General features: G+C 40.8%; 3 protein-coding genes across 8 annotated transcripts; all 3 read left to right on the top strand.

Annotated features, from left to right (window-relative positions):
* The first annotated feature begins 13,959 nt into the window (after positions 1-13,959).
* Positions 13,960-21,280, top strand: LOC309435493 (uncharacterized protein). Of its 4 annotated transcripts, none has more exons than XR_014183171.1 (2): positions 13,960-14,088; positions 18,785-18,915. XR_014183171.1 is itself a non-coding variant. In XM_082043761.1 (2 exons), exons 1-2 carry the CDS (start codon positions 17,017-17,019, stop codon positions 18,833-18,835), a joined length of 1,158 nt encoding a protein of 385 aa, XP_081899887.1. In that variant the 5' UTR covers positions 16,870-17,016; the 3' UTR covers positions 18,836-18,848. The 4 variants fall into 4 exon arrangements, 1 of the variants encoding a protein (XP_081899887.1); XR_014183172.1 differs by having other exon boundaries at positions 18,757-18,863; XR_014183170.1 differs by lacking the exon at positions 18,785-18,915 and adding an exon at positions 21,138-21,280 and having other exon boundaries at positions 13,964-14,088.
* Positions 21,281-62,460: 41,180 nt separating this feature from the next.
* BACE2 (beta-secretase 2) lies at positions 62,461-116,733 on the top strand (the record flags this gene model as incomplete). Its single annotated transcript, XM_082043065.1, is given in 10 exon segments — positions 62,461-62,526; positions 62,530-62,922; positions 84,918-85,006; positions 92,034-92,250; positions 93,810-93,938; positions 95,123-95,257; positions 98,310-98,411; positions 102,140-102,289; positions 103,531-103,699; positions 109,886-116,733. Coding segments are annotated over 10 exon segments (1,704 nt in total). The 3' UTR covers positions 110,140-116,733.
* Positions 116,734-125,054: 8,321 nt separating this feature from the next.
* On the top strand, positions 125,055-136,193 carry FAM3B (FAM3 metabolism regulating signaling molecule B). 3 transcript variants are annotated; one of them, XM_082067194.1, is made up of 8 exons: positions 125,055-125,288; positions 128,511-128,654; positions 129,459-129,582; positions 130,320-130,378; positions 132,650-132,700; positions 133,933-134,020; positions 134,753-134,885; positions 135,897-136,193. In XM_082067194.1, the coding sequence occupies exons 1-8, from the start codon at positions 125,270-125,272 to the stop codon at positions 135,981-135,983; spliced, it is 705 nt and encodes a 234-aa protein (XP_081923320.1). In that variant the 5' UTR covers positions 125,055-125,269; the 3' UTR covers positions 135,984-136,193. The 3 variants fall into 3 exon arrangements, with proteins under 3 accessions (XP_081923320.1, XP_081923322.1, XP_081923321.1); XM_082067196.1 differs by lacking the exon at positions 125,055-125,288 and adding an exon at positions 125,566-125,576; XM_082067195.1 differs by lacking the exon at positions 125,055-125,288 and adding an exon at positions 126,978-127,102.
* Positions 136,194-144,179: the final 7,986 nt, after the last annotated feature.

Genomic DNA, 144,179 nt, shown 5'->3' with positions numbered 1-144,179 from the left:
CAGTTTGAGATTTCCCCCCATTTTATCTCTGTTCCAGGTGGCTGCACTCTGAAGAGGCAGCCTCTTGGCTGTCAAAACTGAAAATAATTTAAGCATGGAGATTTCCTAGAAAGATGCTCTTCAAGACAAAAATTTTTCCCTCCATATTCATTCATCCTAGTTCAATAGACAGCTTTCATTTTTTAAAACAAAAATGTTCCCATTAAATAGTGTCAGTTAGCTTTTAAAGGCCAATCTATCTTTCATCACTGTGGTACCTATATCCCCACCAGAAATTGAGATACCTGGGGAGATCAAAACCTAAAGAAGCATAAGAAGTGCACATTAAAGCTCCCCGTCCCAGAGGAATGGACCACATAACTCCACAAAGCCTCTCAGAGCCCAGCACTGCGCTCAGCACACATCCCAGCTCTGCAGAACCATCCTAGCCCCGTGAGACTAACAACGACCAGCTCCAGGTACAACCTCAGATTCACACACCTGAGCAGTTCCTGAGGAAGATGCGAGGACCACAGCCAGTCCCCTGCTGTCTCAGCCTCTCTGAACCAGTGTTCAAACCCCCTACCTGAGAGCACACCTCCAGGAGCAGGTCTGTACAAGCCAAGCACAGAAGTCACTCATGTGAGCTGTGCGCTCAGGAATTAGGACTGGATAGAGGGTGATCTGTGGCAGGACTCGGCCTTCAGAGGGCTGAAAGTGTGAACAATTTCTGAGTCAAACAGAGGAAGATCAAGCAGCAATCAGCCACTGCTGTATCACTGCCACACTTCGAGCCAGATAACAAGGCCCTTTCTTGCTGTGAAACAGTGCTTACTGCATTCAGGAGGAGGGTCTGACAGTGAAGAGGGAGATGCCATTGACAGCTTCCTGGTTTTTTAATACTATATGTGCATGGCAGGAACCAGTATGTCATCCACTGACACTAGCCCCAAGGTGCAGACAGCTCTGAGGAGGAAACTGAGCACACAAAACAAGGAGGCAGATACACGTTTCTATTACCTTTAGGAGTGAGTTATGACAGCCATTCACTACTTGCATAACAAACAAGTGCCAGAAGCCAACACCTACATCTGACTTTACTGACTAATCTATGCCTTTAATACTGCATGACATTTATGAAATAATTGAAATACTGTTATAGTTATACTCGACAACAACTCTGAAGTTGCTTTTCTTGAGTCGCAGCACACGCACAAGGGTTGTTATTCAGTTGAGGCCCTCTGCAGCAATCATTTTTGCAAACTCATGGTGCCTTCCAGGAAAAATCCTAGAGTAATTTTCTGAGAGCTAGAGAAGTCTGCAGAGGGTGAGATGCTGAGAGCTGCTAGTACAGAATCCATAAGTGCCATCAATAGAAAGGACAGGAGATGGGAATTTGCAAATGACATGTACTTTCATATCATCCTCTACAGACAGGTCTTGATTTCCCCCTGAATACAGAAAAAAATGAGTAGAATAAAATATAAAAATTAAATAAATAAAATAAAAATAAATCAATAAATGTAAATAAAATAAAATTTTAAAAAAGTGGGAAATAGCTGAATGTCTTCAAGGAAGGAAGCTTCCCAGATGGGTTTCCACTGCAAAGGAGATTTGGGGCTGGCATGGTCCTCTTTGTAAACAATGTGGGGACATAGTAAACCACTATCCCCCTTCCCTGAGAAGAAAGTGTTTAACTCTGCAGATAACTAGATTAAAAAAATGGAGAAAGAAGCTAGAAGTTAGGTTTTCCCACCCTCTTTACTCCATAAGGAGACTCTTTTGAACTTTCAGAAGGTGAACATATGTTCTTATATCAGGAATGTAAATGGGATCTCCGTTTTCCTGAACTCATTTTCAGTCCCTAGGAGATTTTGCATACAGACCTACCTAATTTGCCAAGTGCTCTGGGAGCACATGATTCTGTGATCTGTGGGACATTTCAGTATGGAGGAACTTGCGCCTTTCCAAATGATGCAATTCTTTTTTTCCCTCACACGCACCAGAAAAGGAAACTTCACCCTAGAGATCATTTCTTCTGGCATGTTACTAAGGTAGTTGACTGGTGAGTACCAAAGTAGTTTCTTGTACATAAGTGGCGGACAGGTACAACTCTTCGATTAAGACCTGGTTGCAACACTGATCATTTCAGTGTCAGGCATAAGTAACCTACATAAGAATGTCCAAAGCCATGAGTTCAAACAAAAATCTTTCAGAGACTTTATCAAAGCTGGAGAAACAGTAAAGAAAATTAATGGCAGATGGTTAATATATTGCAATGCAGTATAATGCTAACCACTGAAAAAAAGTAAATCTGAACTAAACATATATTGGACTTACTTCTTGCAGCATGCTTAGAAAAAGAGATAAAGTAGTGTTATAGACTTGCAAATCTTTTACATGTGCAAACAGTTTGGAGGGAACACATATGGATACACATATGGATGTATGTGTCCTTTGGATTGGGGAGAAGTATGAGCAATGAAAATTGTGTTCTTGATCTTCACTTTCAATAGAAACCTCTTATTTTCTGGTCTACATCTTTACATCTATTAAAAACAAACAAACAAACAAACAAACAAAAAACACAAAAAAAACCCAAACAAACAAACAAACAAAAAACCTCTGCACAATTATTCTGAGAACCACTGCACCTTTTTCCAGAAAGTACCTATATGTTACCTTTTTCTCTTACTCTTTCACTGCCCTCATTGAAGTCAATAGCAAATTTATCATCAGGAATTTGCCTAAGCCCTTATAGGTGTATTGCACGAAATGCATGTGGACATGAAGTTTTCTTTTTTTAAACCAAGCTGCCTACAAAGGCTTCTCGTTCCTAGATAACAACATCTGTATAGCTTTGTGCTATCAAAAGGCCGAGGCAACTCTTATTGATAGTAGTATATTACACAAAACACAGTAATGATGTTCTAGAAGTGAGGTGTGCTTCAAGAACCATTGCAATAATGAGGAAGAATAAAACATATACTAGGATAAGAACATCTCTGCAGTTTTCCAATACAACTTTGCTTTCTCTGTCTTATTCCCAAATGTAAACCTGGCTTGAATAGAGCAGTCTTGACATTTGTGTCTTCATGCATCTACCAACAGTTGTGCTAATTACACTGTTAACATTCAAATTTACAATAAGAAGAAAGTGGGCACGACTTAAAGAGTTAATATAACTGTAAGAGGACACCACTTAAATTTCCACACTAAATGCAAGAGTCAGCATAAATGTGCTCTCAGGCACCCTACAGCAATGAAAATCTAAATTCAGCCAGGACTATTTGTGCTCTTCTAACATGTAGTTCCTAATAGAAGTCCTAATTCACAATATGATCAATTCCTATTAAAAATAGGTTAACCAAACATGGGGAAAATAGCTTCATTTAGGCACTAGGCAAACATAATAATTCTCCCTTTCCTCTCATGTCTCCAGACTGTATGTCTCTAAACAACACCTACTCTTAGAATTGAAAATACAGCAGAAATATTCTTTTATTGTCAGAATATAGTTCTAAGAAAGAGTTCTCCACATAGGAAATGATGGTACATTCCACTTACAGTTGTGAGACAAGTTAATTAGACAGACACAATAAACTACATAGTAATTTTGAAGTAACTCCACTGGAAATGGTGGTAATTACACAGTCATTCAAGTAAAAAGGTCCTAAATAGAAAAACACAGCTCAAATGTGTACATGTAGATACTTTAACGCCAGCTTCTTTTTTCCCCTCTAAGTTCAATACTGAGTTTCAGCCTACCCCATGTTCATGTTTCTTGGCAATTCACAGCTCTGTTTGAAGTATTGTATCATTTTGTGAGACTCAGAAGGCAGCTGGATGCCTAAGGGCTTTTCTGGACTGGAGCTATAGCACTTGGCAGAGTGCATGACTGAGCCTTTGGCCATTTCACCTCCATTGTATGATACCACTCCATTAAACCTCATTTCTGGCTGGAGGACAGAAGCTCAGCCAAAAGAAAAAAAAAAAAATATTGGATGAACAGCTCACATGCAAGGTGCTTTCTTGCTCAGGATGCCATGTCAAGTTTAGAGTATGCTTTGCTTAGGGTCTTGAGGCAAAAAAAATCTTGGCTTCTGGTCCCTCTCTTCACTTGTGCCAATATAATGCCTATTAACTCCACCAGCTCTAACCCCAGTGTAAATGACATGAGAAGGAAACTCTAGAGCTTTATTTGTTCCTAAAGAAACACATCTGTATGCTTGAAAAGAAATGCAAGTATTTATAGAAATACAGAGAAGCCCTTTTGACCACTAAAACTAGCCCTTGCTGGAGTAGGAAATGCAAATCACTGATATCAAGAGCACAGACTCACCATCTCTCCCATGAAGGATTGAAAGCACTTCCCCAAGGCTCAGCAGTGGGAGAATGGAGCCAGTGACCATCACTTGTTCCAGCCCATGGCCAACACCATCTTCCACAAGAAACAACAAGGTGAACACAAAAGGCCCAGTGGCAAAGACTCGGTCTGTTGCTTCATGACAGTCTCTATGAGGATCCATGCAGTGCCTAAATCGAAGTGTTTCCTACATCCCCCTGAGGAAAGTGGGTGGTGAGGAGTAGATGGAGGCTGCTGCAGCCTTTGAGGACAATGGAAAACCTTCAGGAAAGGGTGGCACACAGTGTCCCAGATATGCCGTGCAAGGAGGAAAGAGTTTGAATCCTCACATGCAGCCAGGTACAAACTGGGGTGGGGGGGGAAAGAAGTCTTTCAAATACTCAAATATGTATTAATGTATTTTCCCCCATCCTCCACAGAGATTTCATTGTGTGACTCATGAAACATGTCATTTTAAAACCTTAGAGGATAAGTTGTCAGAATATATTGTGCTTTAAAGCCTTTCTTTGGTCTCTCATTTAAATCTTTGAAAGACTTTGCAAGCTATTTTTTCACATTCACTTTGGTTTTAACACTGAAGAGATGAATGTGCCTTCTCTCTTGTGAGTTAAGCACTTAAAATATTCTAGATAAACAAAATGGGAGGCATGAATTGTGAAAATGACAATTGTTCCGTATGGCCCTCTGTATGCAGAGCAGCTCCAAGTCTCGCAGACCCCTTCAGACTTCCATCACTTCCTTTGGTGGTTACAGCTTAACACCACACTGATAATAAAAGGTAAATGAGTTCCCATGGCAGAATAAGTATCAAGTACATGAAGCTTTTGTGAACGCGGATGCTGCTCTTACCATTATGGGCAATTAGAGGGCTTTGAAAGTGTGTTGCCTGACTTTCTGTTGCTTGGTAACTGTGCACCTAATTCTTCCTCTAAGAGGTCACAGAAATGTCAGAAAATCCATTTTGTTGGAGGGGGGAGAGAGATGAATGCCCCCATCAGAACAGCAGCATATAGATTTGTTTAAAAAATTTCATGTCTTCCATTAGCAGATAGAAAATAGTATTATTATTTGTCTAGCACTACAAAGCTGTGCAATTTCCGAGTGGTGCCAACTATGTAACATGCCTGCTGTGCCAAAGAGCTTAGGGACTGCAAACACACTGATGAAATTTGGCATGATACAGGTCAATATAACTCATGGATACACTGACAAATAGCCATTATTGGCCTGATGTAGAGCCTGGTGGAGTCAATGGAAAAACAAAAACAAAACCAAACAAACAACAACAACAAAACCCCTAAAACAGATATGGTACTGTAAAAGTTTTAAGGAGTTTCAGAGAGCGGAAGCTTTGAAAATATTGCCTAGCAAAGGAAAAAAAGTTGAATTTAGAAGGAAGTTAATGAGACAGAAGATAAAATTCTCTTTTCCAAAGAGATTCAAGTTGCAGTTTCTGCAGCCCCTGAAATACTATACAGCTTTCACTGAGGGAGAACAAATTAAGTGATGTCTGTGAGGAAAAAGGTTGGCTATTTTTACCTGCATTTTAAGGAACAGGACTTTGGAAGTATGCCTCATCTTCAGCAATTTCCTGGATATTTCTACCTTGAGACAGGTTTAGTAATACACACTGCATGTTCTCCACTATTCCCCACAAATGGATACTGTCAAAAAACCTACTTCCCTTCAACTTGAGCAGTGTGCTCAAGTTTGCAAAATGCAGTTTAGATTAAATGAATGCCCCTGAGATTAAATGAACGCATTTCAACAGGGACGCAATATGCAGGTGATCACCACTGACCATCAATCATTTTCTTGCAGAGGAGGCTTCCTGCAGTTGTCACTATAATCATTCTGCAAGAATTTGCAATCATTTTCTAAAAGCGTGCTTAGGAGGAAAGAAGGGCAGACAATACATTCTGTGCTTAAGAAACTGGGTCTGTATCATCATAAAAATAAAGCACATTTCCCTGTGGAAACAGCCTGCCTTCTTTGTGAAATAGTATACCTATACAACCTTTAGACCCCTCTATGGGACAATCTTGTGGCTGTGGGCAACACAGAAAGACAAAACTCTGGATCCCAGCCTAGCTTTGGCCACAAACTCACCACATGATATTAAATAAATTTAACTCAGGGCATCACCTACTGAGCACAGATGTATTCATGGAAAACTAGTACTTCATTTTTAATGTGTTGCTAGAAGAAGACAAATTCAAGTTTTCCTTATGATCTTCCACTGGAATGACTTCTTCAACACAGAATTATCACAAGATATGAGTAGCTATGTATTTTTTACTGAGAGTAAATGAATCTGTAATACAAATCTCTATCACTAAAACAAAATATCACAAATCACTAAAAGAATTAGGTCTTTAAAGTAGGGAAAGATGAAAATTAAATCAAGCTAGAATAATACCTGTTGTTCTTTAAGTACATATGTGCACTTCAGACAACACTTTTTCTTGAGAGTTTAGAGGTAAATGCATGAGATCATGTACAGAGAGAGTTAATGTGATTCAAGAAAGCACATCAATAAAGATTTCATGCATACCCAAAATAAAGGAATAGCACAGGCTACTCTAAGAAACACATCTTGGCAAAATCAAGCAAAACTTTGCAAAGATGCTTGTACGATTATTCTGGTCCACAGATTAACATGGATTCTGAGGCACTTTAAAATGCATAATTGAATTCTACTGTGCTAAGTATGTTTCTTCTGACATGGTTTTCCAAGGACACCATAAAAGATGGGAAAATGTATTACACAACCCCTTAAAAAATGTAAACTTACAAGAAAAGCTCCTGAAATATTTTTTGAGGCAATCAAAGCCTGTGGAACTTAAGTGGGTTGGAGATTTTTTGAAAAATTGACCCTAGAAAGAAAAAGGAGTCCAAAAGTGAATAACCAGAATAACAGGAAAACAATAATGTTGCAATAAAATAATATTTTTTTTCAGTATTGTCTGTGGTTGCAAACTTAACATTGGCTGAGAATAAGTTTAGCCAGCTGCTGTCTCTTAAACCTTCCCACCGCTTCCTGCGGATGGTCTAAAAGCTCTGCAAAGTTTATAAATGTAGTGAAATGATACTAAATGGCCACTGGCATTTAGGCGGCACAAAAACTGCAGATAAACACACACATCCACACACCCACACATTTTCTGTAAATAATCTGTCATCTTCAAGTTCAATGACTGCATTTTGCTGCTCCGCATACTGTCTCGTTGGAAGCAGCAAACTGATTCAAGCAAGAATTGTTCCACAGGCCTAAGCCCACCCAGCCAGGGCCTCAAGTTCATGTTTTCAGTGTGACTGGTGTTCACCTCAGATGGAAGAAGCAGAACATTTAGCTAATGTGGAGCAGCTTTCCTGATGTGCCCCTCAATAAAACAGCAAGACACATGTCTGAACTCCACGTATGCTGTTATTTTTCCATGTCAGCCCCTTCAGGCTTTCTAAGATGACTGCTCAATGGCAAGGTGCCACTGGAGGTGGGTGTGCAGATCCTCTGTGTTGAGGTGAAGAGTACATCCCTACCTGGAGAAGGAAGGAAGGGACAGGAAAAGACTTCATGTGCCGAGCAGACAGTAGTGCATTGCCACCATGAAAGCTCATGCAGAAAAAGGGTAAGGCCAAGGCTTTACAACCACAGGTCTGTTGCACAGGCAGGCCTGTGGGGAGTCCTGTCACTGTCTTTATCATTAAGTTACCCATCACACACGTTCTTTCTCACATTGTTGCAGATGGATCTTAGTGTCTTCTGTTCATTTCACTGGTGACAGACTGTACTGTAAGCAGCTGCAGAGCTGGGAGGTCTACAAGCAAAGGTGCTGACCCCACCCAGGGTATAGGGAGGGTGTGTACAAGGGAGGGCTTACAAATCTGGCAGGGACAGCTGCAGGTCACACCAAAGACAAGACGGCTCCTTCCAATTGCTTTCAGTAAGCCTTGAGTCTGGGTCAAGGTCTCTTCTATCTTAATTTGCCTTTTTCCAAGATTAAAGATGCACTAGGAGAGGTGGTAAAATGCAGTTGGACTGGAAAGGGGAAGCACTAAGATAGAAACGGACATTGCTTGCAACTTTCTTTGAATACCCCACATTGTACATCCCCTCATTCACATTAGTTACTATTTTCACACCAAAAGTAATCCTGAGGATGCTTAGGGTCTGTGTTTGTTTATATTTCAAATTAAACACATCAATAATTCTTATTTAATTGTACCTATAAGTCTATAGACCACCTTACCATGTCATAATAGTAAGGGCTAAACCTCATTTTGAAATCCAGTCTCTCAGTAAATTTCTCTCACGAAATCTTTCTGAGTCCCAAAGCCTATTCTTAGGAAAAAGAGAATCCTCTTGAAGTAGCATGCAGTTGTATATTAATTTTCTTTAGAAAAAAAATATTTTCTATTTTACAAATCTTTGCAGTTTTGTCCTAAAGAAAATTAGAGGTTAAAGTTTCAGCATACTAGCTGTTAAAAAAAATTTTAATAAAGACTAGAAGGATGTTCTGGGAGAAGTACAAAACCTAAGAGCACAAATGTGAAAACAGTTGAGAGCGGTTTTGTGTATGTACAGGACAAATCTCATTGTGCATTGCTATTACAACCAGCAGTAAAATCAGTTTCCCCTCTCGTACAAAATGAGTGAAACATTTTTCACTGAAATACAGGAGCTGTTTTGCCAGTATGATACAACTTTACACTCACATTTTTCAAAGACTTCCAGGGGATGAAATGTTCTTCCAATTAATGATCAGACATAACTTCCTTATTCCACAGCTGAAGCCACACTTGCACCATCTCACGTTGCTACCATGGGAAGGATGTCCACAGGCAGCCTACCCACAGCCCATCCACGGGCAACCCTGCCCAGAAAAGTCAGGACATACAAGATCTCTAAAGGCAGATTCCTTTAACATGTCTCCACTTCTTCTGAAGTGATGTAAAACCTCCAGCTTCCTTCCTCTGAACGCGCTGAATATTTTGACAGCATTGCAGTCAGATCTCTCTCCTGCACACAAACTGTGGCAGTATTTCTGTGCATCCAGAAATCACTCTGAGCACCCCTCCATTGAGCTGGCACAGGTGATCTGTCAGCAGCCTCTCCAACAGGACATATATGGGACAAAGTCCACACTTGTGCTCCAGTTGTGCCCAACATGTATTTTCACACTTTGATGAAAAGTCACTGGCAGAGAAAGCTCCTGAGGCGAACACCACTGTGACCCTACCCTCTCCCATTGCCTGCTTCTGGAATATCATCTCTTGCTCCATAAATTGCACGATTTTTTCTTCAGTCCCTGCTTAAATCTCGATGTGTCAAATCAGCTTTTAGGTTCACATTCGTGTAAATACAACTGCACTAGCAACATCACTTTGCAGTAAGACAAAACATACTGTGCCATCTTTATGACTGCACAACCCCTCACCTGCTACCCTTTCCATAACACCTGCCTTCACTGCACTACAGTTACTACTTCTAGCTTTCCTATAAATGTACTTGCATAGTCCCATTGGACTTGAGAAAAGGGAAAAAACATATCATGGTCCCCTTGCTGGCTCAACCAGAAAGCTTGAGGGAGGATCGTGTTATCCATCTCAGCAGCCTGCCCCATCCACATGTTCTGGCCAGCTCTGCTGATGCTAGTGGCCATTCTCCCCAAATGGCTTGTGCTCTCTTGGAAAAAATTACTCCATATAAATACATTTTTATACACAAGCAAAAGGAAGACCACAAGGCACAATTATTTTAATTTGGAAAAAACAGGAATTAAGTCCTTCAGAGCATTCCCTATCACATGGGCCCCATGAGGTTTAAGTGAGTACACTCCCAGGTCCAAACACAAGGACAATGGTAATTTCAGACAGAAATCAGATGAAGCCTTATCTATTGAGGAAGGATAGAGGGAGAAGCAGATATACCATGAGTCGCTATGAGATTTCTCTAGTGTGTTATTCTTTTTAAGTGGAAACATGTGGTGGAAGATTAAGCAGCATCTTTTTAATCTCTGATTGTCCAGCTCCCCCTGCTGTAATTACATATTGGACACAAATGGCAACAGATGTTCAGCGTCTAAGCTAAGAATTATATACTTAGCCAATATCTCAGTGATTCAAAACACTGATTGGGAGGCTACAATTTAAATTTACATGGAGTGACAAATGAAAGCGTTCCTAGACACGAGTGAGGCACAGAGAATATTAATGCAAACTTGAAGATGCACCCTTACTAGAAGGAGACAAACAGGCTCTGGGTACTAGTTAGAGTGGTTTTAATTACAGCAACTTCTCCATGAATTATTTTAACCCATCCTCAATCCTTATAAGGTGAGCCTCCGTTGTTATATTTCACATAACTTAATCAAATCTCTGCAACCCTTTGTATACACTAGATAGAAGGTTCTACCTAATCATTTCATTGTACATCCAGTGGGCAGTCTAATTTCTCCATATTAAACCTCATAAAAACAGATTTATCAGCATGTATTTTATCTTGTTTATTTTCCTTGAGATGCCAACTTGTCCATAATCCAACTACATAAAAGATTTTTGCCTGTTTCCTGAGAATTTTAAATGAGTAGTTACTACTTCTATCCACTGGACTTTCTTTTGCTTGGATTATCAGTACTAGAAAAGAAGATGGTTTAAATTGGAGAGATACTTTACCCAATGTAAATAGGAAACAATCTTCCATAAAATTTAAGCGTATGAAAATCAGATAGAGGAAGCAGTTCTAGGAGAACCCAGGCATGTGAACTTCCACAGATTGTATCTCACGGCAATCAGTCTCTAACTTCCTAAAACAGTAAACTTGTTCCATTTTCTCCCAAACATACAACTACTTCTACGCATAGTTTGGGTACTAGTTCAAATCCTGTAATCTGATTCCTCCCACTGTAGTGGCTCAGGCAGAAATGCAGATTTGAATGTTCTGAACACTCAGAGGATGCATATGTGCACGAACAACAGTGTGACATAAATCCCTTTACTCATATGCACATCACAACTGAGAGCAGACGCTTGTTTACCAAAACATTTTCCGACAGATAGCTGGAAACTCTTTTAAGACCATTAGTTCCACTAAACATTACCAAAAATGTTGTCTTTTAAAAGTGCATTTTATTATATATGATTTAATTTTTCTTGCAAGATCATAGGCTGGGATGCAAACCAAGCTACGGTTTGCTGCCAGATGGCATGTTGGAGGGGTATAAACTTATTTCACACAGAGTGCTATGTGGCATGAGAATACTGTTCTTACCCTTCTAAACAGTCGTGCTTATTTGAATGGTTTAGATTTACATTTTTCTTTCAGTAAGCTCGTAAGCTCTTCTCATTTTAGCTAAAACCTTATGAAGTTATTAGACAAATACCACAGAACCTTTGATAAAAATGTTACAGATAACTACTCTGCCCCCCTTTAAATTTACTAGCCACAGAGCTCCAAAGGGACAGCATGGCAGCTGACCCAGACACTGGGCTGCTGTGCATAGAGCCAGAAAAAAAACCCCACCATTGCCAGGTATTAAAGCAGCTGAGAAAGTGATGCGTAGACCCTGATGCACCTATGGTCTGATAAACAAAGTAATCCCAGTACGACCAACTGCGCCTTCACCCTGCACTGGGTCCTCATGAAGACAGGGACATCTGAAGCCTGTGCTCCACCAGCCTGTAGCCTCAGTTTGTCATAGGAAAAAGCTGGTAATATATTCCACAGCATGAGGCTCTCCAGAGACACCAACTATGTATTCTACCTGAATTATGAGAACAAATATAAAACTCTTCAACATGCTTTGGGAAGTATGCTGGTGGGCATGTGCCATTTGTCAATACGTGACCATTGTGCAGACAAACAAAATAGCGTTCAATTTCCAACAGCAGCCTTTGTGAAGCAATCCTGCATGGCTACCTTGTGCATTTCAATTTTCTACATAAATGCTTTGGAAAAGGAGGTGGAAAACCTCTCTCTCTTTTCTTCAGCAAAGCAACACAAAGTCTGTACCCGCTGCTAAAAATTGTATCAGTATCAATCTCCTCAACATCACAAACACACCCACATGCGTCTGAATCCTGAAATGCTTATTTTGCAAAGAGTGTGCCAAAAGATTTACTTGCTCTTTAGAACTGTTTAATGATGTTATGGGGATCAAAGGAGCAAGCATTTTCATGACAAAAGGAATTTGTACTCCAGGCTCTACAGCACAGACAGTGATTAGTGAGTCATACATAAGAAGTGTCTGGCTTTTCTCTTTTAAATAGCTGTTATAGCATTTACCTAAACATTACAGTGCTGAATCAGTAGTCTTCCCAGCGATAGCCTGAACTGCTCACCTTTACCTGGCAATATCCTGGTGATAGCTCCTCACCTGAAAAATGTATTCAGCAGTCATTTGGCTGCTAGCAGCGAGGCAGACATTCAGTATGCATCCAGGATTTCCTGGAGGGGTTGGAGAGCAACCACTGTATCTGAAGAAGAGTTAAAAACATCAGTTCTGAAAAGTATGTTTATCCACAAACACAAAAGATTTAGAAAGTGTCTCATTGTGGAGCTCAGCAAGCCCAAAGCAGTATTTGAATTTAATTAATCAATCTCTTAAAAAAAAAAAAAAAATCGAGAGCTGAAACATCTGCTCCCATTGCAATACAACCCACATCCTCCTCTTGACTTCTTCAGGTTTAAGTGCCACTGCTCTCTCCTCCCACACTACAGCCCTTACCTGGCTGCCTTCCTTCCTAAACAACTCTATTTCTGTCTCCTCAATAATTCATTAATGGTCAATGATGATGATGTGCCTTCCTCTGCCCTCATTGCTCTCCCTGCCCCTTTCCCTGGAGAATGTCCCTGCAACCTTGTTCCCCCTGTAGTTTCATATTCATGCTACCCAGATGGTTCATCCCATGGTGGTACCGGTTTGCTGCTGGAAATTAAGGGAGGATAATAGGGTTTTCTTTTCTAATTGCCTGGAATAAATCACAGAATCGCAGAATCACAGAATGTTAGGGATTGGAAGTGTAATAAGTAAATGATCAAAATTGTTATTGTTGATCAAATCAAGTGGAACTCAGTTGTATTATGTATGTTGTGTTATATTATGCATATTGTTGTAAGCAGTAACTACGCTTGTGCAAGATTGATTATGTTTTGTAGAACTTTGTAATAGTAATTAAGCCAACATCTGGAGGAAACCGGATAACAGAGCGCCCGGATAGTGCAACTGATAACAGAGCGCCCGGATGGTGCACCGATAACAGAGCGCCCAGATGGTGCACCAGATAACAGAGCGCCCGGTAGCGCGTGGACATTGTCGACTAGCCAACCAGGAACTAATTCGTCAAAGTGTCCCAGCGCGTGAATGGGTGCATAACAAATATAAGCACACATGAAAAGTTGAGTTGGTGTGCCGTTGGCGGAACCGAGTTCCCCCGGTCACCCAGCGCTGTTTTGCCTAATTACCGCTTGCTTTAAATTCGCTTGCTTAATAAAATTAACTGATTAGCTCAAAAACTCGTCTTCATTTATAACAAATTTTGGTGCCGTGACTCGGATTAAGGACTTCTAGGAGGGCCTTCTAAACTTCGGGGAGGCGCCCCGTCCCGTTTTTAGACGGCCCTGGAGTGGACGAAGGCTCGCCCTGAAACCTTAACCTCCGAACCCTAAATTCAGGTAATTAGGCAAAAGAATAAAAACCCCGTAAATTTTGTGCACAAAGAGCCGGACGAAGACCCGAGGGAGGGTAAGTATAGAAAGTGATTCCGTTCGGTTGGGGTGGGTTTCCTGGAGTGTGCTTGAACGAGACGCCCCCCCCCTTGTGGGGAGGAAGCGAAGCGAGTGTGGACTCTGCCGTAAGGCAGAGCGGGACCTTCTAGTAGTGCGGTTCTCATTGCCCGCGAGGGCGTGAGCCACGAACGAGGGGTGCGTGTGTGTGTGTGAAAGAAGGCACTCCGGAAGATGGGACAGAGGAAGAGCAAGCCCTCTGATCTCATGGGGAAGGGACCCAAGGAGAGGTTTCCAGATATTCCCCGGGATTCCCCAATGGGCTTTATGCTCAAAAATTGGGAAGGTGCATCTTGCACGAGAAATAAGAGTAAAGAGAAAATGGTATATTATTGTATGTATGTCTGGGGTAACCAGCAGATTAGACCAGATCATTTATTTTGGCCAATTTTTGGTTCATTTGAAGATTGGATTTGTCAGGCCCTAAATCTTTATGTAAATGATAAGGAGCCTTTTAATCCTGAAGAGAGCGAGTATGCGCGCTGTTGGCTACCTTCTGCCACTCGCGCTGGGATTCTCGCCTTAGGCGGAAAGAAATCTAGCCGCAAAAAGAGGGTCCCTGAGGAACCTCCACCCCGTCCCCCTCCCTATGATCCCCCGCTAGTAAGAGCGGGAAATGATCAGGAGGGCAGGAATGAGAGTCTGGGACCAGAAACACCAGCAAGGGACGGGTGCTGACATTAAGTGGCCCCAGCAGCGCCCTAATTGGGACAATCAAAACCTGGAACACAGGGGCCATATGGGAGATCTCCGCACTATAATCGTACAAGGGATTAAAGAATCGGTCCCTCGGGGGCAGAACATAAATAAAAGTTTTTAATGAACAACAAAAGAAAGATGAGACTCCCACAGAATGGTTAGAAAGATTAAGAAAGAGCTTGCCGCTTTACTCCGGGATAGACCCTGCAACACCGGTCGGGCAAGCTCTTCTAAAAACTTAGTTCGTGGCGAAGTCATGGCCGGATATTAGAAAGAAGTTAGAGAAGTTGGAAGACTGGCAAGAGAAAGGGTTGGACGAGTTGCTAAGGGAAGCGCAGAAGGTTTATGTGAGAAGGGAGGAAGAGACCCAGAGGAGACAAGCTAAAATTCTGGTAGCGGCAGTTCGAGAGGGACAGAGGACGGCTCCACAGAAGGGGGGGGCCACCACGCCTAGGTGGGAACGGGCCGCCTCAGGGGAGACAAGTCGGACCGAAGGATTTGAGAGAAATAGAATGTTTTTACTGCCAGAGGAAGGGACATATGCGTATGAATTGTAGGAAACGTATACAGGATGAAAAGATGTATCACGTGGAGTAGAGGTGTCAGGGGCTCTATCTGCTGGGGACTTCTAAAACAACAGAGCCCTTGATAAAATTGAAGTTAGGTCCCCAGCGTCAGGAAATAGAATTCCTGGTGGATTCAGGGGCAGAAAGATCTACTGTCCAAACTGTGCCCCAGGGATGCACCCCCTCCTCGGAGAAAATACAAGTAATAGGGGCAAAAGTAGAACCTTTTTTTTTGTACCCGTAATGAGAGGAGTAGAAATAGAATCCCCATCCCGGACAGGGGTAGGATCCTTTTTATTAGTACCTGAAGCCGAATATAGCCTTCCCTATTAGGAAGGGATTTAATTGTTGAATTGGGAATTAATTTAGAGGTAAAAGATCAAGAATTGAAGGTAAAACTGTACGCTTTAACAACCGAAGACGAAGTTAAGATCAATCCTGAAGTATGGTACACTCCCGAGTCGGTTGGAAAATTAGATATTCCACCGATTACAGTGACAATCACGGATCCGGAAGTACCAATACGTGTTAAACAATACCCTATATCACAGGATGGGAGACACGGGCTGCAACCGGTAGTTGATCGATTATTACAGCAGGGGTTGCTAGAACCATGCATGTCGCCCCATAATACCCCCATATTGCCCGTAAAGAAATCGGATGGGTCCTATCGTCTAGTACAAGACCTCCGTGAAGTAAATAAAAGAACGGTAACTAGATTTCCGGTAGTGGCCAACCCTTATAACCTATTAAGCCAAGTGTCCCCAGAATTGACCTGGTATAGTGTAATAGACCTAAAGGATGCCTTCTGGGCCTGTCCCTTGAGAGAAGAATGTCGGGACTATTTTGCCTTTGAGTGGGAGAACCCTGATACCCATCGGAAGCAACAACTTAGATGGACGGTTCTTCCACAGGGATTTACTGAATCGCCAAACCTCTTTGGGCAGGCCCTAGAACAAGTCCTGGAAAATTTTGAACTGGAACCTGGAGTAGTTTTGGTACAATATGTAGATGACCTATTAATATCTGGCAAAAGCCAAGATAGTGTGCGAAGCACCAGCATTAAGTTATTAAATTTCTTGAGCCTAAAGGGTTTAAAGGTATCAAAATCTAAACTGCAATTTACTGAGGAAGAAGTAAAATATCTAGGGCACTGGCTGAGTAAAGGGACTAAGAGACTAGATCCAGAGCGAGTAAACGCTATTTTGTCCCTCCAGCCTCCCAAGAATAAAAGGCAAGTGCGACAACTTTTAGGTCTTTTCGGCTACTGTAGACAGTGGATTGAAAATTACAGCAACAAGGTTAAGTTCTTATATCAGAAGCTAGTGGGGGAAGGTCTGATGAAATGGAGTACAGAGGATGACAAGCAATTAGAAAACTTAAAAACTGAGTTAGTAAATGCCCCAGTACTGAGTCTGGTGGATACCCGGAGGCCTTTCTATCTATTTGTTAACACGGAGGGTGAAACGGCCTTCGGGGTCCTAACGCAAGAATGGGCTGGTAAAAGGAAACCCGTGGGGTATTATTCCAAGTTATTAGATCCAGTCAGTCGTGGTTGGCCTACCTGTTTACAGGCCATAGTTGCTACTGCCCTCCTAGTCGAAGAAGCTGGGAAAATAACTATGGGAGGAGAATTAAAAGTGTACACCCCTCATAATATACGAGGGGTATTACAGCAGAAAGCTGATAAATGGATTACGGATGCTAGGTTACTGAAATATGAAGGAATCCTGTTGCACTCTCCCAAGTTAGAGCTTGAAACTACTAATTTGCAGAACCCAGCTCAATTTCTATATGGAGAACCGAGCGAACCCCTTTCCCATGACTGTATCAGGGTAATAGAATATCAAACCAAGATAAGGGAGGATTTAGAGGAAGAGGAGTTGCTATGTGGAGAAAAACTGTTTGTAGATGGATCATCGCGGGTAGTGGACGGAAAAAGGAAATCAGGATATGCCATAATAGAAGGAAACAGCTGGACAACTAAGGAGTCGGGTCCCCTTAGCTCAGGATGGTCGGCGCAGGCTTGTGAGCTGTTCGCAGTATTGAGGGCATTACAATTGTTAAAAGATAAGAGAGGAACAATATTTACGGATTCTAAATATGCATTTGGGGTAGTTCACACATTCGGAAAAATTTGGGAAGAGAGGGGCCTAATGAATTCTCAAGGTAAGGGATTAATACATGAGACCTTAATAAAGCAAACTTTGGAGGCATTAAGAGGGCCCAAACAAATCGCGGTAGTTTATGTAAAGGGCCATCGGAAGGGAACCTCCACGCAAATAAGAGGGAATAATTTAGCAGATGAGGAAGCTAAGAAAGCTGCGTTACTGGTAATAAAAGCAGTGGAACAAGATCCTGTACAAACTAAGTATGCTATGAGATTTACAAATCAGGAAAAAGGAAAATTGGAACAAATGGGAGTAGTTGAACGAGAAGGAAAGTGGTGGCTACCTGATGAGAGGGAAATGCTCCCGAAAGGAGTAGCTTGGCGAGTTTTGAGAGAGTTTCATAGGCAAACCCATTGGGGAGTACAAGCTCTGGTAGATCAATTCGCTAATAAATACATGACCCTGGGGGTATACGATTTAGCAAAAAGAATCGTTGGAGAATGCTTAACATGTCAAAGAATAAATAAACAGCGTCTTAGAGAAAGAGTCCCTGGGGGGAGGCAAATAGCCAAAAAGCCATTCGAAAGGATTCAGGTAGACTTTACGGAGCTACCAAAGGTAGGCAGATATAAATACCTTCTAGTTATGGTAGACCACCTAACTCACTTCGTTGAAGCCTTTCCGGTAGCTCGGGCCACTGCAAGGACAGTAGTAAAAATATTATTAGAGCATATCATACCTAGATATGGGATCATGTTAGCTATCGATTCGGACAGAGGGCCCCATTTTACTTCCAAAATAATTAGAGAAACGTTAGAAGCTCTGGGAACCAGATGGGAGTATCACACTCCTTGGCACCCCCAGAGTTCAGGAAAAGTTGAAAGGATGAACGGAGAAATTAAAAAGCACCTGACCAAATTAATGATAGAAACCAAAATGAACTGGGTGAGGTGCCTCCCCTTAGCCCTCTTGAACATAAGGACACAACCGAGGGCCGATACAGGACTTTCCTCCTTTGAAATGTTATATGGAATGCCCTATGATTTGGAGAAACCAATCGAACACCCTAAAGTGGAAGAAAAGATGTTACAAGAATATCTTATAGAACTCATGAAAAGGAGGCAAGAACTGTTAAAGCGAGGCCTGGTGGTTCAAAGACCACCTTTAGATATAGCAATACATAGAATTAAACCAGGAGATCAAGTGCTCGTAAAAACCTGGAAAGAATCATCGTTAACCCCTCGCTGGGAGGGACCTTTCCTTGTTTTACTCACCACAGATACCGCAGTCCGCACCGCAGAAAGAGGATGGACACACGCTAGCCGAGTAAAAGGTCCTATCCTGCATACAGACTGGGAAGTCGCCGGGAACCCGGACGAGTTAAGGTTGACCTTCAGGAGGAAACAGACACGTGACGTATAACCATAGACACTAAGCTTCGTATGGACAACTGTAAGGAATTACGGAAGTCACATATCGCGTGTCCTGTATGCAAACAATGTGATCCTTGAGTGTGTCGTGTGTGTAGAGGGTGCGGGGTACAGCAGTGGGAAAAGCTTTTCTCAGGTTGAACGATGGTGTGATGAGTGTTTGGGAGAAACCATAAGGACTGTGGAAATATTGAGAATTACTGGACGGGAGGATTGGCCTAGATACAGACATTATAGAAGAGATTGGTACAAAACTGTTGCACAGTTAGGAGAGGAACTTATAGTTAAGAACATAGAGTGTAGTACAAATATTCAGTACTTTCTGTATGAACCGTAAGTCCAGACATTTGGGAAATAACCAAAAGGAAGTGTAAAGAAGCGTGTTGGTAACAAAAGATACAGGAAGTATTCCAAAACCTGCGAGGATTCGGGATAGTGGCCGAAACCTTGTATTTGAAAATAGCCCTATTGGGTTGAGTATTGGAAAGTGGGTTGTGGCAGAACAAGGAGAGAATTCAGGAGGCAGTCCCCTGAAGACTACAACTGCTGCCGAGAAGATAACCTACCCGGCTATTCTGAAGCAACAGAATAGGCCCAGGGTAAGGCAGAGGGGTATCCTTGTGGGGATTGGCAAGTGCCTCCGAAAACTTCTAAAATAAAGCAGCTCCATTAAGCAAACAACCCTCAACAAAATGAACCTCCACTGGCTGATTTTCAGCCAGCCAGGGGCTGGGTCGCTCTCCCTAATCCTCCTTACCTTACCGGTAATAATAACAATAAATCAGGAGAGTTCCCACCAACCTTTTAAATGGACCCTCTATCGATGGGAGGACCAAACGATAATACAACAACAGACCACATCAGGGTCACCCTCTTTTACTCCAACCTTATGCCAACTAGTTCAGGTTGAGCCATGCCTTAACAAAATAGGGTTTTATATGTGCCCTAGCACAGGGCCCTCATATTGTAATACCCCAGGACACTATTACCGCGCTTACTGGGGGTGTGAAACAATTGCCTCAAACTGGCCAATTCCTCCAGCAAATACTGATAAGTTTTTAAAGGTCGGATGGGGACCTGCAGGAGTATGCACCTATTCAGTGTCTTTGGGAAAAGCAGAAAAGAGGGATAACTATGCAACATGTAACTGGGATAGGGACTTGTATAGGTAAAGTACCAAATTCCAAGAGGTCACTTTGTGGGAATATCATACCGAGCCTTAATGAAACCACAGGATATGTTATTCCCCCGAATGGAACAAAATGGATATGTTCCAGGACGGGACTTACTCCATGTGTGTCTTCAAAGGTGTTTAACAGTTTCCGAGAGTATTGCATGTCAGTTATCATTATTCCAAAGATAGTATATCATCCAGAAGATGTGATGTATGATATTTGGGATACAGGGTTCCATCGTACCAAGCGAGAACCCATTACGGCAATTACTATAGCCACGTTGCTAGGGTTAGGGGCAGCCGGAGCAGGAACAGGGATAGCTTCACTTGTTCAACAAAATCAAGGATTCAATTCCTTGAAGATTGCGATAGATGAGGACCTAGAGAGAATTGAAAACTCCATAACCGCCTTAGAGAGATCTCTAACCTCACTATCCGAAGTGGTGTTACAAAACAGGAGAGGAATGGATCTCCTTTTCTTACAGCAAGGGGGACTATGTGCAGCCTTGAAGGAAGAGTGTTGTTTTTATGCAGATCACACAGGAGTAGTCCGAGACTCGATGGCAAAATTAAGGGAGAGATTGGAACAGAGAAAAAGGGAAAGAGAAGCTGCAAAAGGGTGGTACGAGTCTTGGTTTACTCAGTCCCCGTGGCTAACTACATTGCTATCCACAATAGCTGGACCCTTGATAATATTATTACTTACCCTAACCTTTGGACCCTGTATCCTAAATCGACTTATTGGACTAGTTAAAAGCCGTGTAGAGCAGGTACACCTTATGCTGCTACAGAAACAAGGTACTGATAAAGAAGCTGAAATTACCTTACTAGCCCGAGAAGCGGTAACTCGATTTGATCAACAAATAAATGAGTAGAAAGGAAAGGGGGGATTGTAATAAGTAAATGATCAAAATTGTTATTGTTGATCAAATCAAGTGGAACTCAGTTGTATTATGTATGTTGTGTTATATTATGCATATTGTTGTAAGCAGTAACTACGCTTGTGCAAGATTGATTATGTTTTGTAGAACTTTGTAATAGTAATTAAGCCAACATCTGGAGGAAACCGGATAACAGAGCGCCCGGATAGTGCAACTGATAACAGAGCGCCCGGATGGTGCACCGATAACAGAGCGCCCAGATGGTGCACCAGATAACAGAGCGCCCGGTAGCGCGTGGACATTGTCGACTAGCCAACCAGGAACTAATTCGTCAAAGTGTCCCAGCGCGTGAATGGGTGCATAACAAATATAAGCACACATGAAAAGTTGAGTTGGTGTGCCGTTGGCGGAACCGAGTTCCCCCGGTCACCCAGCGCTGTTTTGCCTAATTACCGCTTGCTTTAAATTCGCTTGCTTAATAAAATTAACTGATTAGCTCAAAAACTCGTCTTCATTTATAACAGAAGGGACCTCAAAAGATCATCTAGTCCAATCCCCCTGCTGGAGCAGGAACACCTAGATGAGGCTACACAGGAATGTGTCCAGGCGGGTTTGAATGTCTCCAGAGAAGGAGACTCCACAACCTCCCTGGGCAGCCTGTTCCAGTGTTCTGTCACGGTTGTTTTGTGGATGTTGCGGACAAAATTTGACACCCAAAAACTCTTAAGGGAGTTGGGCTATTCTTCATCTCATGTTCTCCCTCCTTCCTTGCTCAGCAAAAAAAGCTTTCAGTGTTGAAAAGGGAAAGCTTTTCAGAGAAGACTTTTGATTAATTAGTTTTCTAGGAAAAGCCTACTACTTTTTGAAGGAAATTAAAAACAGTATGAAAACTAAACACTTTCTCCCAAAAAGCATTTATGAAGAAAAATATTAAAGCACTCCAAAATTACTGTCTAAGCTGGGATCACTTCTTATTTTTGATCTGCTAAGACTTTTTTCCCCTTTTATAGATCTGCCTCTAAACATTCATTCTTTCATTAGCAATTCCCTTCTTTCCCTTCAAGCAGTTCATTAGCAACCTCCCTTGATTTTTGTTGGTTTTCCTCAGTGTGTCACAACTGGGAGGACCTTCAGACATCAGGTTTGACACTGTAGTGACAGAGGCCCCAGTGGGTGGCATATCCCACAGCCTCTTCGGCATCATGGGGCTTAATTCCCTTGTGCATGATAAGCCCCGATGTGACCCTACTCTTATGAAAAAGCAACCGAGTAAGAGACATTTCTGTCTTCTTTGGTGCTTGTCTTTCTTATAACCCCGCTCTGTGAAGCGGGAAAACGTGTTTCACACCAGGGCATGATCCCAGCCCTGCCACTGTTCTCACCTGCCCACGGTCCTGCCACTGAGTCCAGATGGCTTCAGCGCAGGTGCTGCCACGCACCTGTGTGCCAGCTGCATGGGAGAGCTCGGTGTGTACTCCTCCTGCCAGATACACTATTTTAAGAGCAGACACTCTGTTAGCAGGAACTCTGAAAAACACTTAGGGTCCCAGATTGTAGGAAAAAACACTGTTCAGAAGAAAATGTTACTGGAATGAGAGCATTATGCATGATTCATGGGCAGCGCAGTACCTGAAATATTTCTGTGATGCTTTTTCTTCAAACAGTGGTGTTAGGATTTCAAGAGAACATGCCAATGTACCCACAGTATTTCTGTACAGCTCCTTGAATAGATGCTGGTAAACGTATCTGAGGGAAAGATTTTAAAGCTGTACTGAAGTCCTGTGTCAAATACAGCCAAAAGCTTACCATTTTTCCTTGTCTTGTTGCTTCGTGCTAGGAGGGAAGGAAACACATATTTGCTATTCTGCCAATAAGAAAAATAATCTAATATCCTGACAAAATACATCTCAGAGATGTTAACTTGGGATGACTACCCAAATAATTATTTTCCAAGAAAGAGGAATATTCAGCTGAAATTTCCTGGCTTGGGCAGAGTAGAGAAAAAAATGTGCAATACCATCAGTCAGGTTAGATTGGAAGATTGGCATAGGAAGCAGATTACTCTGCTGCAGCTGATGCTTGGGTTTTTGAGAAAAAAATGAGTTCTTCTGTCTAATGGGGCTGAAGGTGCACACAGCTAAGGCAAGGAAGGCTTGCAGCATGCCATGTGCCTAAGGACATGCCTTCTCTTTAGCTGAGGGAGATTCTTCCTGGGTTGGGAGGGAAAGATGGCTTCAAGGTATGAGACAAAATCAGCTTGCTGTTGATATTCCCTGAATTTCAGAACCAGTCAATAAAATTCATGTTCCTGGCTTCATATCTAAGCTCCTAAGTAGAAATGCTCTGAGAGGTGCGGAGCATCTGCAAATTTTATTTATGCTAACAGTAGCTGCAAGTATTCTGTATATTTGAAACTTCAGGTCATTTTACATAGCCACTTTTTGATAGATTGATGCATTTAATATTTAATTCTAACTGTGACTTTTTATTATCTTTACTAATATTTGAGAGCTGCAACTTCCCCTCTGCTAAGGCAAATTGTGCAGACCTCACATGGTTCATCACCTCTAACTTGTCAACATTCTTTTGTTAAAGCATTGACACCCGAACAGATGGTATTCCTGGTGTGATCTCACTAATAATCAGAAGTACTGCCCCCTGCCTCCATTTTTCATTGCTATTTAGCTATGTCGATGCACTGGAGTTCATGCTTGATTGATTACCTGCTGTTGCCTCTGCCTCCTTTGCAGATCTACTGCCTCGGGAATGCACTGCCCCGTCTTACAAGTGAGACCTCCTTTCTTTGTCCCTGGGTGTGTGGCCTGGCATGTCACGTTAGTAAAATGCCTTTTGTTTTGATGAACCCACCTCCTCAAGAGATCAAGGTGAGTCTGTATCAGCAACCAGTTATCTTCCCTGTTTATTTATGGCTGTGTCATCACCTGGGACTTATTGTGATTAGTTCGGAAGACACTAAGCAGCACTGAACCAAGAACTGATTCCTGAAGAAATCTGATATTAACTCCCTCATTAGCCTCATTAATTCCACGGTCTATGAGCAAGACCGATTTTAACCCACCTTACTGCTGCCTTTGTATTGTCTTAATTTTTTCTTTCATCAATGGGGCTGGTGGCAGCCCCAAGAAATCAGAGTAAGTCACATCAACAATGACTTCTTTCTTTATTAAAAACTGTGAAGTCAGAGAATACTTATTCTATCTGGAATAATGTTGAATGGCATCATTACACAACCATATTTTAACTTTTCCCCATTCAAGGTAAGGCAAAAGTTTTTCCAGGAGGCTTCATGGAATTGATGTCAAACGAGCCAGTTTAGAATTTCTGGGCTTAAACCAATTACTGTTTCTAAAAATCAGGATGTAATTATCTTCTTCCAGTAGTGTGCAACTTCCTTGCTAAAAGTTAACAACAAATATTCATCAAAAGTCTCAGCCAGTTCTCATTTTGCCAACAAAGCAGAAAACACTAGCATGCATCATGTTTATTCACTGTCCTCCCTCTCTCTTTATGAGTTTGGCCCTATTTTTTCACATGAGCAGGTTATGAAAATACGTCCTCCTTAAATCCCTTCCTCACCCCAACCTTTCTTTCCTTCTCTGGTCTCTCCTCCAGTCTGCACTACTTCCACTCTAGTTTTATTTACCCAAAAGCATTATGGTTATTTTTTGGTTTTGTTGTGTTCTGTTTTCCTGATAATTCTTTTCCAGGAAGGAACTGTCATATTTTATGAGATTCCAAGCAGTCTTGTTTCAGCCTCTTGGCTCTGACACTGGGTAGCATCAACTGCTTCAGAGGCAGATGTTGGCTAGCCTGCTGCCCAAGGAGCCTCTGATTTCTGACACTTAAGTGTTGTTTTAAACCTCATTCTTTCTCTCTTCTGTTTGTCCAGAATCATATTTTTAAAGCACACTTCAATACAACTAGAGGCAGGATAATGAGAGTAAAATGCAATCACTGGTTTTTCACGCGGATCAACCATGAATCTTCCAAGCCAAGCCTTTGACAGGGAAATAAGCAGTTTCCATAATGGAACTGTGAAGCAAAACATATCCCATTGAGGGTGGGAGGGATTATTATTGAGCTACCGTCCTATAACTGGAAATGTATTTTTGAACTATTGCTTTTAGTATATATTACTTCACATTCACTATACTTAAGCACACAGCATTCCTTGGTTACAGGAGATGATTCATTATTGCTGTGTGAAATTTCAGTGGTTACTGTTACTGCAATACTTAACATATTCAATTTTAAAACTTTCTCAATATGTTATATCAAATGCATACAGTCAAAATGAATAGGATGTATTATATAGATAATGCAATATGCATAATGAATATCATGCATGAATGATACACAGCAATAACATACCATGCTCCTGAAAGCATTCCTATATATTCATGTCAGCTCCTCTGACAGATGGAAGGGCTACACATACTAAGTACTGGACATTTTCTAACTAATTATGACAGAAGACGTAACATCAAGATAATTGTTCTAAACATAGTAGAAAAACAATAATAGCACATTGTGTGAATGAACAAAAAAATGCAAGTGAATTTTTGAGTATTTTTCTTCGTTCGGGAAGGGAATAAACCATCTCACTCCTGAAGAAATTATGGAGAAGACCCATGAGAAGAACAGGTCACAAAGTTGAAATAGTGTCACTGTACCCTGGCCAGGGGTTGCCCTCCCTGTTAGAAGGTTGTTGACAATGCCAGAGCCACTGTGTAGAGCTGCAACTGACTTTTGGGGCACCCAGCATCACCAGCAGTTTTCAGTTTGTCCTGGCTAGCCTTTGGTTAGCCCTGTTTTCCAACATGCTTCAAGTCCTGGAGGCAAGTGACCATATCACGACCTTAACTTATTTGTTTTTTCAGAATGATTTCTAGCCTCCAAGTTTGCAGAGAAGCACATAACAAATGAATAACTCAAAAGCTAGAAGGCAAATGTGAAAGATTTTTAGCTTATTTTCCCAACTTTTATGCATTGCTCTTCAATGCTTATTTTGGCCTGACTCGAGTAAAAGTTTGGCAGTACCAAAGGTTGCCAATAACTCCAAGCAACACTTGGGTGAGAAACTAAAGGGCTGGCAGAGGTAACAGTGTTTGCTAATAAAAAAATAAATCTCCCAGTTTATCTGCAAGGTCATGTACCTAGTTGCCTCACCACTTGAATCCCAGGCATGCTGGATGGCATGGCATCAAATGGAGGAGCACAGAGGAGGGAGAAGAAGATGCTGGCTAGAGCCCATGCAGCAGGCATCATGCTGCCATGACAGCTCACCTGCCACAGCTCTAAAACCTGAAGTTCAGCACACAAGAAGTGAATGGAGTTAGAATTTATTCTTTGTTCTGACCGCACTTTAACAAAGTTGCTGAGTACCCACCCAGTTCTTTGTAGGATCAGAAGCAAAAGTGAAATCAAATTTTTCAGTGTTTCTATACTACGTGTTACAGGGAATAATATCTAAATTTTAAAAAAAAGGCTTTAATTTTTTTTTTCTCCTGGTTATCAGAGCCTATTCTAAAGCATTCCTCTTAAAACACTATTCAGAATATTTGACTAACTAGCTACCTGTAAAATGAAAGCGTTTTTGGGTTGTGCACCTTATTTTAGGGGCTCTTCATGTACCTGTTACAGCATGAAAATAGAACACTGGTACTGGATGCCCTCTGAGCACAAAGGTAATGTTTTGTTTGCCAACAGCTGATGAAGTTGCCTACAGCTGAGACAAAAGACAGGATAAATCATTTCTATTAATAATAAATCCCTTTAAAGAAAAACATAAACAGCTGTAATTTCTCAGACAAGAACAAATGCATGTTTAATGTCTCCTTAATATTTTTATCCCCACTACAGTCCCAGAAATCAGCTTACCTTCCATGACATATTTTAGCAGCCCAAGTAGCAGGTGAGGTCAAGCCTTGGCACTCCCCAGATCCAGGCTGACCTACTGGCTAGCTCCCAGAGTTATAGCAACCTTGATGCCACAGTGAAAGTAAGCCAGTGCACAGTGATCTGAAAAGGCTGAAAAGCCTTGGAATTGGTGCTAATTCTCATGGCCTTTAAAGACTGCTAGAAAAAAATGTGGCACCAGGCAATGGGACAGAACTGTGAGCAGCCTGGGCTTAGGTTGGCTTGAGTCACTCAATGAAATACCAGTCTCAGAAGTATGAGTCATTCCAGATGGTTTTAGGTCATTTTTCCTGTTTTCACAGAGTCACAGAATAGTTTAGGCTGGAAGTGATATCTTAAGATCACCCAGTCCAAGCTCCCTGTGCAAGCAGGACCAAGTAGACAAGGTGGCCCAGGACTGTGTCCAATCAGCTTTTTAATATCCCCAAGGAGACTTAACAGTCTCTGTGAGCAATCTCTGCCAGTGTTTGACCACCCTCACAGGAAAAAGTGATTTATTATGTTCAGGTAGAGTTTTTGTGTTTTCATTTGTGGCTGTTGGCTCTTGTCCCATCACTGGGTACCACTGAGAAGAGCTTGGTTTCATTTTATGCAACCCCCTCCATCAGGTATTTATACACACTTATAAGATCCCCTCAAACCTCCCCTTCTCCAGGCTGAAATCTTCAGTCCCAGCTCTCTCAGCCTCTTCTCATATGAAAGATGCTCTAGTCCTTTGACGGTTTTCCTCTTATTGTTCACTTGAAAGCACTGGGATTTCATAAATAAGAGTCTGTATATTTTCAAAATTACAGAATTTGATACATAAGATCCCTTACACTGAGCAGGTAAGCCTGGAAGATTCGTGGACTGTCCACAGCAGTGAAAGGTCTGCGCCTCGGAAATCTGCCCCAGTGCAGCTGATGAGCAGTAGTCAGACCTGGCATGAGAACTCTTCTACCACAAACTTACATAGTTTTGGATAAAGTCCCTTGTGCCAGGCTGTAACATGGCTGCTGCTGTAACTGCATTGGTGAAGAGGTGATGAAAATCAGCTTGTGACTATGACCAAAACCACAGAGTATCTTGAAGACTGTTAAACAGGGTTTTTAATGGTAGCAAGAGAAGACATCTGAAACATTTGCTCCCAGCATTGACCAGGACTTTTCTCCCAAGCGTCCCACCTTCCCTTGGGTACCCCAAGCGCTTCCATTCCCCATCGTGTTCTAACAGGGAGAGCAGTGAAGGGGGAGATGTCCAGCTTCTCTAGTAAGGGCAGGAGGTCACCCGCGTGTGCCGGTAGAAGCACAGAACTGATACACTAGAAATTAAACAGTCCCAAGAAATCTACCCCAATGGTAAAAACTTTTATAAGGAAAAATAAAGCCTTAAAGTGTGTGGAACAGTTTGATCAATTAGCATTTCTTTGCCTTGTGGATTTGTTTTAGTTTTGCATTTGTAATTACTTAAATGCAGTGTTCTTCACAACAGACATAATTCACAGGCCTTTAATGCCGTGCCTTTCAAAACAAACATGAGTCACAGCCCCTAGGTAAACTTCCTGGGCTGGCAGTGAATATCATTATTGTGTGATAGAGTGCAGCAAGCTGTTTGCCAGATTACTCAAGCTCCTAAAGCTAGCAAAATGCATTGCCATCTATTTATTATGCTCATGATAATTACAATTATCATCACTGCAGTGGCAATCTGTTTGCTGCAGAATGAAGGCCTCTTCATGATGTCTCCAAGGATTCAATGGTAGGCCTGAGTAGTTAGCCAAATTATGAGGCCTTGCAGGATCTTTTTTTTTTTTTTTTTCTGCAGGAATGAGGACTTACTAAGAGGTATCAAGAAGTATATTCCTGCTCATTTAACAACCATGTGCAGGAATACCAGGAAACCCCTGCTACAAACTTCCCCTTCTGTACAAAGTACTTTTTCAGTCTTTGCTTTGGGCACTAACTGTCTTCCAAGACAAATTACAAGCATAGGTTTCAGCTCCATATCATGTGCACTGAACTTAAAAATCAATATATATTTCCATTTCCCCACAAATGTGTCATTTCATGTATACATAAGGATCCACAGATATTACATAACGTCTGAGTATGTGTGCAAAGCAAACAGGAATCTGTCTCTGCCTTTATTTCTAGCCCTCAGTACGTCTTGGCACTAAGAAGGAGGAGTCAGAACATACTGAGACATTAGGCCAGGGAGAGTAGCGAAACCCAGATTGTGAGCAGAGGGGGTGGAAACATAGAGTGTAGGCAGGTGAGAAATGTGAGATCATTTATCCAACCCTGCAGCAGTCTAAAAGAATACTTAGTCTCATATGGTGCTTTAAATCTTCAAAATCCTCAACAAACATTAGTCAAACTAATGAAATTAGTCATCTAAGGTCATACTCTTTTTATTTTCATTTTAAAAGAATTTTTCTTATATGATTTTGATGAGTTGCATTTGTTTAAAACTCTGCAAATGAGTTCTCTTAACGTGCCTTGCATTTCCCTTCACATGTCTTCTAGCAGAGTATCTCCAGGTTATCTGAGCGTTGGTTCCTTGAAGGCTCTTGACATGATCAAACAGCATGTCTCCTGGTAACACGTTACAATGTTAGGTGACATTTCTCAGACAAGATAGGACTAGATCTTTGGGATTCGCTTTAGTTAATTGGGTTTAGAGAGTTATCTTGTCACTGCACCTTCACTTTACTGATGAGCAAGTATGTTCAGTACAAATGTGTTAATCTCTCATTTTCATGTACCAGATGCTGGATTACAGAACTTCATATTAGCCACTACGCTTATCTCAGTGAGAATTGCAGATGATCATCATTAGCAAAGAAGCATACTTACCATACTGAACATTGGCAGTTCAAATATGGATCTATAGCTGAACTACAGACTGAAGTCAGCTTTGAAGTCAGAATTGTATTACTGTTGTTATTAGTAATTTGTATTGTGAACCATCAGATAGTAAGCTATGTGGTATAAATAGCACATTTGATCTCTCTTTTGACACAAAGGTCTATCTCTGTAGAAGAATAGACTAAACCATAGGTCACCCTACTTCTAAACATACAAAGGAACTTTTTGATAGGAATTTGTTATTATTCTGCAGTGAGAGGGGATGTGAGGGGAGGTGTGAGGGGAGAAAAGTAAGTCCTAAACATTCACCTTGTGTAGACCTCTCAAAATGATGAATGATAAAGGTTCTCAGTAACCAACACTTACTGCATGGCAGCAATTTAGGCAAAAATTATCAAGAGCTGAAACTGTTTATCCTTAATTTTGCTACCATATATAATAGACCAATTAAGACACTATCATGAGCTGCTCACTGATGTCAGACATAAGACAGAGGATCACGATAGATGGAAACTAAATCAAATTGCCAAGGACAAGTATAAAAGAATAACATAAGCACATAAGGATAAAGGAGAAAGCAATGAGCAGGAAACATGGATGGTAACAAAAATCACTCTATAAATGTATTAATAGTAAGAAAGAGACTGAGACTGAGTGTTATTCTGCTATTTAACAGGAAGGGAAAGTGACTGACAGATGATGCTGAAAAGACCACGATGGTTAACGCCCTTTTTGCATCAAGTCTTCCCTAGAGAAGTGTACCTTGTAAAATACCCTGTTACTATTAGTAACAAAAGGACGTAATAGAAGAGAGAACGAAGAATCCTTCCCTTGTGAAAGAAAGAATACAGTAATTGTCTTGACCTGATGGACTTCATCATAGGATTTCTACAGACCTGTCACAAGAAACTTCAAAAACTAGCAGTCTCTAGGACAGGAGTCCCTCAGGGCAAGAGGAGGACAGGTGAGGCAGCAGTAGAAGACTGCAATGGTGCAAAACAGTGCACATCATTAAAAAGGGAAAAACAGAAAAAACAGGGAACTGCAAACTGGTCTTTGTAACTTCAACCCTTATAAACATTCTGGAGCAAATGAACATATACTCACAAGCTTCCAAAGGGTTTTTACTTCAAAGCAGTTTAATTTCTATCTATAAAAGGATAAGGGATCTTTGAAATATAAGAAAGGCCGAAGATGTCCTCTGTTGTGACTTTAATAAGGTTTTTTATATGGTCTGACATACCATTTACACAAGCAAGTTGTAAAAACCAGTCTAAAAGGAACTGTCCGCATATGTACACCCTAGATTCAGTCCTGCTCAGTGTTTTCATTAGTAGCTATAACCATGGAATAAGGCTAGAAGAAACTAGAGGCATATGGGAATAGAATGCAAAATTATATTTGTGAACTAGCAAAATAGGGAAAAAAACCCATAAAGTTCAACAGATGCAATTGCAATATCCTACACTCAACAGACTGTGCAAATACAGGATGGAGAGACACAAGTTAGGTAACAGCTCTGCAAAGAAGGATGTAGGTGTTACAGCCGATGACAAAGTGGGCATGAGTCAGCAGCATCACATTGTTGTGAAAATGGCAGGTGTCATACTGAGATACAGAAATAAGGTTTTTGAGGCATAAATTGATCCATCTACTCTGCTTAGCACTGGCAAGAACACAGCTGGGCTAGGGCACTGCACTCCAGAAAGGTGTGCTATAGAAGAAAAGATTCCAAAGGGGAGAAAACACTGAAAGAACTGGGATATTCAGCTGAAAGTAAAGAGTAAAATGTACAGGGTAGCCATCTTCAAATCAGTAGAAAGCTTTCGCAAAGAAGAAGGGAATAGTCTGTTCTTCATGTAAATAGTAGCTAGGAGAGAAGGAGAAGGAGCGAAGGTTTAATTTGCAGCAAGAAAGATTAAACATTAGGAAAAACATTTTGCTGGAAAGCATAATGAAGCAGAGAAGTAGATTTCCTCCTGATCCTGTCTCTCCATCACCAGAGGTCTAGTAATATGTTAGAGAAACTTCTGTCAGAAATCACATAGGTCTACTTGATTCTCTTCAGGGGAATGGACTAGATGACCTCTGGAAGTCCCTTCTGATTCTATGACCATCCTTTGGTTGACACCTGTGTCATTTACGTCGTATAAAATGACAACAGCAAACAGCAAATGAACCTTAATGAGTGATCTTGCTCCTACAGTCACACTGACTATTGTACATCACTCCGTATCTCATCATCACTGTGTTTTCTGAAAATAAATAAATTCTGTAGCACATGTTACAGCTCTTTCTTTTAAGCAACATTGCTGGTTTTTAACTCTGAGTCCTTTTTTAATCAATTCTCCTACTATTGTTGGCAACGTTATATCTTGCATTTAAATACTCATTTCAGAAAATATATACGTGCTTGTCTCGTCAACAGTAAATAATCCTCTGTTTAAAATGCATTCCAAATGTGTAATATTTTACTAGTACTTTCTGTCCTTTTAATGAACACCAAAAAGATCAAAATTTACTACTAAGCAACTTTAATAGGAAAAAAAAGGCAAATGCTGTATCATTTCATTCCAAACAAAGATTTATCCTATAAACAAGATAAAACAATTGAACTAGAAAACCAAGTTACTTTACACCATGTGCAGGTTCTCTCACAATGCTGACTCTCCTATTCCTGTGGGAAAACTATGAACTGAATTCTGCTCCAGATGACATTTATAACACAACTGCTATAATCAATACTTACTTAGTGCCTTCCATCAGGGACCCTCAAATAACTGATCAAAACCTGATGCTATTCTCATTTCACCAACGGGAAAATAGCAGCAGCCCTGCCTTCATCAAAGGTTGAAAGAGAATTTTCAAGGTCAAAAAGAAAATCAGTGCCAAAGTTAGGAATTTTGTTATTCAGCCCTTACATTTCTTTATGGGTCTGGCTCCGCTGGTTTGAGATGCCATGTTTTTCTACATAATACAGGTCCCCAATGCCCAGTCTTAGACAGAGTTCCCTTTTGTGCATGACTGTAGAATCACCACAAGCACCCCAATAGCTTATTTTTTTCAGAATAAACTGTACAGCATTAACCATTGATGTTTTATTGTCATTGATTTAGTAGCTGCCACAGAGTTACAGCAGGAGATAGATTGCTGCTATTTTAACCTATAAGAAGTCTTATGCCTCTGTCAGCAAACAATTTTGTTCCTTAAAAATAAATAAGTAATCTGAAAGAAAATACACAAGCTGGAGAAATCTTTTATAAAAAACTTTTTTTTTTTTTTTTTTAGTGTTGCATTGATGATTTCTTTTTGGATAACAGAGTTGTGCAAAGCTTTCTGTGTTTTATAGGCACCTATAGGACATTCTTCATGCCCCACTGGGAATACTTGTACTGGCTGTTGCTCACAGGGTTTGGATAGCAGAGGACTGCAGGGGTGACCTGTGTAGGAGAAGGCCATGAACTGCCCTGGGCTGATCACAGGAACACACCAAAGGAGACCCATGAAGAGAAAGTGAAGAGACATATTTGGAGGAATGGTTGGGGAAAGGGCACATGGAAGATGTTGGTAGAACCATGGCTGGAGAGACACTCCCTGCCAGAAGATTCCCTTTGAGAGACTGCAGCCCATGGGTGACCCACAGTGGGGCAGGAACACCCTGAAGACTGTGGCTATGGGTAAACCATGCTGTAGCTGTGGGTGACACACTACAGCAAGGACACCCAAGACGGCCTGAAGCTGTGGGTGACCCACACCAGGGCAAAGACAACCCTCAGGGACTTCAGCCCATGGGCAACACACGCTGTGGCAGGGATAGCCCCAATGCATAACAGCTTGCAGATAGTCATGTCAGAGTAGGGACATCCCCAAAGGAATGGTGGCTCATGGAGGATCCCGGGCCAGAGCAGAGAGAAGCAAGGAGCAGTGGAGGAAAAGAGGTAGAAGCAAGTATTAGCAGAAAGAAACCATTACACCCTTACGCAACCTCATGTGCTGCCCGTCACCAGCCCAAAGGAGTCAGGGGGGACTTACTATAGGCCACAGGGAAAAGGGACATGGAGACTAGGAAGAAGGGAGAAGAGGTGCTGGACTGAAGTTTATCCTGGCAAAGTGGGGGAAAACTGTTTCCTTAAGTGTTTGTTTAATTGCTTGTCTTCTCATCTCTTCTCAATGTCTGAATCAGTAATTAATGGCTTATATTAAATGCCAATAAATTAAGTTTCTTGATTAAAGACATTTTGCCTGTGACGATACTTTATGCTTTCTCAGTATTCTGAGCAGCAACTTTCCAGATACAGCCATGTAACCAAACCTACCTTCTGTTTCCTACTTCCTAACTCAGGTTTTAAATTCAGCCCTGCTACAGCATAAGCCAGGTTTGGCCTGTGAATCCAAATTGGCCACTGATGTCAGAACACTTAAGAAAAAATTCACCCATCAGTAAGAAATGCTTCTGTACTGCAACTATTTTTTCCAGCTGTGCTCAAAATAACAATATGCACTTACATTCCTGTTCCTGTACCTTCAATAAGAAAACTCACCAGCACTGGGAATGTCTGTACAGTATAACCACATGCAGAGTAGAAGAGTGTTATTTGTGCTTTCATGAGGCATCAACTTTATAGAGTTAGCATTTAGCCAAAAGCTAAGAACTTGGCCAACATTCTTCAGTTATCTAATTTGCAGGGCAATGTTTCATATATGTTTTAGATTGATTTAATTAGTGTTAATTAACATATCTTTATGTATTATGAGAGACAGCAGATACCCATAAAGACTTTTATATTGAGCCATATGGCAGCCTGCAATACACTAGCCAAAAAAAATATAATGAGGCATATAAAAAAGTCTGCTGCACAACAGTCCTTAGTAATTTTGAAAAATGAATGTCAGAGTTTGCACAATACAAGAGATACTGTGCTGTTCTTGCCTTACCCAGTCTGGCTATGGGAGCTGGATCAAGCTCCAGCTAGGCCTTTGGAAGATGCAGACTCTGCAGTACCAAGGCTCATCTGAATGGAGCCAGGTCATATCTCTGGATTTTCCTTTTCTCCACAAAGAGTAGGTGGAAGCATTTCCTTTAAGGTTAGGTAGGCTCCAGATGGAAGATGAACTCCTCGCTAATATCAGAAAGAGATAGGCAATTACCTCTCTTGATGGTTTTTGTGGCATCTCAGAAGTTTTGCATTGTTTGCCATTAGTCAGGTGTTTGAGATGGTGGCCTTGAGAACCTGCCCGTTCCTTTCCGACCCTACCTTGCAGGTACAAAACAGGGACAAATGGAGCTTGGTGTGAAGAAGGTGACCAACCTCTACCTCCATCCATGACCCGTCACCTGTCACAGGACATGGAAGAGCCCAAAACATGAAGCTGTGGGAAAAGCAAAAGAGGCTGGGGAAGAGCAAACACATACTCCTAGGTAGCATGAGAACAAAGGGCAACAAAGATGATTAAGGCAGTGGAGCATCTCCCTTATGAAGAAAGGCTGAGGGAGCTGGGTCTCTTTAGTTTGGAGAAGAGGAGACTGAGGGGTGACCTTATTAATGCTCATAAATATACAAAGGGTGAGTGCCACGAGGACAGAGCCAGGCTCTTCTCAGTGGCAAACAATGATAGGACAAGGGGTAATGGGATCAAGCTGGAACACAAGAGGTTCCACTTAAATTTGAGAAAAAACTTCTCAGTGAGGGTGACAGAGCACTGGAACAGGCTGCCCAGGGAGGTTGTGGAGTCTCCTTCTCTGGAGACATTCAAAACCCGCCTGGACATGTTCCTGTGCGACCTCACCTAGGCGTTCCTGCTCCAGCAGGGGGATTGGACTAGATGATCTTTTCAGGTCCCTTCCAATCCCAAACATACTGTGATACTGTGATGAGAAAGAAACAAATGGTAAGGAGAGGAAAAAAGTCATCTCTCGTAGTTAATGTCCACCTACCAATCCCAGGCACAGACACCTCTGGACAAGAATCTTCTCCCATGCAGAAAAAAATAGGTCTTTAGTAGCACCTTCCTTTCCTTGCATTGCTGTCACCCATGCAGGCAGAATTCAGGCATCTTCAGTGATTTGATTTGCCAAGAAGGAAACAAATAAGCAAGCAAGTGGTTCCACAAGAAGTCTTTTTATTTCTTTCTCCTAGTGTTCAAAGCAGCACAGTTCCCACACAGAATGAATGACTTTCACATAGCTATATCTTAATATTCAAATTATTCTAAGGACAATTCAGAGATGAAACACAGGGAAGAGATGTTGGAATGACACAGGAAAAAAATGAAAAATGTGAGCACTGCTAGAACAAAAGGTTCCAATTTTCTGTCATTACTGCTCTAGAGAGATAAACTTCAAGAGGCTGATGGAGAGATAAACAGTTGGGTTTTTTCCTCACATTTTGGCCACAGGAATGTATAATGAAAAACAGTAAAATATGAAAACCCAAGATACTCATAAACAAATGCAATCTCTTTCCTGCTGCTTGCCCTAATTACTGAACATCCCTGTACTCCAGACTCTGCCCTGAGTTCAAAATCAGAGACTCGACCTTGGCATTTTGACATCCTGGGTCAATGTCATCACCGCCAGTGTAAGGACTGTTCCTTATAGACTCCATTATCCTGGACTTGAAGAGACGAATGTGCCTTACAAAACTGCCGTGACTAATAAATTCTGTCAGAAAAGCTTTGCAGAGCTGGAATATTTATTCTTGCATTGGTGCCTCTTTTTATCTATGTCATACTGACATCTGGTGGGAATGGGCAAGAATTGACCTATGTGAGAGGGGGCTTGGACTGTTCCTGCTTTAATGTAGTGGCAGACAATGTATCCTGAAATGACAACAAATTACGTGAGCAGAAAGTGAAAATTATTCACGATTAGGCTTCTTTTTAACAATTTAAAGACTTTTAAATTTAGGTTTTTTAGAGAAGTCTATTAAAGATTTTTATGAGCTTTCTATTTGTATTTTTTGTAATAAAATCAGCATAGCTAAAAATGTAGCGCACACAGTTGACACAGGATACGTGGTTATTACTCAAATACAATTTTTAATGGTGCTTACTGCTTCATTTTATGATGGATCAATGTCAAAATACAAACTCTTTTCCACAGAGAAGTTGATGCTCCTTTCTTCACAAACTCAAAGACTGGGAATAAGCTTAACAAAAGGCACTCCTGCCTTGTTGGATTGTTCAATTGTCTAAACATAATTAAATTGCTGTACAGATAAACAGTATTTCTGTTTCATAGATTATGCAAAATATAACCCCAAAGATTAACAATACTATAAACTATACTCTTTTGAAGGAAAAAGCATTTCAGTTACAAGGAGAAGATTGTACAGTGAGTGTCTGAGCTTCCTATCAGCAGCACCAGTTACCTCATTTACATATCTCAGGACAATGTTGTTCAATTAGAAAGATAATTAGTGGCCAGAAAGCCCAGAACTTGGAGAAGTCAATATTCCCAGGGAGAAGGGAGCTCTTTGCATCTACAGAGCAAACTCTTATGTAACTGAATGTAACTGAAGTCAAGATCAGAGATAAAATCTTCTCAATACACAATATCACAGTAACTATTCTGGATTGAAAGCTCTTGTATTTAAGGTGTTTGACAGTAGGATGCCAAACCATAACAAGTTCAGCCTTCTTGTCCTCTCATACAACTGCATTTTCATGAGGTTCTATATCAACACATTGACACCTCACTGGTCTTAAACAAAACCTTTCTCCACAAATCACAGCATATAACAAAATGCAAACTGGAAAATTTTCCAGATTCTACAGAAACGAAATCTTACCTCATAGACTTAACAATATCTTCATCAAAGGAAAAGTTCTGTTGTGAGTAATTTCATTATTTGAATGAAATACTGGGGTTAGCAACTTGATACATCAGCATGCAAGGAGTCTGTGTTTCCTATACCATTTTTCACTGAGGATACTTTAAAATGCAAAGTCCTTCATAACCTTCATCATCAGTCATTTCCCTGACTACAACAGCTATCTTTCACTTTGTTCTCAGACCTGATTCACTCAGTAATATAAATTTCTGTAAACTATGCATCATATATGACTGGTAACCCCTTGAAATTTCATCAGCACACTTGGCACAAGCACGAAGAAACTGTCAGACTGAGAGAATCTCTCTCATAGACCACAGAGTTACCCCTGCAAATGTTCAAGCCCAGTCCTCAGCAGTTTCAGCTGCCTTAGCTCAACAACTTATGATTGTCCTCTCAAAGTAGATCTTCCTCCCTTTAAATGTGTTGTGAACTATGCAAGTGGCTAATGATTTAATGTCTTTTCATGGTCAAGAACAATGTTGGCTATTTGTAAAACAAAGTTTTTCAATGTTCCAAGCTGTTCTCAGGGAAAAAAAAAAAAAAAAAAAATTGTAAAATTGTTCAAGGCTGAAGCTAGAGATAACACTACCTTACATTTAATTTATTCTTTAATGATAATGGCTTTACAAGGTAACATTATGCCTTTATGTGCTGGCCCCAACCAGGACTCTGAATATTAACCTTTCAGCTTTCAGAGTCACCTGGTGACATCTGGCCTGTCACAGCAGTGAATCTATAAAGCCAAATAGGCACATGATTTGGACAGTCATGAACCCCCAACAACAAAATGAGTATCCCACTGGATGTGGGGTACTGACAACCCTATGGTCAGATAGCTGCACTGCCCCAAGGTGCTTAGAGGTTACACCAGGGCTCTTCTCTCACAGCTTCACTTTTATAGCAGCTGAAGAAAATCAAAGTTCACCAGCCCATATTTCCTTCTCTGCAACAGTTACTGCTGTCCAACCTTTGCATAGGTAATCCACTCGAACCTTCCACCTTGCAATCATTTTTGCCTACATAAGAACATAGCCAACCATGTATTTTAAATATGCTAAATACCTTTTAGCTTCAATCTAGCCATTGCAGTATAACCCCTCCAAAAAAAGGAAATTTTCTACTCATTTGCCAATTTTGTACTCAAACAGAAACAAACACTATCAAAATTTCCCCTGTGTGAATGTAGCTATGACATCCTGCTGAGCTTTTAGATATCCAACAGTCCTTTCTGCTAAGAAAGCTTACAGTTTAGGCCAGCACATACAAAATGAAATATTTATAAAGTAATTTTGGTGGATTATTGAGGAAATCATTGGGATGGAGAAAGACTGGAGTCTAATATATGCTCTGTCCTCTTTAATTGGACTTAAGGAGCTCAGTAGTTTGCAGACAAGGGATCTAGAATATTTCTATACAGTGCTAATCTCAAGAAGTTGTTCAAACTAGTTTTAAATTACTTAAACAATTATGCTACATCCCTTGAAGTCTTGCAATGAAAGGCTTCCCTATTATCTGCCCTAAACCTTCATCTTCATTTTATACTCTTTAACCTAATTACACAATAAGTGTCTTCGTAGTCTGATATTTATGTTGCTAAAAATATGTTAAAAGTGGTTTTTAGACAATACATATAACACGATAGAAAGCAATGTTTCTCTGATAAGAGGAGAAAAAATGTAGCATTAAATTTCAGTTCCCATGACTTTAGAGATGAGATAAATTCCAGGAGAGAAAAATCAAGGCTAAATAAAGAAACTGTGCAAGGCCCCCAGTGCAGAGGTAGGACTCCAGCTACTATGCTTTTTCAAATTTTGTCCTGCAGCCCAAATAAGAAACAGATATCTATTTCATTACTTCTGCCCTCTGCTTTTTCACTGGAGACACCTCCTTCAGCACTTAAAATCACAGAAAGATTCAGATTAGGTGGGACTTCTGGTCCATGCTACTCTTCAGGGCATGACCAACTTCAGAATGAGATCAGGTTGCTCCAGGCCCCCATCCAAAAGAGTTTTGAAAATCCCTGAGTATGGAGATATCACAGCCCTCTCTGAGCACCTGTTCCAATACTGAACCACTCTCTTGCATAGGTTATTTCTTCCCAATTCTGATATTTCTTTCTTCACCAAAGAATCCTGAGATAAGTGATAGGTCTTCATGTAATTTATTAATCAAACAACTACACCGTACTCCAAGTATGACATTTGCAGTACAAACTACTCAGTTGGGCCAGCAGACAGCTTCAAGTTACTTTCTACTCTTCTCAGTTTCTCCATAGTGGTCTGGTGCAACTTGAGAAATTCCACGTAAAAAAAGCCCAAAATCTGCACATACTTCTCCCCAGGCTTCTTTTGAAGTCCCTCAATGGTCAGCAGGTTTACTCAAACTCTCCCTGGTCCCAGGATCATTCACCGAGTCAAACAGTTTCAAGACAGCTTTCATGAAGGGAGCATGAGAAAAAGGTTTTGTCTCCTATGAAGGATGGCAGTCATTTTTAGTGCCTTGATTCCCTTTCCCAGTTGCCTGCAGTTCCAAGCAGTCCCCTAGATTACAACCCCTAGCTGACATAAATATTTTAAGAAAAACAGAAACTTAGAACAGTTTGCCATCCCAAATGTTCAATGCATATATCACCAGAATATTAAATAGTAAGCAGAGAGACAGCACTGACACTTGGCCTAAGGCTGGTACAGCCAAGTGATGTTTAAGAACGTCTCTTTGAATTCTGAAGAGCTCTTATGCTCTTTTCTGTTCATGTACCCATGTTTTGAAGTTCATAAACATTCCAGTGAATAGCTTTTTGATTCATGTGAATGCTTGAAAAATATCTATTCTCTGCAAAATGCCTGCACATAATTGAGTTTTTCAATGCAACAGAACAAATATTTACTATTCAGTATTCTACTGCTTAAAAATCTGTCCTTCAGTCCAGAAAAAACTATGTAGCCATGCACCAGCCATATATCAGAAGGGGCAAATAGCCAAACTAAATAGTTTGCACACATAAATTGAAAATTGTTCATCTATATGATCCACTGAACAGATTTGCAGAATCTGGATACGGTTTATTAACAGTTCATGAACAGCGAAAACTGTTTTCACAGTAATCAGTATTTTCACTTTTTGGACCATTACTCCTTATTACCTTTTGTTTAAAAGTATGAAAACTAGCAGATATAGAAGTGTAATTTTTTTTCATGTGCATTGATGACAATGAATGAGAGTCTGCTGCTCTTCTCACTAGCAGATGAGATAGTTTGGTGTTGCAAATACCTGAGCAAACTAATTGCCTCACATAGGACTTGCTGGATATTTATGTAGTTGGAGAAGTTTTAATTATTAAAGAGATGGAAGTGTTTTGCAATCTTCACACATTGGTTTTATATAGACAATAAAAGTTGTGACTTGAGGTTTAGCATTTGTGGCAACTACTAAGCTTCAGATATTCTTGAGGAAAAAATGAAATCCATAGTGTACCCAACTATAGATATAGTTCTGTGACTGAAAGTACTACTTCTCACAAGCTTAAGTCAGCATGTTAAACTTGTGTTGTGTAACATCAGCTATATTCCCAGGTGTGTTTTTAGCATGGATACAAATCTTACCTTTCGATGTTGTGAAAAGACAGAAATAGCATAAGGCAACATGAGGCTTTACACAAGGCTCATTTTCCAGCAGGAAAAGCTAACACAGTGGCCTTTTGTTGGCATTTCTCCCAATTCTTGCTGAAGGACGGTCCATTGAGATGATGCTGGCACGTGGCACACAAAAGGGAGCAGCATGGCTTGTAGATCCAACCTTGTTCTCCTTTACACAGCTACAAGGGGCCCAGGGACTTAGCAGGTAACTAAAGCTTCCTTGAAACTGCTCCAACTTATGCCAGGCATTGTGTGGATGTTTGCCAGGCTCTGAGCTCAGAAGGTGCATGGTCTGGTGCAGCTTGCCCAATGGTCCTCAGCTCCTATGCTATGAGGAAATGAGCCCTTCATCTCCGCTGCCTGCAGCAGGTCACTATTACAAAAGCAGTTGTGGTTTGACTTGTTTGTTATGAATTCACCGCCTTCCATTCTTCTAAGGAAACTTCTTGTTCTTTGAAGTGGGAAAGAGTTTGGGGAGAAAGAAAAGTTTGTTTCATAATCTTTTAATCTGAACTCTTTACCAAGTTATACAAGCACTATGTTTAAGATTTTTGTTGCACAGGAGCATGCCTTCATCCTGCAGTTCTGGTCCAGCTTCATCAAATTCTTCTGATCTCTCAGATAATTTATCTCTTGTTTCAAATGACAGAAGCCTGGCCTGATCTACTCTTATTTGGATCATTACTTATCAGTAGAAGTACAACAGAGGAGACTGCCAGTCTCACATGCTTCTGTTGCCCTTGCCCTGGTTCAAACACAAATACCTTAAGCATAGCAAATGTCCTGAGCAGGAAGATTAGTCTGTGTCCTTCTACATTACTTTTTTACAGCCCTCCAAAGCAGTTTGAAGACTACATCGTATGGCAAGTTAACAAACTACCATGTACCAGCTGAGCCATGGTCATTATATCAGCATTGCTGTGCTCCGAAACCATGTAAAACCTCAGAGAAAGCATTTAACACTACTTCACATTCTTTTGTATCAGATGCAGTTGTAGAGCATGTTTCATCAAAATGAAGGTTGCCTGAGCCATTTGCAACAGACATTTTCAGACAGAACATGCTGCACCTCAGCTGAGAGACAGTTATGAGTACTACAAATGGGGCCAATCTGCCACAATGCAAAGCTATTATTTTTTAAATAAGCATGGGCAGATTATACTAACAGCTCTCTGAGAACTTCCAAACAGTACATGCACAGACAGTGTGTACTTCAGCACAGGCACAGAGACGGACAATGGAAAATTTGGCAATATATTCAATGCTTATTTTATTCCTTAGTCTTCAAAGTTAAAGCCTTGTCCAACTCCTTTGCGGTAAACAGAGAGTTTGAGAAGGACAGCCAACAGTGGAAGAGCAATTGATTACAGGTTGCACAGAAAAGTTAACCCAGATCTGCAGAATTTGCCAAAGAGTGCTGAAAGTGCTGGCTGATGTGATAGCAAGGCCCCTGTCTATCATCTACACACAATTAGGACAATCAAGGAAGGTGACATGACTACCAGGAAAAGGGAGTAGTTGACATGATGAATATTAGAGCTTGAATCCAAATGAACCTTGCAGAACAGGAAGATTGCGCGAACAGAAACCTCCTGGCATTCAACACAGAGAAGTACAAAGTTCTGTAGCTGAGAGAAAACAACTCCATGCATCAAGACAGAAAGAGAAGCAACTGAAAAGGGCTCAAAAGGACTTGGGATGATGGTGAACACCAGGCTGGATAAGAGCAAACACCATGCTTGCCCTGTGCATACAGCAAACTCCACACCAGGCCAGATTTAGAGGGCCAGGGACAACATATCCAAGAAAGTCACTCTCACCCTCTGGTAAGCACTGGTGAGACCACACCTGGAATAGACTGTGGCCAGCTGTGGGAACCCAGTTCGACGGGGGTCCAGAGAAAGAGAAGAGGGACTGGCAGAGGGCCACCAGATAGGTCAGGGACCATGCACACAGGACCTGTGAAGATAGGCTGAGTGGAGCTGGGTTTTGGTTTTACAGACAAGAAGCTAAGAGCAGATCTCACAACAGTTTACAACTTGAAAGACAGTTACAAAGATGCCACAGCCAAACATTTTCTCTGCAGTGCCAGATAATATCACAAGGGATAACATCCATGAGTTACATTTTGTGAGGTTCAATAGGAAATATTTCCTCCACAGGACAGCGTAGCGTAGCACTCGAAACACACTGCCTAGAGAGAGCATGTATTCTCCACCCTCGGATGTTTACCGAAGCAGTTGGGTGGGCAGAGCCACAGTTGACCTAGTGTCAGCAATATGACTGCAAGTGGGACACCTGATCTCCAGAAGTCCTTTCCAACTAGATTTTTCCATGATTCTATGACACTGAAGTGATTGTGTCTCTATGTATGCAGAGACATTCATTCAGGTATGTTTCAGGGGAGCAAAATGCCAGGGGAGGGGAGGAGAGAAGACAGAAGAACTCAGCAGTCTCCAAATTTAGATGGTAACAAGCACAAGGTCTTAGGATCATAATTTGGACTGAACTACCTGAAATTCACATAAGGATTTCATGGATTTTGAATATGTCTGCACAAGAAGGCAACAAGGAAAATAAGAATCCGCTACTGACACGACCAAATGCAACATTGGGACTTTTGCCCAGATAGGTGTGCAGGAACCCCAAAATAAATATTTATTGCTATTGCAGCTGGGTGGGAAGCACATGCAAATACCTTCCCTCCTACCCCTTAATCCCAAACTAGCCTGACTAGATGACCTGCTGTCCCATCCCACAGATGGGATGAGGGATGAGTTAACTCTGAAAGCGACACATGCCTTGACTCAACAGATGAGACCAGGTGTGAGTTAGCTCTGGGTTAATTCTGCACGGTTACGTGAAGTGAATGACAGACAATAACTCCCAGTGTCCAATTCAGTTATGAGTTTTATTAAAAGTACGTGTTGGAATACTAGTTACAGCAAATAGTGGCTTGGCAAAAGTATTTTATGATATCACAGAACTTATGAATACATTAGCAAAAATCCTACTACAAACAATGTATTGGCAACCATTAGTAGCTATAATACAAAACTTAACAAGAATCCAACAGCAGAGCTTAAGATGACGTTACTCTTATATGTTCAAAAGGAAAAAAGAGAAAGAGAGTGGTAGAGAGGGAAGGAAAACTAAGGTATAAGAAAGAGAGAAAGATATTAATATATCACAGAAGGAGAGACAAAGAAATAGAAATATAGCAAAAAGGAGAGAAGGAAAGAGCAGAGAGAAAGGAAGAAAGAAAAGGATGAGGGATCCAGCCACTCTTATGACTCGGCAGCGTGGATGACAGGACTTGTACGATTATGTATGGCCTCCGGTGTCGCACGGCGAGGTTGCTGGGGTTTGTAGTTCGGGAGTGCAATGTCCTCTGATGTCTGGTCTAGTCCCTGTGGCGAGGCTGGTGGGCTGAGGGTCCTCGGGGTGGTGGCTTCCCTAGTACTGCTGGTTTAGGTGAACTTTTTTATAGCTCTCAGAGTAAAGTCTGGGGGGGAAGGAGTGATTGCGAAAGATCGACAAGTCTCAACAAGTCCCGGGCCACGTTGAAGGGTCTCAGCTTTTCCCCTTTGTGTGCCAAGCTGGGCATACCAGAAGATGGGGCTATGTGCCCTCCAGCTCATCCCCCACCTCTGGGCTGTGGCTCGTCAGCTTGTCGTTGATATGTAAATCGCAGTTCCCCCTATACTGAACGTGGCATCTCCTGTGACTGGATGAACTAGTTTCGCCACAATGTTTTCAGCCATGATCCTTATCAATACACAACACCTGCTAATACAGTCCAGCTGTGAGTCTGCACGAGCACTGTTTCAGAGCATGGAAGAAACTATACTTAAGAGAGGTTTTTCTCCTGGTAAACAATTCCTTCTAGAGCTTTTTTGGGAGTGCGGACAGTACAACACCCTGCAGTGCAGGAGACACAAAAAGGTCCTCATGTTGACTCTAGCATGCATAACAGTTTCATCAGTCTACATCCATCTCACAGTTTCAGATCTGTCTACATCTTTCAGGGGACCATAGGACAGATGTTCCCCAGGCCAATAAATCAGCCTTGTTCAGCATAGCAGGACCCACAGATACTGGTTGAGATCTAAAACCACTATAATTGTGTCCTTCAATCTGACATTCAAATTAAGGAATTCCCCTACATGGGCTGAACATCTTCTGCATCAAGGCAGTCTCCTGAGGTGTCAAGGAAGCAGGAGTAAATTGGCTATCAGAACCCCTGCAGTAGGTCCACTGTTTCAAGAACATACAGAAAGTGGCCACAGGCTAGTCTCATCTTCCAGGGTAATGATCATCGTGACACCCTAATGAGAAATCTCCTGACCAGCCCTTATTATTTTACTCCTCTATCTGTCCATTCCTCCCCCATGAAACGCCCAGGGCAGCTCTATACAATGAAGGCAATGAAGGCCAGGATCCCTCAGGCTTCCCTTAGCCAAAGCATATTATTTCCCCTTCTGAGAAGCACTACTATTCTTCCTCATCTATCTATACCGGTTCCTATAAGCCAGGCAGGAAATCAAAAGCTTGGTCTGAATCCCTGCAGCTGTGCATCATTGAATTGCACAGGGGAGCCAGCCATTCTTCCAGATCTTTAAAAGCCCGTGTGCCCTACAGTTCTCCAAGCTTCACACCTCTCAACCAGAATCATAAGCCCATTCCAGACCTAGCTACAGTTAAAAGCATTTTAAGAGATCTTTATCCTTTCAGGCACGCCTCTACATGAAACAGTTTCTCATAAGTCTCTCCCAGTTTCCCCAGTTTGTACATGACAGGGCCTTTCCCCCAGTAATTGCATCATATAAACCTAGATTCTTCAGTGATTTTCCCATGGAAATACTTCTCCACTGTCCTTTCTATTACAAAGGCATACCAAAGTAAGTGATCTACATCTTTCCACCTCTGGAAGGAATGAGAAGTATTTGCATTCAGTACTGTCAACCTCTGATTGTGATGGTAAATGACAAATCACCTGTTCACCAAACCAAGAAGATGGATTTAAAAATCATAAAATTATTAAAAAAAAAAAAATTAAGACTTCATACAACAACCACATTCTAGTTTATGAACCTTTCAGACATAGTCACATCAAATGTTCTTTTCTCTAGAGGTGTAAAAGATAGAAGAATGTTTTGGGTTGGTTCTTTTTTTAAGTGAAAGGGGACACTTGCACCAAAAGTGTCGATCTGCAGAAGCTGAGTGTTACATCAAATAAAGAAAGACTCAAGATGAAATCAGGACCCTAAACCATACAGTGAATCCCCAAACCAGAAGTATTTTACCTTTGACTTCCATAGTTGGATTCTCCTTCCAGGCTCCGTGAAACAAATTTTTGTAGTCATTTTCTTTCTCCTTAAGGCTCATTCAGCACTTCTGAAATCTGTGACCCACTGTATTTGGCACATGGGATTAAAATGCATGGGATGAAAAAAAGCCAAGAAACTGTCTGTAGCCCAAGGTGACACATTCAGCTGAGCCTTGAACCCTCTCCCTTCCACAGCCGAATTGTCAAATGCAATTTTTTTTCAGCTACTGAAGATGATGCTTGTGAGTTCTTATATGGTTGATCCCTTTCAAACAAAGTCTTCTTATATTTTTTGTCTTTCTGGAAAATACAATCCTAAAATTAACCTAGTTCTGAGCAGAAACAGAATAATGATGAATCTGGAAATAAAAGGCCCATACCCCTTGTAACGGTTTCCAATATGTCACTTGGAGAACGACTACATAAAGAAACAAACAACAACAAACACATAAAAACATCAGGCAAGCTCAATACTTTCTGGGATGGTATAGCTTAATAAAGAACACAAGCAAAGCTGATCCACGAGTGAAAATATGCTTAAGATTATGTTGCAAAACACAGAAACTCCTTTTAAGAAGAGATTTAAACTGTGGAAACAAACTAGAAGTGAAAGGAGTTAATGAAAAAATTCCAAAGGACAAGATGAGAAAAGCACAATGTAGAAAAAACAAGGAATGATAAAATTTGCTGAAATGAAAAATTTGAATTGGCAGACAGTGAGGGAGCTGAAAAGAATAAACAGACAAGCCATAATAAGGAGAAGGTAAGAATATTAAACTAACAATAGGTAGTCTTCAGAAAAGACAGAGATAATGAGGAATAGAAAAAAGTGAAAAATCGGTCTGATTTGCATGAACTTTAAGAGGTTGCAGAGAGTAGGTAGGGAAATTAAGAAATAGACATAGATAATATCGTTAATGTTGAGGCACAAAACAACAGATACATGGAACCAAAATTAAGTGAACCACACTTAAAAATATACATGCCTGTATTCATAATGTGGGAGAGAAGGGTCTAGAGCAGAGCACCACAGTATTTTCTTGGCAATAACAGCAAAAATGACATGAACATTGCTAGAGAGAAAAGAAAGATTAATAGTGAGAATCAGAGGGGAAGAAAAGAATTTCTGTTTTTGTTATCTTTAAAGCAGTAGTATCTTTCCAAGAGGGAGATAAGGGAGGTAGAAACAGAATTATTGATGAGTGCGTGAGCAGACAAGAAAGAAGAAAGATACCTGGGTGCTATAAGCATGCCAATATCACTGACCAGGAACAAAAATGCAGCTGACGAAGTAAATACAAGATAACATATAGACCAAAACCGACACCCAGGTCACACTGTTAAGAGAAGCACCTCAAAACTGTTAAAAACTTGGGCAGATTCAGTCAGTGAGGTTCAAAGAAAGGTGATCTGAAACCCCACTACCATGATAATGAAAAGAAAGACACAAAGCACTATGTCAAACACAGCTCTAGTGATTTGATTCCTGAGCAAAGCAAGGATGTCTGGTAGTAGAATGACACAGAGCAAGAGCATTGAGGGGCAAAGTGCTACAAAGCACCTCATCCCTTAATGCTTGAGGATTATCATTAAGGTTATATTACTTTCCTGAAGAATCTCTTTCTAAGTTGGTGTGTTTCTAACTCAGTGAATTCCACTAACTTGTGCCTGGGGTTTCTCTTCCCAGAAGGGGCAAAGCAGTCAGACAACAGGGTGAAGGAACAAAGTCTGAGGTGCAGAGAAGCACGGCACCACTATTTTTCTCCGACACACTAGGTATACCACCACTGTCCACTCAAGAAAATTGATATTTTGATCTTATAGACTTCAGCTGTAACACAAACAGCTCTACAAAAGACTTCAAAAACAAGAAAATGGAAGTGCTGAGTGACTGCAGCCAAAATAAGTAACAGGGCAAGTATGAAAACAAGACTTAAAGACTCCTCTAGTCTGTTGTCCATAGAATAGAAAGGTGCTATAGAAAGCAAGGTTTTTGCCTTTACAAAAAAATGTAGGTACCAGCTCATGAGGTAGGAATCCATTTTAGACTGACAAAGAAATATGCGGAGAAAGAGGAATCAGAGCTAAGGAAAAGAAGGCACTGATAAACCTTCTGTGAGACTGAAGAAAGCACGAGACAAAATTACTGAACAAACCTGAAAGAGTTGAAGTAACATGGGTTATGTCCTTGTATGTCTTAAAGAAATAATCCCCGTGGATAGAAGAAAATAATAGGTAAGTGCTTTATCAGTACCTTGATAGTTTCAGCAGCAACATACCTAAATTTAGTTTTGTTGTGCTTTTAAATAAATCGAGCATTCTTTATTTCTGTTTTAACCTGACCTATAGGGCCCCTGAAAGATGTTCAGCAGTCACTCGGAAGTAGTCGCTGTTTTGGCAGTAGTGAATTCCAGTACGGCAATACTTCCAAGAGTCAAAACTATACAGAAGAGACATTCCACTATAATCCCACATTTTCACTGACTCAGACCTCCCTAAAGAGAAGGAAAAAAAAAAAAAAAAAAAAAAAAAAAAGAGACAGAATCATTTCATGTTCCTAAGTACAAAGGAACTTTCCTCACCCCCATCCTGGCTAAGACTTGAGAATTATTGCTTGAACTACAGGGTTTTGCAAAGAGGGTGTGTGTACATAGAAAAACATGGGCATTTGTGTACCAAAACTACTTCAGAAAAACATTAAGGATACATAGTCAAGCAGTAAGTTAAAGTCAGAATTAAGTTTCTCAGTATAGCTTTCTCTCAGGCTCACTGCCTTTTTACTAATTATTATTTAGCATCATTATCACATTCATTTTTTTCTGCAAGATTTCTTCCTATTTTAGCTCACAAGGTGGGCAGCAATCACTAAATGGACAGCTATTCCTTGACTTCAGCAAGGCTTTCAACAACGTCTCTTGTAACATCCTTATAGGCAAGCTCAGGAACTGCAGGCTGGATGAATACACAGTGAGGTGGATCAAGAACTGGCTGGATGGCAGAGCTCAGAGGGTTGTGATCAACGGAGTCTGATTGGAGGCCTGCAGTTAGTGGGGTTCCCCAGGGTTCAGTATTAGGTCCAGTCCTGTTCAGCCGGTTCATCAATGACCAAGATGAAGAGACTGAGTGCACCCTCAGCAAGTTTGCTGATGATACCAAACTGGGAGGAAGGGCCAACACACCAGAAGGCTGTGCTGTCATTCAGCGAGACCTGGACAGGCTGGAGGACTGGGCAGAGAAGAACCTGATGAAGTTCAAAAGGACAAGTGTAGGGTCCTGCACCTAGGGAGGAATAACCCCAGGTACCAGTACAGGTCAGAGGTTGACCTGCTGGAAAGCAGCATTGCAGGGAAGGGCTTGGGAGTTCTGGTGTACAGCAGGCTGACCATGAGTCAGCAATGTGCCCTTGTGGCCAAGATGGCCAACGGTCTCCTGGGGTGCATTAAGAAGAGTGTGACCAGCAGGTCAAGGGAGGTTATCCTCCCCCTCTACTCTGCCCTAGTGAGGCCGCATCTGGAAGCACTGCATCCAGTTCTGGGCTCCCCAGTTTAAGAAGGACAAGGAATTACTGGAGGTAGTCCAGCAGAGGGCTACAAAGATGATTATGGGCCTAGAGCATCTTTCTTATGAGGAAAGACTGAGAGAGCTTGTTCTGTTCAGCCTGGAGAAAAGAAGGCTGAGAGGGGATCTTATCAATGCTTACAAATATCTGAAGAGCGGATGTCAAGAGGACAGCACCAGACTGCTTTCAGTGGTGCTCAATGCTAGGATGAGGGGCAATGGACACAGACTGAAACATAGGAGCTTCCATCTAAACATGAGGAGAAAATTCTTTACTTTGAGGATGACAGAGCACTGGAATAGACTGCTCAGAGAGGTTGTGGAGTTTTCTTCTCTGGAGACATTCAAAACCCGACTGGACACATTCTTGTGCAATCTACTCTAGGTGTACCTGCTTTAGCAGGTGGGTTGGACTAGATGAACTTCAGAGGTCCCTTCCAACCCCAACCATTCTGTGATTCTGTGATTACTTTTTATCCTCACTATTCAGTGGGTGCTCCATGAGTTAATTCTCATGTCACTCAAATCCTGCCTTTGAGCTTTTCTGTGATGCTCTTATTGTAGTGTACTAGTTCTTCACAAACAGTAGTAAATACATTTTCACCAAGTTCCTCATGTGACTAACAGAAGAGCTGAAGAGCTTGACCACAAAGTCATTTAATACTCTATGCTACTTAATATGTATACCCACAGTGTCCTAGGAAAAATCATCCTGAAGACCAGATTCACTGTTCATCCAGACAGCAAACCTGGAAGCACAAGCTGGGACATGGCCAGAGGGCACCTCCACATCACAAAAACACTTGGGGGTTAGAACCTTCTGAAGCAGATGGTTTTAAAATAGGACCTGTGAGGGACTACTGAGCAATTTCACTCAAGTTTTTCCCAAAAGGGGAAAAAAAGAAAAAAAGAAAAGAGAGATATTACCATATTCCAAGGACAATAAATCAATGACATTTTAGTAGGAGCAGTGTGTTGGAGGGGCTATGTCTCTCCCTCTAATTAGAAAGACCTCCTCTATGAGACTTCATCTGTCTCAGGTTGATGTGAGGACCCTAGGACTACCTGTGCAACAGAACTCTTCTTTCAGACACTTCCCTTCAGCATTCACAGAACCACACAGACCTGGCAACACTGATCTGCAAGGGGCAGGGAGGGAAGAAGTGGTTTCCATCCATTCTTCTTCCTCCCTACTTCTATTATGTAGAGGAAGCCCTGCCTAAATTTTACAGCAGAAACTGGGAGATCAAGGGTGTGCACAGCAGTGTAGAAGGGCATTACAGTACCACACTGTGCTGATTTGACTGAAAATGGATTAATTTTCTTCATGCAGTTAGAAACATTTCTTTTCCATAGCTAGCATGGTCATTATTTGGACTTTGTTTGAGAATAAGAAGACAACACCCCAGGGCAGAACTAATGTTTTTAATTGCTCTGGTCTGAGAGCCAAGGACACTCTGAGCTCTGCCCACAGGTGTGAGGCAGCAAGGAAGGGGGGCATGGATAGGGCAGAGCTTGACTGACATCCAGACTGATCAATAGGAGTATTCCATTCCATTATCGTCATGCTTCATATTTAAAGAAAGTTGGAATCTTCCACACTCTCTCGCTCTCTCTGGCTCTTCTCTTCACTCTTGGAGACCTGTTAGGGCGAGTTCTGTTCAGAACTTTCTTTAGATTGGCTTTTGCCATCCTGTCATTTTGCAGAGGCTTCTGGGTCTTTCTGCCTTTTTCCCTCTTTTTCTCTCTCTGGGATCAGCTGTTCAGGGCCAGGTGCTGCTTCCTGGGACTGGCTGCTCAGTGTGGACGGAGTTTATGAGGAATTGCCTGGAGTATCTTTTATTTTATATTCTATTTACATTATATCTATATATTTACTAGTAGTGTATTAGTATTTTGATATTTCATTAGACTGTGTTTATCTCAATCCAAGTTTCTCCCTTCTTTTTTGATTATGTCCCGTATTTGGGGAGTAAGGGGAGGAGGGGTGAGTGAGTGGCTATCGTGGTTATATGGCTAGCTTGGGTTCAACCATAACACACACTAATATGAATAATAACTTGCACACCCACAAAAACATTATAAGGCTGGCATATGTACGTTACCCATTACCACAGCACTAATGAGATCACTGATTTCTATATCACCATGTAAGGATGCTGCAATATAACAGTTTGGTCTACACCTTTTCTGGTAGCTATGCTGCAAGTCTTTTGGGAGGAGAACAATGCAAGATTAAATGTAACTTTTATATCGTTTTCCTGAAGCTTCTTTACTCTTATGTGGAGCTTTTAACTGGGAAGAAAAGGGAGTATAGAGAAGATACGTCAGGATTGTCCCTCACGTCTGCATGCATCTGCAGCAAAGAGCAGAGAGAATGTTCCTCCAAACACGTAACGGGATTCTTCAGCAAGCAAAGAACAGTACAAGTCTGCCCATCTGCACATGCTTCACTTCTGGAAAAATTGGTGTTGTAAGTTTAAAACTCTTCTTTTGGCTGGCGTGAGCTGCATTTCCTCAGCAGATTATCCCTGTTCTCACTGCCCTTGGCAGCATTAGAGGGGTCACATTTTTACACGGCTGAACTACTTGAACAATTTCTTCAAAGTATGAAATAAAAACATTCTTTCCTTCAAAGCAGCCATGCATGCTTTCTTCTTCTGTTTGCTCAGTTTTTCTTTTTAAGTCAATAAACACTTTATACCTTGTATTCATTGCAAGAAAAACAAATTCTACTCTGTCACTAGTATCTACATTTTGTTTACAGCATCAGCTGCTGAAAATGAAGTATTTCACATGTGCCTTAAATTCCCTTCTAAGATTTAAATACAACCCCTAAATGATTTTTTCCCCAACAAAAGTTTTAATTGTATTTGGCAGCAATGGAGTGGGGAGTGACATCTCTGATTATCTTCTGCCAAGCCTCAAAGAGCTGCTGTGTCCTCTTTCCCAGCTCCCAGGAGAGAAACAGTCCAGTAAACATCATCTTCTTAGGTACTACATGTAGCAGCAGCAGAAACATTTGCAAAGGTCACCTAGCAGAAGGCATCCTTGCCAACTTTCCTACAAACCCAAAAGGTTATTATGAACTACTTAAAGCAGAGTCTGCTTATGCATGGTGGAGTGAACCCAAACTGCATGTTATGGCTCTCTTTTGTTTTAAATGGATAAGATTTACACAGGTGCTAATAGAATACAGGAGATGAATATATATGCTAATATAAGGTAACCAAAACCTTACTCAGTCCTTTTATGTGGTCAAAATATGGCACTTCAGCCTATATGAGACCATAGAAAAATGCAACAAACATTCTTGAATGATTTTTCTCTTTAAAACTTGCATTCTTATACAAGTCTAATAAAGGAAATTACCTCTAACATGAAGTAAATTTCTATTTCTTTTTTTTTTTCCCTTGGACAGACTGATAGGATTATCAATGCTGTACCCTGAAATTCATATTCAAAAGCAATAGCAGCCAAACCTTTGCCATGGAGACCAAAGTACTGTAAAGGTTTTTTTGTGTAGTTCTTCAGAAGATATTAAAATGCAGTCAATAAACTCATCCAGCAGAGAGAGACTATGAAGAAAAAAGCAATGACACACTTGTAAGAATCCAGAAGGTCTAGTTGCTCTCAATAAAAAGACAGAACAGATTCCTTTATGGGAAATCTTAATTAGTTAACAAACCACTTCATCTGAGGCATATTGGATTCATGCACTCACATCTTAACTTGATAAGAAGTGTTTTAAAGCCACCATGGGCTCTTCTCCTCTGTGCTAATAGCCTGTTCCTGTAATTCCAACATAATTACCCATTTTTCCCCTCCAAGTCATGCCACTGTGCAGGTCCATTTCTCTTTGTGTTGTCAAAGCCCTTCTGTCCACAACCCTGTTCATGCCAGGACAAACCCTGCTCCATTTTTGTGTGGAAGCTTTCTTCTCCTCCTGTGCTTTCCTGGGAAGCTTATTGTCACTTCTGTGATCTCTGCCCCTGTATTCAGCACTGCACTGCCCAAGAGCAGTAACTCCAAAGAAAGTCTTACCGAGCCCATGCCAGGACCAAACATTGCTATCCAGCCTGAAGGTGAAGACCAACAAAGAGATGGAATATATTTGGTGCAAAAGGTGCCCTTGGAATAAATTATGATCATAGAATACTTTGGGTTGGAAGAGACCTTGAAAGACCACCTAGTCCAACCCCCCTGCCATGAGAAGGGACATCTTCAACCAGATCAGGTTGCTCAGAGCCCCGTCCAGCCTGGCCTGGGACATCTCCAGGGATGGGGCATCTACCACCTCTCTGGGCAACCTGTGCCAGTGTTTCACCACCCTCATTGTAGAAAATTTCTTCCTTATGTCTAACTTGAATATCCCCTCCTTTAGTTTAAAACCGTTACCCCTTGTGCCGTCATAACACACCCTTCTAAGAAGTCTGTCCTCATCCTTCTTATAGGCCTCTTTTAAGTACTGAAAGGTCACAATAAGGTCTCCCTAGAGCCTTCAGTCTGAACAACCCTAACTCTCTCAGCCTTTCCTCATAGGAGAGGTATTCCAGACCTCTGATCAGTTGCGAGATGGTTTGCCACTGAGCACATGTACATCAATTTTTTTAAAGGGGAATAACTATGACTATACTCAGACTTGTTTTTGTGAAAAAAAATAAAAGAAATAGGCAACCTCATAGATAGGTAACTTTCCTTTGAGTCTTTTTTTCTAGTACCTGGTCATTCCAGATCTGCTTCTCACACAGAAATACACCAAAATTGACTGATTTTTTGTAAGCTGCAGAACAATATGCTTTTTGCCAGTGCATTTCTCAGAAAGACCAGGAACAAACTTGTAGAAAATAGGATAAATCTCTGGCAGACCTGCAGCCCAAAAAAACTTCAGCCTCTAAGTTTAGCAAAGTTATATGCTTCTCTAATTTGAGGTTCTGGGCATTATCAAACAGCAGTCATGCAACCAACTCCAAGTAATAAAATTTTGATGCCTAACATAAGAAACAGTATAAACTATTAAGAAGGAAAGAAAAATTGAATTAAAATGGCTAGATCTTGCCCCTATAAGAAGTAAATCAGTCTAGCTTACTTCTGTGGGCTCTACAGTTACAAATGAGGGAAGAATCACCTGAAGTTTTTTAAGCTATGTTTCCAGACTTCTGCCTCTTTTGGCTGGTTGCCTGCAAGAGTCTGCATCTCTGAAACAGCCTCCCTGATGCATTGTTTCCTGAACACAAAGAATACCAAAAGGCAAGCATAATTATTCTCATTGCTGGATACTTGAAACAAACGGCAGGAGACATAAATTATGAGAAGACCTATAAGCTTGTATCTGATGAGAAATAATGAACTATTGTAAAGACAGAGAAAAATTGAAGTGCAAAAGCATGTAACATTTTACACATTAATAATGTAATCAAACTTTTTAAGATCACAGATCTTTCTTATTTTTTTTAGAAAGGGATCAGAGTGTTTTGCCTTAGGACATATTTTATCTGAACCATTTCATCTGCTGTCATTGCCAGGCAATTGTAAGGTAACAGTCCTTTTACTAATGGACTTACTTAACCTTAAAGTACCTAAACCATTTTTTAGCTCTATCCTGCAGAAATTCCAACATTCACAGCTGAAAACAGCTCATTATCAATTTTTTAAAGTATGTGTGAGTTTTAAGTAGCATTTGGGGCTTATCATTAGCACAAACACTCAAAAGGCTAAATATACCCCAGTACATGATGAACTAGGATCACAGTTGCCACTGGAGTTCATTCTGTAAAACACTATTCCATTTCACCTTTCTCTAGCCTCAATAAAGCATTTCAGGGGTCTCCAGAGGGCCAGGAGGATAACAACAAGACCTTATTTTACAAAACTGATAGCTGCAAACCTCTCTTAGATGCACTTGGTTTTCCCCATGGCTTAGATGCCAAGAATATTTCAGTGCTTGTGGACTGTTTTGCTAGTAACATATTCATTTTTCATGCACATGTTTATGTGCATGAACAGAAAAACTTCAATATTTCTCAGATTTTTTGAAAAACAGCTCAAGATTTGAGTTGGCTTTTTTTATTAGAAATGGGATACAGAATGGGCTATTTAGATCAAGGTCAACACAACCAGTGTAATAATTTTGTTTGCAGTGGATGAAGACTTGACCCACATCCCTGATACTATTTTGGACTAAAAAATGGCAAAATTTATAAACAAAGTATCATTTCAAGGCTAAAAATACAAAAATCAAAAATAAAAATATTTTTAAACTATTTAATCAATCCTGCTAACTACATGTACCTAGGTTGTCATTCCAATATCTCCTTCATCCAAGTATTACTCAGACACTTGGTCTGAAATCATGCTGAAGGCTTTCAGCATTTCAGATTTTATTTACTATAGCAGCATATCTAAACTAGAATCCAGAAATGTACTGATCCAGGAGGAGAGGAAAGGAAGGAATCTCTATGTTCTGTTAGCAGTTACTGATTTGAAGAACACAAGTTAAGGAAACTGCAGATCTTTATAGATTATGACAAAACAAACCGGCTTCATCCACTCTTCAGAAGCTCTACCATGGTCAGCATTAGGGTGATAAAGAAAGATGGACCAAGATAAAAAAAAGGTAAGTTGTAAAGATAGGTTTCAGGAACTAACTTTGCTATGCATGAAATCCTTTGTTGCCTGAACTTTCCAGAGTGAAGTAGTTATGCAGACTACCACAAAGAAAACAAGGAGACCAAGCAACGTCCCAACTTAAGATTGTCTGTTCAGACAACATAGTCCATCACAAAATTCCTGTGTCTCCAAGAATGGACATAAGCACAGGCTCCTAGCTCTATTAAATTACAAAGTTCTTTAAAAACCAGCCCTGATTGCAGTTTTTAAGTGGTGTGTAGCCAGGAGCACGCCTGTAATCTCCTTGTTGAACATCTGGCACACAGGTGGATTGGAAAAAAAAAAAAACCAATGTGCTCTGTGCATTTACCTCCCCAAGTCGACTAATGCTCAGACTTTCAGGAGAACTCTCTATCCCATGTTCTCCATTCCTAGTAAACATTGTGGAGGTCTAAGCACTTCTGAAAAGTCTTGACCAAGCTGACTAGTTTACTAATCATCCACTACCAAACAATTCCTGCTACTCTTACTATTAACAATAAATGGTCTACCTGTTCTGGGCAAGTGGATTGCAGCCCTGCACGCTTATGAAAGTATCTGAGTAATCTCAGCGGTATGTGCCAGCTCTCAATGTGTTGTTTTTAAAGTGCTGTTATAGTTCACCATGTGTTTAATTTTTCATAGTTTATAAATTTATAAGCGTTGCTGCTTGTGGTGTAGGAAGGACTGGAACCAGAAGGTCGATACTGGATCATTTTAAGGTCTAACCCACAAGTTATTTCTTCCATGGTGCCAGCTAGAGAACAGAACTGAGGAATCCTGCGGAGGTTTCTGAGGAGAAATAACACTTTTCTGAGAGTCATCAATGCATTAATCAAGAATTCTGCAGGCTTCCTCAGATGTGGGGCAGAAGCTCAAACAGCCACTCTCCCACATAGCTGTGAGCTAGCAAACAAAACAAACACAATACCAGACATATTGACAGTACTGTAGGATCAGGATGCCCAGGACCCTAATATTGACCTCTGCTCTGTGCTCCACTTTGAGCCTATGGGGTCTGAGTGAGCCTTACTTTGAGCCACTTGGACCTGCAACTCTGTGTGTGTGCAGCTTCCTTTGCTCCCACTCCTTTCCACAAGGGAGGGACGGTGGCTTCTGCACAGGCACTCTGATCTAGAGCTGGAACAAGCCAAAACCAAACTGATTTTCACATCTCTTCCCTTTGATTGGTGACACACCACTTCGTCAGAGAAAAAGGGATGAAGTGCAACAGAGGAGAGGGTGCTGTGTATGTGGGCTTGGGGACCCAGAGGAGAAACGTGGCACTTTGGGACATGGACATTTCTGGGGGGGGGGAGGTAGAAGGGCCTTATGTTCCAAAGAGAGAGAAACTCACATCCTGTGAAATCTTTCTAGGGTGCAGAACCTTGCTTCAGGGAAGAAGATGCAAAATAGGGACATCAGTACCCCACTGGGTGACAACCACTACCACAAAACAAAACCTTGGAATGGTTTTTGACATCAGCTTAGCCAGAGTCCACCAGTGATTACATGCCCCCAGCAACAACTAAAGATTATGTATTCCTTGTTTTTTAATGGAACTTTGACAGAAGACAGCTATATCTTCAACATCTTACATGTTCAACTGCAGCCAAAGGGATATCTCATCATTCAGAAAACTAATTGCACAGACAGTGATTGAAAAAGGCACCCCTACCCACATATTCTCTACACACAGTAAAGAGATGAAGGGCGCTAAACATTTGCACCTGCATCCCCAACCACACATTCTCCAGCCACAAGAATCATTTTGGACGAGGTTTATACACAATGCATGTGCTCAGTCCTTACACAAGTCCCAGAAATGCCTGTGCCCTCACTTTGGCACAAAAGATGTTACTAGAGCCCTAGCAGTACCACTGGAATAGCTCTCCTGAGCTGCACCTCTCATCCCACAGGGTAGCTGGTTTGTTCATTGCCTCAGAAAACATACTGCCTTGGCAGGCACTCAGCAGGGCCAAATCTTGAGGTCTCTGCTGCTGCTTGATTGTTTACTGCTCTGTCACTTACCAGCAACATTTCACTGGATTAGGCCTAAAACATGAAAAAGTTGATTGCCAGATGACCACAGACAGAGACCATTTCCCAGTCAAGTCCACGAAGAACAAAATCTAAGGCTACCACACTGCAAATTAACCATTTGTACACTGCAGGTCCAGCTGGGTTTCTTTCAGTACCAGTGTGCAATTAGCAGTAAAGAGCAATCGGTCTTCTTAAAACTGAAATATCGATTATGCTAACAATAGGAACACAGAAAGTAGACAAAGCAATTTTAGAACAGAAGTCTTTATTTTGTGTCCATCTGCCCCCATCATTGTATAATGATAGCATAGGTCAGCCTGACTTCTGCAGATGCAGAGCAGAGAACTGCTTCAGTCTGAGCAGTCCCCTAACAGCTTCCTCTTTTGGAAGGAGAGGATCTCTTTTTAGTCATCCAGAGCTCCTCTGCTCAGATCAGCTCCAGCACTTCCTCTGCATCTTTAGCCGCCTTCTCCATTCCTGCTTGTTTTCTCAACAGTCCTGATGTAACATCTCCAAATAGCAACTGTCTTTCTGGCTTAGTTAATATACCTTGTCCATAACACAGGGTGGTTGCATTTTTATGATAAGCTGTATTCTGTAAATACTGGTAGAAGGTTATGTTATAGAGACATATGCTAATTCACTGTCAAGTGGTTAAAGATTTAAAGCACCACATTACCATCAAATTAAATTAATTCAGAGTTGGATCAAAGTCAAGATATACCTGCAGATTTTTATGTGGACAAATGACTTTTTAAAAAGACTTGTTCACAGGGGATGATATTTAAAATTTTAAAAATTATTTACTCAAAGAATACATTTTCGGAATAACAAAAATACAGACAACAAGATTCTCCAAATATTCTAGGAAACAAGGAGTACAGACACTTAAAGTTGTGCCTATTCTTGTGCATTTCATTTATTTTCTGTATGTGCTACACAAAGAAATAAATGCGCATATTGACTGTAGTGGCATTCATTGCATTCGGATGATTTCCCCTCAAAGGAATGTTTTGGATATAGTTACCTTCAGCTCTCAGGCAGGACTTTATGATGTCTTATTTCAAAAGCAGCTGTTTACATTGCTCTTTTAAGGTCCAGTCTTGCCATTGTCCATAACTACATTGGGACTACTCACCTGCACCTGGCACAGTCCAAGCCTCATCAGATACTTCAGTAAATAAAGGAGCAGATGAGGCAAGACAGAAACATCACAACATGCTATTGTATGAACACGAGCCCTGCTGTGATGATGCGATGGGAGGACAGAAAGGTTACGCATATATCGCTTCATATGCAACAGCTGTCTGATATGCATTTACTACAAGACCTATCTAGGTATGCGGAAAACAGGACAAGAAGAACTTTTAACAAACAGTATAAAAAAAAAGACAAGTTTTCTCTTGAACACTTGCAGGCTACGCTATATCCTCTATACTTTGAAAACTATACACTTCTTCTTACTGGGATTGCTTTACACAGAAGTATGGTAACGTAACTTAGCAACAGTGGCAAAGGGAAAGACTTACTGTACTGTAAAAGAATTAAAACAAAACGTATATAGCTGCTGACTGTTATAAATACATCCCTACCACTCTGAGGGGGTGTTAAATTATACTCCTAATTACTTTTCACATTTCCTTTTTTGAAGGCGCGGGGGCATTTCTCTAGTTTTCAGCCCACCCATGAAGAGCCCTAAGTATTTTAATTCCCCTTCAGTTCCGGCTAGACAAGCCTTACAGTATAACCTGTCACAATCCCAGCTACATTTGAAAAACATCACTGTAGCACCCTGGAGATAACCTCTGTGTGTCAGCCACCCTGCCACTCCCTCACGTGTTCAGCTGCCATCAGCCTACAGCAACATTTTCCAGCTCTGCCTAAAGCAGTATCAGGACTGCAGTATTTGACATTCCTACTTGTCAGGCAAATAGAAAGCTTCCTGCAGTGAGGGAAGTTTGCACAATTTCATCTTTTACTAAGATGTGTAGTTTCCCACAAGTGAAATAACCACCTGAGTGCAGCGCAAGCCTCATCTCTGCCCTCTACCCAAGTTCCCAGCCAGACCAACCTCCTTGCAGGCTTCCCACCCCTCCAGCTAGTTAAAAGCACCACAGGGCTTTCCTTCTGCCTGAAAAGAGCTCTGTAGGCAGCAGGAACAGGGACTGCATCTACCTCCTGATGTGGATGCAGGGGAAAGTATTCAACTGCACCAGAGGCTTTGAACTGATCTGAGGAAGGAGCTACTAAACAGGAGTAAGGGCTCCAGACTTTAAGTAACAGCAAGCTTGGGTACTGAAAACATTAGTGAAAAAAAAAAAAAAAAAAAAAAAAGAAAACACCTTTTTTCCTTCAGCAAGTGTAGGTGGGTTCCAATTTCTTTTTAATGATTTTACTCCACAAGTAACTCTGGAAATGGCTACAAATAACAGCCTCACCTGAGAATCCTTCCAGCAAACAGTTTGGTCAGCTTCCCAAGAGTGAATGGCAGTACTGTCCACCTCCTACAGAAACTTCATTTAGTATCTGTGAAACACTCAGAAATCTCACAGATGATTATTTCGTCTCAAGGAAGGGAGGGGGGGAGGAAGCCCTTGCTGTTTTTTACTATAGCAGAGCAGTGATCTCAGTTCATGCAGCTTGGAGCAGATTTACACACAAGGGCAGACCAAGTGGTTGCCTAGGACAGCAAACTAGCCAGGAGATATTGAGAGTATGCATGACTTAGGCTGGATATTTTACAGTTATATCTGCTACGGAGGATGCAGGAGAAGGGTCAGAAATAAACACAAAGTGACACGGATTAGACCTGCCCAGTGTTATTTTTCAAGGCTCTTGGACTATCTGCTCCATCTAATGATCTATCTGGCACTGTCATTACTCCAAAGGTATAGAGACTAATTTCATCCTAAGTGTTCCCATCTTTCAAAAGGCCACACTTGACTGCTGTTATTAATTCCATGCATGATGAAGACATTTAAACCCTCACACGCTCTCTAACAACAGGACGTCTTTCATGCCTCGCTTTTATTAGTACAGCAGATTAATTTACACACACACACGCCCACTCCCCACACCAGACGCCGCCGCCGAGAAACGTGGCTACAGTCACCCAAGCCACGGCCACAGGCTGCCACGAACACCCGCGCCGGCACCCCTGAGCGGCCCCGGACCTGGCTCCGCACTCCCACCTCCTTCTCGTCCCCCTCCTCCACCCCCCGCCGGCCGCTGCCTCTCCTCCCGCGAGGTCCTAAGGCGAGCGGTGCCCCAGGGAGGCTGCCGGAGCCCGGCCCCCACGACGCTGAGGGTCGCGCCATCACACCGGGAGGACATCAGGGGACCAGAGTCCCGGTCGCCCCCATCGCACCCCTTGTCGCGGAGCCCCTATCGCCCGCCCCGCCGCCTTTCCTTCAAGGCTTTCAGAAACTTTTCTCGCTAGCGTGCCGTCACGCTTCGTTAGCGGGGCTGCGGGCTGGGCTGAGCCGAGCCGGAAAGTTTCTCCCGCGGGCACTGGGTTGGATCAACTTTCCCGCACGGATCCCAGGCAGCCGGAGCAGCTGTGGTCCCTGGCGCTCCAGCTGCCCGGGGGCCGTGCAGGAGAAACGCAAGGAGGAGCTCAGTTCGGGGGAGGGGGAGATGAAGCCGGGGCGTGGGGAAGCCGCTCCCTTCTTCTTCCTCCTCCTCCTCCTCCCTTGGCAGCTCTAGTCTGGCAGCCGGGCGGCCGCTGCCTCCGGCCGGAGCCGCTGCAGTTGGGAAGAGCTCCCCGGCCCCCGCGCTGCCGCCGGGATGAGGACGCCGCTGGCGGCTCCCGGCCTCCTGCTCCTCCTGGCCGGCACTGCGGGGCTCTGCCAGGCTTTATTCTCCCTCCCGCTCCGTGTGTCCCACCCGGTCGCCCCCGGCGGGTCGCCGCCGGCCCCAGTGGTGCTACGGCCCGGGAGCGTCAGCCGGCAGCAGGATCCTCTCACTGGCGAGGACGGCTTGGCCTTGGCCTCGGATCCCGTGGGCACCCTCAACTTTTTAGCCATGGTAGAGAATCTGCAAGGGGACTCCGGCCGGGGCTACTACCTGGAGATGCTGATCGGGACCCCGCCGCAGGCGGTAAGATCGGCCCGGGGACGGCGGGCTTGGGCGAGGGGGGGAATCGGGGTAAACTTCTCGGTAACCGGGAGTCTCTGTGTCTCCCCCCCAGCCCAAACACAACTTTCTCTCGGTGCTCAGTGCTGGCGCCTCCTCCGCACCCGCTCAAAAGACGGTGCCGGTGGCCGGCGCGGGGGAGCCCCGGCGGCAGCAACGAGCTTCCGCGGGTCAGGCGGGAGGAGCGTCCCTGCCCGCCCGCCGTCCCTCACGGGGCCCCGGCGGCCTCACCGGGGCGGTGAGAGGCAGTGGGTGCCTGCAAGAGGCTGCCCTGCCCCGGCCCGGTGACTGCTCGGGAAATCCCGCGGAGCCCATCCCCGATTTCAGGTTGTCTCATTGTATTTTGATTCGAAGCGAGTTGTTCTGTCAGTCGAAATGAGTGTGTTTTAGAGTCAGAGGGTGGGGGTTTTTTTTATTCTTTTATTTTATTTTTAAGCTGCCTTGTATTGTGATTGGATGCTTTGATAGATCCTCCCGATGCCCCCGGGAGAATCACTCGAAATCTTTCTGCGAAACTAAGTGATGGCTCGGCAGAACCACCTCCTGCTTTCGGGAATTCATGTGTTATTCATTAATAACACAAAGAACGTGTACGTTTTGAATATGGTTTTCAAATAGACCATGTTTTCTTCTATCTTCTCCAACTGCCTTCACCAGCATTGCTGAAGTTTTTTTCTATGTGGTTGCTCTTTCATCTGTGTCATGAGATCCCAGGAGGAGCGTTGCAGGTCTGCTGGTGGGGATGACTAGTCAGCTGAGTGGGGATTAATTTCCTGAAAGCCCTCGGGGCTTTCCCTCAGAACTTTGTGTTTGATACGGGAGTTTAGGTCTTTGTGTTCCCAGTGTACACAAAAAAATCCTTATTCTTCTGTGTGAGCGCCTCTCCGTAATAAAAAGCCAAAATGCCTAGCCAACAGGGAGTGTTTGTCTGTTGTTGCATTTCTGGACTTCTGTGAGCTCTTTTCTTTTCACACCTTGAATGTAAGAGGGTTGGCCATGTTGTCACTCTAATTGAAATGCATGACAGGAGGATCGATGCATGTATTGAGGAAGGGTGGTGTGTTTTATGATCAATAAATGGAGTTTTAGGGGAAAAACCACAACAACGACAAAAAAAAAAAAAAAAAAAACCACACACCTAACCAAGTCTGGTGTATTAAGGTGTGGCCCAATAGCTACAAAGGCCATGAAGTAATTTTTTCTTCATGTTGTGTGCTGCATATTTGACTAGTTCTATTAGTGTGGCATTGTGTGTGCTTCATTACTCCAGGGAACATTCAATATTGGTTTCTGCCAGAATCAAGATACCAGATTTGATTGGACTAATAATCCAATTCAGTATGTCTTAAATGAAAGAAAAAAAAATATATAGAAAAAGTGACTATCAAGCTTATCATCTTCTTACATGTCTGGGGGATTCTGAAATTGGAAGAAATGGAGAAGGATAAATACGACAGTCTTTTGATAATGTGACTGTAGGTCTAAGAGGGAGAAATGTACTGATCTCAGTGCACCTGGAGGCCTCGCGCTTAACAGCTAGTATGTTTTGTAGTACATGCGAGGTAAGGTTTCAGATAAACTTGCTGCATGTTTTTTTTTTTCCATCTGAAAAAAAAAGAAGCTCTGAATCTGGTTGCAAAGCTATTACTATTTTGAACTAGTTCTGAGTTCTTGCAAAGTTAATTATTTAAAAAAAACGCCACTGGTGTTTAGCACTTGTAAAGTTTTATTCACGAGTAGGCTCGCCAACGTTGTAAGTAAGGTTATGAATGCACTTGAGTTTCCAAAATCATATCTTGGCATATAGTGACTCAGTACTGAGTGCAGTTAAAATTTATTCTCTACTTTTGATGGAGGCGAATTTGTTATCTCATTCCCTGTCTGAAACTGGAAGACTTAAAGATCACAAATGTTCTTGCTGTTTTTCTGCTTTGCAATGAATAGTATAAAGCTGCAAAGCCGCTACAGGCCAGTGCTACTTGAATCCTTCACAGCGCTGATACTAAAAGCAAGTGTCTTGATACTGCCAAGTGTTGGGATTGTGTTAAACTTCTTGGGCAAGTAGTCACTGGAGTCAGAGCAGGCCACAGTCAGGTAGAAGAGATATCTCTTGCTGATTGAAATGCTCCTCTGAGCCTGACTTCACCTCATATTAGAAGCTGTGGTGTAAAGTGATGTTTGGACACCTTGTTTTACCCTTGCATCCTCCCAGCACGGGACTTGCTCCCAAGCTAACTCCTTTCCTCACCCAGGCCTCTCCCGGGACAGCTGAGCCCCAGCACGGGGTAATGCTGCCCTGACATTTTGCCAAGGAGGAAGAAGGATACTGGCACTGAAGAAGAGTTGCAGAGCAGCCCAGCTTCGCTTCCCAGCTGTTAGAGCAGAAAGGTGGATGGCAGAGCTGCTGCTCCAGCGGTGCTGCAGAGAGGGGATGGGTAAAGGCAAACAAGGCAGTGGTGGACTAAGACCAAACCGCAGGTTGTGAGAAGAGGCAAGAGATTTAATGTTGCGGTTATGATAGTGTTGGTGCCTGGTAACTTTGAAAGTGTTTGTGTTAAGTGCTGGAAGCTACTGTGCCAGTATGGGGAATGAGCATTTGTGAAAGATTTCAGCACTACTGAGCTTACATTACTGCTCAATTGCATTTTTAGAAATTTTCCTTTTTTAGGTTTCGTTCTTGGAAGGAAGCTACTATGAAAGAATTTCAGTTTTCAAGTCATTTAAGGCACATCGTTTGGCTTTCATTCCAATTCTGATTTGTCATATACCAGACAAACACAGCATAGAACTGAGTTTCACAATGGCAGTTCTGAAATACTTGTTCTGATGATATAAAAATAGAGCAGCTGTGTGAAGTCAAATTTATTTTATTTGCAAGAGAAGAAACTTCAATGCAGTTAATACAGTTTTGCAAAGTGTTTGCAGCCAAAGTATTTCTGACCATTTCCAGTTTTATAATATAGTTTCCTAACCATATCAGATCTCCAAACTAGCTACCAGGTTGGTTTCAGCTGTCATTACCCCCATTAATTCTCATCCATTCACATTCAGCTCTACTTAAGAATCCTGTGAAAGGTAAAAAAAAGAGATCTGTTGTATTGAAGAGTGTGGTATATTTGTCTCTTATTTCATGGATGTATTATTATGTGTCCTACTTCTGACAAATTATGTACTTTACACTTGTCTGTATAGGTACACTTTTTCCAGTTCCAGATTTAAATAAGAGGTGGCAAGAGCCCAATATGAATTGTATGCACTGTTCTTACTTCTTATTTCTTTAAATAATCTGATGGAATGCCTTTGCTCTAGATTTTATTATTTTGCCTGCCCTGAGATTATAAACTCTGTGAGGAATTGAATCAAAAGATCATTTAGGGTTTTTCTACCATCTCCACTGCAGTTCTGTTCATATTAATTTTGTTTTTCCTACAAGCTTTTGCCCAGTAGAATAGTCAAACTCATAAAGTACCCCATGTTCTTCACAGCTTTCTTGAAGTCCATCTGGACTGCAGTAAATGTTTACAAAGAAAGTACCATTGCCTCATATTGCCTCTGTTATGCTAGTCTTCATTGTTTGAGGTAGTGGTAGTCCTGTTGGTCCCACTGCACTTCCAAATAGTGTTTTTTATTGAAACCAAGTAAATGTCACTCCTGCAACTTCATTGTGAAGAGAGGCTCGGCATGTGCCTCCCAAGAGTCAAATAGCTGTGGTCTGATCAGCAGATGGTTGAAACCACAGTAGGTAGGATCTGACTTGTGCTCTGAATGCCACGGCTACCTTTGGAAATTTCAGCTTCAATTTTTCATTCTATGAATGAAGAGGTTTTGTCTTATTTGTCCTAATCGCAGTTTGTTCTGTGTGGGGGGTGAGCAAAAACCTGTCTTGTAAATGTGCTCTGAAGTTTTAAGATCAGGCAGTGTTGAGTCTAAGGGCCTTCACTGAGAAACACAAACTTCTGTTTCTGTGTAACTGGTGGGAGTTACCTTTCCTTCAATTTCTTCCAACTATTAAAGAAAAGAAGGATAAAGAAGGGTATGTGTTAAACACCTCAAGTGTGTTGTGGACTTTTGCAATTTATATCTAGAGATTTTGAAGGTAAGGAACACACATATTAGCAATTTCTGAACACGCAGACATTCTTCCTTAATTGTAGATAGCTCTTATTGCCTGATTGTTGGAAGGAAAGAAGATTGTGAAGAGATATGTGGAGCTGTGTTATTCCCTGAGAAGCTAGGCTCTGCTTTCTTAATTTTGCTGAAAGGGCGTTTACCATCATTCTAGATACAAGAAGTATGGAAAGTGTGATCCTTCCAGGTTCAAATACCAGAAAGCAAACTCCAACTAGAGTCTCCCTCTCTCTTTTTTTTTTTTTTTTTTAATAATAATTACATGGGTCTTTTGTGTTTGAGCACTTTATGAAAGCTGAAAAAAGGAAGGGTTGAGGAGCAAAGATGAGGACCGTGGTGTATTAGAGTACTTTGAGGTGACAGCATCAGAATCCCTCCAGAACCCTCTAATGGAAGTACTATTGAAATGCAAAATGTTCCTGTTGTTAAATGATGAATTGGGTAGACTTTGTTGTTGTTGTTGTTGTTGGATGCCTGCAAAATAAAAAGGACAAGGACCTGAAAGTCCTAAGAGACAGGACCAATATAATGTACTGTGGTGTGGTGAAGTGTAATGTATTTTTGACCAAAGACAAAGCAAACGAACATACCAGATTTACGCTGACAGGTCCCTGCCTTGGCGAATTAGCATTCTGGCCCCTCCTTCCATACAAAATTAGCCCTCACTAAAAGGACTGCACAGAGGTAGTGAAGCCTGTACCATAAAAATAACCCAAAACACGAGTATTAGTTACAATGCAGATAGCCTGAGTATAGCACTGTGTTTTGTACCAAGGCTTTGCTTTGCTGTGTTTATAAGTGGGCTGCAATGGCCTGCAGTGTTTGGACACAGAGTGACACTGAATGGAAGAGGCTTGTAATGTATGTTTGGATGTTTGGAGTTATTAAGGAAGGAATGTTTTAGGAGTTTAATTTCTTTTTTGTTTGGGTTTTTGTTTGATTTGGTTTTAGATGTGTGTTTGGGGTTTTTTTTTTGGTTGGTTGTTTTTTGTTTGGTTTGTTTGTTTTTCTTTTTTTTTTTTTTTTTTCTCCTGTAACCAGCAAGCAGTAAGCTCCAGGGAAAATGTCTGGCAAGACAGATTTTAAAACTACTACACCTTGCAGGGGTCTTTATTTTTGTGAAGAGCACTTAGGGCTTCAGGTCTGTGAGGACATGTTAGCTATTATGTTGCCCCCACATTTTATTATCTTGGAAAATTTCTCACTTGCTGTAGGTGAAGCAAGAGTGACCTTAAACATCATCTGGTCATTGTCAAGTATAGCTACATTTGAAAAAGGAAGCTAATACAATAGTATACCCTTGCACATGTGCATCTCTGGTACAAATCAGACTTACCTCTCTCCCTTATTTTACCGGCTGTAAAATACAGATTTAATCATAATTTGTGTAAATAAGTGAAAGAACTTGTTGGTCCTATTTCTGCCCAGATTAGAACTCGGGATCAGATCTTCAAAGCAAAGGAGGTAGCACTCAGCTGCCCCAGAAGGAAGTGTTTTTTCCTGCCGTTGATGGGACTGTCATACATCTTGCTGCTTTTCCGCCTGGTTTTGCTATGTGGATCTGAGCCTGTGAAGCAAATGCAGTACATGTTCTACAGATACCAGACTGCTGTTAAAATAAATTCAAATTCGTATCTGTCAGTTCTGTGTCCTTCAAAGCATTTGAAACATCCCAGGAAGAAAATAGATTTTATTTGCAATTTTTTTCACACGAACTCCCATAGTTTTAAAATAACAAGTTATCTGTCTGTCTACCTCCTCTGCGTATGCCTACATCGCAGTCACTTGTGCAGTTGGATTACATTGTTAAAGAACCAAGCTAGCAGAAACCAGGTAACTTGGGTTGGTAACAGTCTAGTTGTGGCAACGAGGACCTCCGCACGAGCAATCTGCTGTGCTTTTCTGGGTGCCTCTGCAACACACAGCCAGCTCTGTTACCACTGCCGTCATCTGAGGTAGCCTGAGCATGATTGCATCAACTGCATGTTTTTGTTTTCCTATGGTGGTGGCTGTGTGCTCTGCACAGCAAAAGTGGCAGCAGCCCAGAACCACTCAAGAGCCTCATCAAGGAGCTTAATAAACTTCTCCCCCTTGGGATGAAAGTTTGACTGCTGACCCTGCTACTGCTCACATGTTGGCCCTCTCAGTGGGCTTCCTGGTGAGGCTGCATCTGGACTATTGTGTCCAGTTCTGCTGTCCTCACTCTGAGGAGGACAAGGAATTATTACAGAGAGTACAGTGGCAGGCTATGAAGATGACTGGGGTCTGGAGCATTTTTTTTTGTGGGAAAAGACTGAGAGAGCAGGGTCTGTTCAGCCTGGAGAAAAGAAGGCTGAGAGGAGATCTTATTTATGCTTACAAATATTTGAAGGGTGGGTGTCAAGAGAGTGGGACCAGACCCTTTTCAGTGGTGCCCAATGATAGGATGAGGGGCAACAGGCACAGACTGAAGCAAAAGAGTTTCCATCTAAACATGAGGAAAAACTACTTTGAGGGTGCCAGAGCACTGGAACAGACTGCCCGTAGAGGTTGTGGAATCTCCTTCTCTGGAGACATTCAAAACCCACCTGGACACATTCCTCTTGGTGAACCTCCTTTAGCAGGTGGGTTGGGCTAGATGAGCTCCAGTGGTCCCTTCCAACTCCAGCTATTCTGTGTTTCTGTGATAGTCTGATGGGCTTTTGGCCATGCTCATCTGAGGGTGGCCACGTAGCAAAGTGAGCTCGTGTGCCTCAAGAAAGTCTTGGGCCAGAGTCAAGATTTGCTCCCTCTTTTGCCAAAGGTAGATAAAATAGTACTTTTTATTCTTCCCCTGTATTTTACAGGGACGGAGGTAGGGGACAGATGCTCTAGAGCATTGGTTTTGTATGAGTCCTCCTTGAATAGATGAAACCTGTTGGGTACAGTTGAGAGGGAATTTGAAGAAAATAAACTAAATGGGGGAAAAAATCTTATTCAAGTAAAAATTGTAATTTGTTGAATACAATTAATGTGTCATAATTAGAAGACTCTTTTGAGTGAATCTGTTAAGACAGTAATTGCACTCTGCAATCCTTTTTTCCCTCACCATTGCTTAGTAATAATTTGAAATTGTGAAAAATAAATTACTTGCAGATTTTGTCGTCTTTGCTCAGCTTGTGAGTACTAAAATTAGTTTATTTTCTTTAGCTTTATGGTTGGTTTACTTTTGTACCTACTTACTAGCAAACACTGCTGTTAAGCTAGACTGCATGTGTTTAGGGAAAATGCTTGTCTCAAAGTCCAGTTTCATTTTAAAGGAGAAAATATATCGGTGCTGCAGTAACACTTGGTAAGCTTCTCCTCCTTAAAGACACAAGTGAATCCATTCCTAGGGATCTTTTGCCCATTGGCATGTTTGGGTCTTTTTAAAGAAGAAAAAAAAAAAGGTGACTTCTCAAGAACCAAGAGTCACCTCTGTGCTTGCAGGAGGGAGTGTAAGCCTTCTCACATTAAAGGCCAGATCCTGCCATTCGACAGAGAAAAAGTAATCAGATCCTTTTGGTGGCCATCTCTCAAGTAATTAATTGATATTTGTTTGTAGATCTGCCTGCGAGAGCGTTCTGTAGAAGAGCGACTCGGAGCCTGGCGCGGTGTCGTGGTTTGTGCTCAGGCTCACACCAAAGCCAGATGTGAGAATTTTCTCGCTTATCCAGGCTCACTTTTTTTCTCACTTTGTTGCTGTAGGAAGCTTCACAGCAGAGAAGATCAGCCATTTGGGGCTTCTACAGAAACAAAAGGCTTACCTGCTAAGCCACTGTATGGAAGGCTGGGTCTGCATGACCCCCTTGAAAATGTTATTGTGGTATTAGGGAAGAAAAAAATACATCAGGTCAGCAGAAGATAGGTTTTGAAGATTGCCTGTGACAGCCATAATTTTGGCATAGAAAATAATACACTAGGGTGTCTATTTCAACTGCAGACTTCAGATCTACTTATGAAATTGCAACTTTGAAATATTGAGGAAGGTTTTTTCCTCACATTTTTTTCTATCTAATTAGAAACTTTGCTTCCAAAATTCCATTGTGATATCAGCTGATACAGAAACCTTGACTGTCAGGGTTTGCAGCATAAGAAACTACTAGTTGTAAAGCCTTTTCAAGACAGAGCATGCTATGACAATTTGGAAGGTCTTCAGGGCAATATTATCATGCTGCTTAAGCACGGTATGGAGAGACCTATGGTTTCATTCACTGTGCTGTCTAGTAGATGTCTGCTGCAGGTTAGAGTTAAGTGCGAGGCATGTCAGAAAGTGATTAATCAGTCCTACTGATACTTTTCTATGACTAAAGAGGTTTTTACTTCATTCATTCATTTTTCTTCTCAGTGCCTCCCAGGTTGCAAATAAGACAGAGTCCGAAGGTGGTCACACTTCCCAAAAAGTCTGAGAAGTGATGTAGCAAGATAACATCTGATGCAGTCACAGTGCTTCAGTTTATCTGTCACAGAATAATCTTCTCATTACTTCACCGATACAAAGTCCTTCAGGGAATAACACTAGCATTTTGCAGGATCTGGAGTGCCAGATTTTTGCATTTGGTCTGCTGACATAAATAATGTATGGAGGGGGAAAAAAAAGTTCAGCGAATTTCTAGCAACTGCCGTTATGAATGTTGGCATGTGTTACATGTTCCAGATTAAGTTAAATTTTATTTGCACTCTGCTGAGCTTTTGGGTTAACCTTTTCTTGGCAAGTGACCAAACACTAGTGATACTACCTGCACTTTTTTGTTCAGGTTTGGAAACTTTCTTCAGAGCAGGTGTGCATGTGAATGTTTGCTGTTGCTGATGAGTAAATTTCGCCAGACTGAGCACAATCAGCTCCAGCATGTAGGCAGCAATGATGTGCTGCCTTCCTTTAGGCTGCTGTAGGACCTGAGGTGCCATCATCACACCACGGGTTGTAGAAGATAGCTTAGTCCTACATACAGGTTGATAGGTGGGGGAATGGATAGTAGGAAGCTGTCTTCTGTGTGATGTTGCAGTGCACAGTAGCAGACTTTGTCAACCTGAGAGTATAAAGAAGTCTTTTAACTTCCTGCCCTACAAACTCAACCTGGTATCTGAAAATAAAGCTGTGTTCCTGCATGCCTCTGTGTTCTCCTGTGTAATAAAGATTTTTATAGTAGAACTTGGTTAACAATTGTAATGATGTATGAGCCACAGGCAAAGCTGGTTCATTTCCCAGAGCTGCTGCCTCTACAGTATTAGCCAGGGTAAAGAGTAAAGTGTGCATGTTTGAGAAGGAGAGAGAGAAATAAATGAGTCCAATAGCAGGGGGATGAATGCTGCTGCTTTAAAAAAAAAAGAAAAAATATTTTTTTAAAAATGATAACTTCACTTGGGAATCAAATCTGCCTTTTAAATTGCCCTGCCAATTTTTTAAGTAAAATGTTAGAATAAATATGAACAAAAAAGATTGTTCTTATTTTTAATAAATCAAACACGTTATTGTGACATTGCTTAGCAGCTTTTTTTTTTTCCCTCCCATAAAATAGTCCTTCCTGGTATTATGGAGTGAAAAGCTGTTTTCTGTGTTTGCCTTTGAACTGCACTGTACAGTTGCAACAAATACCCATGACAACAATCAAATTCTGCTCCTTGGTAATATCCTAAATAGGTCAGGTGGAATGGGGAGCAAAAGCCTTCTGTTTGTTGTATTCCCTTTATTAATTACCAGGGAAATAAAAACACCAGAGTTGCATCACCCTGTTCGTGCTCTGAGACCTGGGGCCGCCTGCCTACATTCCTGTGGCCACTTAAGATGGCACAAACCAGCGGGCAGCTGCCTGACCTTACACCTTTCCCCAGAGATGTGGCACAGCTTTTCTAGCAGGGGATACAGTCAAAATAACCAAATTCCAGTCCTTGTGCTTGACATAGCCAGACCTGTGGTTTCTTGTTGTGTTTTGTTGTTATTGTTTGTTTTTTACTGATCTCTTCCCTTCCTCGCCCCTCTTGCCTGCACCAGCAGATCCAGCCACAACCATTTGCTATCCATACAGCAACAGCCCGGTAGGTGTCTGAAAGTATGGGATCACTGCTGTTTCTGGGCAGAAAAGGAAGAAGAGAGGCAGGAGCTGTGATGGAAGAGGATGGGACCAGTCTTTGCAGTTCCCCAGGTGGAAACATCCCAGTTTTGCAATATGAAATACTGTAGCAGCTCTCATATGTTAAACAAAATCTGACAACGCTGCAAGTCCAGGCCTGAAGAACAAGTTGTGGCATTTTTTATAGCAGAGGTCAGGCCTTGAAGTACAGGGAGCCCATAGTTGGTTTTCTGGGGTGTGTGCTAATTTACTTACTTATCCATGTCCAACAATCTTGGCTAATCCAGGGAACCCAGGTGCATGAACGTGGGATTGTCGGTAGTTTCCTGTCCTCCGGGAGGGAGGGGTTGCTTTCACAGCCATGAATTTGATTCAAGCAACAAAGTGGGGGTTCCCCTGTAGTCATGTCTGTTGGCTTTCGCGTTTTGGAAAGGCTGGTTGTTTCACCATTACAGTGTATGGAGAAAAAACAAGAAAAATTACGCTTATCCACTTTGTTTTTGTTGCAGTGTTTTAGGGGAATGTTTGAAAAATATCTTATAAACATTCAATGTCCTTCTCAAAGAAAAGCACTAAAAAAACATAAATGAGCCCTTCCTGAAAGCAGGCAGTGAGTGTGGCTAGAAGTACATTATAATGAGCAGCCCCACGGTGTGGGTACAGCAATGCTACTGGGAACAGCCTCTTCTGGGGAGAACGGATTGACCTGATGTGTCAGGGTGTCCTGCCTTCACCTCTCCTTCTCCTAGCTCTCTAGGCTTTGAAAAACCTTTGCTAACAAACACCCATCTCCAAAACTAACATCTTGACAGAGGAGGGGAAAAAAACCTGAAAAGAATCATGTCGCTATGAGAGTGAGTTGACAGGGGGAGGAGAGGGAAGAGATCAGACCTGGCATGCAGCCTTCTCAAAACTGATTTTTCTCTACTGCTGTCCTGCAAACTTCTTTTTCTTCCTACCTGTCTCTGAAATGTACTCTTTTTCAAAGTTAATCGTTGCCTTCAAAAGCTTCTTAAATATTTCAGGAGCAGCTTTGGCACTTGGCTTCAGATCTCCAGTGCAATTTGAAATCCACGGTCTTATTTAAATTTGAGATTGAAGTTCAGATCTTCAGTGTGAAGGAGACCTTTTAACGCATGTGGAAATACAGGAGTGAGACTGACACTCTCCTGAGGGGCTCCTGCCAGCTACTGAAGGGCAAGGCTACTGTGGTTTCTTTGGCAAAAGGAAGATTTACAAAAAAAAATTACCACCACTGGTGAAGTTAGAGATACTTCCTACCAGCCTATGCTCAAGAGCATTAGGAATGGACTTCAGAGGCTATGCTGAAGTTTGAAATGTGTCCATTTATTAATTCTGTTGTTTCCAAATGGCACAGTAAACATGGGCAGCGACTCATAGTGTAGAAGGTTGTACAGCATGAGGAAGGTTTAAAGGTTAGTTGGTTCAAGCCTTCTTGAGTTTACTTAGTATAGCTTGGCTCTGTGTAAATGTGTAAAACTGTTTCAGCCTTACAGATACTGCAGTTGGAGGGTTTTTGCTTTAGTTTCAAAACAAACTTTTTTTTTTTTTTTTTTTTTTACAGTGTAGGGCTTCTGAAGCTGGATAAAGAAGAACTAAAAATGCCTTTCTTTCAGACAGCAGTTTCTCTGAGTCTAATGAATAACAGAGGTAAAGAAAAGGGTGACCTGACAAAATAAATTGGAAGCTAATTTTGGAGAGCAAAAGCCTCAGAAAATTGAAATTCTGAACTGTATGCAGCTTCTAACTGTAATCATTCACTGGGTATAATACATTAATGTAGGATTACTGATTTCATTTCCTTCTGAAAAAAACAAACAAAAAAAAGGGCAAAAAGCCCTCCTTGGCTATTGTCTTCTGAAAGGTACTGTTGTTAACATGACGAGTCCCTTTCTCCTCTCTTTTTTTTTTCTTCTTTCCCCTAACAAACAACACCTCTAAAATTGTTTGACATAAAACTGTTTTTTTCAGAAGTTCCATGCTGTAAGTAGTAGTGGTAAACAAACCAGTCGTAGCAGACATTTAACCTAAGACACTTGAGGTGGATGGTTTGTTGTTTTTCAGTGAGGTGGTTGTCTTTACTTACAGGGAAAGTTTAGCTTCAGGTCAGCTGAAAAAAAATGACAATGTTTTTCTTCAAGAATGAAGTGAGACAGACTGTAGTTAAGCACATAGGTACAAGTGCACAGACACTTGCTGAGGGATCTGTCTAGGCACAGCAAAACCCTTTTTCACTGGGCAGTGGTGTCTGTGTCCCTGTATCATGAAATACAGCTGTGCAGCCCTTTGCCCACCTCTGCTGCCCTCTTATTTTCCACAGAGCTAGAAGCCTTTCCTCTCCTCAAGTCCTCCGGCAGCACCCATAGCTCCATGGACTAGAAGCCGTCTGATGTGGCTGGCCATCACTCCAGAGAGTTCAACATCCTGCAGCGCAGTACTCAGAGGTGCTTGCTTGATGGTTTCAACATGAGAAAGAGGTTGAGGTTGAGAAGGTGACTATGAAGTCTGTAATGGCATTCATGAGCCCATCTCAGAGACTCAGGCTGGTAGTCAAGACACACTTCAGGCATTTCTGCAGTTTCCTTTTAGATGTTGAATTATTGAATTAATAGCTGCCTCTCCAACACCTTTGGCCACCATGTTCTCTGGGAGTAGGGGAGTGACCTCTGGATGAGATGCTTGCTAATTTAGATGTGGCACAGAGTGTAGACTTAGCCCGTCTCTAAACCAAGGCTGTATGGGCACAGGGATTCCTTGTGAGTCTTGCAGTTAGACGTGAGAGTTGGTCCCAGTGGCATTTGGCTTACAGTCTTGCTTGTCTCTAGGTGCTGTACTATAATTAGCAAAAAGTTGATGGTTTTAATTTGTATACACTTACTAACAGGTGGAAACATGCTCTCAGATTTAGCAAGAGCTTTGTTTGTACATAAGTGCAAATAACTGATGTCTCCTGCATTCATTCTTGAATTTCAGGATTTGTGGGGCTATTTTATCTTCCATTTATCTAGACACTCATTAGTCCTTCAATTCAAGAATGTGTTTAGGATAAATATAGAAAATACATAGATTTTCCTTACTCAGATTTTGAGCACTTTACTGCCTTAGTAAGAACGAACAGTCTACCTGATGTTAATGTGCATTACTAGCTACACTGGGAAAGGCTGAAAAAGGTACTAGTTGTCTCACATGCAATCCCCTTTTTCTGGAAGATGCAGCTCCCGGGGGATCTTTGTGGCAGCCATACCTCTGTTAGAAGACTATCACAGTTTTCCTATCTTTTCAAACCAGTCCAAGCCTTCCAATGGTTATTTACAGGTGAGATTCTTCTAGACCTCTAGATATTGTTGTTACTCAACTTCCTCGAACTAGTCTAGATTTTCCTGAAAACCTAATCCCTAGAACAAGGAGTGACTTTAGCTGTAGCTGGTTTAGGTGAATGAGAGGTTACTTCACACACCTACATTCTTCATCAGCTGTAGGGTGTGATACAGGAGAGGGATTTGTATTTGGAAAAAAAAAAGTGAATCTTTTCTGAAAAGGCAGGGAGACAAAATTGCTGCGATTCACACAGCTCTAAGATAAGCAAGTAATAGCTCATGTTCAACAGCAAAGCATGTTCATATACCATGAATAGGATGGATGTGTTGTATGATAAATCAAGACACAGCAAATAAATTTCAGCCTGAAAACTAAGATACCACATGAGACGGCATGTGCTAGAAGAATGCTAATGTTCAGGGAACCAAAAGCATTGGCAGAAAAGAGAGCGCTGAATTGAAGAATAGATATTTTGTTTTGTTACCAGGATTGATTGGCTGACTGTTTTTTTGTCTTTAAACTATAATAGCCTTCCCTTATTGTCAAAATGATAATATATATAAAGCACTTCCTGAAATATTTCTCTTCAAAATGACTATTCATTGGTCCCAGAGTCAGATGCTCATATTTCAACTCGCAATTTAGTTTAGCAAGTTTATACTTCAGAGCAATCAGTCATTTTAGCATTCGTGGTTTTAATGCAAATCTCAACTACAGAAGCACACAGTGCTCTTAAGCACAGATAGATTGGCTAATCCAGATAGTACTTTGTAATCTTCTGGCAAAGAAAGAGTTTACTGCTTTTCAGACAGAGGAAAGAAAAAAAACAAGGTATTTGTCCCAGTCTAGCAGTGCAGATCATGAAAAGATTGAGGGCAAGAGATTCTTGGTCTTCTACTGGGCCCAGTGCAGATGTAAGAATATCCAGGGATAGCTGAGAGTTTTAGGTGGCTGGGGGGCAGAGTGAAAGTAAAGGTAGTGTAGTTATGGGGTCAAATCACAGGTTCTGACACCAGCTGGGAATGTGATGAGGGGAATGACAGTGAATGCCAAACATGCTCTGGTGAGCTTGATCTGCTGCTGCCCTGAAAAGCCTCCATTTGCCTCTTGTTCTCTTGCTTACTCCACAACCTACAAACACACCACACTTTTTGTGACAAACTTCTGCCCTGACAAAAGCAGGAATTATCTTTGGTGATAAAGCTGACCTCCTGGTTTGGCAAAGTTTTCATGCTGCAATAAATCACGTTCCTCTGTGTCCCCAGTGTGACGTTGCAGTGAAAAGTGGGCACCGCCTGCTGAACAAACGGCATTGAAAACCATTAATCTCCATTCCATTTTTCTTTCTCACAATGCCTCTCTTATCTTGGCTGTATAGTTAAACCCTTCTTGCGACTACAGAAGAACTATTTTTTGGAGGTAGTAGTAGGTAGGTCTGCTTTCTCTAGTGAGGTGATCTCCCTCAGGGCACCACAGGAAATACATCTCCTTCCAGATCTAACATGTGGACCTGCCCCCTCCCTTCTCCTTCACAAAGGTGAAGTATGATGCTGTCCAAGCTGCAGAGAGTCATTTGGCTCCAGATGGGGTGTTTCTCCATCATCATCAGTGGCTGTACAGCTGTCAGCCATAAGGCTGAGTCATTTTCTGGATTCCTCTGTTCGGCACTGGTGAAGCCACAGCTAGAGCTCCCATGTTTAAGGGATTAGAGCATCTCTCATGTGAGGGAAGGCTGAGAGAGCTGGGACTACTCAGCCTGGAGAAGAGAAGGCTCAGGAGGGAATATCATCAATGTATGTAAATACCTGAAGAGAGAGTACAAAGTGGACAGAGCCAGATTCTTTCCAGAGATGCCTAGTGACAAGACCAGAGGCAATGGACACAAACTGAAACACAGGAGGTTCCCTCTAAACATAAAGAAAACTGCATTTTTACTGTGAGGGTAACCAAGCCCTGGCACAGGTTGCCCAGGGAAGCTGTCGAGTCTCCATCCTTGGAGACATTCAGAAGCTGTCTGAGCATGGTCCTGGGCGTCTGACTCCAGGTGGCCCTGCATGAACAGGGGGATGGACCAGATGAGTTCCAGAGGTCCTTCCCAAGCTCAACCATTCTGTGAAGTGCTGCAGAGCAATGAGGACTGGGATGCTCCAGTCCAGGGACCACTTATGAACAATGGGAGAGTCCCATCCCTGCCTCAGTGCTCAGGGCCAAGGTGCCAGTCTGTCATACAGACCAACAAACTTACCCTTTTTTGATTTCAGTCTTACCTGTTCAGCAAAATTCATGTTACTCAGCAAGCAGAAATTTGTTGTTGTAGGGGCTTTTTCAGTTTCTGTCTAACTTTGCAGGCCTCTACATCTAGAAACACTACCAAAGATTTCTCTAACTCATCTTTTAATTAGGTTTTATTTCTGTATCTTAAGAGGAACAGATGAAGAATCTATATTAAAGCCTTGTCTTCTGAATTTAGTTATTAGAAAGCAGGCTGTAAATGTTAATTCCAAGTAACACAGGGAAAAAAGCATAGTGTCTCCATGCTTAAAAAGCTGCTGTATACTGTAACATTATTAATTTGTAGAAACAAATTGCTGAAATAACCTGACTGACAGTCTGTGCCAATAATAACACGTAATAACTGTGGGCAAACACAGCATATAGTTGCTAGTGTGTTTTCTTTTTCACATGATGGTTGTAAGCAATTCTTGCCAGATGGGCTGATAATGTAATTAGGAATCGTTGTGTTAAATGAGGCAGTGTTTAAATTGGCAAGTAATTTTCCTATCTATTAACTGTCCTGAAAAAGAAGAGCTGTTACCCAAATGATTTCTAGCTGCTAATCCCTAACAAGAAATATAGCACTACTTTGCACTTTTTTTTTAAGCACTGTCTAGCAAATTATTTTCTGTAGGGTTTGTTATGTGTAGGACAAAATAAGAAAGGGACCTAAGAGGTGATGCAATTCAGGGGTTGTTAGATGGGGTGGACTTCTCCTAAGCCAGTACATCGTGATGTGTGGTAACAGTTCATGAGCCAGTAATGGGATGCTTCCTATTTATAGTCTCTACATGTGGACAAAGAAACATTTTTGCTTTGTGATAGTTCACTGTGTGGCATACTCCATCAAGCAGAGTAGGACTATAAGCCTTATTTTAAGTGTGTGCGTGGGAGAAATCACGAAAGCACAGCAGGACAAGATTTTGAATGGCGTATGAATGTTTCTAGTGTGGAGTGGTTGCTCTCTTTATTGTAGATGAGAGGTGAGGGAAAAGAAAGGGACACCATTGGGTCAAGTTAAAATCCCAAAGAAGGCATGATCACTTGTTGTTTTCATCATGAAGTCTTACAGAGCTAGCTTCTTTGGTCTGATGGCTTGTGCAGCAGAAGCTATCAATTGCCTATCATTAAGACTTTGACTGAACCCCGGAGTAAATGTAAGGCTGAATGAGATTGATTATTATATTTTATGGCTCTATCTGTGCAAATCTTACTCTTTTTTTCTTTTTTTTTTTTCTTTTTTTTTTTTTTTTTTTAACTTCCCCTATGCTTCAGCTGAAGCAGGGATGATAAGCCTAATACATTTTTGCAGTCTGGTTTCTTCTGTCCAGTGGTGAAACTTCATTGCTTGACCTAAAAGGATCTGACCTAAAAGGATCAGACCTAAAAGGCCAGACTTTTAATGGGAATGAAGATTATCACTAGCTCAGTGTGAGTTGCCCAGGGAATCACATCAAAAGCAACAGCGGGACAGAGTTACATTCAAGCCCTAGGATTCCACAGCTGGAAAAGGCTCTGTATGCTAAATCATGCAGAGAGCTGGTTCGAAGAAATGCATTATGCACTTGTAGCCTCAGGCATTTGTTTTGTATATTTTTCTGAAAGTACCAAAAGCTCCCAACCTCAAACTAAAACAGAAAAGAAACTTACAGAAAGTCTGAGTAGGGTGTGGATCAGAACAGAGGCCAGGTTTGTCCCTGCTAGAAGATAATAACAACCACTATGCAACACAAATTGAATGATTGCTACATTTTATCACTTTTCCTTGAAACTGTGAAGGAATTCACTTTCTGAATGCACGGTGGGATAACTGCATGTTGCTGTTCACAGGGCAGTTAAATGAGCCGTAGATAATACCTAGGGTTGATGACACCGTATTGATGCCATTTGCTGTAACAGATACAGCAGGACCCTGAACCACAGACAGATGAAGCTTTGCTGAATGAAAAAAGATGACAGATCAATAGCCAAATTTTTTTTTCTGATATCAAAATACAACAATATTCAGCAATGGAAGGCTTAAAAATATTAAAGACAGTGGTAAGTTAAATGATTGAAGCAGGATAGCTTACAGTAAGTGCCGTTTGATGTTGGTGCTAATCAAGCACTGGAAAGTTTGAGGGATCCTTGAAGTATTGACAATGTGTTTGACTTCCAGTTGAAATAAATCATTACAACTGGGTTTTTTTCAGTGTCTCTACCCCTTCAGAGAAGAAAATATATAAAATGCATAGCCTGAGAAGGCTTCTGCTTTCAGTGTTCCTGACTTTCAGTAAACAGGTTTGGATTTATTTCTTTTTATAAGGGCAACTTAATGGGTTATAGATAAGGTGTCAGATTTCCTCTATAAGTTTGTCATGTCAGAGGTGGATGTTACTCTCTTGCTTACTGAAAAGCTGGGGATCTTTATGAACCTCTTATTAATACTCATGCTGTTTCTGTATAGGAAATGCATCCAGCAAAACAACCTCCAGGTACAGTACTAGGTACAGATTTTATTTCCTACGGCTGTGGTAAAACTGACCTTCAGGGGAAAAAAAATGGCCTTTTGCATTTGCTATCTGCTTTTGCCATATGGGTCTAAAAATGAACTTGGAAGACACAACTGAAAAAAAAAAAAAACAAAAAACAAAAAACAGGAAAAAAAAACAACAAACAAACAAACAAACAAACAAACAAACAAAAAAAAACAAAAAAAAAAACAAAAACACCAAGGCTTTCCTTCTGTGCTTCCAAAAGCAAAAATAGTGATCTTTCATTGTTTTGAATGCTGGGCACGTGATCCATCAGCAGTCTTTGGGCAGTTTTTCCTTCATAGCCTCATTCAGCTGTGTCTCTCTGACCTTGGCTTTCGCAAAATCTGACTTCACCTGACACTTTCTGACAACACAGGGTGATCACTAAATAATCAGGTCTCAGTGACAGGAAGTGATTCACCCGAGATGGCCATAATAAACTCAAGGAACCTGCTCTGCCTGCCCGCAAGAGCTTCGATTCACCATCTCTGGGACTTCACCAGGAGGTATCTGGAGAGGACACTTCCACTGCTGTTGGCTCTGCCTCGACATCAGGGTCTTCTGCCCCTGTGGCAGAAAGGTAACAACACAGAGAGGTGTGACTGCTCTGCAGCTGTCACAGGCCATAGCTCAATGGATCTAGTTGAGGTGCTGTCAATTTTGGTTTTCATTAGTAAGCTGGGTGGCACAATGCAGTGGCAGAGGAGTGAGCAAAGTGAGGAAGTTTGGCTTCATCTTTTGGGAGAGGGCAGGGCTGAGCTCTGGAGATGGGGCAGGCTGGGCAGTCCTGCACCAAAGATCCTTTGGATGCTGCCTTGTGACTCACCAGAGCTTGCCTGAAGCTCCCCCAGCAGCACCATTAAACCAACAGCAGGCTGTACGGCATAAAGTAGGCTCCAGTGGTGACGACATGAAAGTGGTTCCTAATGAGACATGAAGCCACTAAAGAAAATTCAGACCCAAAGGGTAGCCAGGAGAGAAAGAGAACTCAGTAAGTTATACCCACCCCAAAATGAGCTGCTAATCACTGGCGCTATTGTGAGGACTACAATAAATCAGTGTCTGCCTGAGCCGCCTGCATCTCATTATGCACAAACATGCGGATAGAGAATGTCAGCCTCAATAGCGATCTGTCATGTGAATGCTTCTGTGGCCGAGTGGGCTGGCACTTGCATGGTTAGCCGGCTTTGTATTTTTTTTTCTTTTCTCTTTTGAGGAGGGGAATATCTATTTTCTTGTGGAAATGTTGATTTGCTCTGTACCATGGGTAGTAAATTTGCCATTTTCTTCAGTGTTTTGCAAATTCTGTGATGATAACTTTGTACTTAAGGTGCAGGGGTAAAAGATCTTTCATATATGTCATATTTAGTGACCAGGGTTTTGTTTGTTTTCCAAGTCCTCCTCCGTGTATGATGGCATGCATATTACTGAAGCTAGGGCAACACCTACGTATATTTATACAGCTGATGTATAGTACCCATTACTCAAGCATCACAGACTGCCTTGGAAAGGCTAATTAATTTAAGCCCTGCAGCACGCCTTTGAGGCAACTTTTGTTAGTCCTCATAGATGCACACATTGTAGCTGCCCTTTGTTATTTATTTGTAATGTTTTTTGTCCCAGAGAGGGGGAAAAAATGAATAGTTCTTACTTTGTTAGGTAGTTGACAAAATGTTATGTTTTTGATATCATTGAAATAAAGTATGAAGCAAACTTTAGATTTTATTGCAAGTCATGCCTCAGAGGTTCTTATTTTCTTTTGAAGACTCAGGCCTTGGAGCCAGGTAAACTTGTAGATGTTCTTTTATTTTTAAACATCTGTGTCTAGCTCATGTGGTTGAAAAATAAATTTTAATGTTTTGCCTCTGCTTAATCTAAAATCTCAGATGCAGTGAAGCAGGTAAATAACTTGACTAAGGCTGTGGGTTTGTTTCTATTTGTCTTAAAATGCTTGCTTGGTTAGGACTGGGAATACCAATGACAGAGTATACATGCTGTTCAAAAGAGAGTCCCATGGATTACTAGTTGTTTTTGTCTTCGTGGTTTAATTTCACAGCTCCTCAGTCTTGTGCTACACTAACTAGGTAAAATGAGGGCAACTGTCTCCTCCTTCCCCCTCCATGTGCAAACCAAAGATGTTTTCGAACGTGATTCCTACTCTTTTTTTTGTCTATTTGTCTTAAATCTGTTAAAGAAGGATTCAGCATATCTTCTCCAAATGCTTTATCTTCCTTTGTCTTTACTCTGCTTTCTGACCTTGACCCTGTTTCTCCACTTTCTTTGTCAACACTAAACTCACTTCGCCTATCGTTCTCTCTTACCCTTCCCACATCCATTTTCACTCCTGGATCTCTGGCTCCCTCGCATCTTAAGCAAGTGATGAGGACTACCAAAGTGGCTAGTTTGAGCTAAAGTCAAACCACAGGCAACCCAGTCCTGATGTTTCACTCCCTCCTACAGGAAAATTTTTAATTTTTTAAATTTTTCTGGGGAGCAGCTGTAGCCTACTGCTTAGGGCATAATTTCACAATCATTTTACACCAATCTGAGACCATGCTGTTACTGAAAGAGGCAATCACCTTTTTGCAGTACCTGCTTCTACCATCTCTTTTCAAGTAGCTGTCTGATATGGCAGATTGCTATATATACACTTTTTTTTTTTTTTGGTAACTGTAGGTAAGGAAGCTGATCTGATTTGTAGCACAGCCCCAAGGGTGCTAGTGCTTATGCCAAGAAACCACGGGAAGTATTCAGCCAAGAGCAAGGGAAAAGTGTGACTGCAGCTTTTAGTAGTACTACAGTCTCTAGCTGACTTAAATTATCATTTAATGACACCTGTAGTTTCAAGGTCTCCCTGAACAAGGCAATCCTGCCTCTGGCTGCTCACTCCTGTACTGTTACCTTCTGATTTGAGTATCATGCAGCTGGGGTGAAGCAACCTGCTAACCTGAGCCAAAGGGGAATGGAGCAGTCTCATTTTGTCTGTAAGGTTTTCATAGACAATTTTTGGCCTAACTTGTCCTCCCAATTAACTAAACATGTGGCCCACTCTTAGGCCACCTTTCAGTCCATGCTCTTCACGGTGTTTATAAATCTGCCATCTTCCAATTTAAAGGCTGTGAAAGCTGTGGTAGGCTGCTCCTGCTCAGGATGAACTGCACAAAGCTCCCATGCTCTCCAAGTCATGAGGCAGCTTCGTGCTTCTGCTTATTTCTACTCAGACTTGCACTCAGCCCTGACATAGAAACCTTATAAGCTCTGAGGCAAACCATGCTTTAAACAGTAGACAATTCAGTCTGTGTCCTGGGCAAGCAAGGTTGCCAAGACACATAGATTGGGCCAAAAAGCAAATTGAGATGGTGGGATATGGTCTTGAGATGGTGTGAATATGGTCTTGGCTGGTTTTCCCCCTTGCAGGAACATGCCTATTTTAAAGCATGTCAGCATGATCAGCTGTTTTGAAGGGGCTGCAGCAGCATATCTTTTCCAAAAGTGACACTTTGTTTTCCAGGACAATTTTCATCATCATTTTAAAATTGAAGGTAGTTTAGACAAAAACTGTAATGATTTTTTTTGTTTGTTTGTTCATTTAGTTGGATATGAAAACCACCTCTCCTTTCTTCTGTTTCGGCAGTTAAATATTCTGGTTGACACCGGGAGCAGTAATTTTGCTGTAGCAGGTGTGCCTGATCCTGATGTCACCTCCTACTTCAATACCGAGCTGTAAGTACCTGTTCTGCACTTCGTGATGGGTTAGGATGTCTTTTAGATTCTGACTCCTCCACTCCACGCCACGCAAGAGAGGATGATAAGGCAGTTCATGGGGCTCCTGTGACATCCCAAGAGAGTGGGATGTTTGTTGCCTGAGTGGGAAGATTTGCTTGATGCAAAGTCCTGCCTGACACCATGAACAGCCCGACTCATGGCAGTGCAACTGAGCTCTGAGCACAAAGCTGATTAGAGCTGCAGAAAAAGGAAGAAGATTACAGGGTAAAAATTGTTTGCAAAATCACACCAATTTCAGCCAATTTCTTATCCAAATAGTCTTGGAATGAATTAAAGTTTAAATATACTTTCCCTTTGTTTAAAAACAAAACTTAAAACCCAGTAATTGTATCTTTTACTTGACATTTCATTCAAAACCAAAATTAGCTATTCAAAAACTCATTTGTTGTTTAGTTCGGCCAATGGCCTCAATCAGTTAGTGATCTGGACAGACCCTGCTGAATCTGGTTGTTTATAAGATACGACTTGGTGGTTTCAGTGCTTGTTATGCACTAAATTTGCTGTGTTAGCATGAGGTGACATTAGTCATGGCCAAGCACAGCTTCGTCTGTCTGAATCATTCATGCTCCTTTCTTCCTTTGTTTCTTCCCTTCTCTAGTTTCAATTATTTCAGGTAAACTTCTCCAAAACACAGTGTCTGTCTTTAGCTAAAGCATATGGGTAAAAATACTTAAAGGACTGGGAGGCTGGAGAATATGACCATTCTCATTACCTCTTTATGTATTTTAACACGAGGGTTTGCACTTTTTTTCCCAGTAAGATGCACTGGTGATAGTGGGATAGATGGTATTTCTGTGTTGCTTACTGGAATAGCCTTACCTCCTGCCACATATTCAGGTGACAATGGAGATATTGCACATCTCACTCTCATATGACACAGGTCTGTGAAGTCCAGAACTTGCACTTGAAAGCCATTTCTGCAGTATTGCAGAGTTTTTCATGCCAGCTATCCCCTTCCATAGGTAGTGGCTAGAGGAAACTTAGCTGCAAGGAATTAAAAGCACAAGCATTCCTTCTCTCTTTTTTCTTAAGTGATGTTATTTTGTCTGGAAGGGCAAGGCCTCTCTCATGAGAACCATAAACCATTACAAATAACAACAACAGCAGAGGCTGTGTGTTTTGAAAGGCTGTGGAATCACTTGAAGGTTACAGTCTCTTATCAGTGTTCTCAGTGTATACTGTGTTTTGTGAAATTTGATATAAAGTTAATAATGAAACCTTGAAATTTGGGCCCTCAAGAGTTAAGGGCACTTTGTAAAAATTATTCTAAACTCAAGTCACTGCAATTCAGAGCAATTACAATAACAATTTCTTATTTGGATTGATTTGATGGAGTACTACAATATGCTCAGAAAAAAATGAAACCATTAGTATGCTTGAACTTGGCTACACCATGCTTCTTCCATTGTAAATACTTCAAATATATTTAAATAAATGTCATCTGGGAGGGATCCTAGCCCCACTGAAATCAGTTAGATGTTTAAAAAAGTCTTTTGTAAGAAACTTCTGTAGGTCAGTCGGTACATATCTCAAATGAGGCAGCGTTGTCAGCAGATCAGGTCGTCCATGGCTGAGTCCAGCCAAGTCCTGTAAACCTTTAAGGATGCTCTCTCTTGGCAGTGTGTTTCAGTGCTGTGCCACACTGTCCTGTGGAGGAAATATTTCCTATTGTCCACCCTGAACCTCACAAAATGTGACTCATGGATGTTGTCCCTTGTGTTATTATATGTCACTGCAGAGAAAAGTTTAGCTGTGGTATCTTTGTAATTGTCTTTCAAGTTGTTGTAAGCTGCTGTGAGATTTGCCCTTAGTTTCTTGTCTGCAAAACCAAAGCCCAGCTCCTCTCAGCCTCTCATCATAGATCCTGTGTTCATGGTCCCTGACCTATCTGGTAGCTCTCTGCCAGTCCCTCTTTCTCCAGATCCTTGTTGAACTGGGTTCCCAGAGCTAGCCACAGTCTATTCCAGGTGTGGACTCACCGGTGCTGACCAGAAGGTAAGAGCAACTTTCTTGGATGTGTTGTCTATGGCTCTCCATATGTGGCCTGGTGTGGAGTTTGTGATATGCACAGGGCAAGTACGGTGTTTGCTCTTATTCAGTCTGGTGTCCACCATTATACCAAGTCCTTTTGAGCCCTTTTTAGTTGCTTCTCATTCTGTCCTGATGCGTGGGGTTATTTCCTCTCACCTACAAAACTTTGTGCTTCTCCATGTTGGGTGTCAGGAGGTTTCTCTTGGTTCAATTTTCTAATTTTTCAAGATTCCTTTGAATTCAAGCTCTGATATTCATCATGTCAACTACTCCCTTTAATGAAGTGTCCTGTGCAAATCTGCTGAGGGTACAGTCTGTCCGTTGTACAGGTTCTTGATGAAGATGTCAAAAACAATTTCTCCTCCACTTACAACCCTTGGGGCGCTATGCTTGTCATGAGCCTGACACTGAGCCAGTGGTCACTGCCGTTTGGGCCCAGTGGCCTAGCCAATCTTCAGCCCACACAGCTGTCTGTTCAGCCCCACATCCTCAGCTTCCAAATGGGAATGCTATGGGAAATAGCATCAAAAGCCTGACTGAAGTCAAGACATGCTACAGTCACTGCACTCTCCTCATCTGCATAGCCAGTCATCTTATTGTAGAAGATTCAGGTATGATAATACCCATGAAATTCCTCATTGAGTGTCCATGATTACCTTCTTGTCCTGCATGTTCTTGGGAGCAGATTCCAGGAGGTTGTTCTTTGAGACTTTCCCTGACCCAGCGGCCTATAGTTTCTTGGGCCCTGTAGCTCATCTCTTTTTGAGACTGGACTTATGACAGCCTTTTCCCAGTACTCAAGTTATTTTCCCTGGCTGACATGATTTTGCATAAATGGTATACAGGAGCCTTGATATCACATCAGCCAGATCTGTAAAATTACCTAAGAGTGACCTTTACCCATGTGTAAATGAGACAAATGACCTATGGCCACTTTTCTTCCATACTACATGGAACACTTCGAAATTAGATAAAGAGGTTTTTCTCTCATCTGGTAATCATTCCTGCAGTTTTTCCTTATATCGTCATGAAGTGCTTCCATATCAAAGTCATAAACCGCGAATTGAAGATAAGGAGAAAGAAGGATTAGTAATTTGTTAAGTTAATGGGACTGAGTTCTAGATGTGTGCTTATTAGAATATTAGTATTGTGTTGGAGAAAGAGAGTGATGGATCTGAATTTCCTGATTGCCATGCTCTTAATTTTATTAAAATGATCAAAATCCAAAATTAAATGCATGATTGTTTTTTTGACTGAAATTGAGGAGGGTGCATAGGAAAGGCACTATCTTTGTTTCAAAGGACCTGGAGGTTGTGTTGTTCAGGAAGAGCCCTCCTTGAGCAATTTCAGAACTAGTTTGTTAAATTATATTGTGTGTCATATAATCTGTGTCATATAGTTCTACTGTTTAATTACATGGGTCTTTCCATACAAAATGCATGAAGGTGTTACCATGAACTTTTTCATTACTTGAGCTTTGGAGCAGCTCTGACGAAACTTAGCTGTGAGAAGTTCTGAGTCTGCTGTGGTGATCATGCTGTATAGGTCACAATGGTGTATAAGGTTTTGGGAAATGGCTTAGTTTGTCCTGAACTGAAAAGAAATCACAGGGTTTGTTCTCATGCTGTTCAAAATAAGTTGTTTTTGTTGAGTACACTACTTATGATAAACGAACTACTTTAACAGAGGTATAAAGGGATTTTTACTCTTGAAACTAAATTATCAGTGATGGATCTGTAGCAGTATGTGAAACAATGACATACTCAGGGCTGTCAGTATTCAGCAACAGTATTCAGTTTTATTTCAGTGTGAATAATACTGTGCACCATCTAAAGTTCTGAGAGCAAACTGCTCAATAATTGATTATTCCAAGAGATATGGAGGTAAGAAAATTATGGGCAATAAATTGAGGTAATACAATAAGTTATATACAAGCAAGCAAAAGTAAGCTGCTGCTTTGCAGTGTGATCCTGCAAGTCTGGTTGTGTACACTGTGCAGTTTATGGTTTGAGGGAAATTATAAACTTGTTCCAGAACCCCTGCAAGTTAGGTGGGACTTCTTGGTTAAAGATAATAATTTATGTTGAGGCATAGTCTTTAGACAACTAGGATGGTTGTTGGGTTTCCATGTTTGCTTTGCCTTAAAATCATTGGCCCTGAGTCACTTATCTTGCGCCTTCCATCTTCACTAAAGAAACAATCAAAACTTCTGTTCAGATTTTTTGGTCTATTGCTGTTTTCTTTGCCATTGCTGTTCGTGGAGACATTGGTTTGGTGCTTAGGAAAAAGTGAATGGATAAGTAAGAAAGTCTGAAGTCCTGGTTTGTTGAAGAGTGGCACGTGAGCTGGGACACTGTTGAATTAAGAAGGAATTGCATGTGTTTAGCAAGGTCGGAGTTAAGCAGGGCTTTCTGTGAAGTGGATTTGCTGTTACCATTTTGAGCATAATATTTTGCCAATGCTTTATTCAATGCTGTAGGCTGGTAATGAGGAGTAACTCTACATGAGAAAAATTAACCTGTTACTAGTTTTCTAAGCTGATATTTGAGGACCACGTTTCTGTTGGTTGCTTTGGAGAAAAGGCGGTAACCAGAAAGGACAGGGAAACACTACAGCACCATAAACTAGGAGGCCTTTTTCCTTGCCTCTAGTGAAGATATACTCTGTCCTGCTGGAAAAGCTGAATTTCTTATTTTTTTTATCGTAGCCACAACAACTTGTTTGGAATTTTTCATGCTGTGTGTTTGTTCTCAGCCCACGAATTAGAACAAGTCTCTAGTTTTCACCTCTAAAGAAGTTTTCTTCCTTTGGATCAGTGAGTCGGAAAAACACTGGCTGATTACTGTCAAGAAGACGGAGCAGGAAGTAGTTTTGCAGAACAGAATGTAATTTACTGCCACAAGGATCACGTGAGATCCCTTCCCACACTAGGTATTTTGTTCCTTGAAAGATATGATAAGGCCTTCTCTTCAATACAACATTTGTGGGCTTTACAGATGAGATGAGTATCCTCATACCCATTTCTACAGGTGGGGAAGCTGAGGAAGTGGCTTGTCCTGCCTTTCACCAGAAAGTTCACCTACAGTGCTGGAAAACGAGCCCTGTCTTTCTGTGTCCTGGTCCACAGTTCAATCCATCAAGCTGTTACTGCCTACAGAAGCAGAGCTATGTGCTGCTGCTGTTGCTCATCATGCAGAGTCTACATGTGCAGATTTGCTCTGCTTTATTCTCCTAGCACTCACTTTTCTCTCTGATTTCAGATGTTTCTTCTTCTGTTGCACAGCCAGACACTTTCCTACATTAAGAGCCCTGTATTTTTCCTTTCTTTTCCTGCCCCCTCCTAGCTTCTCTTATATCTCTAATTATTTAGACTCCATTTTGATTTATAAAATGTACTGCCAGTATCACAGTGGTGCTCTGAAGACCCTGCCTGAGCAGAGATGTCCCTTAGTCTAAGTGTCATACAAATGCAGAATTATGCAGAAAGGTAAAACAGCAGTAGCAGTAACCAGGTATAGGTAGTAACAGTGTCTCTGGAATTTGTGATTTTGAAATCTAATCCGTGGGGCCTATTACCTCATTTATTTCTGCTTTCTTGGATGTTGCAAGCTACTGGGCTGTGAGGACCCCTATGGGTTAAGTGTTGGGAGTATCAAGAATGGTTTAGAGTTACAGCCTGGACTCTTATTGTTCCAAAACCTTGTTTAGCTAGGAAGATAATAAGTTGTATGGTCCATATGGCCAAATTGTCCTTCAAGATAAAGTGTCTGCTTGAATGGGTAGGAGCTGTCTGAATTGCTGTCTCAAGGTTGTTCGCCCTAATAGGCAAAATCACACCAATTCATTCTGGTGAGCTCAGGTACAGGGGCCTGTGAAGACACCTCATCTGGTTGTTTCTGTGAGAGCAGCTGTTAGATGAAAGCTGGTTTGATAAACTGACCGCACTGGATAAATCATCCGCATCTTCTATTGTTTTACACACATGTAAAGGTGGTATTTTTTTTTTTTTTTTTAATTTACGCTTTTAAAAATTGTCAAACTAAAAGTCTGTTTGGACATAACAAGCATGGTCGTTTGCCTCTTTAGAAAGGCAAGCTGCCTGCCAAGGAATAGGATCAAAATAGATTGTAAGGAAACTAGGAGTTTTATAGCTCTTCAGTAGTGATGAAGGTGGAAGATGATTACTATATTTATACTACAAGATTTTAAAATGAAGAAATCTATTGATTCTCCTGTTTTGTTAAGCCTTCTAAACAAGATTATTTTTCTTTCTTTGCTTGCCATACTTAACTGCTCTGTTGCCTTTGCTGTCAAGGTCTAGAAGGAACTCCTTCCTTTCCTCCTCCAAGTCAGGGAATCATTTGTTAATAACATTCAAATCTACTTACTTCCTGATAGATAGACGAAAATGCAGATTTAGCAAACCTGTGTTTTACTCCTGATACTTGCAATAATATTCCAATTTACCAAAAATGGATTTTTAGTAATATTAATGACATATTAGTCTACAACTATTCAGTTAGCTTGGCATTTCAATTTGAGATTTGAATTCAGAAAGTTTTCATTTTCTTGTGCCACTGAATACATTTCATCTCCAGTTAAAGAGTATTGCTCCTGTTCTGATAGACCAGTCTGAGTCAGGAATGTAATGCACTGGATAACGTAACACATTTAATTAAAAAAAAAAAAAAAAGGACACATTGTGAAGGTTTGAGTCATTGTTGGATGAAAACAAGGCCTCAAGACTTTTTCTATTACTGCTTTTTTTTTTTTTTTACTGTTTTTATAATCCATTCCCCTTTTTCTGTGAGTATATGTAGTCAACTTTACACACTTCACTTTTTTTCTCTCTGGGAAAAATTAAGATGGAATACATTCTGTCTTGCATTGTAAATGAACAGCTCATGCATAAGTGTATCTTTTCCTTTTAAAGGTCAAGTACATACAAGTCTCAAGGGATTGATGTCACAGTTAAGTACAGTCAAGGAAGCTGGACTGGAGTGTTGGGTACAGATGTCATTACTATGCCAAAAGGAATAGATGGCAGCTACGTCATCAACATTGCTACCATTCTTGAATCAGAGAATTTCTTCTTACCAGGGGTTAAATGGCATGGGATTCTTGGTCTTGCCTACGATGCCTTAGCCAAGGTAAGTCACTCTTTGCCCAGCTATTAAAATAAGAGGATAGATATTCTGTCAGAATTAGACTCCTCCCTTCCACCCACTCTTTCCTGTGGATCCTTTGTATTTGTTAAATTCTAGAAATAATACACTGGGTTGTGATGGTACCACAGTTCTAAATGAGGATTTAGGCTTTTCTGGTGATGAAGGCTCCAATTTTAGCTCATCTGGAATTAATAAGCTTTTACAGAGTTTGTAGTTCCAGCAGACTGGAGTAAAGGCTTCTGGTATACATGTGGAGGGCATTTATGAAGGTTGTGATGATCTCCCTCAAGACTTGTCAACGGACTGATGGGCTTACTTCACCAAGCCTTTGGCAGTTCATTCTAAGACATTCTCCATTCATCAAGCAAAAGTTGAGATGGAGGGCATAAATGGATAATTTCAGAACAATATTAGCTCTAGTGTTTTTATTAACATACAACAAAGCATATCCTGTTCTTTTTGAGGCAGGAAATTCAAGTAGAAGTTTAAATTAAAACCTAAAATTTATAGTCTAAAATTTATAAACTTATAATGTAAAACTGAAAACATTATTGGAATACTACATGGTCATAGTTTTCAACCTACACATAACTGTTTGAGAACTTCACAAACTGAGGTATATCCCATTAGAACAAATGATTCGATACTTCCTGTTGACTCTGAAACTAAAATGCTTTATTCAAGAGTTGTGTGATCATTGTATTGACTTCTGCCATACTTACCATCACACACTGCTGACAGACAGACAGAGAAGAGCTGCTTCTCAGGCACTGGTTTGGACAAATAGTGTATTCAGGGCATTTATTTTTCCCTTCTTCCAAAGACTTAGGTGTTGTTGGCTTCTGAGGCTGTTCTATGCTTTGTGTAGTAAGAGCACTTGGCACTTCACAAGCTCGCCAGGGTCTCTGCCTGTCATGAGATGTACCTGCACAGAAATCTGAATTACAATGAAATTGCAGTACTCTAAATATGACAAATATGACATGCAGTGTAGGAAAGAACCTTTTGACCAGTAATCAGCTGAAGTGAGTGTGCTTGGATATGAAGTTCTTTAAATGAAGGGGAAATAAGGCCATTGAATTCAAAGTTCATTAGAATAAACTATGGTTAAAAACTGAAAATCCTCACTTAAAATTCTGCCTTTTAACTGTGGAAAAACAGGAAGGGCAAGTTACATTTGGCTGTTCTAATAACCCAAAGCCTTTTCCAAACAGAAAGCATCAGTGAGAGTTTCTGTCTAAAACTGAAACCAGTATTTGAGTTTTAAACCTTCAGTTGAAAAATATTCTTGTGCTTTAGGGATTTCTGACAGTGGTCAATAATAAAAATGTTTTTAAACCCAGCAGAAACAGAAAAATGACAGATGTTAGTTTTTTAATGACATACTATATCTAGAATTTTCATCACATGGTTGCCAGAAATTCAGTTTACTTGTGAAAAGCAATCTTGTTTGAATAATTGGCTCATTTCTGCAAATAAACTTTTTAATGAATACTTCTGCAATTCTTTTGTTTTTTGTTTTGTTTTTCAACACCTTCAAGCCTTCAAGTTCTGTGGAGACGTTCTTTGATTCTCTTGTGAGGCAGGCAAAGATCCCCAACATTTTCTCCTTGCAGATGTGTGGTGCTGGACTGCCTGTTTCTGGAAGCGGTACCAACGGAGGTAGTCTTGTGGGTATCTGTCAATCTGAGAGGGAAGATGTATCTTTCTTAATCTCTCTCCCTCTTTTCTATGACTATCCTACTTCCAAATTTAGTTTTTAATATATGAGCTGGTTTATGTTTTTTTTAAAGAAAAGTTAAGCACTTAGGCAAAACTCAAGCATCTATTTTCATTCTCCATTGTGTTTTTCTCTCTCAAGTTTGAGTAAGCTTCTGCATTTCACTTTTTTTTTTTTTTTTTTTTTTTTTTAAAGCTTAAAAGTTGTGGTATTTCCTCAGGGCAGATTCTTCAGTCTTTCTCAAACTGAGTAGTCCCTTACTCAGCTGCTAAGCTTGTGCAATAAATCTCATCAAAATGCTACAGTAATGTTTTTTACATGACATGAAAAGGGGGAGAGGAATCAAGGCTCTTTTCTTCCTTGTAGACAACATATTAAAGGCAAAAATCTGAAGACCAAATCTACTTGTTGTTACTCTGGAAAGTCTTCCCATCAGTTTTAGTGGGACCAAGAATTTTCCATTATTTATGACTGTTCCTGAATTATACTGAAATAAGCATATCAGCACAGGAGTTGGTCACAAATAGTTATTTTGCTGTGAATTCACATGTTGTAGATGTTAACACATTTGAGATAGATGAAGCCGAAGAGAGAAATTGCTCGTGTTAGTTCAGTTCAAAATCTGATGGTCTAGTATGCTCGCAGTCAGCTTCAACATAAGTTTTGATGAAAGCTAATACCGATAACAATGACAGAATGGTCACATTCCATTTTGGATGTGTGTAAGAAAAATGAAATGTTCTTGAGCAGTATTAAGGTTTTCTGATCTGATAAAGTGAATTTATAATGTGCAGGTTTAATATACTGTCCCATTTTTATACATTGCCTAGATTAAACCCCTGAAGATAGTGTTTTGATTTTAAACTGTGGAGCTTTCGTCAGAGAACCAGTGTGAGCTTGTAGATGAAGATGCTGGTAATTTGGCCCAATATGGGAATTCTGATTGATTGAAGCTTAACATCTAGATGTTTCATACAGCTTTATTATTGACCGAGGAGTTGTCAGTAAGATCCTTACAAATGGTGCTCTATTAAAATTTTGATGCTGCGAGTACCCTTTTTTTTTCCTGTATTTGCCTCAAAACTAAATATCTGGGATTTTAAAGTGTGTGAATTCCTTTCTCTTTTCTCTCAGATTCTGGGTGGAATTGAACCAAGTCTGTACAAGGGTGATATTTGGTATACACCTATCAAAGAGGAGTGGTATTACCAGGTTGAAATTCTCAAACTGGAGGTTGGAGGACTGAACCTTGAATTGGACTGTAGAGAGGTAATTGCATAATGTGTTTCCATCTATATAAAATGCAAGTTTGATTTAAAAAAAAATAAAATAAAACAAAAAACACTGAATTGATCAGTTTTGTCTTTACAAGCAGACCTGTATTCTGGTTTCCTCTGAGAATTAAGGCTGCATGGTAACTGAAAAGGAATGAACAACCCATGTGCAATGTAGTATGTACATCAAACATGCTAACATTGCCTCAAAGAGGACTTTAAAGTCATTGCTAGTATTTTCAGTAAATTAGGGACTAAGCTACGGTTATTAATTAAACAGTCCAAATGTAGTTTGGAAGGGCTCAGCCTCTTGACTAGTTTGAGTTGTCTGAGTTGTAAGAAAGGTGCCTTAACACTGAAGATAAGTTGTTGTCAAGAAGACAACAGTCTTTAAGCAACTACAGATTATGGTTTTCTGTTACACAGTAGAATCAAACCAAAGGGTTTTGAGACAATTCTGGTCAAACAAAAGGGAAGGTGTTGGATTAGCCCATGTGGACATGTCTAAGCATGTAACTCATGACAGCATTGAGCAAGTGTCTTCCTGGGAAGCTTCCCAAAGTATCTCATCCTATGCCTTCTTTTTCTGGTTTTTCTAATCCACTTTTGCTTGCTTTGGCTTTGCCAGTTATTATGCCTGATTGATTTGTTTTCTGTTTTTATTAGGAATCAGTTTAATGAGACTGTGGTGTTGCCATTTTTATTCCAAAGCTGTTTCATTTTTTTCTTTGGAGGATATGTTTGTATGTGTGTGTTTCATTTGTTTCTTACTGAAGCTCGTTGCTATTCATGTTTTGATTTTAGTTCTATAATTTTCATGCCCTGTTTTCATTAGGCATCTTAATTTTATCTTATGCTTGTTCTCTAAGTTGGAAATCATTTGGACATGATAATTCAAAAGTTTTTCTAGTTCATACAATTTAAGTAAAATTTAGGATAAAAATCTTACACAAACATTATTATATTTATGTACAAAATAAGGAAATCATAGTGCCATTTAAAATATTTAAAATTAGTTATATCAGCTTTCAACTTAATAAGCAAAACAAACAAGGTCTATTTAAATGTCTGTTATATTGTTAGGAGGGCAAAACTGCTGGTCCTTTAACATAAATGTTTGTGTTGCTCTTCTTTCTAGTATTAAAAAAAGATCAGCCTGTTTTTGAAGAGGAGCCCTTGTACTAATAGTTTAATACTTACTGTTTCCAGAAAACAACTCACTTAAAAACCTAGCGGTGTTACGAAAGTTTCCTGTTATTGTTGTTCTTTTTCTGAGCCAGCCAACATATTGTCTGTGTCGCACAGTATGCTAGTCCCTGGTACAGAAGACATCATTCCTTTCTTGATCAAAGATCTTCTCGCAAAAATTTAGGGGAAGAATAGTAAATTAGGGCTACTATGATTAAAGTTTGGCTAGTTAGGGGCTTGCAGAGGATGTGTAATTCACTGTACAGGATGATGAACTGTGTGCCCTCTCTCCTCTTAGTTGTTTTCTAGGAAATGGAACATTTCTTGTAACAGTCACCAGAGATGACTCCTTTCCTTGCAAGGGAAAAGTAGTCACCTCGCCTCAGTGCTGGGAATTTGTCCAATGTTAGACCACAGCTGCGGCCTTAAGCTGGGCAGACCAGGGCTGAGAGAAGTCTTGAGCTGCTGGCAGCGCGTAGGGTGCACTATTAAATATTAACCAGGAAGATTAAGAAGGCAAGAAGTTACTACCCACTGAAAGTACAATGAACACAGTATGAAAATCTAGGTACTTAGTCTCTGGCCAAACATTCCTGCTGCTCCAGGCATTTTGTGTGGTTAATATGTTAGAAGTTGACCCTTTTGGCTGTGCCTCCTACCTACTTTTTTTACAAGGGTAGCTCCACGGGATGCTGGCAGTTGCATCTGTGTGGTACAAACCTATTAAAATGGACTCCACAATGCCTTGGTATTTCTCTCCACTCTTCAGAATATTTCTGAGTGTACAATAAATGGTTTCCTGTTTGCTTTTCTTTCAGCTCTGCTTGGCAGCCTATAGCAGCTCTTCTTTCAAAAAGAAAATAACTAAGTCAAAGATATTTGTTTTACTTTTAGGTGGGTTTTATTTTTGTCACTGCACTAAAGATATTCTATGTGACTTGATAACATCTAAACCAATGTATTTTGAAGTCGCTTGTTGTTTGGCCTCTTCCTAAAAACCTTATGCTGTATGTTTCCTTATGCCTTATGATATACCAGAAATGTGTCACTGTTCAGTTGTGTACCTTCAAAAATATTTATTCTTTGTTTACTGTATCTATAGCTTAATGAAATCCCTTAATCTGAAGGCTAGGGTTTTAATAATGAAGATAATCGTTTCCTTAGGGGTTTTTTAGTCCAAATTTTGAGGCAGCAAGATTGAAATTTTGAGTTTCTTTTTACTTGTTTTTGTCTGTGTTTTAGTGGTTTGCAGCAGTTAAGAGAGAAAGTTGTGGCATTTAGCATTTGTACTCTTGAGCCAGTACCAAATATGACATGTAATGAGGCCTAACGTTCCTTGAATATTCTTAACTTATATATGTCAATCATTAAACATGGGCTGCTGTATTGTGTTTAAACTAGAGTGAGTTGTTTCCATGATAGCAGAGACCTTGATTCAGGGCTTGGACATACGTCTGAGCTACATCAGCGTACTTAGCATCTCTCTGTAATGACCCTGAGAGTGCTTTTGCCCAAAGCATATGGGAGGTGACGTGGATTAGCTCACCCCTCCCAGACAGGCCGGGCTTTGCTTCTCTTTACAGTGGTTTGGCCATTTGCACCAGCTGTGGTGACACAGTAATTTTGTTCAGTGGAACAAATAAACTCACTTTTGTGTCTAGGCTGACCGTAACTTGCTTTTGCTCTCGGGCTTCATTTGAATTCAGGCTATCAACTAGAAAGAGCTGCTGACAGGTATGACATGCAGGTTTGGAAGACAGCTACCAAAGAGCAACAGCTTTGTCATTGTTATGAAACAGTGCAAACTGCATTACATTAACTACAGCATATAACTTCTCTCTTTTTTCCTCCCTCCCTAGTACAATGCCGATAAAGCAATAGTAGACAGTGGGACCACTCTCCTCCGTCTGCCCCAGAAGGTCTTCAGTGCTGTAGTGCAAGCAATAGCTCGCACATCCCTGGTAAGCCAATGACATTAAATCTGTTCGAGATGTTAATTTCCTATTAAATGCTCACATTTGATCTTTGAAAGAAGTGTCACCCATGCTGTCTGCCTTGTAAGTCATAGGGTTTTAACCTGAATGGAGTGGAATCTTTCCTGGTCTACTCCTGTTAAAAAGTAAGACATGACTGGTAGCCTTTGAAGGAAACGGAAAAGGGAAAGGAAGAGGTGAAAAGGGAAAGGGAGGAGGAAAAGGGGGGATACAAGTACAGACTAGAAATGCATATATGGAAATGCATCAGAAACAGAGATGGAATATTTTCTTCTAAGTATTTCAGAAACATGGACATAATCCATGTCGCTTTCATTCAAAGTATTAAGAGTATAAAAGCAGGCCTTTCATTCAAAATAGAGTGTTTATAAAGCAGAAGAACCTGCTACTGCAAGCAGTTCCCTTCCAAGTATAATGCTTATTGTTGTACAGAATGGATGCCATTCATTGGGATTATTCATATTGATAAAGCTGGTTTTGACCTTCATTATTGAATTATTTATGTTTAAAAGCATCTTTCTTTGAAAACAGAGTGGGCTTTAGAAGTAGGGCATGGGGTTGATGGATTTCTCTGAGTATAGAGTAACAGAAGCAGCATTTTCTGGTTAATAAAAACAATTCATAAATGTTGGTTGAATACAGTAAGCAGTCCCAAGAAGTTTAAAGATGAAGACTAAATCCCATATATTTCAATGTGAGCCACTCTAATATTCTTGTCACGGATTCACAATCAGACAGTGGTAGTAGTTGCAAATCACAGGAAATTCAGTAACTAAGCTATTGGTCAGCTGCCCAAAAGATGGAGTATTTGCCTCTATGATGGTAATTCAAGACTGAGATCCTTTTCTGATGGAGAGCAGAGATTTGTCATGAAGTGTTCTTCACTGCCTGTAGGTGTCCGTTATATGATATAAATGGACCAGTTATCTTATGTCTCCCAGCTTCCCTGGTTGAAAAGTTCTTCTTTCCAAAGCACTAAAGTATTGACTGGAACAATTTCAGTCAATTGGGAGGGAATTGAAAGAAGCCTGCCCAAAAGGTCTTGTAATGGCACCTTGTGGATAGGGAATCCTCCTATGAAGTGGGCCACAGCAGTTACACTCCTCTCTGATGTTGCTCAGAAGGACATTCGAACCAGGGCCTTCCACGTGACAAGTAAAGAGTCAACTGATCAATAAGGTATTAGAGGGGAACAGCTCACTCACTCTTCTTAATGGTTTTTGTTCTTCCTATTAAAAATGCATAAACTAACTCTTTTAGGGTATCTTTTTAATCCCAAGGACCTTGCTGCTGTACCCCTTTCTCTCCACACACACCAAAAATTACTTTCACAGCTTTAAACAAAGTAAATAGTCTATTAAATAAGAAAGTGGTTACATGATGTCAGGATCAGATTCTAGCTATGTAGGAGCAATGTCAGGAAAATGGGTATTTTCAGCAGTTGTACAATGGCATCACAATCATACTCTAAGTGCTCTGTGCTTCTGGCAGGCTATGCACCACTGAAACAAAATCTGCTGTATTCAGACATATTTATCTGACCACAGGAGAACCAGGTTAACAAGTTTCTTACTTCTTCCCAGCAAGATGTCATTGCCCCCTCAGGTATTCTGGGATAACTGCATGTGAAGTGTTCCTTTATTCAGCTCCATAAAAACCAAGGCTGTGAGCTTTATGCTCTTTAGTGGTGCGATTGTGTTTTAAACCTTACTTGTTTGGACTGAAGTCTTCCAGGGAGCAGCTATAGATGCAGTTTAATGATGGCAGGTCTGAAGGGTGGTGGTTTTGGTAGATGGGCAAAGATGGGCCACAGAGGGGTGGCAGCTACTTCATCTCACTGCGCTGAAGTCAGAACAGTATGTCTACTCATGGTATTAGTATAATGCTAAGTTAATAAGTTGAAGAAAGGAAGGCTCCAATAAACCTCTTTATTTTAATAATCTTTTAGGTGTCATACAGCCAAATCCCCTGCAATGCATTTCTTTGGCATACAGAAGTAAGGCAAAGAAATGCAATGTCATGAGCAGTCTTTCTGGGAAATGAAAGTAGGCACTTAAAATAGAGCACTATATAGTCTTGGTCTGTCCAGTCCGGGTGCTGTCCTGCAGTTTTTCTCAGATCACAAGCTCTGCTTTCCAAGAGCAAATGGAAAGAAAGGACAACTATGTTCTTCAGCCGGTCTGGCCTGGGACTTAGCTGTGAGGGTCAGAGCACTCTGTCTGGTGCCAGGAGATGTACATAAGTGTGCATTGAGTGTTAAGGGTAAAAGTAATCTATTTGTGACAGTGGGTCTCATTGTGTACTTACACGAGTGTATGCTTGTTGACCCAAGAACAGAGGTGAGCACCTGGAAGATTTAAGTCTCTCATACTGTGCAGCCCTAACAAATATTTCATTGGCAGGTATGTGGGTGTGTGTAAATACTTGTCACCTGTAAAATGCCATAACTAATGTATGAGCTGATGCTTACAAAGTAATCAATATCACAGATAAATACCAATGAGTGCAGTGGAGAGGCTGGATTTCATCTTTCTCCTTCACACATATAGGAGGCTCTGGCTGTGCAATGTCAGAACAAGATGCTGCCTTGCATGTTGTTTCATGTGGGAATAAGAACCAGTGCAAAGTAATGCACTCAAATAAGGAAGTTTTGTCCTCTAATCTGGTAGCAGATCAGCTTTGTGTGCTTCAGGAAGCATGAACGTTAGACAAGATGTTTGTCTTAGGCAAGCACACTCTGTGGAGGTTTGTTTTTTGCTTTGTTAGTGCCATGGATATGTTAAGAAGAAGTTATTCAACTTTCTTTCAAAAGCATGGCAAGTTGTGTTGGTAGTGAGTGGCAGGACAGTGAAAGACAGAGGGATGTGTTTCTTCCCATTGAGTGTAGCAGACCTCTGTTCCCTTGCCTGCCAGGAGATTTTGGCTTATCCCTTGGCTTCAAAACCCTAAAGCTGAATAAGAAGCTGTAGGTATGTGAGGAAGGGAGCTGACTCCATTACATATTCATGCAGTTTATATTTTGGCTTATGTAAAAAAAAAAAAAAAATGTCTGCTGCTTCAAAATGTTGGTATTCGGTCAGAGCTGTTCAAGAGAAGAAGTAGGTAGGTAGTAAAAGCCTGTTAATGCTTTGCCTCAGTACTGATAGCTCAGGGAGGTCACACATGTTCATTGCAGAAGTGGAAGTAATGAGACACAAATGGGGAGGAGAGGAAAGGGAGACCTAAACCTGCTTTTGCCTCTTGCCCCCTCTTCCAAGTCATAATGGGTTAAGAAGCATCTCAATTTGTGTGTTGTGTTCTTGCTTTGATCCTTAAAGAAAAAGCTTTTTATCAGACTTGTGTTCATGCTTGAACTTCTCCATGGGAATGGAAGAAGTATCTAATACCCTGTTTTCCCAAAAATAACACCTACCCTGAAAATAAGACCTAGCATAATTTTTCAGGATTTTTGAGGATGCTCAAAATATAAGCCCTACTCCAAAAATAAGACCTAGTTACTGTTCATTTTTAAAAAGTCGATTTAAATAGTGTCCAGGCAGCTATATTTGTAAAAAATAACAAGTTTTGGAGCAAAAATTAATATAAGACCCCGTCTTATTTTCAGGGAAACAGGGTTGTGGTAGTGATTATTTACAAAAAATCTATCAAAATGTACGTAATCTGTATGTATTGCTTCTATTTTTTTTCTTTAATAGATACAAGAATTCTCTTCTGGTTTCTGGACTGGTTCACAGCTTGCATGCTGGGATAACACTGAAAAACCCTGGTCCTTATTTCCCAAACTCTCTATTTACCTGAGGGATGAAAACGCCAGTAGGTCGTTTCGGATCTCCATCCTACCACAGGTCTCAACCTTCTTTGTTTATTCAGTTATAAATTTGTTTTTACTATTATAAAGCACATGCTCTTAAAAATAGGGACTATTTTTAGTGGTAGTAGAGAAGTGGCTTATTGCATACAAGGGAAATATTTTAAAATGAAATTTAAAAAAACAAACAAAACAAATTTTAAATAGGGAAAACAACAAACTTTTCAAATCTAAACTAAACAAAAACACAAACAAACAAACAAAACAAACAAACAAAACAACAACAACAAAACACAAAGTTTCCCTCTAAGTGCAGTCCATGTAGCTGGGAATGATTTTTTTTTAATTTGTCAGGAAAAGCAGGCAAGTTTTTGTTTTGTTTTCAGAAGCCTTAGCCACATTAGATGTCAATACAGAAGTGTATCTGCTCATTTTGATCTTCCTGTTTTGGGAAGCAAATTGATTTGTTTTCTGTGACATTCTGCATTGGAACACTTCTTCTTAGTATGACAGTCTTGGCAATGAGCCTATGTGATCTCTGCACCAGTTTCTGTAACTTGGTTGGTTTATCTTTTATTAATATTCCATCACAGATTTTAGAATATAATATGCTATGTTTATTTTTCCTCTCTGGCTTCCCCTCACAGTATGGGTTGCAATACAGGCTGGTATCCTCTGACATTACTAATACAGCTTTTTGCCTCAGGGGATGGTCAGGAGCAAAGGGGAGAATTAACCTATTAAATGCATTTTAACTTGAAACATAGTAAAGCCTTATGATAAGCATCTTCTGTATTGATCACGTAGCCTGGCAATCTTTCATCTTCGTTGAGAAGACAAGGGGTAAAATGTGACTTGAATTTATTAATCTAGAGCCTTGAAGTTAACACTGAATGTTCCCTGAATCAATTCCATCCTGATAATTTTTTAAATAATAATATTATTCTCTAATTCGAGTTCATTTCCGAAGTTCTTTCTCAGCTATCCTCCCCTTATGGAAAATGTAAGAAAAAGTGGCTCTCATGAATTTGCTGTTGACCTTCACGTAGTGACTGACTGTGTTTGAATTTAAGCTTGGAATCCAAGAGCTTTACCTCTTACCTGCCTGTAAGCTTTGAACAGTTTTAAATCATGTACAGAAATCTGTCTGCACCTGTTCATTCTCTATTTCCAGTGAAGTTTGAGTGCCTGAATATAAAAATCAAAAGGTCTGAACTTCTAAGTACTGTGTGGTGTTGCTTCTTACATTCTGGCTTTTTTTTTTTTTTTTTTTAATAGCTTTATATTCAACCCATCCTTGGAATAGGAGAGAATTTACAGTGCTACCGATTTGGCATTTCTTCCTCCACGAATGCTCTAGTTATTGGTGCTACAGTTATGGAAGGTTTTTATGTAATATTTGACCGAGCCCAGAGGAGAGTGGGTTTTGCAGTGAGTCCATGTGCAGGTAAGAGGAATATTGTTCAGATATATAAAGGGTGAGTGTCACGAGGATGGAGCCAGGCTCTTCTCAGTGACAGCCAATGATAGGACAAGGGGTAATGGGTGCAAACTGGAACACAAAAGGTTCCACTTAAATTTGAGAAGAAACTTCTTCTCAGTGAGGGTGCCAGAGCACTGGAACAGGCTGCTCAGGGGGATTGTGGAGTCTTGTACTCTGGAGGCATTCAAGACCTGCCTGGACGCCTTCCTGTGTAACCTCATCTAGGTGTTCCTGCTCTGGCAGGGGGATTGGGCTAGATGATCTTTTGAGGTCCTTTCCAATCCCTAACACTCTGTGATTCTGTGACTTGGTGAGTGAGGAAATATCAGCTCTCTTAGAGAAACACCTTTGCCACTTATCTGATGGGGAAAGGAGTGATTACCCATGAAGTGTGAAGGGTATATTTTTGAGCAATCCCAAGCTTTTCAGATTTCAAGGTGTGTGTGCGGGGCAGGGGGGAAGCTTTATGGCATGCAACAGTCTTTTGGCACGAAGCAAATCAGCCTCAGCTCGGGGATCTTCACTGCGTTCTTCCTTCTGAGAGATCTTCTTTCTGAGACACCTGTTTCTGTGTGCATTTTCCCCAACAGCTACACGAGACAAGGTTCCTGTTTTTAATGCAGCTTCAATTTTGTATAGTTCCTGTTCAAATTTGCAGATATATGGATTATTCAGCTAACTTTCAATGTGCACAGTGAAGCATCTTGTGCTTTTCTCTTGAAGTAAATTGTGCCTCTTTAGCCTCTCAGAAATACTCAAAGAAAAAACTAAGGTGAAAATGAAACTTGAATTAAGACTTGTGGTGTTTGTGTTGGTTCAAAACAAATAGTTTTCTCAGTGTAAGTAAAAAGTCATTATTTTTTTAATTAACTGCTGAGGAAATGTGGAAAAGGTCATAATTTTTGGCTGATTTTACAGTGATGGTTAACTTTATTGCTTTTTCATTATTTCTTCTTTTGGGTAGCTAAAAATACAAGTTTTGGGGTTTCCTCTCTTTGTTGATGAGACATTGCTTTGGCACCACAAGAACATGCAAGTGGGAGAGGAGGGAAAGGATGTGCACCCATATTCAAGTCTCTGTCCCAAACGGAGGTGATCTATGCCCGGAAAAACATTATATCACCTGAGATTTGCATGAGAAAAGGACTACGACTGACAGTTCTTCTTTAATCCCCAGTGTTTATGTTAGAGAGGGTAAGGGCAGTAAGTACTTGAGTGCTTAATGCAACCAGGTAATTGAGGGGAAAAAAAGAGAGATACTAGCTGGCTAAGCTGTAGCTCCAGGGCATTTTAAAAGCCTTTTTTTTTTTTTTTTTTTAATCTCTCCATTGTTAATGGGTTCAAAATGGTCCTCTTTGAGCTTGCTACCAAAGAAAATCTGGATATTGATGTGGGTTGCTTAATGAAGACCTCTATAAAGTACCATGCAGTGATGAAAGATACATAACTAGACAAATACTGAAGACCAGGTTGTCCTGCCTTTAATTCTTCCTTGTCCTTCTGGACTGCAATTTTAGTGAGCGCAGAGCTGCCTCCTGTCCCTGCCACACTGCAGCCATTAATGGACAGGGGAGGGGACATTTTGATAGAACATATTGATCAACATGTAGTCAGCAGGGGACACAAGCTGGCTGGTGCTTGTAAGAACTGCTTTGAAATCACATCTTTGTTAAGAAAAAGAATCAAGGGACCATAATAACACCTTAATGTTAGTATTGCTACACAGAAACATAGAGTTTGACCACTTCATGTGATTCTGCCAACCTCGTCTAGAGAGGAAGAACTGAGCTTGCTGAATAGAAATGAAACAGGAATTCACATGAGCTTGGACACATGATGATACCCAGCTGGTGCTAGAAGGCATTTCCTCGTTGTTTCTTTGTCCATGTTTCATGCATATGTCTAACCTAGCATCATGGAATCTGAGAAATCAGATGACACAAACCACTGACTGAGACAAGGTATACTGATTTGCCAGACCCCACTCACACGAGGCAGATGACATTTTGCTGGATGCGCCAGTTATTCTGAATTCATTTTTCGCAGCTTGTGGTTTCCATATTTAACACTACTTTCATCAGAAAACCACAACTGTGAGTGGTTAGCAGTCAGTGCAATGTGAGGGATTAAGCTGCCTAACTGGCTTCCTGTGGAGGCCAGCATGTCCTCCATAGCAACTACATTAATGTCATTTATTTGGAGCTTTTTGGTCTGTTTGTGGGCATAAATTAGATTGAATTACTGGTGTCATAAATCTTCAGAAATAAGAGAAGTATAAAAGACCATTTGGTGTGGCTTTGCAATGGCCTATGCTTTCTTCTTTACAATAGAGTGCTAACACTAAATTTAAGCCTGTGTTTTTATAAGATGTTAAACGGGCATGTGCTGAACACAAAAATTAGGGGAATGGGACTAAAAGTCTTAACTTCATTGAACTCGCATTGAACTTGAGACTACTGAGACTAGAAATGAGAACTGGCTTATCATGTACTCCTTGCACCTTTTTCTTTCTCCAGGATGTACCAAGAGTGAGGAGAGTTAGGTAGATGGCTGCAGGAAGCTCTTCCATTGTAGCAGGAAAATAAATTTGCTTTTCCCTCAGTATGTGAAACACTTTAAGACTTATTCTGCCTGTTACCAAATTGTTTCAGGTTGCTTGTTGATAATTTCAGGGGCAATCTACTGTTTACAGGATGACTAGGAAAGGTTTTGGATCAAGTGTCTTCTTGAGACAAGATGTTCAGATCACCTGGTTAGTATTAGTGAAGCAACCTGACGGTATCTCAGTATTGAGCAGGATTAGACCCCTAGTGTTTTTGTAGTAAGTGAGCAGATCATAGGAGCAAGACTTGAGTATTTTTTAGGGAAGAAATGCACCAAGGACTGTAATCATAAATTACTTCTACACTAAACTGTGATGAGACAGAACACACCCAAATTTGTGGGCACTACACTCAGAAAAATAGATGGCATGATGAATAGCAGAGCTTCAGTCCAGAAGGCCATAGTAACCTAGAGGACTGGGCAGCAGAAGTCTCAAGAGTTTCAGTGAACAGAAGCTCTGCACCTCAAGCAGGAAACCACAGTGCATGGGTGCAGTCTGGGAAGGGGCCCACTAAGTGTAACAGCAGCCCTGTGGAAAAAGATCTGGAGATTATGGTGGGGCCCAAGGTGAATGCAATTCAAGGGTAAGTGCAAGTGAAACTATGTAACAAAAGGCAACACCCCCCAGTTACATTCAGAAAGGTTCAAGTTTGGACATGAAGAATTTCTTCTTCTCCAGGAGGGAGGTGCAGCACTGGACTAAGTGACTTCCAGGGGCCACTTCCAAGCAGCATTTTAGAATTTTATTATAAATTTGATCTAACTTCAGGCGTGCTTTCTTTCCAAACCACCCAAGATGGTAGGAGTATGACTTCTACACAAATGTTATAAAATAGCACTTTTACAGAGGTGCCATTTTTGTCGTGTAGTCATCAATAATGAGGAAATTCTTATTTATTCAAGATGAAGAATCTATTGTAGGTAGGTACCATCAGGTGTTCTAAAAAAATATGCCAAAATATCCTAATTCAGTTAAATGTGTAATATGCTAAGTGTTTGTGACTGTAAGTTTATGTTAAGGGCTTGTTTGAACAATCTAGGCAAATTTCCTCTTTTGATTTCCTCTCAATTTCTCTGGGGATGGAAGAGGGTGAGGGAAAACTTTTTTTTTGAAGGGAAGAAAGCAGAGGCTGTGCTGCTATCAAGCATTCTCAAAATGCAATATAAAATGTCAGCCACTATGACAACAGTTTTGTATTGCCTTTTTAAAGAGGAGTAATTATTGTACTCAAGCCAAATAATGAGTAATTAGGGACTGTCTGTTTTCAAAACTATTACCAAGGTGGAAAATTGTGCTGCTTTTTTTTTTTTTCCTTTGAAATACTAAATTCTTAAGTAGTAATACTTATGCCTTGCATTTCACATTAGTATTAAATGTGGTTTAGTTTGGTTTTGCTGCAGGGCTTCATAGAGACAAATGAAGTAGTGCGAGGGAGTGAGATGTACAGAAGAAAAAATTGCTTGGTAGACAAAGTGCAATACTAGGACTCTGAACAAAATGGGTTTCTGCCACAGACCTTCTAGATCGTCTTTTACAAGCCTGTTCATTATTGTGCATCTCCCTTACCACATTTATGTAACAGCAGTATCTTGCAAAGATATGCTGACATTATAGGCCACACAGACCATTTTATTACCCATCTAATGAGCTGAGAGATCACGTTTGGTATCTACCATTTTTAGGGTGTTTGTGGTACAGCCTCAGGGTACACTCAGTCCTCTCTAACTCTGCATTGGTGCTAAAGGAGTCTTCTTACACTTGCAACTGGAGAAGGGGTTGGTTCAGTTGAGCGATCCTACAGAATATTCCTCATTTGGGCATTTTGTTTGTTATGACAGGTTGGGTTTCCATCAGATTGGCGAGTTGCCCTGATTCTCCTTGCAGCCCAGCAATCACTAGCATTAATACAAAAGAGGCAGCAAGGGACAGGGCGAGCAGAACTGTCTCTTTCAGCAGCAGCCCACAATTAAGTTAATGAGACTTAAACCTTAAAATAATATGAAGCCAGGGAATAAATACCAATTAAAATATCTCACAGTAAATTGCAGGTAAAGCAGCCCAACTGTTCTGCATTTGTTTCTCAAAAAAAAAAAAAAAAAAAAAAAAAAAAAAAAAAAAAAAAAAAAAACCCACAAACACTGCCTTTTCAAAAACATGGGCTCTCCTCTTCCTTCCAAAGGGTACTTTATGCTAATCTCTTTAAACATGCTTTCAGGAGTTGTGTCCAAGATATGTGTAAATAAGGGATACTGTCTTCAATACGCAGGATCACTTACAATTTGGCAAGAGCTTGTCATTGCATAAAGTGAACAAGAAATGTAGCGGTAAAGTTAAAACTGAGGCCTTTATAAGAAATACAGGAATGTATCTTGAAGTATCTGACTAGAGAAGTGAATTACAACTGTTTGGAATACTTGTTAATATGCACAGACAGTACTAAATGCAGGCTCCTAGTTGCCCCAAGCAAGCTAAAAGGTATCCATTCTTTCCTGGCCAGGGACCTAAAATACGAAATGCACTGAATATTTTGTTGCCCTAGGCAACTCACTTGCTCTGCCTTTACAATACGTGTAGCCCTGTCCACAACTCAGGGGAGCTTTGCTGCGCTTGCCACGGTTACTGTGACAACCATGGGCAACATAACCTTTTTTAAGCAAATACTGGTTTGACAAGTAGGGGTTTGTGATGGGAATGAAACAAGTCACACAGTCTGTGATGTTACCGAGATGGTTGGCCTTCGGAAAATGGAGCTGCCAAGGCATCCCTTCATGCTTCTCACCTTAGCTTTGTCATCTTCATTTTCCAAGCTACTTGGTTAGCTGCTTCCTCCCTGCCCAACAGCTCTACTCCTTCATGTCCCAGCTCCTCGCTCCTGATATTGACCTTTCTCTCCACCACTCCCCTTTTCTGTACAGCTATCACCCAACTCTCCTGCTTCACCTCCCCTTCCTTCTGAACTTTCACCTCCACTCACAAGAGTGTCTGTGCTACTTTCCACCTTGCACCTTGTGTATAGCATACAGTCCTTTAAGGTATCTGTGAAGCTAATGATCCTGCATGCTGCTCCCTAAGACCCTGGAAGATAGCAAACACAGAAGACATAAGAATCATCTGAGGTACTCTTCCAATTGTTGTTCCAGAAACAAAAACTGCCCAGGCCCTGACCTATTCCAGTGTAGGTGTTGTATAGGATTTTTAAGCTTTGTTAAATTGATATTTCTGAGAGGTTAGTCCAGAGAGAAAAGGTGATCCCGTGACTTGGGTTTTAATTTGGGCTGAGGGAAATCTGATTTAAATGTCTGCTTTCTTATTGACAGCCTGTGTAGATGTGGGAGTGTCATGGTTTTCTTACGCTTCAGATTCCCATTTTATAGACATGGAATACTAATATTTTTATTGCAATGCAAAATACAATAAAACATGAGTATGCTGAGATGTATGATGATGGAGGAAAAGGGATGTATAAGTATTTAGCTAGATCTTATTTTTATTTGCTTTTAAATGGTGTATATAGACTTAATGTTCTTCTTTTTGTAATTTCTCAGAAGTTGACGGCGCTCCAGTCTCTGAGATTGAAGGCCCTTTCACAACAGCAGATGTTGCAAGCAACTGTGTTTCTAGTGTTTCTTTTCATGAACCAGTGTTGTGGATTGCCTCCTATGCTCTCATGAGCTTGTGTGGAATTATCCTCCTTGTACTGATCATCCTGCTGCTTATTCCACCACGGTGTCAGCATCGCTACACCGACAATGACGTGGTCAATGACGAATCCTCCTTAGTGCGTCATCGATGGAAGTGAGAAACTTGATTGTGAAACCTGGGGCTTAAACAGAATGAAGAGCAAAATACTTTGCCAAGGGGGAGAAGACAATACCCCAGTCCTTTCTACATTCATTACAAATTGCTGTTGAAATCCCGCCAAATATCCTGCATCATCACTTTTTAAGCTTTATTTTCTAACACTGATTCTGAACCAAAGCACTGTTAACCACCTCTTAAGTGCTACGGTACTGGATTTGGTACTACAGTACAACGAGCCTTTATGCTCTCAATAGTAACTTCTTTTAAAAAAAGGAAAAAAAGAAAAAACACACCATTATGTTCTTCCACTGTCTGAACAAAATTGTCCATCTCTCTATCACAAAAAAAGAAGCTGTCAGTATTTTCTAACTAATCAAGCCTTGACTGTAGAAAAAGAGAAAAAACTTAATGATCTTTCTTGTTAATTGCATTAAATGAATACTGCTGTCTGTTTACATCAATTCATTTAGAAACTGTGCACATGGTGTGGGGGAGGGAGAAAGGTCAGACAAGCAGCAGAGAAAAGCGAGGTCAAGAAGAAATGTTGGTTTGTGAGGTTTTTTCCTCAAGATCACTGCTGCCACTTGAGAGGGTCACCCTTCCTGAGTGTCATCACAAAATAGTTTGAGGAGGTGAAAACTGGGAAACAAACTTGTTCAGCCTTAGTGTAAAACAAGACTACCTCTCTTATTTTACAAGGATGCTACCACTGGTAAGCATGTGGATTAGAACTGGTCTTGAAGCACAAGATGCTTCATACAACCAAATGCAACTCTTTGGCTTTGAAGTAGTGGATTTTATAAAAAACAGTACTTCATGACTTCCACTTTGGTGCACAAAAAAAGCCTTTCAGTTTTCCCCCTAAGGTAGGGGTTTGTTGTTTGTTTTTTTGGGGTTTTTTGAGTTGAGGATGACTGATATTTAGAAAAGGCTGGTCTGCATATGTATGGAGAGATGATAAAGCTAAAGTCTGTGTTCTGCCATCTCTTTTGGTATTCCTAGTGAGCATGTAACAAAAAGGAAACAACAAAATGAGAAAGACAAACTTTTGGGTTTTTTTGGCTGAGCTCAGCAACCTAGAATTTCAGGGGAAAAGTATCTGTCTTCATGGACAGACTGCAAAGTGGAAGTCTTAATTCTGACTTGGTTTTCAACTTGAACAGCAGTTGGAGGTGTTTAGTTTAGCTTCACCGGTGTGTCAATCAAACAAAAAGTGTGTGTACTGACTGGCTGAAAACAAACGTGGTAAAACTGAAAACAATAGTGGGAGAGAGCAGGGAGGAATATATTTCACAAGACCTGCATTATGCAAGCATAGATCTTAATGCTGAGGTCAGAACACAGTATTTTCTTTGCAGATAGGACAAATTTTTTTGTTGTATCTAGTCAGTAAGCATTCCAGGACCTCCATTGCTTTTCTATAATGCTGGTGTAGTTGGCTTGAAAGATAAACAGTGCAGGGTTGAGGAGTCTGGTAATAAGTATTAGTTATGTGGGGTTTTGTTTGCTTTTTGTGTTTCGATAGCAGAACAGCTTGCATATCTGTGTGGGAAAAAAGTGGAAGCTTAGCTCTGAATCTCCCAGTTCCTTGCCTAGAAAATTTGCTGCCTTTAATCCCTTCATATAGCTTTCTGATTCACACTGCCTCTGCATTCGACTCTGTGTGAAATATGCAAAGATTTCTTTTTTTCAGGAATGGTGCTTTTACAGAGGTGCACATAATGTGTGTGAAAATAAAGCACTGTTGATTTTTTTTTTTTTAAACTAACTTGTGTATTTCACTTCATAACTGGAAGTGCCTCTGGTTTTCTGTCCTTTTTAATTCTTGCGTTTTCAGATTGTTTTGCTGAATAGAGTGAAATGATTTGTGTTGTGATCCGACATCTGAAAAAAATTTCTCTTGGAATTAGGACTCGGAAATAGGAGGAAATTGAGCGTTTGCTTCCTTCTTCCTCTGCCTCTTAGGTTTTAGGAGGAGAAAAGTGATGAATTATAAAAAATGTAAGAAACTATAGAGCTTAGGTATTTTCTCCCTATTCTATTGTCCATACATCTCTCAATGTCTTATAATTAGAATTTTTAGTACATGTTATAACAAGAAGAAGTTCCCTTGAGTTTTTCTCAAAGCAATAGACTTTGTTCTGAAAAGAAACCAATGTTTCTTTTCAATTCTGTGATTTGGTTCCATATTGTCCTCCTGGGTTTGGTTTGACACATAACAAACAATTTCAGAGCCGTATTCCTTCTTCTACAATATGGTAATGTAAGTAGTGTTTCTGTCACCTGTTTCAAACAGAAACACAGTGTGAATATTTGGATTGATACAGTGGTAAACAATGAGCCCTTTTTCAATTCAGAAAGTAATAACACTTTTATGCTCTTAAAATGTTTCTTAGCTGCTTCCTTCTCCCCACCCCCTCCTATCTCCTTATCACAAAGGGTTTTAAGAAGGAATTTATTGGGAAAGGTTCCTAATATGCTTTCTAATGACATGCAAGGTTTCTTCTGAGTTGTTTAACAAAGTCTTCTTAGTGCCCTAGGTTTCATATAAAAGCCTTTCAGTGTTATCCTTTCACTTTAAATATCATTGGTCAAGACATTTTAATAGAAACACTTGAATTTTATGAGTAATAATCAAGTAGCACAAATGGAATAGTAATGTATTTTTGAGTTTTCATGTCATCCCTTGCTACTAAAATTTGGCTTATAGTAAAAAATGCTGTTAGTGACATCTGCTAGCAGCACAAACTTCATCTCAGCTTGTAAATTGATACTTACACTGGCAAATATTCAGGTGAGTATTGCTTTGTTGCTCTGGCAACAAGAAGAGCAATAGAAACCCTTGAGGGTTCATTTCTAGCCTACAGCACATTAAGAAAAATAATGCTCTTGAGCATTTTTCTATGAAAGATGAAATACAGTGATAGACCACAGCATTACCAAGTGTGTCTTACTAGTGATCTCTTTCCCTGATATATATATATTTTTAAAGGAGAGTGCTGAGAGGTATTTTATGCTCATGTTAACTAACTTCAGAGATAAGATTAAACCATATCTTTAAAAAGTATACATATTAAAAATACTAAAAAAAAGAAATTAAAAGAGCCAAAAAACATAGATTTGAGTGAAGATGGTGCTGGAAAATATTGGAAATTCTCTCTTTATTATGGAAGATGTCCCACATCACCTGTCTCCAAATCATTCCTTGCATACAAACCAATATTTCTTGCAGAATCAGTATTTTCCTAGTGTGAATGTAATATCATGTACCATGAAAATGTCAAAAAGCTGTGTTTCATTGGATGCAGCCTTTTAGATAATTGATGCTATCAGTTCAATCATTAGGGATTTGGAGATGTGTAATTTGAGTTCAAGTACTTAAACCTGAGTTTGGGCATGGGAATATGTTAGTTCTATCCCAGTGCCTTCACAAGTTTTAGAAATATTATCATGGGCTTTTTGGCTCAATTTAAATGCTGAACAAAATAGATGAAGAATTTTAATAAGCTTTTTTTTCAGGTTCTGTAAAATAAGTTAGGAAGAGGGAATTGTTCTGTTTTTAAGGTGAATGAGCTTGTATTTAGAAGTTGTAGGTTAGACCAAACTAAAGGCAATATATCAAGGCAACATACCATTCCATTTCTCAGTTTTGATGCTGTGCAGATTAACTAGTGATAATCAAAGAGCTATCAGTTTTGGGATCTCATGTTAACATACAGTTAACTCTTTATGAGCTCAAGCCAACCTAGGGCTATTCTACTCAATTACTTGCTGTGTGTCAACTGGCTGTTTCACTGAAGGATGAACCATTTGTATGCTAACATTTTCTTTTTAAGTATGAAAAGGCTTATAAGAGTTGCTTAACACAGCACATTTTCAGAGAGAGAATGGTCCTTAAATTTCCTGATAATCCAGAATTATTTTGATGCTGAAAGCTGCTTTGGTTTCTGTGGAGGTTTCCAACAACTAGGTTGGTTGGTTGTCATATCTCAGACGTTAGATTCATATATATTCACATAGTAACATGAGCTGCATAAAGAAGGGGATTGGTACAATGACCTGTGAAGGTAAAAGTAAAGAAATTATGGTAAGAGAAGTAAGTAAGTAAGCTATCTTTCATTAAAAATTGTAAGAGCATAATGGACCGATCCTTTTAAGAAAGGTCTTTGCAATTTACTAAGGCATTAGTTCCTGTCAAACTTGACTCTCTGATAAACTGTTCATTTCTGACTGCTGGAGTTCTTGCTGCTGTTCAGAGAAGTGAAGACAGATTGGTAATGTTGATATGAGAGATCTTCTGAGCCAGTCAGATTTTCTGGCTTCTGGGGCCTAATTAGACATTAGGCCAGGCTTATGAGTAATCCAGAGTCCTGGTGATGGCTCCTCAGGAATGTTATCTGAAATACAATTGTAGGATTCAGCCAAACCCCTGGATGAGATAGATCCATACCACAAAAGCCACTGCTACAACTTGCACTAACTGGGAAAGGGGCTACAGTGAACTGAAGCTGGCAGGTCATGTGAAATGTGGAGATGCTAAATAATTGAGTCTTCTGCCAGACTTCCAGATCAAGGCTGAGGCGCCTTGGTAGAGCAGAATGGGAGAGCAACTGCAGTCGCTGACAAGCTGCTGTACATGTAACGTCAGTCAATCACCTGGCTTCTTTGGCAAGAGTTCACTTGTCTGAGTATTCTGAGAGCCAGTGTACTCTAAGGTGCCTATTGTTGCTGCTGGGACTTATCCACTCCTAGGTGAATAAGGGGCATGATCATCTTTAAGTGGAATAACTTGCCTGTTACTGAATATTCCCCACTCCATATCACAAAGCACACAGTGACGTGCCTCACACCTAACAGGAACCTGTAAGCAACAGAACAGGTTAATTTAAAACCTGTTGACATCTCTGACTGTACAGTAGTAATATAAGAATGTTTCGTGTTTGCCTTTTTTTTCTTTCTTTCTTTTCACTGTATCTAGGCTTTGGCTGGATCTTTGTGGGTGGGTAGTTCTTGAAATACTGGGAATTTTAGATTATGCTATGAAGGCACATGCAGAATTTCTTTTAAGCTAGCCAAAAAGTAAAACACTGATGGTAATTTTCAGCACTTGAAAGGAAGTTGTCTGCAATACGTGTTCGCTTCTTTTTTTTTTAATTGATGATAATCACTTTAAAAGAATGTATTTCAGTATAGCTACTGTTCTACTAATTCGCTTGCTGTAAATTTTCTGATTTTTCTGATTGTTTTATGGCCCCCTCATCCCCCCCCCAAAAAAATTTCCTTAAAGTTGAAGACCTCTTTATCCAAAATTCAGCCTTTTAACAAAAGTTATGTTTTTCTTAGTGACCATTCTCAGACTTGTTTTAAAGTCCTTTGTAAGGCTTTAGAAATTACCTCTAGATTTAAAATACTTGCATTAGTATTGGGAGAAGAATTAGAGCCAAAACTTCATCTATGGCAGTGGTCCCTGAATTTGCCTTTGTGCAAAGAACTCCTTTGTGCATTTGACTACATTTCCTAGACCTCTTTCGCTTCCCACTTGGAAATACTTCACTGCTTGGTCTTCCTCACTGGTCCTGTACCTTTTTCACGGTCCTTGTGAAATACAGGGGTGGAGAGCAGGACCACGAGGAGCTGTGAGAGTTAGTACCATTCCTTAAGCCGATGACAGCTTCTTCCTTGAAGGCCTTGCCATTTTTTGTCCTACCACCAACTGTAGTGGACTCTTACTGCCTGTTGGCTCTTCTTTCTGACTGAGACTGCTTTTTCCACTTGAGCAACGCAGCCTGCTCTGATTTTACAGTGACATGTACTTAGCCAAAATACCTGAATAAACTACATTGTTTGTCCTCTCATCACATGCCTCTTTGAAGAGGGAAATTTTCACAGAGCCATGTCAAACCTGCAAAGGGTATGTTTATTCCTGTGTTGTTAGAGAGTAATTGTATGGCTGAATGTTTAAATGGCTGTATTTGCAACATAGCTGTCCTTTGGAAAATGCTGGGGGGGAAAATTGGTTCAAGAAAATCATGTTAAAGTGGTACTGAAAAGACAACAGACAATTTCCGGATAGCACCAAGGCATAGATTACTGCAGTATGTCCTGGAAAAAATTGCTTTGCTAGCCAATAGTCTATGTGTTCATAAACTATACAAGGTTGAGTGGTTTAAAAAAGATTTATCTGAAACAGGCAGTTCACACTTTTTATTGAAATGTTTATATGAAGATGCAGAAATCTTTTAAGACTTTAAAACTACATCAACTGTTATTTGATAGTTGTTTAGGGAGCGTGGAAAGGATTTCACCTTCAAGGAAATCATTCCATCCTATAGGGGCATTTCTTCACCTGATTTTTTTTTTTTTTAATAAATGAGATATAAGGTTGGCTGAAAGGAAAACGGGGTCAAAAATTTGAAAAAAGGGGTATAGTCTTTTTAATTCAGTCTTCAGGTGATGTTAGGATGTCTGTCCCACTTACTGTCAAGCCTCATCACTGCATTTTCCAAGAACTGGTATTTTGTACTTTCAGGTCTTGCCATTTTCAGATAAACACTATGTAAAAAAAATCAAATTTTCTGCTGCTTATAATAAATGATTAATTCTTTCAACCTATTTTGTGTGTGTTCTTAAATCCCACTACATTAAATCTTTTAAGATTTGAGTCCAGTCAAGTCTATGCGCCTAGATGAGATCTACCCAAGGGTACTGAGGGAGTTGGCAGAGCTGCTTCTCAAGATACTTCCAATCATTTCTCAGCAGCCCTGGCTAACTGGGAAGGTCCCAGTTGACTAGAGGTTGAAAAATGTGACACCCATCTACCAGAAGGGATAGAAGGAGAATCCAGGCAATTACAGGCCTGTCAGTCTGACCTCAGTGCCAGGGAAGGTCATAGAACAGATCATCCTGAGTGCCATCATGTGGCACATACAGGTCAACCAAGCAATCAGGCCCAGTCAGTATGGATTTATGAAAGGCATGTCCTGCTTGACCAACCTGATCTCTTTCTATGACAAGGTGACCTGCTTTATGGATGAGGGAAAGGCTGTGGATGTTGTCTACCTGAACTTTAGTAAAGCCTTTTACACTGTTTCCCACAACATTCTCCTGAAGAAACGGGCTGCTCATGGCTTGGACTTGCATATTCTTCACTGAGTAAAGAACTGGCTGGATAGCCGGGCCAAAAGGGTTGTGAATGGAGTCAAATCCACTTGGTGTCTGTCCCGTCCCAACAGATGGGATGAGGGATGAGTTAACTCTAGACGCGACACGTGCCCTGACTCAACAGATGAGACCAGGTGTGAGTTAACTCTGGGTTAATTCTGTGCGGTTATGTGAAGTGAATGACAGACAATCACCTCCGGGGTCCAATTCAATTGTGAGTTTTACTAAAAGTCCTTGTTGGAATATTGGTTACAGCGAATGGTGACTTGGCAAAAGTATAACACATTAACAGCAAAAATCCTACTACGAGCGGTATGTTGACAACCATCAGTAGCTATAATATGAAATTTAACCAGAAATCAACAGCAAAGCTTAAAGATGGGGTTATCCTTATATGTTCAAAAGGGAAAGAGAGAAAGAGAGTGGTAGAGAGGGAAGGAAAACTAAGGTATAAGGGAGAGAAAAAGAGAGCAATATATATATAGAAGGAGAGACCAAGAAATGGGGGTATAGAAGACAGGAGAGAAGGAAAGAGCAGAGAGAAAGGAAGAAAGAAAAGAGTGAGGGATTCAGTCTCTTATGGCCCCACAGTGTGGATGACAGGACTTGTACGATGATGTGTGGCCTCGGTGTTCCACGGCGAGGATGCTGGGGTCAGGAGCGCAGCGTCCTCCAATGTCTGGTTCAGAGTGAGGGTCCTCAGGGTGTCGGTATTCTCTTGGTGAGGCCGAGCTGGTATTCCCTTGGTGAAGACTGGTAGGCCCTGGTGAAACTGGTGTTCCCTACTGTGAGGCCGAGCTAGTATTCCCTCCTGGCTGTTTTAGGGTGAACTTTTTATAGCTCCCAGGGTAGAGGAAAGTCTGCGGGGTGGGGGGGGGAAGTGGTGATTGCAAGAGATGAACAAGTTTCGACAAGCTCTGGGCCATGATAAAGGGTCTCAACTTTTCCCCTTTGTTTGCCAAGCTGGGCATATCAGAAGATGGGGCTATGTGCCCTCCAGCACATCCTCCATCTCCTGTCGGTCAGCCGGCCTCATCTGTGGCTCGTTAGCTCATAGTTGATGTGCAGATCGCAGTTCCTCCTGCTCTGAATGTGTGTTCTTCTGGCTGAACTAGTCACAATGTTTTCAGCCATGATCCTTATCAATGCTCAACAGTGTCCAGGTACAAGTGATGTTTGCCAGGACTCAGTATTGGGGCCAGTTCTTCTTAATATCTTTATCAATTATCCGGACGACGGGATCGAATACACCCTCAGTAAGTTTGCAGATGACACCAAGTTGGGTGGGAGTGTTGATGTGCTGGGGAGTACGAAGGCTCTGCAGAGCAATCTGGACCAGCTGGATTGATGGGCTGAGGCCAATTGTATGAGGCCAAGTGCCAGATCCTGCACTTGTGTCACAATAACCCCATGCAATGCTACAGGCTTGGGGAAGAGTGGCTGGAAAACTGCCTGGTGGAAAAGGACCTGGGGGTGTTGGTCAGCAGCCAGCTGAACATGAGCCAGGAGTGTGCCCAGGTGGACTTGGCAATGTTAGGTTAGTAGTTGGACTCGATGATCTTAAAGGTTTTTTCCAACCTGAACAATTCCATTATTCTAAGACGAACTTCAAAGCCAATAAATTATACCCATCCAAATTCTTCCTGGTACTTTGTGAGTCTCAATTCTAACTTCTGGCTTTAGCTCTGAAAAGAAAGCAGAACTGCTTTAGATCTCATCTGAACCCTGCAGGGAGGGGAAGAAGCAGGCAAGCTGAGCTCTAAGATGACTTTTCTTGCTTGTGCCCAAATAACTGAGATGTTCTTGCTTCAGCTTTTCATCACTTAATTTCAGTATTGGATAGAAATCAGGCACAGGAAATATTAACTTGAGAAGATGAAGCTTCTGATAATCTGAAATGGATTCAAGTAATATTTTGGACTGTTGCTGTCTACTTCCCTAAACTATAAATCAAGAAGGCATGCAAATGGAATGTCCCTGTCCTTAAGAGAGGCACCCACCCTGGCAGTGCTGGTTTCTTACCTTCAGAGAACCAGGAGGAGGGTGGTTACTGTGCTCTGTGTTTTGTACCCCGGGAGGTGGCGCACATGATTTGTTTTTCAAATACAAGAGTTTTAAGCCTTTTCACAGCAAATTCTGTTGTCTTGCTTGAATTCTATTAGCAGTACTTTTTTTGTGTGTGTTTTTTTGTTTGGTTTGGGTTTTGTTTTTTAAATATACTACCTAAAAAGGTCCTTTGCTTGAAGTCTCCTGCTCATTTAGTAATATTCTACTTCCCTCCCTCTTTCAAAAAGTTGCTGATTTTTAAGCACCGAGCTTTTATCTTTAAAGGTAGCATGGTGCACACCTGTTAATATACTTAAGGGATTGATCAAGCAAGATAGATTAGCACACCAACTGTTTAATATAGTGGTTTTATTTCACACTTCGGCAAACTGTCTGGTTCTGCTTATTGCTGTCCTGTCAGTGAAGCCGACATATTATTACACAGCTCTGCTCACAGAGGTACTGTGCAAGCTTTCAAATTTTTTCTTGTGCTTAAATGTCTCCTATGCTTCTGAAATTGCCGTCATCTTCAGGGCAACCTCTGTGCTTCAGGCTTATGGAAAAACTGTAGAACTGTCCATTCATTCACATTTCTGTTGTTCATCTTTCCCCATTGAAGCTAGCCCATCTAGACAAAGCACCTTTTAAGTCTGTGTATGAAACACAAAATAATTTATTGCAAGAATACAGCTTTTCTGATAACCACAGTGCAATACAGACATGTGAAGGTTTACAATTCCAGTGCTCGATGTAATATTTCAGGACAACATGTAATTCTGATGGCCACTTAAACTGTAAACATTAACTATTCTTCCTTTTCTGCAAAAAACCAAACTATTTTTAAAAATAAATGGTTTTGTTTTCTTTTTTCTCCTTCCAGAGGCTTATAAGTACCATCTGCCTATACCTTGACTCATCATTGTTTTTTCTAGGAAATTCAATAGCATTTTCTAAGAAACACAGGTTGTTGTAAAGACTACAAAAATCTATGCTGCCAGTGTATACATAAATATTAGTGTATTGGATTTTTATAGTTGTTAGCTAGATAGAACTGCTTTTTGTGAATAATCAAGTACTGTGATTCTTCAACGTTTTTATTTTCATGCATCCAGCCCTATTCTGAAGTATTATGTGTAAGAATACTCTTTACTTTTTCTTTGGTTTAAGTTTTTTTTTTTGATTGTAAGCTTAACATTAACTTCAGCTTCCTGTATTCTTACTGTATGAGTTTTTTATTGTTGTACATCTTGAACATTTATTAAGCTGATGTTTTATACTGATTTTTAACTGCTGATGTATTTTTACAGTACTCTGCTTTGCACATATATTTCCTTCCATTGACTAACGTATACCCACCTTTTTCCCACACCGTCCTGCAATATCAACCCACTGTGACTGCCCACATCTGTTGCCATCTTGGTCCATAGGTAAGGTAATGATACCCTTTTTCTCTCTTGCCTCTCTCTAGAAGATAGGTCTGAAAGAAATCCAGCTCTCTCACTTTGTGTGTGGACTGCACTTCAACAGTGGATTTACCGTGTTTTTTTTACTCTTTTAGAACTCCACCGTCACCTTTGGATGTCCTGAACCTGTCAAGGTGGTGTCAGACTTGGGTCCTTGTTGAGAAACTGGTGTTGACAGAACGGCTTAGGGAAGAGTTCCAGGACATACCACAGGACGTCATCAAGCTACAATAGCTTTGGCATCACTGCTAGCAGGGACTTCACAATCCAGCTCCCTCTGGTAAATCTCTACCTGACTGAGTGGGCTTACAGAATTGTTTACATCCAGTATTGGCAGTAGAACATGTGGCACAGGATCTGTGCTAATAGGGACCTGTATACCTAATGACTCTACTGACAGCAGCATTTCAAGAAAATGAATAACAGAGATCCTGTAGGATTGTGTAAAGCCCTATCAAATTACCCAGAACTTAACAGAAGGTTTTCCCTCTCTTTTTGTCCTCTCCCTAACCTTGTCTTCCTCTTCTGAAAAGTTTGGGCTGCCATGTGTCTAGATGTCTAGATTTGGGCCCATAAGGTATTAAGCTATTGCTGCTAATTCTGAGGAAACTTTGCTGATCAACATCTTTGATCTGGATTAAGTGCAATTGAATCTATTTTCCTTGAGTATTTCTGGATTAACAAAGTTTAAGAAAAACAAACAAATATACCCCACCTTTGTGTTTAACAGACTAGCAACATCCTGGAAGCTAGACTCACCAGCTTTACGGGTTTTCTATCTTATCAACTGAAAGTAATCATTGCTTACTTTTTGCCTTTTGCTATATTATCTATTTTTGCATGTCTGGGGTAAAGGTGTTAAGATTTTAATATATCCACAAAGAGGTATTTAAAAGCTGTCATCTTGTTGTGAGTATTTGTTCCTGGGTTTCAAGAAGATAGTCAAGATACACTAAAACAAACCAAACAAACAAACAAACCAAAAAACCCCACAAAACAAGTCTTTGTATTAAAATATACATTTAAATCCCTATTTCTCCACATTACCATGCTACCACAATTCAAGATGCTGAGGCTCTACTTGAATTATGGGCACAGGCATGGCTGTTTTACGGCAGCTTAAAAGCTGCTCTTCCACATTGCCGCCCCTGTTGCCCACGTGTATGTTATCTGCCCAAGTCTTAGGTAAAATCAGTTAACTTAAGCATCAGTTGCATATTTTATATGCAATATTTTATGCAATATTTATATGCAATATTTTATGTAGGGGGTCTAGTTTTTCTAGTAGCCCTTGAAATCCTTGTGACCCCTACAAGGAAAGATTTGATACAATATTCTTTCTCTGCCCTACAAACTCCGCCTCAGTTTTGAATCATTACATTCTTTTAATTCATCCTAGCAAGATTAAAAATATATTTTTGGCCATTTGCAGGTGAGCATGTAAATTAAATAGCTATGAGGACTGGAATGACACTTTTGCAAAATGTTTAGCCAAGTGTGTTGGATGCAGCAAATACGTCTGGAGCTACAGTGGCTCAAGGGTAAGCAGGAACTTGCTCTATTGTAATTTTACAGTGTTAACAAATGCCTATAAACTTTCTTTAAAGACTGTGACTTCTGTGATAAGACAAGACTAACACATAAACAATGTGTGCATACATTCACCTGCTCCATTTAGTGTCTGCAAGAGTCATTTGTTTCCTGTGCTACTTATCACCAAAAAGTCTTATAGCCTCACAAGCATTGAGAGTGAAGATTAATGTTTTTGAAAGTTTTTCCTCTAAGCTTTCAAATTACAGAATGAATGGTTACAGAATGAACAGGAATAATGATACTTCAAAAGTGTTCTGTATCCCACATCTTTGATTAATTACTAAAGGAAGAACAGCATCGTGTTTCTTTTGCAGCCACAAAACTGAGATAACTGAAGTAAAACATTTTAAAATTTCCTAATCCTTTGGCATTTAAGATCCCCTCACCTAGAGACCATTGGATCCCTGGGCTTTGGCTAGCAAGCAAACCGATTACTGTGTTGCCTGTTTGTAGCAAACGCCTAGGAATAGTTCAGTATGGTTTAGGCAGTAATGAAAAAGAAGTAACCTGATACATTTTTCTGGTGTGTAAAATCAGGTAAACTGGCAGTTACACGATAGACACTGACCACTAATGAATTGTTGGTTTGGTGTTTTTCTTCGCAGTGAGGCAGTAACAAAGCTCCTGGAACCTTAAAGTTTTTATTCATGGAGTCTGTGACCCACCAAGGCTCATTTCAAAATTAAGCTATCCTGAGCTGTAATTAATTTTGCTTGCTTTAGTAAGATCATCAGAATTTTTCATTTGGCTGCTATGAACTGTAGCATTTCAAGCTTAAAGATACGTTATTTTTGCTTTAAAGGGTAGAAATGCATTCTTCAATAGTTTTGATTGTTTATTAGCAGAGATATCATTTTCTGATGTGCCATCTTGCAGGATAACAGTTCTGGTAGAAATAACTTTATAGTTATAAGAGTAACCCAGAACAGTGTTGTCCTTACCTTTCTCTTGCCTACTACTTACTCCTTTTCCTTTTTGTCCTATACTTTTCATTTCTTAAGCTTATTTGTCCCCTGCTGCCACTTTAGTTATTCACACACCTAGGTTTTATTGGATGATGCTTTTCATTTGCAAGCTCCAGTACTTTTGACAATAACCAACAGTAACTACTCCTTCATGTTTTATCTGCCATTTATAGGATATAAGAATATCCTACTCAGAGACAAGGACAAGAAACACCTCTTCTCCAGGGACTAGAAGCATCTATGGCTTTCATAGGTGTCCTGCGAGGAAGGCAAAAGCCTCAGTCTGGCTGACATCTTGATTTGTGCTGCCCTCCTGCAGGATTTTCTTAATCTGTTTGATGACATAAATATAATTTCTGTGCATCACTAGATGCAGAGGGAACTAAGAAGGTTAAGGGAAACTAGATCAGAGAGTTTTAAGGGCAAATACTGATTCACAGTGTAGTTGAGTAAATTTCAAATAAAATTACTAGCTTTCTTGTTTGGGTTTTGCCCAACTTGGAGTTTTTCAGTGCAGTTTCCTGAACATGTTTGAGTGGCTACTTCAGTCCTTAGAAGTTGTCTTTGATGTGAGCTGTGATTTCCTCATTTAAGGTTAGGGCTGACTTGTGCTGGTGGGGCTCAGCACCCACACGGGCCTGTAAACACCCATCAACCACAACACTTTGGAAAACTGGGACTTTTAAAAACAGAAAATTGAGCCCATGATGCAGGGCTCCTCATGGGTCACTCCTTTATCTCATTTCATCTGCTACAAGCTAGAAATCAGGCACTGCCAGCATTGTTCTGTAGTTTCGTGCTTCTTACATCTGGCCTGGGAGGCTGGGGAGCAGGAGAAATGTGGGGGTGCTGCTCCACATTGCAAATAGTGCCAGGTTTTTTGGTGGGGTGATGAGGTCCAGGGAATGACCAAGCTACCCCACCAGGAAGGAAACATCCAGGCAAGCATGCACAGCACCTTGCTCACAGCACCGGCAGGGCACACCGCAGGAACAGGTGAACCAAGGGCTTGGCCCAGTGGGCTGGTGCCCATGGTAGGGCTTGCCCAGGGCAATGGTGGTGGCTGAAGGAAGGAGGAGGGGGCTCCAGTGGGGCCCTGCTCCCTGACCTCAACAGCTAAAACACCAGGAAGCCCCTGTCCATCACCAGGAAAAAGCTTTTCCTTTGCTTGCTGTTTGCTTTCTGGGCTGGGTTCAACAGACTTAAAAATAACTGGTTTATTTCAAGATATGGGGGGAAACAGCTTCTCAAAGAGGCTGCTGGATGGTGTTTGAGCCTTCCTTTTGATCCCACCAGCCATTTGATTTCTTTCTGTGGAAAACAACTTTTAGCACTACTTCTTATGTTTGAAGGTTTTAGGTGGCATCTACGGTTGTATTTCCTTGTCTCAAAAGAGGGTTCGTTTAGCATATGAAACCTCCTGCCCCTAACGCCCTCTCCTCCTCAAGAGCAGCTGTTACAAGCAAGCGTCAGTCCCTTCACCGGCTTTGCCAACGAGATAACATGGGAGCTCCATGGCTCCCAGCCCCCCCCGACACCACCAAAGCATAAAACGGCCGGGAAGGCGATGGGAGCGTCGCGCCTCCCAGTCCGCACCCTGCGCCGTGGCTCTGGCCCTCCCCCGAACCCCGCTCCGCTTCCCTGAGGCGATCTGCCGTTCCCCGCAGCTGCCGCCGTCTCCCCGCCCGACCAGGGCACCGAGGTGCGAGACTCGGTGTGCGGTACCCTGCGGTGCCGCCGGCGGCGCCAGGGTGTTGCGGGGCCGACAGGTGGCCGCTCCCTTCCCAACGACGTTCCAGTAGCTGCAGGACGCGGCGAGGGGGTCGACCCTGCCCGTCCCGAGAGGAGGAGGGGACGAGGAGGAGGAGGACGGGCGAGCAGTTCGCCCCCGTCCTGAATAATGTGGCCCAAGCGGCAATGTGAGTAGCAGCGCTGCGGCGGCGGGGGCTCGCCCCGCCAAGTGAGGAAGGGAGGCGCAGAGGGCGCCGGTGCAGCCGCCCGGTGCTCCCGGAGAGGCAGCCGGCACCTCGCTCCCGCCTTGCGCTCTCCTCAGGTGGGTGCCCCGGAGCCGCTCCCCGGCCGGTCGGGCGAGCCGAGGCCCCGCTCGCCGCGGGAAAGGGGCGGGAGGACTGTACCCGAGCCCCCGGTCGGGAGCGGGGGTGCCGGTGCCGGTGCTGGGCTTCGCGGTTGGACAACCACATTTTTAGGTTGGAATAATTTGAGTCTTAAATCCCTTGCCTTTTTTCCCCCCTTTTAAAATCCTGCAGTGTACAGCTGTGTATTGGCGAGGTGTGGGGAAAGTGGGCATTTCGAGTCAGCTAAGCATCAAAAAAAAAAAAAAAAAAAAAAAGAAGAAGTGCTTACATTTAGAGCTTTTGTTTCTGCCAAGGGGCAAGCGAGCACTTGAAGGAGAAAGGAAATTGGGAGCTGCTGTAAGGTGGGACTGCTAATCGCTTTCTTTTCCTTCTACTTTCTTTTCCTTCTATTTCGCTGTCTTACGTGTCCTGCCACACCCGGACTGCCCGCAGGGTTTTTTCCTCCCTGCTCCTCTCTGCCCTCTTGTCTCCCTGACACCGTGAGTATTGCCGGGTATCTCCGGCTGCGTCACCTCTCCGGGACAGACGCGGAAGCAGGGAGGTTTGTGCCCCCTGTCAGGGCACAACGAGCCCCTCTGCCGCACACCGTCCCCCTACTGGTACTGGGCCGAGCAGCCACAGCCTCCAACATCAGCAAAAGCACAGTCCGGCTTTGTGAATCTAGAGCGGACTTTACACTTTATAACTCCTAACTGCGGTGGATAGCAAATTTTAATCTCTCTTAACTCTCTTAAGTTTGTCTGAGTTAATGCCTTAGCTGCTATTGTGTAGAGTTTTACGCGTGTCTATGTGGGTATTCAAAAAAAAACAAACCAAAAATCTGTGCAGCATGTGTAACCTCATTTAGCTAAGAGCTCCAGGTGGACCCAGCAGATAGGATCAATCCAGTCCCCCAGTGCCTTCTGAATCCAAGAAAGTAAAACCAGAAGACGGTTGGCAACAAAAATGTTTTCTAACAACATTGAAGAGTTGGTAAATGTATTCTTTAATCTTTAAAAGGCGTATTTTAGAACCATTTAAGAAGCTTGCAGTTAAAGTAAAATACAATCTAATATTAGAAGCTAGATATTCTGTACTTTCTCTTCTACTTAGGTAAAATGCTATGCCGTTGAGCCTATTTTGCGACAGTTGCTCCATAGTTTTGATGAAAACCAGTGCAAAATCATTGTAAAGATACACCTGCTAAGTCAACAACAGAAAAAGCACAATAAAACCTGACCGATGGTCTCATAGATCTTTACAGTGGACCCCACCCCCCAAAAAAATAATGTTTCATTCTACATGGTTCCTGCGTCTTCCTTCTTTGTGTGCATGAACTTTGTCAGGGTTTGTGTTCACGTTCACTAAATGAATTAAACGTTGGAGTAACTTTGAGTATTATTTTAGTGCAGGTTTGCACCACTGCAAGTGGTAGAGTGAGACAGATTTCTCTTAGACTAAGGTAATAATGGGGGAATTTGTTATATCTCTGAAGAAACTGGGATTATTTACAGAAGAACCTTCAGTGTTCATCATTACCCACATTTTCCCTCACTGACGTTCAAAGGCTGGAGTACAGCTGTGCTTCTGGTTGTTAGAGATGACTGTGTCAGAGAGGGACACTTGCTACTTCTGTTGTGATTAAAACAAAATGAGAGGTCAGGCGATAGTACTGTTCAGTGCTAGTTTACCAATCTGCGTTTTCTTCAGTGTTTTGTTACACCTTTTGTTTTCGATGCCAGGTAGAATTCAGGAATAACCACATGCACAAATACAGGATAGGAAGTAACTAGAGAGGTAAAATCCTTACAGGAAAAATGACCTGGTCTTTATGGTGGATTATAAACAGAACCTCAGGCGATAAGGTCTGCTATTAAGAAAAAGATTCAAACTTCATTCTGGCATGAATAGCCAGAACCAGAGCCTCCGGAATGTGTGTGCTGGATTAGTGTGTCTCTTCTGCAGCAAAAAACAGACCAATTGGGCAGAATTCACGGGAGAGCAGTAGGATCTGCAAAATAGGAGAGGATAAAAAGTGAACAATTCGGCCTTATTCTAGAGAAGGGGTATGGCAGAAATCTTGACATTTGTAAAGGCACTTTCAAGAAAGAAAGGAATATCTTCTCAAGTGTAAACTGTTACTAGGAAGATTTAGGCTAGATAATACACAATATTTTTTAGCAGGTTGGCAAAGTGAACATATTGCTTGAACATGTTCAAGAACATGTTCCTTTGCAGGTCAGGAAGTTATCACATGGCATCAAATCATCAATGTTTCACAATTGCAGTGTGATACTTCTTTGTTCAATATCATAAATGAGGTGGCGCATTTCTTGCAGATCAGAAGTGCGTGTTAGCATTTCTGACAAGGAGGAAGATGAAATATTCAATATGGAATTGTTTTCTATTTCTTCATAGTCAGGAAAATTGTGAATCCTGTTGTTTTTGTAGTGTGTTGATGTGCCATTGATATAGTCCATGGAAACTGTGATATAACTGAGAGAAGGTGAAACGACGACTCTAGTCATGTTTGAATGCAGTCAGAGCTCATCGTGTGAATGAGATTATTTGGGCCTTCAGTTATTTTTACCCAGCATGTCAAAAGGGTGAATGGAGGGAGTTCCCTGCATGGCCAGCATTTTAAACCATTCCTGTAGTGTCTGCCTGTCACAGAAAATCAATAGTTAACTGTGTATTGTCTGTATAGTCATGTGTGGTATCTGGTACTTTTCAAAGTCAAAATCCTTCTAGGGTTAAGATGAGCTTCATGTTTCTTTGAGGTTTTATGGGTGTGGATTGAAGGGAGTTGGGAGTTTTCTGCTTGAAGATCAAGTTTTAGAAACAAAAGGGGTTGTCAGAGGCGGGAATGCAACAAATACTCCATCACCTCATCTCTGAAGGCTGCAGTTAACTAACACAATATATCAGAAATAAAATAGCCACTTTGTGTAGCAGTGCCAGAGAAAATACAAGATTTTCTGTGTTGCTACAAAAATATATTTATGTCTCTGTGTTTTTATTTTTGTTTTTTGTTTGTTTGTTGTTGTTTGTTTTTTACCTTGGCAGGTCCTGTGAAATTAGCAGGGCTCTTTTTCGCATCCTTGGCTGCTTGGTACTTGGGATACTTAATCGCTGGTCATATACCCAAAGACATGATAACATTTTCTGTTGCTAATCTTCAAGACATTGGAAACAAACCAGTGTTGAGGCGTATGTAGTTGTACTTTTTTTTTTTTTTCCTTTATACTAGATCTAATGTTGTGCATTTACATGGTAAATGACAAATGGCTTGTTAGCTAATAAATGATTTGGTGTGTGCTACTTTAAGAATGAAGTTGGCTGTGTAAATTTAATTTATTAATGCCAGTCTGAACTATTTCTTAGATGCTATCTTTGAAGAAACACAATGTCAACCTATGTTTGCCAGTATGCAAATATAATTAATTGAATAGTAATGTAAGAACACCTTATTAGTTTGCTGGCATGTAAGAAAAAGCTGCAGGTACAGCTTTGGTCAATCACGTGTATATTAAAGTTACAGTAAACTGCTGAATCACTAACTAAACTTTGTGATTAAATCCTCATTATTTTTTTCCTCTAATCTGACTGGATGGCTTAATGTGTATGTTTTTCTCATTCTGTGACTATGTTACTGTTTGAAAAAAGGCTTAATGAGAATGATAACTATTAACCTCAAGTTGTTGGTAGGAATAATTCATCACTCTAGCTCTTGTTTCCTCTTATATGAAATAGTACAAAATAATGACTCTAGACTCAGATCACACCATATAGGCCATTTTTCCCTAGATAAGCTTGCTCTTGGTTCCAGTAGCTGTTTGAAAGTCAACAACTTAAAGCCCAGGCCAATCTGTGATAATGTTGCCAGAATACTGGAAAACCGGCAGGACTGGGTTCTGTGTATATATGTTTGAGCTTAGCATGTTGACATTATTTCCATGTAGAAATCCTTCATGCAGCATCCAAGAAAACATTTTCTCATCTTTGTCATTGTAGCCCCAGTCCCCAAAAGGCAGAAGTGTGATCACTGGTCTCCTTGCTCCCCTGGGAGCTACTCCTATCGAATTCTTAGCGGTGGTGGCAAAGCAAAGCTGGCTAAAATTTGTTTTGAGGATGATCTGTGAGTACCAGTCTACCTTTAAGTCTAAGGAAGTACTTTGTAGTGTGAAGAAGGGTGTTTCCTTTTGGTTCACTAGCAGCAAGTAAGCTCCTATCAAGGGGCTCCCATTCTGGTGGTAAACTCAGAATATATCTGACAGTATCTAACCCTTGCCTCTACCTCCTTTTTTTAAAAAAAATTACCTAATCTTAGGTTATTTTCTTTGATCCTCTGCATAAGCTGCACTCAACTCTTAGTTTCAAGTATGATTTTTAATCTTCATGGTTCAGGATTGCCAGTTTATGGTATGTCAAATAGTCAACACCTTCTGAAAGTCAGGTTCTTTCATGGTTTTTCAAACTGGGCGGGTAGAGTAACTTCAAAACCTTGCAGTTATCCTTTGTGTAGATATAGTCCACATACAATATTACCACAAAATGACATTTTATCTTGCTTTTTGGTGTTGGGTTTGTTTTGGGTTGGGTTGGGTTTTTTTCCCTCTTTATCTTGCTGGCTGGATTTCTACAAAGCACTCTCTTGATCTGGCTCATTTTGAAAGACTCATTGTACATCATTAAATGAAACTGAGTGATATCATGTGCAAGATTTTTAAACTGTAGCTATTGTTTACTACAAAGTCTTGAGTTAAAAAACTGAAGAAAACACAAGCATCAGGACTTAGCATTGGTAAATATAACTTTGGATCAGAGATTCTGGATAGATGCATTCTGCTGATACTCTATTTATTTCTATTCCAGGCTCATAAGCGAAGAGAAGGGTAATGTTGGAAGAGGTATAAACATTGCCATTGTTAACTGTAAGTAAGAGAAAAAATGTTAACAAGAGACATACTTTTGTACTGCAATAATTTACACAGGTTCTTGGGGTTGGGGGGAGGATGTTTGTTTGTTTTTTCCTAGCTAGTATGGAAGGAAAGGAAAAAATCACAAACTTGATTCATGTTAAAAGTAAGAGAAACAAATCCATGTTTTAGAGAAACAGTCTTCTGGGGAAAAAAAAAAAAAAAAAACAAAAAAAAAAAACATTTCCATAATCAATATATGAAAATAGAAATGTGTTCATAGAAGCAGCGTATATGTATTCTATTAGATTAAAGAACTGCTTCTTGTGTAACAGCAAAAATATCCGTGATTTCCAGCCGTAAGACTGTACTTTCAGGTCCAGTCCCTGATAAAAACTATTAACATCTACTTCTCCACTGATAAGGGTCAAGCAATAACTGAGAATTGCAGTTCTGCCCCAAGGTGCATGTGCCTTTTCCAGACTTGGACAGCAGGACAGACTCAAAGCTTGATTAATATTAAACTGTCATTATACGTCTTTGCTTATAATGGGAGCTATTAGAAAGCAGAAAGTGCAGTGTATTCCAGATCTGAAGGCACCATTTTAATGTAGATGAATGGGAATGGTGGTGAAGTGCGGTGTATTCAATAATGGATCCCGACAGAAATGAATGGCTAAATGTTGGGGGGATGTGGAAGAAAGGGAGTTCAGATGCACAGTCATTTGGCTTTGATCACAAAACACTTACGTTCCAGTTTTTTGGTCCCATAATTGCTAAGCAGGATCTTGATCTTGTATAAACTTGCATGATTTTACTGAAGTCACTGGGAGAAATTACCATGGACAAGAACCTGTTCCGTTTTTTTTTTTCCCAGTTAACTGCTACATTATTTCTTTCCAGTAAGGAATCATAAAAACTTTGCTGGTTGTAATAGGTAAACAGTTAAAAATGAATTTTCAGCATAGAGGTATAAAGTAAGAGGGCAAATGATCATCCTGAATGCTGAAGCAAGATTATAGCGAATAAGAGTAGGGAACTAGCATTGTCTTTGCACCTGACATTAGTGAGGAAAAAGAAGTGATATATCACATTTTACACATTTTTAAACAGCCATTTCCTTCATCACACATGTAATCATTTTAGCTACACTTCACCTCCACCTGCAGGTAAATCTGTCCGTTATCTTGAACCAATCTGTAGACATATTTCCTACAAGTCCTCTAATAAAGTCAGCCAAGCTAATGACTGTGCTCAGTAAGTTTCCTATGGCATCACATTTGTATTTTATTCCATAATGGTAGCTCTTCCTTCTCTGAATGCACATGGCCTTTTATAAGAAAGGAAGACAGAACTGTTAAGCCCAAGCTAAAAACAGAGAAGGAGAGAGAGAAAGAATTTTGTGGATTTCTGCAGTCCTTACTACAGCCTTTTCCATTTTTTGTGATCACTGCTCAGAAACAGCCCAGTTCTAGAACACTGTTTTACCATTGACAGATTTTTTGCTACCTTTTCCCTTTATCAGTGTGATAAATCTGCCATTTAAAATTCTATGTTCAGAAGAATTTGACTTCATGATTGTACTGTATACAGATCAAAGATAAGACAGAAATTAATCAGGAACTGCTGGATCTTCTCACTGGAAATGATCTGATGCCCTCTAAATGGAAAAGACCTCATGTAGCAGGGATATGGGTCTTGGATGGTGAAAACCAATTAATTCAGTTGTCATGGATGTAGAAATTTGAAAATTGCTTCCAATTGTATAATATATATATCTTGTTTAAACAGATAGCCATCTAAACAGCAGCATAATTAATTATGAATATTGACCAAAATGTTTTGGAATGACTAATTGTTTGCATGCTTCATTTCTGGTATGGAGAGTGTTGAGTTTCTGTCCACTGAGATCCAAATGGTATGGAAGCTTGCACATCTAAAATACTATGCAGAATAGTATTAAGCTCATTCAAGTAGTTTTAGGCTTAACTAATTTTCCTATTTAGGGTTGCGAAACATAGAACTACACAGTAAAATGAATTCCTTCTTTAAAATAAAAGTAATAAATTTTTTTACTCATATTTAATGATTCAGAGATTGCACAAAGCAAAATATTCTTCCCAAATCTTAAACTTAAGTCATTCCATATTCTTTCCAATTTAAAAACATAAATTCAGAATCATAATGATACACAAAAATAGAGTTGCTTAGCTTTAGTTGAAAGTTCTGTATGTGCTGATCGAATTTAACAATTTTTCTTACATTTACACAATTTTTTCATTACAGATCGAACAGGAAAAGTTATATCGACACAATTTTTTGACATGTGGGAAGGAGGTAGGGAAAAGAATGTGATAGAGCTCTTGTTAGTGTTTCAGTGTTAAGAAAGGACTTTTACATTTAAATAATTATCCTGCTCTTTCAAAAGACTACAATTGTATTATTGATGGGGATTAGCTAGAAATAAACAGCCATTGTCTTCATAAAACCTGCTCTGGTCAGATATGATGACATAATTTTACCTGAAAAGCTGAATTTCTCCTTTTGGTTTAGATAACTAATTGTCTTTTTTTTTTAATTGTCTTGCTGCCTTTTTTCTTTCTTTTTTTTTTTTTAATTTTTTTTTAATTGTCAAATTGTTATTTTTTAATTGTCCTTTTTCTCTATTATTTCAGTCTGGTAGGAATAGGACTTAAACAGGTACCATATCCAGATACTTCTATCTGCAAAATTCCTTTTTCTTGCATATTTTGTTTTATTTTAGTTGTAAAATCATCATAGGAAATTTGCTAGTCTGTCTCTTGACATCCCTTCATGCAGCTAGAAAGATAATCGTCTTTAAGAGTAGCTTTTAGCACTTTTTCCAAACTCTGAATGATAAAGGTTTCCTTACCTATTAGTAAGGAGAAAGAGAAGGCACTGGAAGCTGATTCTCTGACCACTTGAGAATACTTGTGACCTTATGTGCGTGAATAGAAATCACATTGGGACTAATCATGGAGCTACAATTTTATAATACAGTATGTAGCTTGTAATGTTTCCAGGGCTCCTGTTACACTTTTTGTAGGGAAAACAAGTGTCTTGTCTATGTCTAGCAATTGCAAAACCAATAAATATCTTAGTGCTACAAACAGGCTGCCACTTAATGAAAGAGGATGTACATTGGAGTGTGGAGCTCAGCTCTGCATATAGCATGGTAGTGGGAAGCACACAGAATAGCAATGACTTCTCCTGGACTATTCAATTTTTTTCTTGCATGTATAATATTACATGAAGTAAACATAAGAAAGCATCTATATACTTACCCTGTGTGTAAATGGCCTTTGTAGAAGTTCAGATGTATCTTTGTTTACTTCTGGGAAATGCAGATCAATCTATGCCCTCCTAGCCTTTTGTGAGAGCCAGCAGCTTTCTGCATCTTTCAGGATTAGGCCCTTTGCCTGTAAACAGAAAAATTGCCTAATTAAGTCTCATATTGAATAGACAAGGCCAAAAAGTGAAAACAGGTTCAAAGTAGGTGCAATGTGATATCATGTAGTGAATAATCGGTTACGTAATTGATTCAACAGACCACTCGGGAGAGATGATGACTTTCATTAAAAATGCACCAGAAGGATCCCTCCTTCTGATGGTGACTCAGGATGAAGGAAGCACCCGGTAAGCAAGTTATTCATGACAGGCTGAGGAACAGAGCAATTAATAGCTTGAAAATAGTTATTGCATCATGGCATAAAGAAATTATGAGTTTCACTCTATAGTCAGGATTGTTCTTTCATTTTCTGCCTAAAAGGCTTTGATTCCATGTCCATTCAGTGCTTGCCCATATCACATATGCTGATAATTCCACAGATGTATAGATAGTGTCATATTTGTTTAAAAGCACCAGTTGTCCTCATAAAGGGTAATGCTGTTACCTCTGGGACACAACTTCTATTAAGAAGGTACCCACACCTCCAGTTTTAATGTACCTAGACTGCATTCCTTCTTACATCTTAACCTGATTCTTCAAGTGCTTTCAAATCTTAGGGATCTTTTATTTGAATTCATGGTATAGTAATTAAAAGGGAAACATTTGGTTGATAAATATTTTATGTTCTTGTCCTTATTTAAGAGGGGTTGAAATATCAAATAGTATTTAAGATATATTTTTCATTTTGCTATGCTGTTACAAACAGGTTGTATTAACATCATGAATATAGAGAGGAGTTTTTAGGAGGAATTTTGCTCTGCAAGTTTAATGACATGCTACTAAGACAGCTCTCAGGATTTTTTAAACTTCTCATTGTTGCTTCTGCTGACGTCCTAATGTAAGGCATGAATCAGCTGTGCCCTTTTTCAGCATTTTTCACATTGTGAATTTTTAACTCTTTTTTCACTAAATTTTCCTAGGTTGAAAAATGATGCCAAAAAATTGGTAGAAGAGCTGGGAAGTAAACAAATATGGAATATGAAGTTCAGGTCAAGCTGGGCTTTTATAGCTGCCAAAGGCTTCAAGCTGCCAGATGATATCCAAAAAGAAAAGGTCAGGTTAATTTTATTTTCAGTTTTTATTTGTCTGTATATCAGATATAACCTTCAGGTGCAGATTTCATGGGTTAGTTATAATAACTGGGGAAGATGCCCCATCCCTGGAGACATTCCAGGACAGGCTGGACAGGGCTCTGAGCAACCTGATCTAGTTGAAGATGCCCCTGCTCATGGCAGGGGGGTTGGACCAGATGACCTTTGAAGGTCCCTTCCAACCCAAACTATTCGATGACTCCAATCTGTCATTCTCCTTTGCTTTGGATCTGGATCATATACAGTACTGACTTCTACCACATCAGCACTATATCATCTGTAGACAGTTTTCAGAGGTGACCATTAATTCTAGAGTCTCAGTTTTTAAATGTCCAACCTGACATGCTGTACAGAAACTTAAGGACAAAATCCAAGGCCTTCATAAAAATAGAGACTTTTATATGAAAATGGGACTGTCTCAAATTAGCCATGCACATACAGCAAAGCTTGCATCACAAAACTTTTCCAGGTAACTTGCCTTCAGACTTCAGGAAGACTAAAGATATCATTTCAAAATCAGATTTCTGTTTGCACCTGTGACCTTGCTAATTCGCTTTCTATAAACCCAGCAGTGCTCATCCATATGACAGAGGGGCACACAGAAATGAGAAAAACCAATACAGAGGTCAGTTGCCTTGATGATACTGACTCCCTCCAAAGGCATGTGAAACTTTCATAGTTATTTTTTTCCCAGAATATTGTTACAATCTTCACATTACAGAGTTTCTGTGGGAAAAAAGGTATTCAATTTAGGGTATATTATGACAGCCATCTGGGAAATAAATAAAGCACTCTGATTGAGAGAGAAACTGGTGGAATCTTCTGCACTTATTAGGTCAAGAAGATATGTAACATGCTACTTAGTTTCTCAGTCCTACCCTATTACCTCCTTCTGTTGTATGAGGTTTGACAAACTAGTCTGTTAAGGGTGAACCAAACATTGATTTTTTTTTTTTTTTTTTTTTTTTGACAGATAATCCACTCTGACAAGAACAACAGATACAGTGGCTGGCCAGCTGAAATCCAAATAGAAGGCTGTATCCCAAGAAACCTGATCTAAACAAATGCATACCTCATTAATAAAGATGTCTTTATATTTTTTTACATATCTATTACTCTAGCAAATTGCCTCCAGAACCCAATAAGCATCTGAACACTAATGGTAAAAGAAGCCATATGCACAGTTTTTAACCTTCCCTTCCTCTGTGAGGTTTTACTCCAATGTGGAAACAAATAGGTATTTTGATGACAAGTGGAAATAAAATACTCTGTTTTGGAATTATAGTGTTCAGGAATTCATTCATAAAATACCAGCATTTTTAAAAATTATTATACATTGTCATTAGTAATTTTAGTGTTTTGGTTTTGCTTGTTTATTTGGGTTTAGTGTCTGTTTTCTTTTCATTCCTATTGAAGACTAATATACAAATAGAACTGAGTCTAAATTGTAATATAAAATCCCTAGCAGTAAAGCAAATTAGTTTTATGTTAATTTATTAGTACCCAATTCTCTTCAGAAAAAGTATGAAAATAGCATTTACATTTGTTGAGCTGGTTATAGTGATGTTGACAATGTGCAATAACAATGTTAACACATAAAGATCAAGTTATTGGAATTATTTTGCTAAATTTAAGCTGCAAATCTACATGTTTTTTCTAATTATTTGTTCTTCCTTTAACTTCCTTCAAAAATGTTGTGACTTCATGCAAGCTTAAGTGTTCTTAATGCTAACTGTAGAATCAAACACATGACTATAAGGAAACTGTAGAAGCCATTTATTCAGTCTCCCTTTTCCTGAAGCACATTGACTCTGTTTGTACCTTTCTTAACTGGCATTTGTTCCCCTTGTTATTCAGAAGCCTCCCATATGGCAGATTTCACAGCATTCCTGTAGCATTTCACTGTTATTCTATTTATTCCCCAAACATACAGAATTAACCTAAAAGGACCAAGCACATTACACAGAGTATAACTCATCACCATTCTTTTTATGCCAGTCTATTATGTATCTGAAGACTGTTCTCATCAACTCTGTCATCCCTAGACTCAACTTACCTGGTATATTTTAACCTTTCTTTACATTTTTCTCAACACTAAGGACATTCATTTAGCAGCAACTTTCTCAAAATGCTGTGCTTCAAACAAGTCACAGCATTCTGGAGTTACTTAGGAGCACCCCACTCTCGACTTTGGGCAAGAGGAAAATCAGAACTTGTGACCTGAGAGGGTGGCTGCCAACAGCCAGAGATTCAGTCTGTTCCTTCTCTCCACGTTGCCTGGTTGATGCCCCCTCAGCAGTGCTCCAAATCTCTACCCTTGCTGCATCTGCCACTTCCAGATTGTGGTCACTGCTGTGTTCACAGTATCACAGTATGTTTGGGATTGGAAGGGACCTCAAAAGATCATCTAGTCCAATCCTCCTGCTGGAGCAGGAACGCCTAGGTGAGGTCGCACAGGAACATGTCCAGGCAGGTTTTGAATGTCTCCAGTGAAGAAGAGTCCACAACCCCTCTGGGCAGCTTTCTGGTATCACGTCCACCACCAGTCCCTGAAGCTACCAGTTTCCCGCTACCAGTTTCCCGCTACCAGTTTCCAAACTGCTCTGTATCCCAGGGACGCTGCCAAAGAAAGCAGTTAAATTAGTTTGACTCAATTTGACTGTAGCAGACTCACAATGGTTCCCCCTTAACACCTTGCTACAGATGAGACGGTTACAAATTGAGTACTTAAATAGTTGTTTCAGTATTTTTCCACATCTAAGTCATTCTTCTTTTGTTCTTTTTGCTTGTTCATCCTACAAGTTGTGTAGGTCAGGGGCACAAGTATTTTACACATGAAATAGCAACTGCTTGTGAACTGTTGTAACTTATGCTGAACTTGGCCTCATTCTTGAAATCTAGGTATTTGGATGGAAAGTTTGCTAGCAGTTGCAGGCTACTTTTCAGCTAAGAAAACTTCTCTGTGTCTGCTGCTGTTCCTTACATGTGTGTTTTAACAAAAGAAGAGAGGTGTCATAGGCATCTATCTTCCCTGTGAGCCTGTGGTGGGACAAAGCTTTTCCAAAGGTACTTCAGTGCTTATTCCTTGGCAGGTTTGAAGCAGTGGGTTCCAGGTGCCTTGTGTGTGCTTCCTAGGGTTGCTATAGCATTATTGATATAGTGTTATAGATGTTATATAGCAAAACATTGTTATAACAATATGTATATAGGTGTTATAGCAAAATCAAGCCTCTCCTGTGCTTCAGATAAATCATAGAATCATTTCAGTTGGAAGAGATCATCAGGATCATCGAGTCCAGCCATAACCTAACCTAACTCTAGCAATAAACCATGTCCCTAAGAAGCTCATCTAAACACCTTTTAAACACCTCCAGGGATGGTGACTCCACCACTTCCCTGGGCAGTCTGTTCCAATACCTGACAACCCTTTCTGTGAAGAATTTTTTCCTAATATCCAGTCTAAACCTCCCCTGGAGCAACTTGAAGCCAAGTGACCAAATCAATTGTGCTTTAGCATTACTGTCATCCAGATCAATCCCAAGACATATGGTTTGTGTAGGTTCATTTTCTTAAGTGTACAGCTTCATGTCACCAATAATTTATTCAGGTAGTGTTCATGTTACTGACAGAACATTTATTCCTTTACATTGCAATCACCCTCTGCTACATATCTGAATTATAAAAGTAACATAATTACAATAGTAAGGGTTAGCAGTCCTCAGTGCCAAGCTCTGAGACAGTCCTCAAATTCTGTGCAGTCTGTCAGTCATTGCCTTCTACTCCAGGTTACAATTAATCTTACATCTATTCCAGTTAAATTTTACATAAATTTCTGTTTAGCAGTTATTGTGAAGCATGCAAATACTCCAAGTATTGCATTCTCTGGAAGTACTCCATTCTTCACTCTGTGCTCCACACTCTGTGCAAGTACTCCATTCTTTACTGGTGGTCAGTAGTAAAAAGTGCATACCCATAATCTGAATCACAGATCAAACCACCTTTCACAATCCAAGTCCCTGCAAAATGTTCTTTAACTCTGTTGTACTTCCATTTTTTTTCAGAGGTGCAGTTGAGTCTAGACAAAGGTGTTAATAATCTGCAGTGCTGAGTAGCTATCATCAGCTTTGTTTTCCTTTGCTCGTGCTATAGTGTTTAAATATGGTAGGCAGGGGACCCTCAAGTGCTCTGATGTCAAGAAATCCCAGAAAAGTGGTCACCTGAGCAAAAAGGTGGTGCCACTTTTTCAGTCACTTTTCAGATTAGTAGCAATCTTACAGAAAGTTGGTTTGAAAGTGGGATTTGACTTTGCACACACACAACTTGAGCACTTTTAAATGAACTGCCTTCTAAGGAGGAGTTCAAAGCTTTTTCGTGGAACTGTAGTTCTGAAAAATTAATCTGGTAAAACGTCAAATAGCTTTGGATTTAAAAATAATCAAAAGACCAGGAAGTTAAACATTGAATTTTATTTGGGGGTGAGGTCATAGAGCATAGGATCCCTTCTGCAAATCTCTTTCCTTACCTCCTCTGTCTTGGCAAACTTCAGCGGTGGAGATCAGTGCTGTCGATGCCAGATGACACTGAAAGCCACACACAGTGGTTTGGAAGTGGTCTGGTGAGCACTCCTGAGCTGGATAGGTGTTGTGGTCTTCACCATGCCTTGTGAAGGTTAGTATAGCATGTGGGATCACCACCATGAAATGAGGTTAAAACCTGCAGAGGAACTCATCTTTCCCTAAACCCTCATAGGCAAATCCAACAGGAAAACATGAGCTTCAGGCAGTAGCGTTACTCAGGGCTCGCGTTTGTGTATTTGAAAGCAAAATGTCACAGCAGGTGGCAGCAGTGACTTTCCAGAGCCTCTGCATCTGTTTTCAGAAGTACCCAACCCCTCTGTGCGTACCTGCCCTGGACAGCCCCTGGAAGCCGCGAACACGGGTGGAGGTGACCTTTCCTTTTGCTCGTGGCTGGGAGGGAAGCCACCAGCTTGTCAGACTTTCCTCTCCTGCACTGCACCAGCAGCAGGTTCCCATGTCAAATATCCAGCCCGCTGGCTGGCGTTCCTCACAAGAAGTTTTCAAGTATGTCCCTTGTTATCCACTGATAGGTAGATGTTTTAGATAGAAGCAAGCAGAAAAGTAGCTATCCTTCCCACTTTTTCCTCTGGTGTGAATGTGACAACCAGTCTCATAAAGAACGAAGGAGGCCCTTTTTTATCTCTCAGTTTAAAAGAATGAAAAGCATTTCAGTGTCTTGACATGTCCCTTAAAAATCCCTGGATCCCGGGCAGTCCAATTTGATGGCAGCAGTAGGAAATATTGATCAAATAATAGGCAGCATTTTCAGTTTCTCAGTGGTAACTGTTTCCTTAGGTTCTTTGTGTAATGTATCTACCTCAAAGTGGGAAGTTTCCACTGTATTTGAAATAAAAATACAAGAAAGGAAAAGTTCTTCAGTGAAAGATGCTCTTTCACAGGTAGGCTGTTTTGAAAGCAAAACTCCCACTGACCGCGGTCCACTCAGAAGAGCAAAGAGAAGCCGATGCTTTCACTAACACATAATGCCTGGTGGGAAGTAATATATGTGTCAGATCTCTGATCTCTTCTTAGATGCAAGTGAAATGCTGGCTAGAATTCAGGGGATTAAGAGGGTGGTTTTAATAATGTTTGAGTGACAGCAGTTCCTAATTTCCTGGGACTCTGAAGTTTTTATTTTAGTTCTCTGCTGGCTTTTTGTTTGTCTGGGGGGGTTGTCATTTTGTTGTTGTTTGTTTTATTTTCCAGGGGAGATTTTCAGCAGCATAACAAATATAGCTTCTCCCCCTTCAAATACAAACTTTACACTAGCATCCCTAATATGACTTTTTCCCTCTGCCATAGAAAAGAGCATATAGATAGATGCTTTAGGCTGGCCCAGTCTCTATTGCAGTTCTCATTAAGAATAAAAAAATACTTTTTAAATAGCTATATTTCATCCAAAAGCCATATGTATTTAAACCTTGTACTTCTCATATATATCTTATGTGGTTACGCTTTACATAGCTACTTTCTATCTCCTGGGCATTCCCTACCAGAGTTCTCAGGGATGAGACTGAACTTCTACCTTCCCTCCTAGACCAGGAGGTCTGTGACAACCTGGACTTGGAAAAGAGGAAGGAGGTCTTGAATTAAGACTTTCCAAAGGGTTATTTGTGCTTTGAGGTCATATCTGATTATGAATTCCAGTCTCGTGCCCATTCTGATGCAGCAAAGCTCCCAGCAATAGCACTTACCATAATACCATGCAATTAGCTCCACAGTTTATCGGAAACCAGTCCTGGGGAAGCATGGTTCTTTAAGAACACAAAAAATAACAGACTCTTCCCCCACTTATTTTACTAGTTCTTCGGTTAATCATTGTTCTAGCACTAAATAATCTCTTCTGGTTTGAATTGTTCATTTATCATAATTTTAGTCCTTTCCTCTTGTTTTCTTCTTATGAGAAAAATTATGCTTTGTCATTTTAAAAAATGAAAAATCAGAAATATACCAGTCCTAATATTACTCCACCTGAAAAAGCATTTAAGTATACAAAAGCACTGTTGTCCCAGCTGGTACAAGTATTAGCCCTAATTATCGTCTGCTCAGGAAATGACAGTGATATAAAAGATTTATCTAGATTCTCTGAGATTTCAATTGTGCTATTTACTAAAGGCATTTTATTTTACACCTTCAGCTTTCCTGATATTTTTTACAGCTCTCCACATGTTTCACTGTGCTGTGATTTCTTTTTTCCATGTTACTCACAAAGAGTCAGAGTTTTAACAAGAAGTGCTGAGAATCCCACCATTTATAATCACTACCACCACCAGCTGTACCCTCCACTGCATTTGCCCAGCTTCATAGCAGAGGTGGTAGACAGGAACATGTTCCCCAGCCAACTAACTAATGGTCATTTTTAAAAGCAAACAAAAACACACACACAAAAAGCCAAAACCAGACCCAAATCAATCAAACAAACAAGCAAAAAAGCAAAAACCAAACAACACAAACCAAAAACAAACAAACAAAACAATCTGCAGACCTGGAGCTGGACAGAACTGGGTTTAGGAGGAGCAAAGAAAACACAGAAATAGTATCTGATGTGTACTTGACAAAGTGTACAGTAAATTCAGATGTAACCTGGAGATGCAGAACAATGAAGAAATAGGTGTAAATATGTGTTGGCAAACATATATATGTGATCCTACATGGAAAGAGGAGAGGAAAGGAGGGGCAAGGAGGGGCAAGGAGAGGCAAGGAGGGGCAAGGAGGGGAAAGGAGGAAACCACAGACATAAACACTGCATTCCTCCCTGTGAAGGACTTCAGGTGTTGACAACTCACTGTAATATCCCACTTCCAACACCACCAGCATGAAACCACTGACCTTAGGACCCAGAGGAGCAGTGGAGGAGTAAGCGAATAAGTATGTGTAACAATTTTCACTGTATTATTGCTATTATTGTGACTTTTTCTGTATATAAGCACACTATTTGTATTATTGTTCTCTGTTTCTGTGTCATAATTAGATCATGTAATAATGATTCATTAGACTGTTGAGATTTCCATTCCATTTCCATGATTTATGTATAAATATGAATAAATAATATACTTCCAAGAGATAGATATACATATATAGAGAGGTATGCATCTTCTTTACCCATAAACAAGACTTTGAATGCAAGAGTGCTCCAGCTCCTGCTTGCAGTGCACTTTCTCTCTGGTGACCGAGTACAAGTAGAAATTTTTCCCTCTTCTACTATCAGCTAAGAGCAAGAGCAACTCCTCAGACCCCTTTATCATGTCTCCCTTCCTATTTCTCAACTGAGGTGTTCTTGTCTCTGCTTTTTGAGTGAACTAAGCCTCTTGCCTATGACAAAATCTTGCCTGTTCTCCAGGTGAGCTGTAGGAGCAGAACATGAGGACGTATAAAATGGCCCTATAAGTATTTGCCTCCCTTCAAAGCTGGAGCCACATAAACTGATTTTTTTTTTTTACAGATTCGGAAGCACTCTGTTTTATGCAGGGCATCTCTGTCTGTATAAGTTATTTCTCTCAGGATCATGGGTGTATATGCATGACCTGAGTACACATCTTCTCCTTGTCCACATGGGGACATTACCCACTGCTTTATTTAGAGGCATTACTTGGCAAATGACACTGAGACGCTGTTTGGGAACCCCTTCACTCCTCCTCCCCCTCACAACCCTCCCCTTTCCTGGAGAAAATAATGACAACAAGGCCCTGAGGATAATTTCGGCAGCCCAGATGCCATACTTTCCGGTTTCTTATCTGTAGCAGTCTAGACCCTTCCTCACTGCTCTCCCAAATCCATAATATGGAGGCATGGTCTGTAATCCTCTTTGTCCAAGTTCTTTTGTTCTGCCAGGATAGCCAGCAACACCAGGGGATTTCCAATCTTTTCCAATGTGTGAATCATCCAGAAACAGCAAATGGGCTTGCAGGATTTGGCATACAACTGAACCTCATTGATTTACCCCATATTTGAATGGAAGAGTAAGATAATTGCCCTTAGAGTTTTTCCCAGCAGCAATGCAGAAGCGATGTTGAGGAAAATAAACTCTATTGAGCAGGAGACAGAGAAGTGGGAGGAGGAGGAGAGAGCAGACTGCTGCTGAAATGGGCGGGTCTTTGTGGCTGGGCCCATGATTGCCCAGAGCTCAGTTTTGACATAAACTGTGGCCCTCTGTCGGTGGACCCAGGCTCCCCACCTGCTCTGTCTCACATGTGCACGCAAATTTGGGACCCTCTCAGTGATCAGAGGCTTTCACCTGACGACAGCAGCATTCCTGGGATACTATAAGCAGAAAGCAAATCTCTCCTGCTCCTTCTTTTGACAGTGAGGGAGGGAAAGGGAATGAGAAAAGTTTGAGGGGTTAAATGGAGTAGAGAAGGAAAAAGTGCATGGCAAGCCCTAAACAAAGAGCCTTCCAGGGTGACAAAACCCAAGCCAGCGTTCAGAAGAAAATTATTTCACACAATCCTAATAAAAATCTCCTTGTTCCCAGAATAAGAGCCCTGTCTACATAATTGTTTCCCTCCACTCAGAGATAACGGCACACAGCAGTCTTTCTTGGCACCAACCTTGCAACCCTCATTTTCTCGATCTCCACTCTTCTCCATGAAACAAATTGCGGCTCTGTTCAGTGCCACTACAGGGACCACCCCCATGCACAGAAGAGCTCTCCAAAGACCAGAACACCTTAACTTTTACTC

Source organism: Streptopelia decaocto, assembly GCF_964273445.1.
Source record: "Streptopelia decaocto genome assembly, chromosome: 1".
Taxonomy (NCBI): domain Eukaryota; kingdom Metazoa; phylum Chordata; class Aves; order Columbiformes; family Columbidae; genus Streptopelia; species Streptopelia decaocto.
Note: the sequence above shows the minus strand (reverse complement) of the source record. Positions and strands in the feature narration are given on the sequence as shown.

Bases quoted from the DNA above. Each gene is read 5' to 3' on its own strand.
- FAM3B (XM_082067194.1), top strand. The intron at 130,379-132,649 runs GTAAGTAAGAGA...TTTTCATTACAG, and splicing joins AAACATTGCCATTGTTAACT to ATCGAACAGGAAAAGTTATA. The intron at 134,021-134,752 runs GTAAGCAAGTTA...AAATTTTCCTAG, and splicing joins CAGGATGAAGGAAGCACCCG to GTTGAAAAATGATGCCAAAA.
- LOC309435493 (XM_082043761.1), top strand. From the start codon at position 17,017: ATGGGAGGAGAATTAAAAGTGTACACCCCTCATAATATACGAGGGGTA. The intron at 18,124-18,784 runs GTAGGCAGATAT...TACTCACCACAG, and splicing joins ACTTTACGGAGCTACCAAAG to ATACCGCAGTCCGCACCGCA.